Genomic DNA, 117,178 nt, shown 5'->3' on the forward strand with positions numbered 1-117,178 from the left:
ATCGCCACCTTCAGGAGATTTAAACAAATGTCATACTGTTTTGAGCAGAGCCTTTAAAATTTTTTTTTAGTAGGGAGAGAAAAGTGATAAAGGATGTTGGAGGAAAGTAGCACTTTTGCAAAGCTTCTTAAGGTCTGGTGCCCAGGGCTTCCTGCCGCAGCGGATGCTTTTCTTTTCTTTTCTCTTCTCTTCTTCTCTCTTCTCCTCTCCTCTCCTTTCTTCCCCTCCCCTTCCCTCCTTTCCTCTCCTCCTTCCTTCCTTCCTTCCTTCCTTCCTTCCTCCCTCCCTCCCTCCCTCCCTCCCTCCCTTCCTTCCTTCCTTCCTTCCTTCCTTCCTTCCTTCCTCCCTCTCCCTTCCTTCCTTCCTTCCTTCCTTCTTTCCTTCCTTCCTTCCTTCCTCCCTCCCTTCCTTCCTCCCTTCCTTCCCTTTTCTAATAATGTAGCATCCCCTCTTCTCCCCCTCCCCAGTGTTTCAGCAATATTTCTGCCTTGCAAATCCTCCTGCTCTCAAAGTCAACCCCACTTCATAGTACAGGATGGAGAATGCTGGATTTGGAGTCAGAGGACCTATTCCTAATTCTGCTGTGTGAGCCAGGGCAAGCACTTAACCTCTATAGGTCTTAGTTTCTGAGGACCTGACCTGGTCCTAATATTAGGAAGCATCTATTTACTGTTTTATAAATTCTATCTCATTTGATCCTCACAAGTGCCTTGGGTATAGGTGTTACTATCATTCTCATTTTACAGATAAACAAACAGGCTGACAGCAATTAAGTGACTTACTCATGATCATACAACCAAAGTCTAAAGACAATATTCGAACCCAAGTTTTAATTCCGGCACTTCCCTACCACCGGAACTGCATCCAAAGTGACGTTCCTCTCAAAACTTACAGTCCTTACGGTCTGAGATCTTCAAGTCAAGCCAAGTCGATATTAAAAGCATCTACTATATATCAGGCTCTGAGCTGAGTCCTGGTGATACTAAGGTCAAAAAGAATTGTGATTTCCCCAAGAAGGTCACATTCTAAAGGGAGGGGAGGAGATAAGTGGCAGACAAGCTCGGAGATATACGGAAAAAAAAAAAAAAAAACAAATTTCTCAAGCCAAAGGATAAAATCAGCTTAGCGTGCAGGGAAGCTTGCTCTGGGGAGAGTTTTCCCCTGGGCTCTCAGAAAAGAGTCCTGCCCTCTTGAGTCAGGTGACTGGCTATTGGTTTAAGGCGGAAGGGGGAACGTGGGGTTGAGCTGCCGGTTTTGTCCTATCCGGGTGCTGAAAGCCCGGCTTCTGATTGCTGAGGTTCCTCTCCGGTGGAGTGAGCATGGGAAGGCGCGCGAGCTCTGCCCGACCGTGGGCCGCGTCGTCGGCCGGCCGGACTCTGCTGCTGTTCCTGTTGCTCCCGCTCCTCCTGCCAGGATGCTCCGCTGAAGCCAAGCGCTACGAGCCCACCTGGGCGTCTCTGGACGCCCGCGAGCTCCCCGCTTGGTTCGATGAGGCGAAATTCGGCATCTTCATTCACTGGGGAGTATATACTGTACCCAGCTTCGGAAGCGAGTGGTTCTGGTGAGTGCGCTTTTGTTTGTTTGCTTTTCTCTCGTTCCTCTTCCTGAGTCCTGCTTCTCCTTCTCTCCCTCCCGCTCCTAACCACTTCCTCTTGCCTCCAACCTCCTCCCCCCAGTCACCTGTCCACTTTCTACCTTCGATGACTCTTGGGTTGTACCCCTCTGCCTCTCACTCCCTTAACTCACTGTGTCTTTCCATGCTGTTCTTACTATAGTCTTCCTTTCACTCTGGTATACAGATAGTTAAGAATGCAATGATTTTTACTGAAAATGTTTAAAATTTTTATACTTATTTCTCCCCAAGAGTTCCAAGGCATTTGTCAAAAAGTATTCCTATTGGTCTTTACATAATTCCTTTTAGGGAGCAGCAGTTAGTCAGCATCTAAGCGACTACTATATGCCAGACACTGCCAAACAGTGGGGACACTTAAGAAATAAAATAAAAAGAAACAAAACTGCAATCCACTCCCTATTGGAAAGTGAGACAACAAAAATGGCCTTGCAACAAATGTAAAGGTTCTGGAGTTAATCCCTGAGGGAAGGTGGGGTGGGGTTTTAAAGAAAGACTTTATGCAGAAAACTGGGATTTGATCTCATTAATGAAGGAAGCCAGGAAACTAGAGATGTAGAGAGCAGTAATATTCCTGGTGGAGTTTGGTATGGGCAGGGAGGAGAGAGGTGGACAATTTGGGTAAAGAGCCCCCCACATAGTAGGCAAGTAATTAATTTACAGGCTCAATATTTTGGCAATGTTTATATGTATAAAGACCAGCAAATGTAGTTTGGATTGTCCAATAAAGATGTAAGAAGACTGGCTATAAAGGAATTTATATGCCAAAGGATTTTATAGTATTTGAACTAGGTAATAGTGAGCTATTGGAGTTTAAGTGGAAGTGTTACCTGGTTTAACTCATAGTCTTGGAAGGTCATTTTGACCACTGAATGGAGGATAACTTGATGGGTTTAGTATTCTCTTGTCTAAGTTAGACAATGAAAGAACTAATTTGGGAGTTAAATATTTCTTTTTTTTTTAATTAAAGATTTTTATTTACAAAACATATGCATGGGTAATTTTTCAACATTGACCCATGCAAAACCTTCTGTTCCAAATTTTTCCCTCCTTTGCCCCACCCCCTACCCTAGTAGGGTAGTCCAGTAATTTGGACAGATAGTCCAAGACATGTTGACTATGTTACAATATATGTTAAATCCAATATATGTATACATAGCTATACAATTACCTTCACACCATAATTAGCAGGACTGCAGGCTGGGAGAGAGAAAAAAGAAAAAGAGATTTAATACATACCATCATTCACTTGTTAACCATGAGTACTTCAGACTTTTCTTTTCTCATTTTAGGTGGTATTGGAGAGGGTTAAAATTACCAAAGTTTGTAGACTTTATGAATGCTAATTATCCTCCTGGATTCACATATGAAGAATTTGCACCAGAATTTAAAGGAACATTTTTTAATGCCAGTGAGTGGGCAGATATTTTTGTGTCCTCTGGTGCCAAGTACATTGTCTTAACTACCAAACATCATGAAGGTGAGTGTAATACTGAAATAAGGCATTTGTTAAGTGCCTATTTGTAATGATCTTGGTTGGATTTCGGGAGGTCTCTGCAGCAGCCTTGATTAAATGAAGTGACTGCATTAGTATCCTGGGTACCTTAGAATCAGCCGGAGTCAGGATAAGCAAAAGCCCTTGGTCTTTATTCTTGGTCTTTAGGGGTAGAACTGAACAGGATAGAAGCACAATCTCCGCGACTGCCTTCTTCCTCGCTACCACAAAAAAGTGACTCTGATTCATCTTACTCCACCCCCTAGTCCCTCCTACAATTCTCTGTATACACCAATCATCAAACCAGCACAGGATAGTGAAAGGAACATTTTCCAAGCATATTCCCATAGAGTATTATCCAATCAGTAGTTAGCCTCAAGTGCTTGGCTGTCCTGACCTCAGTGCATCGACTCAAGAGCTTCAGCCCTCTACATCTCCCACTTTCTTTTATTTTAGAATACCAGTGGTCATGCCCTCCCTGACTCCTCAGGGAGGTGAGAGCCCCCAAGGGGAGATGATCACACCTTCTCTGACTTCTCAGGAAAGGAGGTGAAAGCACCAAAAAGGAGGTGATCATGCCCTCCCTGACTTCTCAGGAAGGGAGGTGAAAGCACTAAAAAGGAGATGATCACACCCTCCCCAACATCTCAGGAAGGGAGATGAAAAGCACCAAAGGGAAGTGGGGATTGCTAGTGGGTTTCTGGGCTGAAGGGTCTTATTAGAAACAGGTATGCACAAACCCATCAGCATGGCAGATATTACACAAGCACATAGCAATAACACACAGCCTATTAGTGATGACTCTCCCCACAGTTAGTGCAGGCTCGATGTGGTATAACAAACATGAATTGTACATGCAAGTAGTGATATAACAAACAATATGAATCAACATGGTATTGTAAAAGATTTCCAGAAGTCCTAGAAAGAGGTTATGTAAACAACAGTCACACATACGCCTTCTTCAGCAGCCAAGAGATAGTCCAAAACCAATCTATTGTCTATTGCTTCACATGTCAGGGAATCCAATGATTCCCCACAAGTTTTTGAAGTCCTGCAACAGTCTTTTTATGTGTTAGGGGATCCAATGATTCCAGCAGATTTTGAAGTCCTGCAAGAGTCTTATGATTTCTCAGAAAATCCAATGATTTCTGAGTGTTTTGAAGTCCTACAACAGTCTTATTATGTCTCAGAAAATCCAATGATTCCTGTGGGTTTTGAAGTCCTACAACAATCTTATCATGTCTCAGAGAATCCAATGATTCCTGAGGGTTTCTAAGTCCTACAAAAATCTTATCATGTCTCAGGGATTCCAATGATTCCTGAGAGTTTTGAAGTCCAACAATTTTTTATGTCCATGAGTCAAATGCCATAACTGTCAGGCTCTTTTAGTGGTGGGCACAGTCAGCAATGGAACCCCCTGATGTTTCTTGGGTCTTCTCCTTTGTTTCAAGGGTCTCTCTCTCTGATGGACCAGGCAATTATGGCTTGATGTATGGTATGAATGTTGATACAACCTAATTTCTGCCAGACTGCTGTTACTTTTCAGTTTTTGACAAATAGTGAATCCTTACCATACTAGGTGGGGACTTTAGGTTTATCAAACACTAGGCTACGTGGTTCATTTGATTTTGTATGTTGTGCCTCTAATCTGTTTCATTGGTCAGCCTCTATTTTTAAATTTAAACCAAATCATTTAGATGATTACTGCTTTGTATTATAGTTTAAGATTTTGTACTACTAGACCCTTAACTTCTTACTTTTCTTCCCATTATTTCCTTTGAGATTCTTAATCTTTTGTTTCTCCAGTTAAATTTATTCTTTTTTTCTTTTTATTTCTATAAAAGATTCCTTTGGTAGTTTCATCGGTATTATATTGAATAGAGTAATTTATGTAGTATTGTTATTTTTGTCATATTAGCTCTGATCACTATATAGATTTATATTTTTGTAAAGAGTGTTTGTAGCCTACTAGACAACTACAAGAGTTGTCTTCCTTATGCTTCCTTCCTTTTTTTCCCTTCCCTCTATACCTTCCTCATTAGTCTCCCTTTGCCAGCAAAGACACCAGGAGTTGTCTCCCAGGCATCCACTGTGCTCCCTTCTTTAGCTAGCTGTAGAACCCATCCTAGTTGCGTGACTGTTCATCTCTTCCAATTACTTAAATGAGATGGGAGCCTCCAATTCTTTTCCTTCTTGAAGAGGAAAGAGGAAGATGAGGAGCATCAATAAGCCTCACCATCCATTCAACCAGTGTCTTCTACGTCCTTCAGGCCTTGGCATATGCTCTACATATCCCCAAGCAGATGCTTGCTGATAAAACCTCAGTAACCCTGGGCTTTGCCATCTGATTGAACACTACACTGTTAGGACAGCCATTGTTTTTTTTTTGTTCTCTTTATTACTGAATTATCTTTTGTATGATGTCTCTCTCAATTAAAGTGAGGTCTTTGGGATCAGAGATTGTCTAGCTTTTTTTTGTTTACAACTCCATCATTTAGCACAGTGATTGGAACATAGTAAGTGTATGATAAATACTTTTCTCATTCATAATCCCACCAATGGCTTAGTTCTGTACTGACCAGAATGCTTGCCAAAAATTTCTTTAGTCTACAGCCCTACCAATAGTTGGACATATTGCCAACAATGAATTTTATAATTTGTTATTTTTGCTAATTCTGTGGGTGCTATTCTAAAGCTATCTAGACTTTTTTATTTTTCTGATTATGTGAAAAGCTAGGGTCATTAATTAGTATTTTGCATTTCCTCCAAAAATGATCAGTTCATGTCATTATAATTATGCAATTATAACTATATAATTGCAAGTGTATCTATCTTTATAACATTGAATGTTATTTTTTATCTGATTTATTTACCACAAATATTTTCCCAGTTCTATTTCATATTTTAACAGTGTTACTTTTTATCATATAAAATCTTTATATAAAATCCATGATATCGTTAGGAAGTATGAATATAACTCATCTTTTATGAGCAAATTCTTTATGAAGAAGGAACTTTTTTTCAATTGAGAAAAGAAGTGAGAGACTATATATTATTATTATTCATGTTAGGGAGTCAGTCTTTCTATATTCTGTCCACACTGAACCTGAAAGTATGATGAATCCAAAAATGTTATGCCCTCAAAAAAAGAGTTGGGAGAAATAATTTCATCTTGTTAGTAAGCATATACATACATACATACATACATATTTATACACACACACACACACACACACAAAATTATGGGACTTGTAATGAAGATATTTAGTAGGCTGTCAGGAAGCCCCAGTAGAAGAGTTCTATAAGGGGAAAGGACTATTTCTTTTTTCTTTGTGGGCTCATCTATATTTTAGGTGCCACACTGAATTTCATTTTCACAGGTTTTTTTCTAAAGGAACTATTGTTCCCACAGAAATTTATTTTTGAGATGTCTTTGGATTGTGAATATCTTGATTTCTTGGTTCCTGGTTATCTCCCCAAACTGCAAAATATGTTCACGGTGAGATAGTCTTTTTTTTGTTGTTGTTGTTGTTGTTTGTCTTTCATTATCCAAGAGGACTAATGATATCAAGAGGGTGATGTCTTAACTTTCAAGTTAATTGTATTTGAGCAAGGCATAAAAATTATCAGCCTTATTTTCTCCTTTAGAGCTACCAGTGGCAAGACATTGGTCAAAAAGAATAGTCCCCACTAGGTTTTTAGCCTTATGGACTGACTAGTGACATATAGATCCTTTGTGACCCATACTGTCACAGACAGGGGATATACATGCTGAACTCTATTAGAAGGATATACCACAGTGCTTGATGTTGTTAAGCTGAAGATCCATACAGTTTTTTAACCTAGGCAGACATTTTAGGTAGATTAGATTTTAGTAGATTTAGTAGATTTTAGGTAGAATTTTATAAAAATCAGTACTACACTAAAACTCACTATAATTCTGTGATCTTTAGAACAAGAAGATATTTACAAATTTTCCTTGTTACAAATAAAAGTGAATCAATCTTCCCAATGCTCTTTATATTCCTCTGGTACCAAAAAAAGTAAGTATCTTTCCTTTGGATCTAAGTGAATACCAATAAATCTGATTCTCTCTTCAGGAGACTTGGAAATTTCCAAATCTTCCTTATTGTTTTACAGAAGTTTTGGGAGAATTTATTTTTTATGTTTCTTTTTGTATAAAAACCAAGTTTAGTTTAGTAAACCCTTTTCAGGTATGAATTATTCAAAAGGGCTAGAAAAATGTCATACAAAATTATTTTTTCATCTCTCTCTTTTATAGTAAAATTAAAATCACTAGCTCCAGAGCACTGCTCATAGTTTGAGGATATTACAAAATTAAATATGTCTTCATTTCAGAATAGAGTAGGTGATAATGCTGATTTATTGGGGAGTGGTGTTTTTAATTAAGTTTTGATTTGACTGAGATTTACTGTACATAGCCTATCAAATTTCTTTTTTTTTTAATTATTTATTTATTTAATAGCCTTTTATTTACAGGTTATATGCATGGATAACTTTACAGCGTTAACAATTGCCAAACCTCTTGTTCCAATTTTTCACCTCTTACCCCCCACCCCCTCCCCTAGATGGCAGGATGACCAGTAGATACATTAGATACATAATAAGTATACATGACCAAAACATTATTTTGCTGTATAAAAAGAGTCAGACTCTGAAATATTGTACAATTAGCTTGTGAAGGAAATAAAAAATGCAGGTGGGCATAAATATAGGGATTGGGAATTCAATGTAATGGTTTTTAGTTATCTCCCAAAGTTCTTTCTCTGGGCATAGTTGGTTCAGTTCATTACTGCTCCATTGGAAATGATTTGGTTGATCTTGTTGCTGAGGATGGCCAGGTCCATCAGAACTGGTCATCATCTAGTATTGTTGTTGAAGTATATAATGATCTCCTGGTCCTGCTCATTTCACTCAGCATCAGTTCGTGTAAGTCTCTCCAGGCCTTTCTGAAATCATCCTGTTGGTCATTTCTTACAGAACAGTAATATTCCATAATATTCATATACCACAATTTATTCAGCCATTCTCCAACTGATGGACATCCATTCAGTTTCCAGTTTCTAGCCACTACAAAAAGGGCTGCCACAAACATTCGTGCACATACAGGTCCCTTTCCCTTCTTTATAATCTCTTTGGGATATAAGCCCAGTAGTAACACTGCTGGATCAAAGGGTATGCACAGTTTGATAACTTTTTGAGCATAGTTCCAAACTACTCTCCAAAATGGTTGGATTTGTTCACAACTCCACCAACAATGCATCAATGTCCCAGTTTTCCCGCATCCCCTCCAACAATCATCATTATTTTTTCCTGTCATCTTAGCCAATCTGACAGGTGTGTAGTGGTATCTTAGAGTTGTCTTAATTTGCATTTCTCTGATTAATAATGACTTGGAGCATCTTTTCATATGACTAGAAATAGTTTCAATTTCTTCATCTGAGAATTGTCTGTTCATATCCTTTGACCATTTTTCAATTGGAGAATGGCTTGATTTTTTATAAATTAGAGTTAATTCTCTATATATTTTGGAAATGAGGCCTTTATCAGAACCTTTGACTGTAAAAATATTTTCCCAGTTTATTGCTTCCCTTCTAATCTTGTCTGCATTAGTTTTGTTTGTACAAAAACTTTTCAGTTTGATATAATCGAAATTTTCTATTTTGTGATCAGTAATGATCTCTAGTTCTGCTTTGGTCATAAAGTCCTTCCCCTTCCACAGGTCTGAGAGGTAAACTATCCTGTGTTCCTCTAATTTATTAATAATTTTATTCTTTATGCCTAGGTCATGAACCCTAGCTTATCAAATTTCAGGAAATTGTAATACATGACACTGAATGTTTCAGTGTCTCAAGCAGCACAATGGAGGGGGCTAAAGAAGGAGCTGAGGTGGGAGTGCTGAGGTCCTGGGAAACCTGGTTCACGGACACTTTTGATTTTATTTAAGTCTTTTGTTCTTAAGTAGGTCTTTTGTTCATATGGACTTTTGATTACAGTCTCATCCCTGGTGGAAGTCTCTAGAAACCTCACCTTTATTATAGCCATCAGAAAGCCAAATTGTGATGTCAAATCCGGAGGTTATAGTTTCCCTATAAAAGATGTACTCATACTATAGATTCTCTCTAACTTCTCTTATGAACTTAGCCTGCCTGTCTATCGTGTACTTCTTATTCTGGCTAACTCTTTCTACTTGTTACAGCCAACTCCTTTTTGGTGTTAGTCTGCTTGCCAAGTATCACAATAGCTAACACCTATTAGAACCCTAAATTCCTTTTAGAGTTAGCCCCTTAATACCCTACTTGCCAAGCTTTAATGGCATCTTCTTCCCAGTTAATTATGAGTTCTACTAGAGAACTTGTTTTTCCCTTTGTTAACTGCCAAAACCCCTTTCCTTGCTAACTTCTCTTCGAATTTTGTCTGCTCTTAGCAGTGTAATAAAATCTTTGCCCCTTGATTTGGAGGATGTTGAAGCCTATAAATTCTTTTGAGATGACTTGTGATACCAGCCCATAACTCCAATATACTTTGGGGTACCTCATACCCCATCATTTTGGTGGCCTGGTGTAGGAAGAGTCTGACTGTATCCTGTAACCTCAACAGAAGGATTCCAACAAGTTGATCAAAATCTGTTGGTTGATTCAGAAGCTGTAACTCATTTACCTCTAATCTGGATCTGTAACTCATTTACCTCTAAATCAACTGCTAAATTCATGTTCTCATTTCCTGGCAATAACCAAACATTCAGCAGTAGTATCTTCTAGAAAAGATTATAAGACAGAGAATATTAAAAATAGTTCTTTATCAGGCAATAGGCAGCTATGTGGCACAGTAGATAGTGTGCTGGACCTGAAGTCATGAAGACCCGAGTTCAAATGTGGACTCAAGACATTTACTAGCTATGTGATTGTGGGCAACTCACTCAACCTTTTTGCCTAAGTTTTCCCATCAATAAAATGGGGATAATAGTAGTACTTAATTTCTGAGGCTTGTTGTGAGGATCAAATAAGATATTTGAAAAGTACTTTGCAATATTAATGAGTTATATGTGTCAGCTATGATGATGATAAGTCAAAAAAGCTATATTAAATACCTATTTTGTACCAAACACTGTTAAATGCTGGTAATACAACATCTAAAAAACTAGTTACAAATAAGATGTATCCAAGATATAGGATACATTGGAGATAAATAGTAGGGAGAGGGCACTAAGATTAAGAAATAGCAGGATTTTATCTGGGATTTAAAAGAAGATAGAAGGGAGGATAAGAATGAAAAGAATAGATTCTATCTATATTTCTGATAGAAACTTGTCATTTGTCCTTTTGTATAAAAAGTTGAGAGTAGGGGGAAAGTAAAGTCTAAATTTTTAAAAAGCTGGATTCTATACAAATAAGAGTTACTAAAAACAAATTATGCATTTATTTACCTCGTGAGAGGCAGCATAGAGTTGTGGATAGCATCAGGAAAACTTGGATTTAAGTACTTCTTCAAACTCTACTGCAGAGAGGGCAACTCTGTTAGGCTGGCTACATAGTTCAAATGTCAAATGAATGCTTATCAAAAAAGACTCATTCCCATAAGGGGAACTCAAACTTGGTAAATGTTTACAAGGTGGTCAGAAAAAGCAATACAACACATTCTCAGGGTTTCTCTTAAGAACTTTAGAATTGATTGTATGACACTGCCCAGCATGGCATGCTTTCATCAGAGAAAGTGCTATCCTCCGTAAAAAAAAAAAAAAAAAAAAGGCAGAATTGAATTAACTCAGAAGAAATGCAAGATGCACAGTTAGAGAATCAACCCCAAATGTTTATAGGGACTATTTGTGACAGAGCTCATATTGTTCTGATCCGCCACAGTTGGAGACACTGACTTGACTTTAACAGAGATGTCATTTTGGTTCTCTTTGAGAATAAAAGACAATGATCAACCAACCAACCTACAGTTTGAGTAACCTTGGGTAAAGTCTTTGATAGCTTAGAGCCTCAGGCCAATTTATAATGTGGCAAATAACCACGAAGTGGATAATTTGTCTTGGTAGAAGGAATTTCAGTAATACTTTGCTAGATAAAATCACACTGATACATATCAAAAACAAAACAATAAACACTGTCCAACCCAGAGGTATTTATAAAGATTTTTTGTTTCTTATACTGTTTTTCAGGTTTCAACCTTTGGAAATCTAATAATTCATGGAATTGGAATTCTGTTGATAGAGGGCCAAGAAGGGACATTGTGAAAGAAATAGAAGTAGCCATTAGAAGTAAGACCAAGTTGCACTTTGGCCTATACTACTCCCTATTTGAATGGTTCAACCCCCTTTTCCTTGAGGATCAAGCTAATTTCTTCCAGACAAGATATTACCCACCCTCTAAGTCCCTGCCTGATCTCTATGACTTAGTGAACACATACAAACCTGAGATTCTCTGGGCAGATGGTGATGGAAATGCACCAGATACCTATTGGAACAGCACTGGCTTCTTGGCCTGGTTATATAATGACAGGTATGAACTCTATCATTATTATTATCTTTATTTTTAAATTGGTGATATTTTAAGTTCCTAAATTCCTGTTTTATTGGTTTGTTGGTGACAAGAGTCACTGTATATAATGTTTCTGCATGATTCCTGTGTCAAAAAATCTTTATCTTTTTTCTGGATCTTTTGTCCATTACCTTTCGCAGAAGGTTATTAACATGGTTTGTTACAGATCCACTGAATACGATGGATTACACCCTTCATTAATCACCGTTTTTAAATCTCTCAGAATTATATTCCTTTACAATGCTATTGTTAAATGTTCTTGTGATATTGCTCATTTGTCTGCATCAGTTCACATTACCCAGAGCTCCTTGAAATTGTCTCCTTTGTCATTTCTTAAACATTTCTTCTTTAGGATCAGGAAGTTTCTTTTGCTTGCAATGTAAGCTTAAATTCTCTGTATTGTCCACTGCCTTATCACCATCTTCTCTCCCCAAATCCATCTCTATTTCCGACTTTAGTGTTTCTATACCAAATGTATGTGTGTATGTGTGTTCAGTTTTTTTTTTCTGTTTGGAGAAGAAGTTTATCTGAAGCATACTCCCTCCTTTCTCATGTATCTCGCTTATGAGAAATAGCAAGTTCTACCTCCTCCTTTTGCTGTATGCCTTTTGCCTTCCCTTCTCATTTTTTTGAACCATTTTACCCTTTGGTAGAAAGAATTATAGTTTTTTTAAGAGTCAGGAGAACTCTGAGCTTGATACTTCTACCACTGTAGCTATGAGCATGCTACTTACATCTCTGATTATGTTTCTTTATGTGTAAAATGAGAACAAAAATAATACTGTTTTCAAGGCTATTTTGAATGTTAAATGAGCTGATGTATGTAAAGTACTTTGCAAATCTTCAAGCCATATATAGATGCCACTTATTGAGGGGTTGAATTTTGGGGAGCATTAAAAAACAAATGCTCCAAATCACTTGCTCAGGGTAGATTACAACTAGAAAAATTAAGAGCATTGGATAATTCAGACTTAGAGAAATAAGTTTCTAAACTAAAATTTCCCATGATCTTTATTGTTAAAACATGAGTTTCTAAATCAAAATTTCTTGTTATTTTTCTTGGTATCAAAAGAGATTTTAATTTTCCTTTTTAGCCCAGTTCGGGATACTGTTGTAACCAATGATCGCTGGGGCCTCAATAACATCTGCAAACATGGTGGCTTCTATACCTGTGCTGACCGTTATAACCCTGGACACCTCTTGCCTCACAAGTGGGAAAATTGTTTAACAATAGATAAGCAATCTTGGAGTTACAGAAGGAATGCTCCATTATCTGATTATCTCACAATTGAAGAAATAGTGGAGGTATAGTATACATACCAATTACTGCTATGGTAACTGTGCAGGACAGTAGCCTCCAGTCAGGAGGTCTGGATTGTGGTTATTGGCTTTTTAACTGAGGGATGTGGGGCCATGGCCAAGTCACCACCTATTCGGACTCAGTGTGTTACACTAGATGATCACTAAGGATTCTCCAAACTTTACAGTTTTAGCCTTAATATTTTCCTGCAATACAGCTCAAAATGGAAAATGCATTGATCCATTACTACAAAGTAAAATTTACTTATTAGCATCTATTTATATTTGCTGTAGTGGAAGGGCACCTAGTGTGGGAGTCAGAAGAAAAATGGGGGTTCGCAGCCTGGCTTTGCTATTTGCTAGTAAAGTAAAGTGACAAATGACAATTGCTTTGAACCTCAATTTTTATCATTAAAAAGGGGGGATAATAATATTTGCATAACCTACCTCAATGGATTATTGTGAAGATTAATGAACTTATGTATGTAAAGCATTGTATAAACCTTAAATTGCGCTATGAATTGCAGTTAGTTGATGGATTAATACATACATGCATGTGTTATGGAAGGAATTAAAAAAAACAAGAAGGAACCAAGTACAAAATTATTTTAAAGTCAAATGAGGTAATATTTGTAAAGCACTTAGCATGGTTTCTAGAACATGATGTACATTTAAATGCTAGTTCCCATTCCATCCCTTCTCATAACAACAAGAATAACAGTAGTACTACAATTGCACCCTTTAATTCTTTAGCAACTTATGCAAACAGTTTCATGTGGAGGAAACTTTTTGATGAATATTAGTCCCACAAAAGATGGCATTATTTCTCCAATATATGAAGAACGTTTGAGGCAAATAGGAAGCTGGATGCAAGTCAATGGGGAATCCATTTATGGAAGCAAACCTTGGCGAGCACAGAATGACACTATCACACCTAGAGTCTGGTGAGTAATTAAAAAAAAAATACAATGTCTTCCTTTACTGGGCCATTTCCTGGTGAAGGACGTCCTTCACCAAGGCAGATGGACATCTTCTCTGCAACTTATAAGCTTAGGGGGTTGCCTGGAACCCCAGGAGTTTAAGTCACTTGCCTATCATCAGAGGAAGAATTTGAACCCAAGTTTTCCTGACTAGTAAGGCCCTTTCTCTAGCTACTATTCTATGGGTTAACTAATATAAAATACTGGGTGGAAAGGACTGCTTGATTCCTTATGTCTGTGAAGTAAGAGGAAAGAGAGAATTCTTGATTCTGTGTACATAAGAGGGTAGAAGTCTTTCTTCAGAACAGATGTACTTTTAAAATCACACAATAAACAACTAAGTGGGTTATAAGATCATTGCTCTTTATTTTGGGAGAAAAATAGTCTTAAATACTCAAGAAATCTAGTTGGATGAAGGCTGATAGAAGAATTTTCGTGATGAAATACACACACACACACATTTACATCTGGTTGTCATTACATTCCATGACTTCCCTGATTATCAGAATTCTGAAATTTTTCAGATGTATTTTATACAATAAGAGCGTGTGTGTGTTTGTGTGTGTGTGTGTGTGTGTGTGAGAGAGAGAGACAGAATAGGGGGGAAGGAGGGAGAGAAGTCTCTGTGTGTTTGTGTATATCTGTGTATGTCTATGTTGGGAACAGGGAGATGCAAGGTCCAGATAGTATCATCTTGGCCTTAGGATAATGTCAAGTATTTATTTGAAGGACAGCCTGTAAAAGAGATTAGTTTATTTTTCTTGACTATAAAGGTATAAACTAGGAGAAATGAATAGAAATTGCAGAGAGACAGACTGGCTCAAATGCAAACTGGAAGATTAAAATTTGTCTGCATATAGAGAAAATATATTTTGAATCAGGTTAAAATTTAAAAAATAACACTTTTGAGTTAAAATATGATTTTCAGAGAATTAAAAATATTTTTTAAAATTGCTGGTTTCTCTTTATTATCTTTTTTAAAAAGTTCAAAATCACGTACGTCTCTACAATGGGCATTTGCCAGTCTATAGTGAAATCTGCTCATCTTAAAAGGCCATTAAAATAGATTGGGTTTCTATATATGCCTGTATTAAAAAAGATAAAGAAGCACAATAGTTATAGAGAATATGGTAAATTCAGTATGTCTGATCTCAACAGGAATAACTGGAACATAAAGTAGAGTGTGAGTCATTACATTAGCCTAATGTTTGATCTCTATTCTTATTTGTTGTGTGGCTAATACATAATTTTCCATAATAATGGAGAGAAGCCAAAATAAGGAAAGCATACAATTAAAGATAATTTTAAAAATCATTTGGAATATTTTTTCCTTTATTTGCATTTGAACACAGCAAATAAGATGCTCTGAAAATTAATCTTTGAATAAGGATCAAGATCTACCATGAAAATTTGTCTCAGGAGACAGTGGCAAGCTTTCAGTGTACTATATTCAGCTACCCTTTTTCCTGCTATCCACTTAAAGTTTATGAAAAGCATAAATTTAGGCAAAGATTAATTATGTAAGGATAATTGTTTTTAAATTTAATTTTTTTTTAAATTTCAAAGAGAAGTAAAAGTACAGATCTACCCTACTATTACATATCTAATATAATTGATATGGTATTCTATAATTAATATAGCCAATTGTATGAAAAACACATTCAGGAGAAAGCAGTATTATAGGGAATAGTGAGTAACAGGAACAAGCTGGGATGTGAAGGGATGTGGGGATGTAGCTATTTGTGTGTGTGTGTGTGCTGAAGCAGTTGGGGTTAAGTGACTTGCCTAGGGTCACACAGCTAGGGAGAGTTAAGTGTCTGAGGCCAGATTTGAACTCAGGTCCTCTTGACTTCAGGACTGGTACTCTATCTAGTGTGCCATGTAGCTGCCCTGATGTAGCTAATTCTTAAGACTGCAGTAAACTATTCATGTCTTTAAAAACAGTGTTTTCATAAAATATGTCTAGACTCAATACATAACTAGGATGAAGGAATTATTTTTAGATGTTTAAACTTTTAATGGTTTCTTCTTGTGCTTCCTGCTTGTTTTTTTTTCGATTTTAAAATAGGTATACATCGAAGCCTAAAGAAAATCTTGTCTATGCTATGTTCCTTCAGTGGCCATCATCAAGGATTCTGGTACTTGGCCAGCCCGTAGCAACTTTTGGGGCAACAGAAGTAAGAAAGAATTTCATTAACCTTTCTGTTTCTGGAAATTTACTGCCTGGCATGTTCTGAAATGTATATATATATATACACACAGACACACACAATTTCTCATTTTAATTTAATTTTATACAAGAGAAATGTCTAATAATTTTTATAGTGACTATGTATTAGCATTTATTAAATACTTTGTGTCAGACATTTTGCTAAGTGTTGTGGAGATATGAAAAAAAGGCAGAAACACAGTCCTCAGTTCTAGAGGGGGAGAAAAACATGCACAAAATGGTACATAAAAAATTATACAATCTAAATGGAAGTTATTCTAAGGAAAAAGAACCTAGCAAATGAGGGTTGGGGGAAGATGGGCATGTGAGAATTTGGAAATGCCTATTAGAAGAAGAATCTGAGTCTGGGAAACTGTGAAACCCGAAACAGAGGCTGGGGAGTGGTATTGTAGGCATGGGGAACAAGTGGGAAAAGGCACAGCATCAGAAGATGGAGTACAATCTTCAAGGAAAAGCAAAGCTCAGTGTAGCTGGATTGCTGAAAAAGTAGAGGGTACTAAAGTATACAAGACAGGAAAGGTTGGAAGAAACCAGATTGTAAATAGCTTTAAAGAGCAAACAGAAGATTTTATATGGAATCTTGATAAAGAATGATATGATCAGACTGAGTTGTTTTTTTTTGGAAGAATATTTTGGCAGTTGAGTGCAATGGAACAGGGAGAGACTTGAGGTAGGAAGATGTACCAGAAGACTGTTATAATAGTCCAGAAGTTAAGTAATGAGGGCCTGCATTAGAGTGGCAGTTGTATGAATAGTGAAATAAGGATAAGTATAAGATAAAAACAATAAGACTTAGCAACAGATTGGCTTTGTTAACTAAGTTTATGTAAGGATATAGCAACTGAGTAATCTTTATGAGTAGGAAGCCTGTAAAAATTTGAGCTAAAAAATTGAGTTCAATTTTTAAAAAAAGCTAAAATTTTAAAAACAACCACATTCACATGAATTTAATAAAATGTCTAGATGCTGCTTTTGCTTTGCAATATAATTAACCATTAAGATTCCTTTAGATATTTTCTCATTTTTTTCTAATTTTGTGGGTATGTGGTGACTACCGAAATTTATTTTAATTTTCATTTCTTCTTACCTCATATCTTTTTGACCGTTTATTTATGAGAAATTGTTCTTGGTCATACACGTGTGGAAGAATTCCCTAGATATCTTCGATGTATTTTTATCATATGATTGATAGAAATTATTTTTGGCTTTATGCTGTATGCCGATAGCTGTGGGTTGAAACTATTATTTAAACCAAGATAGATGAATTATTATTTAAAGAGGATTAATGATTCCTCCATCCTGCTTAATACCGACATAAAAGATTGCTCTTTTTTGTCTTCTCTGATTAGTACACACCTCATTTAATGAACTTAGGATACTATATAAAACCACTAATATGAATTTACTAGATGCTATCACTAGCTACATAGTGCTTACCTCAGATGGGATGGGAGAATTGTCATTTTTTGTCAGTAACTGATTTTTTTTTTTAAAGAAAAAAGTAACATAAAAATAACAAAACAAAAAATGGATGAATTAAAGCGATGCATTTTGGTGATTTTTTTTTTTTCAAATTTAATTGCAGGTGAAATTACTGGGTTATGAACATCCACTTAAATGGACTTCTTTGCCGAATCATGGAATAGTGGTTGAACTTCCACAGCTAACTCTTGATGAACTGCCATGTAAATGGGGCTGGTCTCTAAAAATGAAAAATATAAAATGAAGGATTCATTTTCAAGTTACAGATTTACTTATATTCTGCTATTTTGCAGAAGAAAAACATGCTACAAAGGAGCCTGAGACAGAATCCTTTCACATTCAGTACATAAAGAAAACCAAAGAGTAGAAGTAATTATCTGGTTGATAAAGGTTTGTTTTGAACCTGAATTGCCCCACTAATTGCTTCAGTTTTCTAACATGCTGATCATAAGAGATGTGTGTGTGTGTGTGTGTGTGTGTGATCACTTTAAATGTGGCATTTGTTTCCTCATGATCAGGCAGCTGATATTCTGTAATCAGGTAATTGTAATTATATACAGGTAACTTATTTTGCTTTTCATTATTTTTTTTCTGTTCTAGGGTTAATTTAAGGACCATTTTCTGACCTAAGCAGAAAGGTTATTTTTTTTTTCTGATTCTGTGATCAAGGAAAAAATGTACTTAAATCTAACATAGATTCATATTGAGTCAAGAAGAAGGTTAAGGACTTTACTGTTCTCTGAGTGGAGTAAATAGTTTTTTTTTTTTTGTAGTTCAAAAATATTCAAAAGTAGTTTTAAATAGTTACAGATAAAACTTTTATTTAAGAATATTAGATATTTTCACTTTGCTCCTATCAATCAAATCAGCTACTGGCAACTTTACAATTTATAACTGTAATAATAATAAAAAAAAACCCCATCTCATTGTTTTGTACCATTGTTTTTATGGAATTTCTTTTCCTTAAATAAATTTATGAATTAAGACATTCTAGTATAATATGCTGCTATTTTTTAGTTTAAGAATAAAAATATATTCAGGGGTTGGTCACAACCAACTAGTAATTATAAGTCCATATCAAAAAAAAAAGCAGCCAAGAATTAGAAGTACATTTTGGCATATGCTTTAAAAATACTAATTTGTTTTCCGTCAAATTCTTATAACAGTATTTTCCTTATAGTAAACACTACACAAATATAGGTCATTATACAAATGCTTTGCCAGGGAAGAAACTAATGCTGACAGGGGGTCCACTTATAAAAAGTTGCTGATTTTTTATTTGACAGGGAATCTTCTAGACAAAAACCTACTAGTAAGAGAAATGATGATCTTTATTCTTAGTTTCTTTTTGGGGTATATAAGACAATAAGAAGCTTAAATTTTTTTAGATATTTACAAATGCTTGTCTTTTGGCCAGACATTTTTTTTGGTGAATAACCCAGAAAAAAACAATAAAAAAACATATTAACTGTTCAGTATCTATGAAGACCTTTTAAATACCTGAAAGATAAATGCAAACTGGGAAATATTATTGAAAAACAAAATTTTATTGTAATAACTATACATAGCACTTATATTCAGAAAAGTTACATGAAACTTTTATATTAAGTTATTGTCTCATTTCCCCTCAAATAGTCCTGAGTTTCTTTGTTGTGAAGTTAGGAGAGACAGACATATTGAAGGAAATAGTCAATTAAGATTTATTAAGCACTGACTATATGCCAGGCACTGTGCTAAGTACTGGAGATATAAAAGGAGAATAAATGACTCTATTCTTAAGAAGCTCAGAATTTAATGGAGATAATATACACACAATTATATATTAACAAACCATATACAGGATAAGTCACAATAATCAATAGAGAGAAGACTCTAGAATTGAGGGGAAGTCTTTTATATTTGATCCTAGAGGTGATAGGAAGCTTTGGAGTTTACTGACAGCACAGTCAGACTTGTAAGCAGCTGAGTGGATGATGGACTGCAGTGGGGAGAGAATGAGGGTGAGGAGATCAATACTACAATAGTCAAGGTATGAGGTTATGAGAATCTGCAATGGGATGGTAGCAGTATCAAAGGAGAAAAGGAGACCCTTATGAAGATTTGAAAGGTGTTACATAAGTAACATTGACAAGCATCAGATTAGATTTGGTGGGAGGAGGGTTAGGAGCTGAAGATAACACCTAACCTGTAAGCCTCTGAACGGTGGCTGTCTCCGCAGTAACAGGGAAGTTAGGAAGGAAGGGAAGTTTTGGAGGCAAGCAAGTTCTGTTCTGGACTTGTTGACTTCAAGGTGACTACAGGAAATCCCAGTTTGAGATGTCCAATAGGCAGCCAGAGATGTGAATCTGGAGTTTAGCAGAGGTAGGAGCTGGATATGTAAATCTGTAAATTGTCGAGTGTCACAGTGGGGGGATTCTGGATGAGGTAGCCCTTCAGCCCAGAGATGTCTGGCTTGGCTCCCAACCTGTGTTGTGATTGAAGCAGAGTGATATCAGGTGGCAAACTACATATAATAGCAAGTTGTTTGTGTTTCTATACTTGGCTCATGCCCAGTATTTGGTTACATCAGGGTAATGAAAAAGGGGAAAGAACCAGGAATAAATGGACTCCATTTTTCTACCATACTCCTGAGTCTCGCCTCATCACTTCCCCACTAAGATGGTATATTTTAATCACCCTGGCATGGAGACTCCAGAAAGCATAGTACGTTTTGCCACCCTAACTTGGGGACTCTAGAAAGCAGGACACAATATCTGGCGCCTAAACGTGGGGCTCTAGGTGAGCCCCATATCAGCTTGACTGATGCAATTGGCCAAGTTCAGTGGAGAAGTGCCCATGACCTGAAGAGGGGACCCCCAAACTAAAAATCCTTTAAGGAGAAAATCTTCAAATCTGCCTCAGGGACAAAGTTTCATCCTTGTTATCTAGCTGGGGTTGGCTCAGTCCTGAAAGTCATTGAATTCAAATCAAATTCCAGTTTAAGCTGAAACCCAGACATGAACCAACTTGGGACTCCACCCAAGAATTCCCTTCAGCTAAAGCTCCCATTATAAAAGAGCCAAATTAAAACCCTCTCTTTGCAGAGATTCCAAACATGCCATGCTATGCCAAGGAAACTTCTGCCCGCTGGAATAATATTTTTTCCAGTGTTATCCTCTCTTTATCCTCATCTATTTCCCTAACCAGGCTTTATGCCTCTCTGTCAGGATTTCTAACCTTACTTCCACTCCCCATAATAAACCCTTTTATCAATCTAGGTTTTCAGGTCTGTAAATTCTTTTACAGAGAACCTCTGCGAGTCCAGAAGGGAGTCCCCAAAACTCCCTATCCTTATGCCAAATCCCAAGGGGTTGCAGGGAACCAAACCTCCACATTTGGTTCCCTGAACCCCAAACCTGCCACTAGACCTTATCATTTAACTCCCTGACCACCAGAAACCCTAATCTCATTTTGGTTCCCTAAATCTAAACCTTATCAGACCCAGTTTAGGGTAAGTATAAAAATAGGCAAGCTGGAAGAATTGGTAAGGGTTAATCTAGTCACTTTTGTTTTTCAACTGAAATGGGGCAAATACTAAGAAAAGAGCCTCCCTCCTAGGGAAGTATGAAGCATGCTTACTTAGGTTAACGGAGAAGCAAGGTTTGTTGGTAACTCAGAAGCAGATCACTGGGTTCTCAGATGCTCTGGAGTGCCTATCTCCCTGGATTTGTAAGAAGAAGAGTTTGGAGCTAGAGATGTGGAAGTTAGTGGGAGAATAACTAACTGAGACAATGGAATAAAATCATTTTAAGGAATCCCACAAGTTTTAAAACAAGGAAAGATTTTAACTTGGGTGGTCAAAACAGGAAGTATGAGGAGAAAAACAATCCGAGGTTTGGTACCCGTAGCCCTGGAGGGTACAGCTTGTGGGGTAGAGCTAAAGAAGTCTTTTTTAGTATTTTACTGCTTTATATAGCTTGCTACTGCTCTAGGAGGTTTGCAGGGCATGGCCAATTAGTCTAGAAAAGACTTAAGTATTTTAAGTATCATGGACTGTTGGGCAGGAAAGAAATTAAGTACCTTAAATACCTTGCTGATGAGCTTGCTTTAAACCTTCAAAGTTCATTTTCAATTCTGCTTACACCTGAGCATGCACCCTTAAGAGTATTCCCCATTTCTTGACCCTCCTTCCTCAACTCTGCCTTTATGGGTGGGAAGAGGAGGAGTGAGAGGGACAATAGACACCATCAAACAAAAGAAAAGGGGAGCCGCAGATAACCTTAGAGAACTTCTAAACTTAACTCTATATATTAAACATTTGATTTTTGATGGAGATTCACTGGCTTCAGCAGACAGGTTTCATAACGTGTCAGAAGGGCAATGTCCAGTGCAAGCAACTCCAATATCTTTAATTGCCAGGTGATATGGAGAGATCCAGAAAGTGGTGAATGGAAGGGACCTATAGATAAGTTAATTGCTTGGAGGAGAGGGTTTGCTTGTATATCAATAGAGGGAGAAGGAACCCAATGGGTGCCAACGAGCCATACCTGCCTTGTCCATCAGAGAGAGATGGAAAAGGAGAAGACCCTCAAAATGAGGGAGATTCAAGAAACAATCAGGTGGTTCCATCGCTGACTGTGCCCACCACTGAAAGAGCCTGGTAGTTAACCCTATGTATATGGCAACTAACTGATGAACATTGAAAATAATTCTCAATGAGACTGATGCAGGACTTCAAAACCTGCAGGAATCATTGAAATCTGTAACACATGAAATGATGGACAATAGATTGGCTTTGGACTATCTCTTGACTGCTGGAGGAAGTATATGTGTGGTTGTGAATTGATATTTTCTACGCTTTCCTTCTGGGATTCATGGAAATCTTTTATAGTATTTTGTTTTTTCATATTGCTTGTTGTATTACTACTTGCTTGTATGATATTACAACTTGCCTGTGTGATTCCTTCCATGGATTTAACCACTGATGTATACCTGCTTCAATTAAAACAAAAGAAAGAGCATAATGTAGAGGGTCACAGACAGTAGGGGAACTCTGGGTGAGTTATAAAGACCCTTCAGCCCAGAGGGCACCTGCTAACAATGTCTGGTTCGGCTCCTCGTCTCCCCTAAGGTCTCTTGCCCTTCCTGAGAAGTCAGGGGGAGGTAACAACCTGTGTTGAGATTGAAGCAGAGTGATACTAGGTGGCAAACTATGTACAATAGCAAGTTGTTTATGTGGTCCCACGTGCGCAATATATACTTGGTGCATGCCCAGTGTTATTTTGGTTACATAAGGGTATTAGGGCATATAAAAGGGAAAGAACTGGGAATAAATGGACTCCATTTTTCCACCATCCTCAGGAATCTAACCTCATCACTTCTCCACTAAGACAGTATATTTTAATCACCCCAAAATGGGGGCTCTAGAAAGCACACAACACCTTGGTATGGGGGCTCTAAAAAAGCCTGGTATGTTTTGTCATCCCAACTTGGGGTTCTAGAAAGCAGGACACAACAGGGAATCATCAGCATAAGGATGGTAATTGAATTTATGGGAGATGATAAGATCACCAAATGAGAAAATATATAGGCAGAAGAGAGCAGCCTAAGAAAGGTTTTTTTTTTTTTTTTTTTTTTTTTTTTTTTTTTAAATGAAAACAAAACAAAAAAGGCTAGGTTCTGGTTACATGGAGATAATTGGTGATTTTTATATAAGTTCAATTTTTTACAGCTTTTAAAAAATTTTAGTTTTTGTTCAATTTATTTTTGTAAGTGAAGATACTACTTGTCACAAGTTAGAAATTTACCTGACTTCCATTTTCATTGCATTTTCAGTCTTTTCACATTTAAGTGGATACTTTTGCAACATAGGTAGCATATTAGTATGATGGAATTTTAAATTGAGCTAGTAGAATCATTATAGAAGAATCAATGATCTTGGAAATCAGGGAGGCTTGGGTCAATTATACACTCATATGAATTAAATGTGTGTCCCTAATAGAGGACACACATTTTCTTAGAGTCTTAATTTCCTCATCTGTAAAAGATATAATAAAAATATTTTCTATTTTACAGAATGATGAGAATAGACCAGAATTCTGGGATCAGTAATACTTCTCATGCTGAGTTTAAATTTCACCTCAGACATTTAATAGCCTTGTGACCTTTGACTAGTCACTTAACTCTGTTTGCCTTACTTCCTCATTTGTAAAATGCACTGGAGAGGAGAATGGCAAACAACTCCAGTACCTTTACTAAGAAAATCCCAAACGGGGTCATGAAGAATCAGACACAAATGAAAAATGACTGAGCAAAATACTTAGCAGACACAGTGGCATGCATGTAGCCTCTGCTATTGAAGGATTCTGTGAATGGTGGATTACTTGGAATTTGGGATCTGAGTTACAGTAGGAGTAAAGCCAAGGATCTCTATACTAAGTCTGATACTAACATAGTGAGCTCCCAGGATTGGAGGGCCACTGATTGAGGGGCAAACTAGCATACATCAGAGAAATAGAGGTTAAAGATTCTATGCTGAATAATATTGAGAATGAGCTCATGAGTGGTTGCTATACTTAACAACCTAGATGATATAGGGAGATTTACTTCCACATAACTTTTTAAAAAATCATATTTTAAAACTAAAGCTAGTTAATTTGAAGCTTATCCCTTTTAAACTAGTTGGTTTCTCTATAGATGGCACTATTCCAGATGATTTTTGATCCAGTTATCAATCCTATATCCTTGTTGATCAAGACACCACTATTTAGTGTTTCATACGATCTCCAGATGCTAAATCATGAATGTACAACTTAGTTGTCCACAAAATATAGGAAGGGATTCATAGCCATTATATATATATATATATTTGGCTCTGCTCTAAAATAATTCTGTCTTCACTCTCAGAAACCCCTGAGGTCTGGGAGAGCTGAGTTTAAATCCCACTTCAGAAAAGTCATATAATCTCTTCAATTCCTCAGCCATTTTTCTAAAAATCTAAATTGCAGAGCAGTTGCAAATCTGTTGATAGAGGGAACTTTCTCATGGAAAGTACGCTCTATGAAAGAAATTACAGTTCAAGACACATACTGGTATACTTGTATGGGTCTTTGACAGCTGATAGAGGGTTATCTTCATCTCTGATGGTTCCTAGTTATTTTAAATTTCATTTTATATTCTTCAATTATCAAGCATTTTTTTCCCTTCCCAACATCTACCCCCCTTCAGAAAAATAAAACCTTTGTAAAAAATAAATATAGTTAAACAAAACAACTTTCCACATTGACTAAGACCACAATTACCACTGTCATAAAGTAGGTAATATTTTTCATTATCAGGGCATAACCTCTTAAATTTTATTTTTTTTCAATAAACAAAAATTTCTACTTCCCACCTTACCCCTACATTTTCCTCGCAACAAAGATGTATAGACCAGCCATGTTAAAAAAAAAAAGTTTAAATTTATATCGAGTCCATTACCTGTCAGGAGATCAGAAGCATGTTTCTTCATGAGTCCTCTGGTTATTGTATGGATCAGAGTTATTAAATTCCTTCAAAATTGTTTGTCTTTATAATGATGTTATATAAATTGTTCTCCAGGTTCTGCTCACTTCACTTTGCATCAGTTCATAACATGTCTTCCTGGGTTTCTATGAGAGTGTTCCCTTCTTAATTTCTCACAGAGCAATAGTATTCCATTCCAACACACACATATGATTCATTCAGTCATTTCTCAATTATTGGGGACCTCCTTAGTTTCCAAGGCTTTACCATCTCTAAAATATGTAAACTTTTGTATACATGGTTCTTTTCCCCTCTTTCTTTGATCTCAATCTTTTAATCTACTTAAGTCTCATAGTCTTCCCTAGTTAATTTTAGGATTCTGAAAAGAGCTTTCTTTCAAAGGTTCCTTACTCATCTTCTGGACTAGCCTGGGCTCAGGACATCACAGAATTTTGGAGACAAGATACTAATAAATACTAAATCTTAATATTTACTAAATTTGCTAAATACTAAAAATTAATATTTAATAAATTTGAGCCTTTAGGCTCAAATAGAAAATTCCCTTTTAAAGAATTTACTAACCTGGTCACTTCTGACCTTTCCAGTCTCCTTACATCTTACTCCCCTGTACATCTTTTATATTACATAAGTCTACCTCCCTTTCTGTTCCTCCAATAAGACATCTCCTATATCCTAGCTTTGGACTTTTTCACTGCTTATCTCCCTGCTTTGAAAGTTCTATCTCTCTACTCTCAGCCTCCTAACTTCTCTGATATTTTTAAAATCTCAGCTAAAATTCCATCTTTTTAAAGAAGGCCTTCTTTGAGTCTACATTCATTTTTATCCTATATGTAGCTTCTTTTCCTACAACTGTGTGCATGTTGTTTCTTATATCAGATTGTGAGTTCCTCCACAACAGTGACTATTTTTGGCCTTTCTTTTGTATTCCAAGTGCCTGATAAAGTATGAGCTTAATAAATACTCAATGACTGACTGAGCTTTTTCACTACTGCCCAAAATAGCACATCCTATTTTTAGATACCTCTAATTAGGAAGTGTTTTCCTTACAAAAAACCTAGATTTATTTATGTTTCATATTTCACCTGTTGCCCTTCAAACACCTGTAGACAGTTATGATGCTGTCCACCTTGAGCTTTCTACAAGGTAAACATCTGCCTTTATTTCATCCAGTTCTCCTTTGGTAAGAACTTAAGTCTCTTCACTGTTCTGGATGCCCTCTTCTGGATACTTTTCAGTTTATCAGTGTTCTTTTTAAAAGGATGGTACCCAATACTGGAAGGAAGGAAACAAGCATTTATTAAGTACTTGCTATGTGACAGGCAAAAATGAAACAGCCCCTGCTCTCAAGAAGCTTACAATTTTATTATAAGTGCATAGGAATGATGCTTATACACATGAGCAAAATATGTAATAATTTTATTCAAAGTAATTTTGTGGAAGGGCACTGGAAGCTGGGTGAGTTAAGGGTAGGTCTTATTTTTTTTTTATTTTTGAATGATATATATATATATATTTTAATAGCCTTTTATTTACAGGACATATGCATGGGTAACTTTACAGCATTAACAATTGCCAAACCTCTTGTTCCAATTTTTCACCTCTTACCCTCCCCCCCACCCCCTCCCCTAGATGGCAGGATGACCAGTAGATGTTAAATATATTAAAATATAAATTAGATACACAATAAGTATACATGACCAAAACGTTATTTTGCTGTACAAAAAGAATCAGACTCTGAAATATTGTACAATTAGCTTGTGAAGGAAATCAAAAATGCAGGTGTGCATAAATATAGGGATTGGGAATTCAATGTAATGGTTTTTAGTCATCTCCCAGAGTTCTTTTTCTGGGCATAGCTGGTTCAGTTCATTACTGCTCCTTTGGAAATGATTTGGTTGATCTCGTTGCTGAGGATGGCCTGGTCCATCAGAACTGGTCATCATATAGTATTGTTGTTGAAGTATATAATGATCTCCTGGTCCTGCTCATTTCACTCAGCATCAGTTCGTGTAAGTCTCTCCAGGCCTCTCTGAAATTATCCTGTTGGTCATTTCTTACAGAACAGTAATATTCCATAATATTCATATAAGGGGTAGGTCTTATAAAGGAGATGACATTTAAGTCGAGATCTGGTAATGTGGATTCTCTGAACGGGGGTGGGGTGGGGGGGGGCAGTGGATTACAAGAAAGGAGTGACTGGGAGCAATAACAGAAATAGAACACGTTTATATGGGGAATAGTGATGATTTTTACCCAAGTTATTTATTAACATTTTAAACAGCACAAGCCAAACACAGACTTCTGAAGCACTCCACAGTGTTAAAGTGATTTGAAATGATTTATTTATGACTATTCTAAGTCCAGATTTTCAAGTACTCCAGAACTGAATTTCTTCCTATGGCTAATCACCTATACTTCCTTAAAGAGATGGAAGGACATACTAATGACACCTTACAATTATATATTACTTCAAGGTTTGCAGAGCTCTTCCATCACAATAATCCTGTGAGACAAATAGTTCAAATAACAGAATCCCTTTTTAATGGATAAGAAAGCTAAGACTTTGAAAAGTTAAGTTTTGTAGCTTTGAAAACAAAGCTAGTAAGCTTTGGAAACAAGATAGGAACCTAGTTCTCCTAGTTTCAAGTTCATAGCTGCTTTCATGAAGCTGCCATCAACCAGAATAAGAATAATGAATACTATTAAGAGATTTCACTTTGCATCATGTTGTATAAAAACCATTCATTTATTGTTACTTTATCTCTAAATAAAGAACTATAGACATGCTTGAACAATCCATTTATTGAAAAGTTTGTTCTTTGAGCAATAGCTAAAATTGTCTAGCATTTATACCATTACAGCTTATTCACTTAATGGCTATTTAAAGTATTAAAGCTGTACTAACACTTCTGGAAGACAATATGTATGACATTTAAAAGTTTGTAAAGCATTATACATGTTATCTCATTTATCCTCTCAATAAACTTATGAGATAAGTTCTATTATCACCCCCAATTTACAGATAAGGAAATAGGCTGAGGTTAAGTGATTTGTCCAAGGTCATGCACAATTAATAAGTATTTGAAAGTGGGTATTTGAACTCAGATCTTTCTGATTCAAAATCCAGTACTTTCTCATTGTACCACCTATGAAGGAAAAGGTTAATCAAATTGCCAGTCAAAAGGAAGCTAAATTGAATTTATAAAATCTAGTCTCCAAAAGCAACTTTGCTTATACTACGGAATAAACAGATTAAAAATGGAAAAGATTAACTCAAAACAAAACACATTTTACATTAAAATACTTTATTGCAATACAGACATTCACAGGATTCAAAAATCAATACAAAGTAAATTAAGAAGAATGTTTACAAACAAGTTCACAATAATTGTGTAAAATGAGCTGTTAGTAAACAGCATCAACACAATTTTAATCTCTAATAATTCAATATAATTTTCTAAGGCTTGATAGACAGAGAAAACCTAACATTTTGGTCAGGTATATCTGATAAATAGCTAAAATTCACTGATTTTCATATAAAGGAGAAAAGTCCTCTACCAGTGCATTTTCTGAGACTGAGTAGTTTACCTTTTTTGAACATTAACTTGGGAAAAAAGGTTGACCCATTCCTGTTTATTATATAGCCTGCACAACTTTTTAAAAAAATTAAATAGCAAGTATTTCTAGACTCTACTATTTCCAACCCCACTGTTTATTTTCCAAACAAAAATTCCTTGGTATTAACATTAAAGTATACTGTATTTCACATATTATAAAAATAACTAAACTAATTGTTTAGTAGATTTGATACTAATAACTCAACTCTTAATAAGAGCAATTTTAAAAGGATATTAATGGTGAAAGGATACAAATGATATTTCCACTGTGTGTACAGTAAGCACACAGAAATGTCAACAACTGGTGCAGTTGGATGTTTTTTTTTTTCCAAATGAACACTTTTAACCAGCCAAATAGTCTATTATGAAATAATATTTTGATTAATAATTTTAATGGTAATTTCAGTAACAAATCATTGCACCATAAATACTTGATCTGTATGCAGTGTAGCTATGTGTTTCCCATTCAAGTGGACATCACTGGAATCTTGAAGAAGAGAATTACTTCTCTAGTTGCTGAGGAGTACTAAAAGCTTCATACACATTAGCAGCAAAGTCTTTCACTTGTTCCATCATCAATAGGTCCTAATAGAGATGACAATGAAGTGTTAAAATCTTACTCAATTTATTTATAGAGCTTAAGTTCTTAAGAAAATAAACTCACAAAATTTAAATGGATTTTTAGTAAACTGATTTTAAAATCACATCATAGGATTTTGAGCTGTCTGTAAAATTTGACTTCTTAAAACATATAAAATGATTTGAGAACAATGCTTTTTTGAAATTAAGTTATCAATACAAAGAAATGGGGCTTTCCCTTATTTCAATATATCTGCAGTTTTTAATGTTGATTTTTCCATGTCACTTTTTGCATCATAATAGTACAAAATATATTTCCTATCTTGTAATTTTTCTACATCTCTTTGATGTTGGATTAGCTGCTGTTATTCATAAGGCTTGATTTTTCAGTAAATGAATAAAGTTTTCTGAGTTAAAAAATCCCATAAAAATGATTCCATATTAACAAAGATTGTAAGTTATAAATACCAAACTTCTGAATTTATTTATAATAACTTATAATTACATTTTTAATAAATGATTTAGTATATTCATTTATAGAAATCACAACTGAAAAAAAACTTGGTTGCTTTGGATTTGGAATTCTTAACCGTTTTTGCGGGGGAGGTTAATCAGGGACTCCTTTTCAGAATGTTTTTATATGCATAAAATAAAATACACAAATCATAAAGGAAACAATTATGCTGAAATACAAGTATCAAAAACTTAAAAAAAATACACTAAGTTTATAGATTCAAAATAAAGGAGCCCTTTACAGGAATTTAATATAAATATAGGCAGTCAGGATTTTCCTTAAAAATGAACACTAATATTAATTTTGTTAGAGAGGGTATTGTGAGGAAAGACCTCTGAAAACAGTAAAAGTTACATATAAATTATTAATGATCTCTTCCAATGATGATATGAATTCCACTGACCATTATTATGATATTGAATTCAATCTGTATTCCAATAGGATGTTTTACGGAAACATAAGACTCATTCCCAAATTTCACAAGTTAGCTAGAATAATACCAACAGTTTACCTCTCAAGTGCTTTAAAGCTTTTCAAAAACATAAGAGAGAAATACAGTTCATATATATGAATCCAGTATTAACAACCCCAAGTTACTTGTACTCTCTTATTTTATGGTGTCAAGAAAATGTGCCTCTTACCTGAACAAAATGACTAGGGGTCTCACTGCAAACTGAATGGATCTGTCCATTTATTATTGGAATTATTTTAGCTAATGGCAGGCTGACACTGGAGAGACTGTGGAAAACCACAAGGAGAATTAGTTGATGTGGTCATCTTTCAAATCAGGCAAAAACAGAATATAATGTTCTCCTCATTAAAAACATTGTGCTAGGTGCTGGGAATATAAAAAAGTTATTATAGGTACATTATTTTCAAGAGATTCATAATGTCACTGGAGAAAAGGCATGGACATAAAAGAATGAACAAGGCAGCATACACTAAATTCCCAATTGATGGGTCAATAGACAATAGCTATTAAGTCCCTGCTCTAGGCAGGCTCTGGAGATACAAGAACAAAGAATGGCATATATTTTGAGTGCACAGGAGTTTATACCCTAAATGAGAGTGATAATATGTAAAAAATAGAAGTGATATAAAAATATACATTACTACTACTTAAATACAAATACAGACCAAATACAAATACAAAATTGGTTGGGAAAGAAGGCACTAGTAACTGAGGCCATTACGAAAGGTTTCATGTAGAAGATGGTACCTGAGCTGCATTTTAAAGGGAAAGTGGTAAAGACAGTGAATTTTAGGCATAGGGGAAAGCCAGTGCAAAGGCCAAAACATGGGAGAAAGAGAATTTGTAAGAAACATAGAGCAGGTTGGTTTTGTCAGATTTCAGAGTGCAAGAGGAAAAGGAATGTTTACCAATACTGCAACAAATTAAGGAAATACTATGCCTGCAGTAGTAGGATAAAATATACATTCAAAGAAAAGTATAATTTTAAAAAGCACAAAAGAAGAGAGAGGATATTAAAAAAAAAAAAAAAAAGAAGAAGAAGAAGCCTGTTCGGAACATCTGCATAATGTACAGAAGAACTTGGCTAAAACAAAATATAGGTTTGAATATGGGAGTAGTGTGTGATAAAGTAAAAGAGGGAGTTAGTAGGAGACTTGAGCACACATAAATAAGCTTGGAATCAGTTTATGAATTGGAACTTTACATATAATTACATTTTATCTGAATTTTCATAAAGGTAGTCAATTTGCATTTATGCAACAAAATCCCATAGTGAAATAGCATCATTATCATCATATTGAGGTTTGGATATTCTAAAATTATAAGTAACAAAAGAGTTTCATTCATACATTAGTTTTAAAAACTTTTCTGATGCTACATCTGATAATGAAAGATAAAAGATATTTCTCAGATAGCATTTATTCCTTTTGAATTCAATACTTATTTAGTGTCTACTATGTACAGATTGTTATTCTAGGTACTGGGGAGAATACAGAAGTGTAAAACAGTTCTTACTTTAAAGAATATAACAATGGCAAAACCCCCAGTTTTTCTGGAAAGAATACAACTAGATGATTTATAGGTAAATGAATGATATAAGTAAGCTCATTTAATTGTCATGGCTATAATGTGCAAGGCATTATGTGAGATATACAACATACAGAGATGTAAAACAATATAACCTTACCCTCAATGACTACAATCTAATGAAGACATGAGCCATCTATATATGTACAAAATCAGTAAAGTTTAAGGTAAAATATGATAAGGACAAAAAAATAGATCTATTCAAAGTACCTTAGGAAATTTTGAGGAAAGAGGAACAATGGAAAAAGTATTGGACTGGAAGTTTGAATCCTAGCTCTGCCAACTCACTACTTGTATGCTCCTGTGTTTATGTGCCTTTATTTAACCATTCTGTACTTTACTATATGAAAGGGGTGGACTAGATGATTTTTAAGGTCCTGTTCATTATTAACTTTATGATCTAAAATTCTGTAATCTGAGATATTGACTTTAAACAATCATTAATTTGTTGAAATAGATTTATAATGTCACCACCATCTTTACCTTACTATTGTCTTATAAGATCAAAGAATTTCTGAATTGTAAGAAATCTTAAAAATCTTTCCATTCAGTCTCTTACCCAATTCAGAAATCCCAATGGCACAAATTTCATTATGAATCTGGTCATAAGGAAAATATAATCAACAGCTTAGGTACTATAATAAAAGCACATTAATTAAAACTCCACTAAATTGGAAGTTATGATTTAACAGACTAATCTTCGTGTGTAGTTTTACATTACATTAAAGAAAAGGTCTGCTAAGTAAAATATGTAAATACAATTTTGGGGAAAATATTTAAAGTATTTAAGTTGTTTTGAAACACCATTAGAAATATTTCAAAAGCATTTTTACAACAAAATAATTACCAACTTAATTACATAATCACTCAGCAGTAGAGTAATAAGGGACTTCAGGGGCAATATAGGCTAATCTCACCATAAATAGGAACCATATCTATATTATCCTTCACATGTGGCTATTCATTAAAATACATCTCCCTAAGGAACTGTATTAGCCCACCTTTTATTAACCTAGTTTTATAAGTATATATTATATATATATATATCTTTTAAAATATCCAATTCAGAGAACTTTTCTTACATTTAATTGTAACTGATGAGTTTTTTTTTTTTTAAAGACAACTATGCTTTGAATTATATCAACACTGAGTCAATGATATTTACAATAGTTTCTATAGCATGGTACACACAAAAAATATATTATTAAAGATTTAAAATATTTCTTAGGATATCTTTAGTATTAGAGGGAGGATTCAAACACAAGACTCCAGAGTATTTTTTCCTCTGAACCATATGCTTCTCAAAGAGATCATTGAAAAGTAACTTATAGAAAGATAGCTCACTTTACTTCCTAACCATTTATTATGTTACAGAAAAACTTCTTTGGGGAAAATACTAATATCCTTAATCCATATAGAAATTTTTGCAAAAGAACTCTGGAATTTGGCTTAGCAGAATTCAATTCTGATGGAATACTTCTCCAATTTTATATATGAAGGTATTTAGTATATCCTTAATACCTTAAGATGGAATAAAACTTTTACATAACAAATTTATGTTCGAAGCATTTATCGTACGGTGATTATTAAACTCTTTTTTAAAATATATGATCTTACCTATTCATGGAATCACTGTGATTTAGATCTTGTTCAGTAGGTCTAAAAAACTCAGCCATATTGTCCAGAAGTCGACTGAAACCTCTGTCTAAGCAGGTATTCAAAACTGTACTAAAGTCTGGACTGTAAAATTAAAAAAAGGCAATATTTATTTATTTTATAGAAGAAAATTTTAAAAATTGGCCCCAAGAGGGTCATAATCAATAGTTAACATTAACAATTTCAAATTTATAGTGACTTCAGTTAAAACTGCATATTAATACCCATAGAAATCAATGTTATTTTAATAAACGCAAAATGAAAAAAAATTATGTATTAGGCACAGAAAAGAAACTTGCATATCTTTCTTTATGCTATATACTGATTTACAGAATTTAGTTTGACATCACAGTGTCAATGTTGTTTACCTCAGAAAATTCTTCTGCTTTATTAGATTCATTGTTAGATTAATGGTGAATAAAGACGTTTATATTACATAAACTGTAACTAGTAATGGTATTAAAATCTCAAGAAAAACAATGGTGAAATAGGCTATTATAAACAGTAAAAGATGCCTACTTAATTTGCTTTTATTTCTGATATCTCCATTTAAAAGAGAGAGAAATAAATTGAAACTAGAAAGATTTAAAAAAGCAGAATAATTTTTAAAAATGATAATTGGGACCTAGGGACAATGGTTAATGAAGTGGGTTTAAGTCTGGTAGTTAACTCTCTATTGTGGCATCATCATTCAACTTATCTCTCACATATGGAAACTGTGTTTTATCTGACTCTTCTTTCTCTAACCACCTTTTCACAGCCAATCAATTACCAAGTCCTGTCTTCTATCTTTGCTTTCATAATCTTAGATATCTTTGCTTTATGATCTTTAAGATTATAATTTTAGAAAGCACAGTGCATATAGTTTAGTTACAGAAAAGAGTACATGGAATACAGAAGGATTGCAAGACAAAGCCTTTGAATGCTAGGTGAAAGAGTATGAACTTTATTCAATTGACAGTAAAGAGATACTGGAAAAGTCTGAGTAGAAATAAATAATGACTAAATCGATATGTAAGGAGTTGAATTTGGTTGTGAAAAAAATGACAGATTGGACAGATGAGCAAATGAAAGCAGGATGATCTTTTGGGTGGCTGTTCAGATTTTTAAGAGTCAAGAAGACTTAGGTTTGGATTCCATCTCAAATACTAGCTATATAACCCTGAGCAAATTATTTAAGCTTCTTCAATTTTAGTTTCTATGTACAAAAAGGGATAATAATATAGACTGAATTCATCTCACAAAATTTCTATGAAGATAAAATGAGCTATTTAGTCAGACATGTAACTGCACAGGCTCCATAAGGCTCACAACACTCCTAAATGTGATCTAAATTAGATTAAGATATAATCGGGAAATATTTAACAAAACAAAGAAATACATAATAGAATAAAGATAATGTTAATATGTTAATAAAAGGAGGCCCTTAAACATCTTTATATATGGTTTAAAGGCCCTATTTCCATTTGAATTTAATAGATCAGACCTAAGTACTATATATAAATGTCAGTAGAGATAATTATTATTTTGCTAAATATGGAGATATTTATAATAAATGAAATCAGAAGATAAGAAGATTATGTGAGGGAAGAGCTTATAGATTGCCCAAGACAGGTAGAAAAAGAAGTTGGCCTTTTATACTAAGTAATACCACTAGTGGTGTATCCTAAAGAGATAAGAAACAAAAAAGGAAAAGGACCTATATGTACAGAAATATTTATAACAGGTCTTTCAGTAGTGGCAAAGAATCAGAAATTCAGGGGATGCCCAACACCTGAGAAATTGCTGACCAAGTTATGGCACATGATTTTGATGGAATATTATTGTGCTACCATAAGAAATGATGAGCAGGATGATCTCAGAGAAACTTGAAAAGACTTACATGAATACAAAGTGAACAGTGTACAGAATAGAACAGTATACAAGTAACAATACTTTATGATTATCAGGGGTGAATGACTTAGCTATTCTCAGCCATATAATGATCCAAGACAATTTTGAAGAACTTATGATGAAAAATACTATCCATCTCCAAAGAAATAATTGATGAAATCTGAATGCAGACTGATGCATACTTTTTGTTTAAATTTTCTTGGATTTAAAAAAATTTTAATCTGTGTTTTCTTTCACAATACAACTAATATGGAAATATGTTTTGCATGAATGCACATATATAACTCATAACAAATTTTTTGCTTTCTCAATGGGTCAGGAGGATAAGGAGACAGGGAGAGAGAATTTGGAACTCAAAATTTTAAAAAGTATTAAAAACTGTTTTTACATGTAACTGGGGAAACATATATACACATACACACATACATATATATGCATGTATGTATATATAACAAAAAACTGGCACAGTTGTTTATTATGTGTCCAAAGGCAATAAAAATGATCATTTCATGGAATTCTTGATCACTTCAAACTGCAGGGTTGATGATGAATGCAGCTTAAGTTTAATATCCACTGCAAAGAATACAGAAATCATGAACTTGGCATAAACTTTCAAAACAAGCCAGTACAAAACTGTTGCTTAGTAACTTCAGTGCAAAGGTGGGAACAGATCAAAGAATTATACAGACTACTCAGAAACCTCACATTTCTCTATTATGAATGTTTTCTTAAAGAAGAGTCAGAAGCTTCTAGATATGACAAGCAATGGACAGACAACATTACAAAAAGTAAATCTGATCATATACATCTTATGAGACAGGGAATAACTAGTTACTTATGTGGGAGTCAGAATTAACTGTTGGTGTATAACCATATCAGCCACAAGTTAAAACAAAGATCAAAATAAAAATCACATTTGAAAAAAAGACAAAATATAAGATGACACTGACAACTACAATAGCTTCAATCGATTTAAATGAGCCATCAATAAATAGATTTTAAAAAGAGATAGAAAAGTCCAACATTTTGAATTTGATTATCACCATTTCTTGTTCAAGTTTAATTTATGAAGTCTGAAAATTGTCTCAACTGGATCTCCCATGTTCAGAAGATAGATATGGCACCCAAGGCTGATTTAGAATATAAATGAATATGTAAAATACCATGGAGTAGTACAGAGGAAGGATACTAATATCACAAAATATTAATACTCATACTATCATAGAGCTCATAGAACATTGAAAAACAATGAAAGGAAAAGCAAAAGTCTCTAAAAAGTACCAAGTGATGGACATTCCAAGGACATTATCAGATTTTGGACATATATAGATACACACATACATATATATGTACATACATCCTCACAATCACATTAAGGAGATAGGCTTTTTGGGTGGGCTATTTGTGTTCTTTGCTCTTTAGCATGGAGCTCTGGAAGTCTCTTTCTGCCTTGTTCCTTATACTTCCTTATATATGTTTTACTTGTTCTTTGGACCAAGGTTCAGAAATTCTTTTGCTTTTTCTGCCTTTGCAGGGGCTTCACTACATATTAACAAGAAGAGTCTAATGGGGTCCTGAGAAAGGTATGAATCCTTTATTTCCTCTTTCCTAAGATATTTTCACTGTTTATATTTTAATTCTCAAAGTCTACTTTTATGTATGTCTTCTCTTCTCAATAACCTTGGCCTTGGGTATTCTCAGGCAGGTATGTAAAACTCATTATGAGAAATCAAAGTTAAATTCAAAATGCAAAATAATCAATTGAATGAACTAATTATGTATATGAGTAATTATTTATGTTCTTGTTTCTGTGCCAAAGTTTTCCCAATATGATCAAAATATGTAATCTTTTAACATCCTTATGATACAATTTTTGTTTTCCATTTTTATTTTCAGTTCCAAATTCTTCCCTTCCTTCCCCTTTGAGAAGGCAAGAAAAACAAATCTCATTGCAAACATGTTTAGTCATATGGAAGAAATACTCATACTAGCTATATAAAAAAGAAAGGAAAGAAGAACATATGCTTCAATTTGTACTTATCCTGAGTTCTTTGAAATCAGGGTTAATAACTGGGTTGCTTAGAACCTTTAATTCTTTCAGAGTTCAGTGACTTTATGATATTGTTGCTGTTGTATAAATTGTTTTGATTCTGCTCATTTTATTCTGTATCAGTTCATAGTATCTTTCCAGATTTTTCTGAAATCATCTGCTTTCATAATTTCTTATATATATGAGTTTTCAATCCCAATTATAATTTGTTCAGCCATTCCCCCATTGATGAACATTCTCTGTTTCTAATTCTTTGCGATTACAAAGAGAGCTGCTACAAATATTTTTGTATATATGTATTCTTTTCTTCTTTGATCTCTTTAGAATGTAATTCTAGTAGTGAAATGTATAGGACAAAAGGTATGGATTAATAGTTTAAAAGCTTTTTAGGCATAGTTCTGAATGGTTGAACTTGTTCACAACTTCATAAATAGTGTTTAGAAAACAATCTCTGTAACATTTGTCATTTTCCTTTTTTTTTCCCCCAACTTCGTCAATCTTATGGGTATGAGGTAGAATGTCAGAGTTGCTTTAGTATGCATTTCTCTAATTATTAGAGATTTAAAATATTTTTTCATATGGCTATTACTGATATCTTGATCTCCTCTTCTAAAAACTGCCAAGTCATATCCTTTGACCATTTATCAATTGGGGAATGACTCTTATTCTTAGAAATTTGACACAAGTCCCTATATATCTTAGAAATGAAATCTCTGTCAGAGAAACCTACTGCAAATATTTTTCCCAATTTCCTGCTTTTCTTCTAATTTTAGTTTCATTGGTTTGGTTTGAGCAACCCTTTTTTAATTTTATGTAATTCAAAGTTTCCATTTTACTTGTTGCAGAGCATTCTATTAATTTGATGATGGACTCTTCTCCAAAGATTTCACTGATAATTTCTTTCACATTCCTCTTGCTTATAATGTACAAGTCATGTGCCCTTTTGGAGTTTATCTTGGTATAAGATGCAAGATATTGATTTAAAACTAGTTTCTGCCAGGCTATTTTACAGTTATTCCAATTTTTTTGGTTAAATACTAAATTTCTGGGCCAATAAGCTAGGATTTTGGGGCTTATCAAATACTAGTTTATTGTAAAGGCTTACTTCTGCCTAATCTTTTCCACTGACCATCCTTCATTTCTTATTAAGTGTCAAGTTATTTTGACACTTAAAGAGATTTGTAGTCTAGTTTGAAATTAGGTACTGATAGGCCATTTTTTATATTTTCCAAAAACTGATTTCCCTGACATTTTTGACATTTTATCCCTTCAGTTAATTTTGTTTCCATTTATGCTACATCTATAAAGTAGTCCTTTGATAGTTTGATTAGCACGGCATTGAATAAATAAATTAATCTAAGCAGTATTGTCAGTTTCATTATGCTGGCTAAGTGTATCCATATGTAATTATTAAACTTCTAATTTTGTACATCTGCCTTTATGTAAAGAATGTTTTATGAGTATGTTAATAAAATTTTATGTATGTCTTTGCAAGTAGACCTCCAAGTATTTTATACTGTCTATGATTATTTTAAATAGAATCTCTCTATATTTTACTGCTATATTTTATTGATAATATAGAGAAAAGTGGAAGATTTCTGTGGATATCATTTGTATCCTGCAAGTTTGTTGAAATTGTTTCAGTTAAGTTATCTAGTTGATGTTCTCTAAATAAACGATCACATTAGCTATAAAAAGTGCTAGTTTTATTTTCTTTTTGCTTATGTTTAATCCTTTAGTTTCTTTTTCTCATTGCTATGATTAGCATTTCTAATATATTATTGAATAGTAAATGGTAATGGATATCCTTGATTTACCCCTGCTCATACTGGACAAGCTGCTAGAGTGTTTTTATTACAGATAATGCTATTGATTTTAAATATACTTATTAAAGGAAAGCTTCATTTATTCCTATGCTTTATTGTGTTTTCAACAAGAATTATTTGATTTTATCAAAAGCTTTTTTTCCCTCTAAAATAATGAGTGTTGTACATTTTAAAAATTCTTTTTATTAATATGGGCAATTAGGCTTACAATTTTCCTAATATTGCACTAGATTTGCATTCTTGGTATAAATCCAGTCTAGTTATAGTATATAATTTTTGTGACATATTGCAACAATGTTTATGAGAGAAACTGGTCTAAAGTTTCCTTTCTTTCTTTCTTCCCCTTCTGTTTTGACTCTCCCTAGTTTAGATATCAAGATCATATTTATGTCAAAGAAAGAAGATAGGAAGTCTTCTTTGGCTATTTTTCAAATAGTTTACATAATAATATAATTAATTGTTCTTTAAATGTTTCATTTTAAATGTTTATTATCAATGTGCTGAAAGAAAACAAGCTTATAACTTTAGATGACTTTAATGAAAGAGTAGCTACAGACTACCAGACATGGCAGGGAGTTCTTGGGAGGAAGAGATTTGGAAAAAAAGCAATGGGTACTTATTACTGAAGACTTCTAAATTTCATGAACTCATTAACAACAACTGTCTTCTGTTTCCCTAAACACAACAAAATTTCACAAATGCACCTTTGTAGCAAATGCTAGCATTTAATAGACCATATCATTATAAGAAGAAGAGACAAAGTAGAAGAGTGATAAAGGCTATATATGACAGGATCCTGGACTGATCACAGACATCCTCTCTAAGCTAAATATTTGCATTCAACAAAAGTGGTGGCCCGTACCAGAAGACTTAATGCCAACAGATTACAGTGCTTGCTTACTTGGAGGGAAAGCTGATCCAATACAAGGCTGACAATAATGGAACAGAAAAGGCAGCTTTCAGAGATGTGGTATACAGCACTACATTTATTTATTTGGGTCAGAACACTCATAAAACATTAAGACTAATTTGATAAAAATGACGGGAAAATTAAGAAACTGCTTAAATAAAAAATGAGATCTACATTGGATTTGCCAGCAGGATAGTTCATCTATCTTTAAGAAAGCAGAATTTAACTCCATCAAAGGTAAAGGGGAAGTAAAGTTAAGAGAGGTATAGAATTTTTGGCTCAGTAAAAAAGGCAGAGGAAATTCAATTTCACACTGACAATAACAATTCAAAGAGTTTTTATGATGCCCTGAAGGTTATTTATTAAGCCTAAGACCTATCATGCCTTTCAGCTAGTCAGTGCTAATAAAGCCTCATTGATCAGTGATAAGGATATGATCCTGAAGAGATGAATTGAATACTTCCATAGTGTTTTGAACAGTGTTATCAAACAATATTAAGGCCATTGACTGTTTACTCCAGGCTGAAGTCAATCACTCTCTAGCCAAATTTCCAATTGAAGAAGAGGCTTAACATGTCATTAGGTTCTTCTCATTTGGCAAAGTGCCTCATGCTGATTCTATTTAGCTGAGATGTATAAGGTAGGGAACCACTGCTCATACAAAGCTGACTGAATTTGAGTTATATGGCAAGAGGAGGTTATCCCCTTGGAGATAGAGGATGCCTCCATTGTCCATTTTCTATAATGGTAAAGTAAATATATTATCCTGTGATAATCACAGATCTATCACTTTGTCATTGTTGGCAAGATTCTAGCCAAAGTCCTCCTTAGTAGGCTGATTCTTTGCTTCAGAAAGAGTCAAGGAATAACTATTTATTGTCTGACAACCCCAGAAGAAATGCCAGAAGGAGAATGGAAATCTGTATACAATGTTCTTTGATATAACCAAGGCCTCTGATAATGTCAGTTATGAGAGCTTCTGAAAAAATATGGCAAAATTTTGTTGCCCAAAGTTGTATATTAATTCCATAATGGCATGCTTGAATAGGTTCTGGATAATGAACAATTCTGTCATGCTTTCCCAGCCACCAATGGAATGAAGCAGTGCTGTGTTCTTGCTCCCATGCTTTTTAGTATAATGTTTTCAGTGATGTTCTTGGATGCCTTCAATGAAGATGAAAACAGCATCAAGATTAGTTATCAGAGATGGTAAATTATTTACCTTGAAAGGGCTACAATCAATGACTTAAGTAGAAGGAGAGTTGGTGCAAGATTTTTTTTTTTTTGTTCACACTTTTTTGTGTGTGTGCACTTAATGCAGACTCTGAAGCTGACATAAAAAAATATGGATTGATTCTCGATTGTTTTTGCAAATTTTGAGCTTGTTTTTTGTGATAACAATTAACACCAAGAAAACAAAGATTTTCTATCAGCTAGTACTACACTAGTCATACATGGAAGCACTGGTTACAGCAAATGGAGAAATTCTGAATATTGTGAAGTTATTGGATAAGTTCACTTACCTTAACCTTATCTTTTTAAAGGATATACACACAGATGATGATATACACACAGCATAAGTTCTTTCTCAAGTTAAACTTTCATGTATCTAAACACTACTGCAGAGAACACAACTCTGATGGGATAGCTATGCTGTTCAGATTCCAAACTCAATTTGCTTAAAAAATTATTTTATAAAGAACTCAATACAAAGCAAGTACTTACATGGAGGTCAGAAGAAATGATACAATTTTGGTATTGATTGGGTGATGTGGGAGAAACTGGACCTACTAAAACAATATGCTCACCTTCAAAGAAGGCACCGTGCTCTATGAATGAAGCAGAACTGAAGTAGCTCAAAAGAAACATGAGATAAGCAAATTTAGAAGCATCTCTCCTCAGTGTCCATGTAGCCTATTTGTGCTGTAGTGCCTTCCCAATTTGTATTGGTCTGATCAGCCACAGTCAGACATACTGTAACTTAATTCCAATACAGTGATTTCATTTTGGTGGTTTTTCAGAATTGAAGGACAACTATGAAATGCTTATAAATTCATCCAGTCCTGGGTTTTGTTTCTGGGGATAGGAGGGGAAGGTAGGAAGATGTTCATTTGTGGCTTGTTTAATTCTTTGTCTAATATAGGTTAAGCATTTTATTACCTGTTCTGCTAATATGGGTAATTTATATTTTTCCAAATATTCATCAATTTCATTTAGATTGCCAGTTTTATTGATATTCAGTTGGGCAAAATTGTTCCTAATAAGTGCTTTTTTATTTTTTTTTTCTTCACTGGTAATAAATTCTTTTTTCATTTATAATACTGGTAATTTCTTTTTTTAAAATTTAATTTTTTATTTTTTTCTAAACTACATGTAGACTAAATTTTTAACATTTGTTTTTCTAAATTTTGAGTTTCAAATTTTCTCCACTCCTTGAAGAGTGTATATGTATGTGTATATATATATGCAATTATGCGAAACATTTTCATTTTAAAGAACATTGTTTCATTCTGCCATTCTGGTCTGTTTTATAGGTGAATTTATCACATTCACAGTTATTACTGCTTATTGTATATTTCCTTCCATGCTATTTTCTTTTTCTTATCTTTCTCTTTTTTACCCAGTCTCTTCAAGGGCCTATTTTGTTCCTGATCACTGTCTCCCTACCTTTCTTCTTATTCTATCCTTCTACTTCCTGTTAGCCATTTCCCTATTCGATTGTTAGGGTATAATTCTGTACTCAACTATGTATGTAGGTAGATATATATAGTCTTCCCCCTTTTAAGTAGTTCAGATGTGAGATTCAAGTGTTATCTGCTCCCGCCACTGCTCCTTCTATTATATAAACTTAGCCTTGAGTACCTCATTTTATAAGATAATTCCCCCCCCCCATTTTTCCTTGCTTCGGCTCCCCAATTTTATTGAGATTATCTAGGCATAATAGATTTACACTGAGATTCTCTGGTCTATATTTCCTCTAAAGCTTCTGTTGTTGACAATGTTCTAAAGAGTAACATGCATCATCTCCCCATTTAAGAATGTAAATAATTTAACCTTGTTCGATTCCTTATGATTCCTCATTCATGATTATCTTTTTTCTATACTTCTCCTGTATAGTGTTTGAGTTATTTCTTCTCAACTCTGGTCTTTTCGTGGAGAATACTTCAAAGTCCATTATTTCATTAAAGATCCATTTTCCCCTCAGTAAGATAATACCAAATTTTTCTGAGTTGGTTCTTCTTGATTGTTAAATCTAAATCTTTTGACTTTTGGAATATCATATTCTAAGCTCTCTAACCTATATAGTAGTGGCAACTAAATCTTATGTGATCTTGACTTATGTTTGACTTGAATTCTTTCTGGCTGTTTGCAGTATTTTCTTATCTTAATCTGGGAGCTATGCCTTTTGGCTATATTATTGAGTCTCATTTTGGGAGTTCTTTGGATGATCAGTGAATTCTTTTAATTTCTACCTAGACCTATGGTTCTAAGATATCTGGACAGTGTTCATTTATGGTTTTTTAAAATGCAATATTTATGCTCTTTTTATTCATAGCTTTCAGTTAGTTCAGTGTTTCTTAAAATATGTCTCCTTGATCTGTTTTCCAAGTGGAAAGTTGTTTTTCCTATGAGATATTTCACATTTTCCCCCTACTTTTTGGTCTTTGACTTTGTTTTGTCAGTTATTATATCTCATGAACTCATTAGCTTCAATTTGGCCAATTACAGTTTTCTTCTTCTTATTATTATTATTATTATAACTTTTTATTGACAGAACCCATGCCAGGGTAATTTTTTACATTATCCCTTGCACTCACTTCTGTTCCGATTATTCTCCTCTCTCCCTCCATCCCCTCTCCAAGATGGCAAGCAGTCCTATATATGTTAAATGTGTATCCTAGATACGATATATGTGTACAGAACCGAACAGTTCTTTTGTTGCACAGGGAGAATTGGATTCAGAAGGTAGAAATAACCCAGGAAGAAAAACAAAAATGCAGTTTACATTCATTTCCCAGTGTTCTTTCTTTGGGTGTAGCTGCTTCTGTCCATCATTGATCAATTGAAACTGAGTTAGGTCTCTTTGTCAAAGAAATCCACTTCCATCAGAATACATCTTCATACAGTATTGTTGTTGAAGTATATAATGATCTCCTGGTTCTGCTCATTTCATTCAGCATCAGTTCATGTAAGTCTCTCCAAGCCTCTCTGTATTCACCCTGCTGGTCATTTCTTACAGAACAATAATATTCTATAACATTCATATACCACAGTTTACCCAACCATTCTCCAATTGATGGGCATCCATTCATTTTCCAATTTCTAGCCACTACAAACAGGGCTGCCACAAACATTTTGGCACATACAGGTCCCTTTCCCTTCTTTAGTATCTCTTTGGGGTATAAGCCCAGTAGTAGCATTGCTGGATCAAAGGGTATGCACAATTTGATAACTTTTTGGGCATAATTCCAGATTGCTCTCCAAAATGGTTGGATTCATTCACAACTCCACCAACAATGCATCAGTGTCCCAGTTTTCCCATATCCCCTCCAACATTCATCATTATTTTTTCCTGTTATCTTAGCCAATCTGACAGGTGTGTAGTGGTATCTGAGTTGTCTTAATTTGCATTTCTTTGATCAATAGTGATTTGGAACACTCTTTCATATGAGTGGTAATAGTTTCAATTTTATCATCTGAAAATTGTCTGTTCATATCCTTTGACCATTTATCAATTGGAGAATGGCTTGATTTCTTATAAATTAGAGTCAATTCTCTATATATTTTGGAAATGAGGCCTTTATCAGAACCTTTAACTATGAAGATGTTTTCCCAGTTTGTTGCTTCCCTTCTAATCTTGTTAGCATTAGTTTTGTTTGTACAAAGGCTTTTTGATTTGATGTAATCAAAATTTTCTATTTTGTGATCAGTAATGGTCTCTAGTTCATCTTTGGTCACAAATTTCTTCCTCCTCCACAAGTCTGAGAGATAAACTATCCTATGTTCCTCTAACTTATTTATAATCTTGTTCTTTATTCCTAAATCATGGATCTATTTTGATCTTATCTTGGTATATAGTGTTAAGTGTGGGTCCATGCCTAATTTCTGCCATACTAATTTCCAGTTATCCCAGCAGTTTTTGTCAAATAATGAACTCTTATCCCAAAAGTTAGGATCTTTGGGTTTGTCAAACACTAGATTGCTATAGTTGACTATTCTGTCTTGTGAACCTAATCTATTCCACTAATCAACTAATCTATTTCTTAGCTAATACCAAATGGTTTTGGTGACTGCTGCTTTATAATATAATTTTAGATCAGGTACAGCTAGGCCACCTTCATTTGATTTTTTTTTCCATTAATTCCCTTGAGATTCTCAACCGTTTATTATTCCATATGAATTTTGTTGTTATTTTTTCTAGATCATTAAAATATTTTCTTGGAAGTCTGATTGCAGAATTTTTCCTTCGTCTGAGGGTTCTGGCATTTGGCCACTATATTTCTTGGTGTTTTGATTTTAGGATCCCTTCCAGTATGTGATTGATGAATTATTTCAATGTCTCTTTTACCCTCTGTTTCTATGACTTCTGGGCAGTTCTCTTTGATAATTTCCTGGAAAATAGTGTCCAGGGTCTTTTTTTCATCATATTTTTCTGGGAGTCCAATAATTCTTAGATTGTCTCTCCTAGATCTATTTTCCAGGTCTGTTGTTTTCCCAAGAAGGTATTTCACATTTTTTCCATTGTTTGATTTTTTTTTTGGTTTTGCTTGACTGATTCTTCTTGTCTCCTCGAGTCATTCAATTCCATTTGTTCGATTCTGATTTTCAATGAAGTATTTTCTTCACTCACTTTTTTCTTATCTTTTTTCTAATTGTCCAATTAAGTTGTTGTGTTCTATGGAATTTTTTTCCATTTCGCCAATTTTATTTTTTAGAGAGCTATTTTCTGGTTCTAGTTCACTAATCCTATTTTTCAAGGATTTGATTTCTTTATCCACTCTATCTTTAAATGAGTGGGATGACTTCTCCAGACTCTCTTGCTAAGCTTCCCTCTCCTTTTCCCATCTTTCTTCTAGCTCTCTTGTGAGAACCTTTTTAATTTCTTCTATGAGATTCATCTGTGCTGAGGAACAGATTATCTCCTCCTTTGGGGATTCACCTGGAGATAGTCTGTTTTTATTCTCCTCAGGGTTTATAGTCTGCTCTCTATCCATATAGAAGCTGTCAATGGTTAAGGTCCTTTTCAATTTTTTGCTCATTTTGTCAGAGAAGAATCAAAGACAAACTAGCAAAGAAAAAAAGAAAATACCCCAAAATGGAATCTGCTTTTTTTGGGGGAGGGGGTGGATGGTGTTACCGAGCTTCCTCTACAGGTTGAGGGGGGCAGCAGCGAGGCACTATCAGGACTGTGCTGTGCCTGCACTCTGAGAGTGTGCTGAGATGCTGTGGGGGAGGGGTGTCCAGGTTCCGAGAAATTCCAGTTGTTTGGAGTTGTATTCTTCACCCCCAAGTGTTTTTAGCTTCTCTGCTGGGCTACTGACTTGCTGTCAGGGCAAAATATCCAATCCTGTAGCAAAGCTCTCTCCACAGACAGCTGAGATCACACCCCCACCTCAGGTCTGCTCGGCTGTGAGCTCTGCCTGCTGGGCTTTCACTGCTGCTGCTGCCCTCAGCCTGCACCCGATCTAAAACTTTCCCCGCCCTCGAGCAAAAACAGACCTTTCCTGGCGAATTTCAAGGATGTCTTCTCTTGGTAACTATTTGTGTGTGTGTGTGTGTGTTTTTTCAGTCAAGCATTAATTCAGAGGCTTGTCATGAAATGAATTCTGAGAGAAAACGCAGAGCTTACACAGCTGTGTGCCTCCTCTCCACTATCTTGGCCGGAAGTGACCCAATTATAGTTTTCAAAGTAATATTTTCTTCAGTAAAGTTTTGTACATATCCTTCTAAGCTGTTATCTTTCTTTTTCTTTCTTCCACAGCTCTCATTTCTTTTTTCATTTTTTTCTTTGCCACTCTCATTTGGCTCTTAAATATTAAAAGATTTTTTTTTTTTTTTTTTTTTTTTGCATTAAACAACACTCATTAACTCTTCTAGGAATTCTTTTTGGAATATATTCTGCATTTTTTCTTTGAGGCTTTGCTTCAATAAATTTTCAAGTTATCTTCTGTGTTTATATATTTAGCTTCCCTATTACCATAGTAATTCTTTATAACCAGGTTGTTTTTTTTTTTTTTTTTTTTTTTTTGTTTTTTTTGTTTGCTCATTCTTCCAGACTGCTTTTTGATTTTAGACTTGATATTAGTGCTAAGTTCTGCATACTTTTGTGGGCAGGGGGGAAATATCTAGGCTCAGTCTGGAGACCTACAAGTTTTGAGTGTTTGCAAACTGGTTGACATAGAGAGAGGTTTGTTTACTACCCCCTTGATATAAGCCTGGCAAATTCCTGATAACACATTTAGCTGTTGGCTTGTAGATGGTTGGGTTTCAGAAGATTGTTGTTAGAGTCAATGAATGTTAGCCCCCTGGTAGGTTTTGCAGATTCATAATGACTGAACTGATGGCTCCCCTTTGATCTGGTACTTTTATCTTGTTATTCTACTACAGTCTGAGATAAAGACTAATCACCAATATTAAAGTCACTATTCATCAAGATAATGACTGAGTCAGCAATCTATTCCTTGGCTCAGAGCTACCGAGTTACATTTCTGGAACTTGTTCCTTGCCCAATAGACAGTTGGGACAAACTTATCTGTAACTATTCCCTTCCATCCTGGATCTGTGACCCTGAATAGGGTAATGGACCATTGAGTTCAGGGATGCCATGGAATCTTTTTCTACCTAGATGTTAACTGCACAAGTGTTTGTCTTTGTTCTCTTTCTATATTTAGACACTGGAATACCCCTGTGCTGCTCTCCTGATTAGCTCTTCATTCCCATATCTGCAGGTCTTCACTCTTTATCTCCTCATTCTACCCTGGGATGGAAAAATGACTCGCTTTTCTTAGCTTTCCCAATCAGAATTTGATTGGTGTATTTTCTAGGTCATTGTGGAGGAGGGATACTGGGGGAGCTAGGCAAAAATATTTCTTCTCGCTCCTCTAATTTGATTCTATCTTCCTCTCAAATTGCAGCTTAATTCTAAGTGTTTAAAATTTCTATATTCTTATTTCCTAAGGAGATTTTTGTGAGTGTATATCACTAAGTACAATTTGCCAAGATTTGCTGCTGCCAAAGCTAAAGAGCTCAAGTTTACCAAACTCTAAGATTACATATAAAACAAACAAACAAAAACCCTCCAAAAACATATCCTTGAGAGGTACCATCTGATAACTACAAAGGTAAAAGATACAGAGAAAGAGCTCAAGCATGTGGGGTGGACACTCTGTGGAAACTATGCTAGTACATAAATATGTACGAGCATAGGATGAGAAGGTAGATTGTGATTTGGTACTGATGGAGAAAATGCCTACAATGAAATATGAAGAGTCTACTGTTTGTAGACAACTACAAACAGACTTAAATGATGAGTGATTTAGATGAAAGAAGAATTTTCAGACATGAAGAATGACTAAGTATGAAACAAATTAGTTAAATATGGCATAGAATCTCTATGCCTGAAAACATTTAAGAACACATCCATCTCCAATGTTTAAGTGATATTATGTCTGGAGTTAGTAAACAGAATAGTTATATCTTTATACTTTTGGGATCCTACAATTCAATCTTGGAAATCAACTTGAAAATTCAATTCAATTTATACTATTTTTTGAAGCTTTAAAGTACCCAAAATTCAATAATTTACTTTTTAATATGCAGGATACACATACCTTTCCAACATATCTCTTGTTTCATTAAGTAGTTTAATAGTAGTAATATCTCCTGCTGTGAGACCACAAGCCTAAAAAAAGAAAGGCCATATTTTAGGTTATTTAAGAAGCTAATCAAATAAAATTATCAGATTTAAAAATTTAAAATTTTCAAAGAAAATTTGTCAATATCAAACCAATGTTTAGAGAAGAAATTATTTACATACACATTCAAGTCTAATGTATGCGTATTTACAAACCATAACTAAAAGATACAGAAGCATAGTTTTTAAAAGCTGGCTCATACCTTACAGATCTTCAATTTATTCTCTTATTCAAGATGGTTATACAAAAAAAAAAAAACATTTATTAGCTCATAACTTGAAGTATTCTTCATATTGCCTAGCAGCTTAGTTAACAATAAAAACACTGGATTTTCAATAAGTACAGTTTTTTTTTCATCACCTATATTTTTGGACATTGCCATCTTTGAGAAAGCTATTGGTAATAAAATCCAGAATTTGACATCATATGGATGGACTTATAAGCCTGGAAGATTTTTCTACATAATATAAACTTTATAGCCATATTTTTTTCTTTTTATTAATCTTAAGAAGGGCAACAAGAAGTAGAAGATAGAAAAGTAGATTAAAAACAAGGAAAACATGGATTCAAAATGTGACATAATGGCAGTGTGTGATTCTGGCCCAGTCACTTAATTTCTCCGAGTTTTAGGCAATTCTCTAATACTCTACGTTGAAAAGGAGCTAAATTGTTAAATGTTTGTTTCCTCACCTGAGAGTTACCTAAACCTGTGAAATCTTAGGTCAAATTCCTATCCTTATTCATCTTGCAAAACACAGACTCTGAAGCATAGGAATATAGCAGCAAATTACCAGGTTAAAACCCTATGAGGATCAAGACTGTCATAATATTTACACAAAGAAACTTACACAGAAAACTAGCTGAATGGGTGGTAGAGGATTTTCTCTATTACTTAAGAATTAAATTTGGTGTCCCAACAGCTGGAAGCACATTCTTTGCTATACATTTATCCCTAACTTCTACTAGTCCTTGGGGAAAGTTATAGTTCATAGGTACATTACTGGGTATGAAAGGTTAAGGCAGTAGGGCTCCTCCAAGGACTATTTGAATCATTAATGCCATCTGGAGGCAGGAATTAAAAGCCTCCCGATTAACAAGACCAGTTTGGGGAGAAGTAATTTCAGGTTAGGCAAAAAATTAACTCCTTGACTTCTTGCATTTTTGGTTCTCAAGCTTTGGCAGAATTCTTGGCCATGGAATCAGATTGGCATAAGTTTCTTATTAGTCTCAGACTAGAGAAAACATCTTTACTCTTTTGATTTTGCTTAGTCTGAGGCTATCTTTGTTTTTTTTTATCTAAATGCTTTGCCAATTCTGCCCTAGATTAAGCTAATTCTCCCACTCCTCCTGAGATTTTCCTAATTAACACTAATCTTGCCAATATATCTAGGAATATCCGTTAAGATTATACCACTAGGAAGTTGCATATTGTTCTATTTCTACATTCAGTCTTTTGATTGTATAATTTGGTCTCAAGCAGCTTTACCCAACTGGAAGGAATACCTTCTGCAAATAGTGCTTATTATACACTAGACATTGTGCTAATCACTTTACAATTATTATCTCATTTGATCCTTACAACAATCCTGTGAGGTAAGTACTATTATTATTATTATTCCTATTTTACAGTTAAGGAAAATTGAGGCACAAAGATTAAATGACTTGCTGAGATTTATACCACTAGTGTCTAAGATCAGATTTGAATATAAATTTTGACTCTAGGTCAGCATTCTATTCAGCTTCCCTTGACAATCCATGTACTCAAGAAGCTTACAATCTAATGAAGAAGTTTATAGTTTAATGTAGGGGTCCTTAAACTATGGCCACGGGCCAGATGCAGCAGCTAAGGACGTTTATCCCCCTCATCCAGGGCTATGAAGTTTTCTTTATTTAAAGGCCCACAAAACAAAATTTTTGTTTTTTACTATAGTCCGGCCCTCCAGCAGTCTGAGGGACAGTGAACTGGCCCCCTATTTAAAAAGTTTGAAGTCCTCTCGAATAGATGTTGTATCATTTTATTTTCATAACAGCTCTGCAAAGTAAATGTTTTTATTATCGCTATTTTGTAGTCGAGGGTCATAAAGCCAGTGTCTGAGGCTGGATTGAATTCTTCCTAACTTTAGGGTGAGTGCTCTAAGCTATATCACCACCTAATTGTCTAACTAATATTGGTTAGCATGTAAGTAATAGCATGTGTACCTTAGTAATGAATTAAGACCTCTGAATGGGGTTACTTACCTGAATGGCCTTATGCAGATATCTGATATCAATTCTTGTACTAAGCACATCATTAACATTTTGACTTGTGAAGTATTTTCTTGCAAATTTGCATGAGTTTTCCCCCCAGAGCCTGATCATTTCTAAAAAAGTCCATAAATGGAGATACTCTATGGGGTTCTGCCATTTCCTATGTCATAGGATTATAGATCTAGAGCTAGAAGTGATCACCTGATACCTAGCTCTCATACAGCAAGTCAGAAAAATAAGCCTTGAGAGTTAATCACTTAACATAAGTAATAAGCAACAGACAGGATTTGAACTCATGCCCTGAATCTCTATTTTACTGTTTTTTTTTTCCCCACTATTATCATGCTGCCTTCATTTATTCTCCACTTTTAATGGAAAGAAGCTGTATTTCATTTTCTACTTTGTCACAACACAATTCTTTTATTCAATTCAAAATACTTATAAAAGTTTTGTCACAGGGAGAGGAGGGGGGGAATATTTTTAAGACTAGTGACATATTCCTAAAATGCATATAAAGATGTTTTTGAAGAATCTCTCCCTAGAATGGTCTTTTATGGATATTTTCCCAGCAAAAATACTAAGAAAGGCAGTATATGATACCATCAATCAATAATCAATTAGACAACTAAGCACTATAGTGGATAAAATGCTGGACTTAAAGTTAGGAAGACTTGAAGCCAAATTCCTGCCTCAGATAAGTATCTTAGCTGTGTGAATCTAGGTATGTCACAATCTCTCTAACCCTCTCTAAAGCCTGTCTGAACCCTTACTTTAACTATAACATGTAACTAATAATAGCTTCAAAGGATTATTCTAAGGATTGAGATAATACATATAGCAAAATAAAATCAAGATAAATAATCTCCTGTCACACTCTTCTTATTAAAGTTCTACAAATGCTAGTTATTGCAATAAGACATGATAACAAAACTAAGGCAATAAGCATAGGTAAAGAAGAAAAACAAAATTATTATGATTTGCATACAAATTACTTATAGAATATTATAAATTCAGCTAAAAAGAAACTGAAACAATGAATCTACATTAATTATGTTGTAATATATAATAAAAAATAAACCCAAAGAAACGACTAGTTTTTCTGTATATCTTTATCAATTTTGTTGTTGTTTAGTCTTCCAGTTGTGTATGACTCTACATGATCCTATGGACAGCAAAGACATTGGAGTAGTTTGCCATTTCCTTCTCCAAACAAAACAACAGCTGATAAGTTCCATTAAAATAATTAAAAATATATAAAATACCTGAGAGTCAATTTACCAAAATGTACTCAGAATTTACATAAATAAAACTATAAAATATTCTTCAGGGAAATGAAGACATAAATAGTTGAAGAGATTAGGTAAAGCCATGCTAATATAAGAAAAATGCCATTTAAACTAATTTACAGATTTAGTACCAAACTATCAAAGATACCAGACAAAAATTTTTCAACATTCATTTTTGTAAAATTTTGTGTTCTAAATTTCTCTCTCTCCCTTACTTACCTACCTCCTCCCCAAGATATCAAGCAATCTGATATAGGTTAAACATGGGCAATTCTTTTAAATATATTTGCATACTTGCCATGCTGAACAAGAAAAATCAGGTCAAAAGGGAAAAAAACATGAGAAAAAAAAAACACAAGTAAACAACAACAACAACAAAGATAAAAATACAATGCTTTGATCCACATTCAGTTTTCATAGTTCTCTCACTGAATATAAATGACCTTTTTCATCCCAAGTCTATTGGATTTGCCTTGAATCAGCACATTGTTGAAAAGAGCCAAGTTCATCACAGTTGATCATCACATAATTTATTGTCACTGTGTACAATGTTCTCTTGGTTCTGCTCACTTCACTGAGTATCAATTCATGTAAGTCTTTCAAGGCCTTTATGAAATTGGCCTGCTCATCATTTCTTAAAGAATAATAATATTCTATGACATTCATATGTCATAACTTATTCAGTCATTTCCCAACTAATGGGCATCCAGTCAATTTCCAGTTCCTTGCCATCACAAAAAAGGCTAGTACAAACACTTTTGTGAACATGTGGATCCCTTTCCCTCTTTTATGATCTCTTTGGGATACAGACTCAATAGAGACACTCTGGATCAAAGGGTAATGCAGAGTTTTATAACCTATTGGGCACAGTTCAACACTGCTCTCCAGAATGTTGGATCATTTCACAACTATGCCAACAATGTATTAATATGCCAGTTTTCCCAAATCCCCTCCAATATTTATCATTATCCCTTCCTTTCATCTTAGTAAGTCTGAGAGATATGAAGTGGTAACTCAGAGTTGAAACAAAATTAAAAAAAACTTCATCTGAAGGAATAAAATTCAAGAATTTTAAGATAAATAATGGGAAAAAACATAGAAAAGAAGGAGGCCTGGTAGTAACAGATCTCACACTGCATTACAAAATAATAATTATCAAAATGATTTGGTAATGACTGACAAACATAAAAAAAAGAACAGATTAGGCAGAAATATTCCAGAAGTAAATGACCACAGTAGTATAATATTCAATAAGCCCAAGGATACACACAATTACAGTAAAGGCAAAACCTACCGAACAATCTGTAAAGCTGTTCCCCAGAAATTAGGTTTAGACCAATATATTATGTTATATAAAACAATAAACTCCAAATAGAATATGACTTAGATATACAAGAGAGAGAAGAAAAGGAAATACTTTTCCTATGTCCAGAAGGAGAGTACTTAAGTATATATAGAAATAATCACAGGTGATAAAGTAGATAATTTCAATCACATAACATTCAAAAGCTTTTGCACAAACAAATTCAGATCAGAATTAGCAGGAAAGTAATAAACTGAGGGGAAATCTTAATGGCAAATTTCTTTGCTAAGACATATATGAAACTGATGCAAATATATGAGACTAAAAGCCTTCTCCATTTAATAAGTGATCAAAGGATATGAACAGTTTCCAAATAAACTAATACAAACTATCAATAGTCATATGAAAAATACATCAAAATACTAAGAATAACAAAAATACACATTTAAACAACTTTTGAGTTTTACTTCACTTCAACGTGATTAGCAAAAATGATGAAAGATGAATGTGGAAGTTTGGGGATCAGATATGGGAAGATAGGCACATTAATTCACTGAGAATGACACTGTGAAATGGTCCAACTATTCTGAGAAAAATGTGTAAATACATCCTATAAGTTACTAAAAATTCTCCCTCAGATAGTTTACATGTCAGATCTCTGGAGAAGTGAAGAATTTATGACAACAAGAAATAGAGAAAATATTGAGATTGCAAAATCACTATTTTGGATTACATTAAGTTAAAAAGGTTTTGCACAAACACATTGCAGACAATATTAGAAGGGAAACAGAAAGCTGGGAAATAATTTTATAGCTAGGATTTCTGATAAAGGTCTCATTTCTGAGAACTATAGAGAACTGAGTCAAATTTATAAGAATACAGATCATTTTCCAGTTGATAAAATGATCAAAGGATATGAACAATTTTCAGATGAAGAAATTAAAGTCATCTATCATCATATATCACTATTGATTAGAGAAATGTAAATTAAAACAACTCTGAAGTATATTCTCACATCTATCAGATTGGCTAAGATTGGAAAAGGTAATGCTAAATGTTGGAGGGGATATGGGAAAACAGATACTAATGCATTGTTGGTGAATTGTAAACTGATCCAGCCATTCTGCAGAGAAATTTGGAACTATGTACAAAGGGCAATCAAATTACACATATTCTTTGATCCAGCAGTATCACTATTGGATCTGTATCCCAAAGAGATCTTTCAAGAGGGAAAGAACCCACATATGGAAAAATGTGTGTAGAGTTTTTTGTGGTGGCATGGAAATCAAATTGATGACCATCAATTGGAAAATGGCTAAATAAATTATGGTATATGAATGTAATGGATTATTACTATTCTATAAATGATGAGCAGGTTGATTTCAAAAAATTATGGACTTACATGAACTGATGCTGAGTAAAGTGAGCAGAACCAGGAGAATATTGCACAGTAAGAGCAAGATTATGTGATTATCAACTATGATAGACTTGGCTCTTCTCAGCAATATAGTGATCCAAAACAATTCCAATAGATTTCAAATGGAAAATGCTTTTGGAGAGAGAGAGAACTATGGAGACTGAATGCAGATTGAAGCATAATAATTTCACCTTTTGTTGGTTGTTTTTTCTTCCTCATGGTTTTTCCTTTGTGTTCTGATTTTTCTTCCACAACATGACTAATATGGTAATATATTTAAAATGATTATACATGTATAACTTTTATCAAATAGCTTGTTACTTTGGGGTGGGAGGACGTAAAAAAGGAAGGGGGAAAATTTGAAACTCAAAATCTTACAAAAATTAATATTAAAAACTACCTTTACACGTAATTGGAAAAATAAAATGCCAATAAAAAAAGAAAAAATTCTTTTTCTAGTTGTGAAAGATTTCTCTGACCCTTTCAAGGTCATGTATTCAATTGGAACTTATTGTGGTTATATGATGTAAGATATATGGGTTTACACCTAATTTGAATAGGACCCTAATTCCCAGTTGTCCCACAAAATTATGTGAAATAAAGAGTCCTTATTTTATTAAAAAATAAAAATTCCCCATCAAAACAATTTGTAACTATACTCTACATCTTACTAATTATGTTCCATGTTGTACTTAAATATTTATAGCACTACTTTTTTTGTTTTAACAAATAACCAGAAACAAACTGATGTTCATCAACTGAAGAAACACTAAAAAATGGCATATAAATATAGTGGAATATCATTCCACTGCATGAAATTATAAATAAGATGAATTCAGAGAAAGCTGGAAAAATTTGTATGAATTGATACAAATTGAAATGAACAGAAAAAGGAGAATAATTTACATGATAACAACAAAGATGTGAAGAAAGAATTCTGGATCAATGCAGGGACCAGTCATAACTTGAGAAAACAAGAAATGTGCCAGCTATCACTTGGCAGAAAGATGCATGAGAAATACAGAATGAAATACATATTTTTAGACTTGGTCAATGCTTTGAATTATTTTCCTTGACAAAAGAAGGCTTCTGTTTATGTATTAAGAAGAGTCAGTGGGCAATGATATAGATGTAAAAAAAAAAAAGAACCCAAAGAAAAAGAACATCAATAAAACATTTAATAAGAACACAGAAAGGGAAAGTAGGTGGCTAGAACACCGGCTCTGAAGTCAGGAGGGCCTGAGTTCAAAAGTGGTCTTAGATACTTGACATTTCCTAGATATATTATACTCTAGGGAAGTCATTTAAACCTGATTGCCTCAAAAAATTAAAAAAAAAAAAAAAGACAATACAGAAGGCAATAGAAAAATCTTTAAGAAAACACAAATGGCCAATTTTAGTAGTGAATTAAATTCAACATACTCTTAAAAGCAAAAGTAGCATGCACACAAAAAGTAGCATGTACAATCTCATAAACAATCTTATTTATTCAGCTTTATAAACTGAAATGTTCACATTTAATAACTATGTTCAAAATTAAATAAATGTAAAACAAAAAAATAAGTGTGAAGATATAAATAAACCAACATGAATATGCAGAAATCTTTTAAAGACTCATCGTTATTTAATAAATATTCTTCATGGATATATACACAATGCATAAATAGGATGGTATGTTCTCTATAAAGACATATTTAAAGAGATAGATAAAATAAAATATTATTTTTCTGATACTCATTTTTTCCTCAAAAGATAAAATATGCCATAATTGATATTTATTAACCAATTTGATACCTTATTATTCTCAAATGAGAACATGAAATGATTTCAATGTTAAGATCCTATATTTCAATTTTTCAAGGATCAGTGTTTTCATTTTTTCCTTCCACTGATGCATAGGACTTTTAAGTCCTCTAAATTTTAAGTTTCCAAAATTGAAAAAAATTCATCACCTTGCAGCCAATCTATATTAAAGTATCTCTCTAAATATAATGAGGATGGTGGCTCAAGAACAAATACATTTTGTTGTTGAGTTCATAATCAAAATGTTCCCAGCTTGATGGGCAGTCAAAATTTGTATTCCCTGGTATAGCTTTTGAAAACCCAAGATTATTTACATTCTATAATCAAGCATTAAAGTATTATTTTAGTAGAAGACAACTATAGTAATTATCAATCTACAATATTTTAAATTAGTCTGCTTTCTTTCCCTTCAGAGTTTTGAAACAGAAGCCTTCTTTTGTCAAGGAAAATAATTCAAAACATTGACCAAGTCTAAAAATATGTATTTCATTCTGTATTTCTCATGCATCTTTCTGCCAAGTGATAGCTGGCACATTTCTTGTTTTCTTAGAGATTTGATTGAAATCTAATAATACCATCTTTAAATGATTAAAAAATCCATACATTTGAATTTTAAGAGGTTGAAAAAAAACAAATTTGAATCAACATTTTATTTGAAAAAAATCAGGGCAAAAATCAGTACAGTTAAAAGGGCAATGAAACAAGCACCTGAATTGCTAATGGAGTTTCTTCATCTGGCATCATATACTGACATAGTAAAGATTTGGATCCAGTCTTATCAGTCCATGATGAAGATGCATGCTGTTCAGTTATTTTTCTGATTTCTTTTAGTTTCTGCTCCAACTCCAAAAGGGACAAAGAATGTTTAAGGGAAACACTGGGAATAAAGAAAAGGTATACATTTACATACTTTTCTTCACTACTTGCTAGCTGGGGGGGAAAAAAAAACTAAACAAAACACTTTAACAAACAGGATTAACAGTCAGGCCATGAATAGAGTAGAGATTTTAATAAAGTAGTGCTCTTAGGGATTTCACAATAGAAGTTCTGTGGTAATTATAGATATTGCTGGTATGTGAAATAATTCTGTTTGCTGGGCTTATATAAAAAATCCCTAGTGACACATTACCCTAAAAATGAAAAAGTTTTGAATATAATAAAACATTTACCTTAATAAGAAAGAGCTATAAGGAATAGGAAGGATTCACCTAAATATTATAGGTAATAGTTACCTGAATTACTATTTGTTAAGTTGACTCTCTCACCAAATTTATTTTCATTAATTTTTTTAATCTATCAGTATTCTAGAGATATAAAGGGAAAAAAAGTATAAGTTCATCAAGCTAGTCTTACCTTCCCAAAATTTTTTGTACAGCTTGTTTAACCACAGTGATCAATTCAGTCAGACCTATGGATAAGAAACAAAAACAAAAACTCAAGCAATTTCTTTAGTAATTTGTCATTACTACAAAATGAAATTAGTCAATTCTCAGATAAGCATCTTAACATCTTACCATCTCCTAGGAGGTGCTGAATACTTGATAAATACTGCTGTTGGACTTCAGGAGGAGCAAGAAGTGTCTACAAAAGTGAAAAATAGAGTTGAGTCAAAGTGATTCACAAATGTCTTCATTTTCTTATTATATTGCATTATATTTAGTAACATTTCTTAATATAATTTACCTGATCTACAAACTATTGACCCAATTCTCCAAAACGGGCAAATAACAATATCATTTAATATATAATAAAACTGGAAATGAAAATATTAAAGATCATAATCTTATACCTAAGTTCATCATCTGAAATACAGACACAGAGGTATGCTATAAGAACATTTTTTATGCCACATACAAATTTGCAGAGCTTCTTGAAAGACAGGGAGATAGATATATAGTTAATGTGATAAACTTACTGTGCCATTTTTGCCAACTGCTGCATTATCCAGATATATGTATCCGCCAATAATATTTAATTGGACCCGCAAAAGGACAACAAGCATGCAAGTACTATATACAGCAACAATACTTCTTGTGAAACCTTCAAAGGGAAAAGAAAATAAATTAAACTAAAATAGATGCATGTACAACAAAACTACATTATCCCAGGATTTTACCCATTCACAGGATTAATTACTTTTTAAAATATACCTAATACTGCCTTGCAATTATAATAAGTGCAGAAATTTGTAGTCCAAAATTTTTTTAACTTAATAATAAAGGGACAAAGAGTAGCAAAATTAAAAAACAATGGCCTTTTGTTTTCAATTGATATAAGTGCATATTTACTATATCAAATGATTAATTTTTCAAAGTTACCTATTTAAAGAAATCCAGTTTCTTAATTAAAATAACAAACAACAAAAATAGTCTTAATAATAGTTTTACAATAACATCTAACTGAATAAAGCCTCTAACTAGAATAAAATGAAATTTTTATTCACTTTAATTATAACAGTGGAGATATATAGAATCCAAACACCTATTGTGGGCTACTTTAAGTGTTCTAGGACCATATTTTATAAGAATTAACACAAAACAAAGTACTAAAACTGACAGTAAGAATATTAGCAACAAACATTTATGTTTTAGAATTTTAAATCATGTCAGTTACAGTTTAACATACACACACAAAATATGCAAGCTTACTTATTATCTTTAGATCCTCCCATATTTCTAATTTGTTTGAAGGCCTAAGAGGAAAAATAATTACAATATTTAAATTCAGAAAATGAGAAGTTAATTTATAGAATCTAAAACAAAAATGGTTTTTATAGAACATGCTATTAAAACCAACATATTAATTATTAAGAAACAGATTGTCTATCTTCATCACACAGATACTATGATACGCTGTCATGTGCAAAAATAACAAAAGTATAATGCAACACAGTATGTTTCTGAAATGGATCTTTCAAATAAATAGAAAGGAAAACCTAAATCTAATGTTTGATTTTCTTGTTATAAAGAAAACCAGAAGAAGGAAATGCATGCAGTTAAATGGAAAGACAGATCATATTTTCCTTTTAAGACCAAAGAAAAGAATGAGTGATATTGATTTTATTGTATATCCAAAGACAAAAAAGAAGGATTATTGTATAGTATAGTTGGTCATCTTGTCATAGTAATAATGATAAGTATTTGCAAAAAGACCATTATGAAAATAATTGCAGACAATGCACCAATTTTAGCTGTTAAGGAAAAAGATAACCTCTATACACCATTTAATAAAATCCTCCATTTTAAATCAACATGCTCACTGATGACTTTAATTCAAGGGTAGGAAAAGATGAGGATAAGGAGAAATAATTGAAAAAACAGCTTGGGTGGGGGAAATAAGAGAGACTAAGAACAGATTAAACAGAAGCTTCATTTTGTTACATCACGAACATTTTCTCAAGAAAAGATTTTGTAGGATTTGAACATGGTAAGCACCTATTATATTACCAAAAATTAAAATAAATCATATTTTAACAAACATGAAAAGATATTAATGTGGAAATATTATAATACCATAGATTTAGAATTAGTAGAAGGAATATGAAATGTCATGTAGTATACTTTTCTCTTTTTCTACATGAGGAAAAAAAATTCCAGAGATGTAAAGAGGCTTGTCCAACATCCCACAAGTAATAAATGGCAGAAATGGAATCTGACTCCAAATCTCTTGATTTTTCCACTATCTCTTATCCCTATAAAGTTGCTTTTGTAAATCTGGATTACTGATTTGTTATGGTAAAGATCAAAACTCGTTAAAAGAACATGAGAAAAATATGGGTAGTAATTTTATCCTGAGTTTTTAACAATTAATTACATAAAATGAGAAAGTCAATAGATGACACCAATACTGATAATAACCACACAAAAATTTAAGCATTGAAAATCTATTGCCTCAACAAGAAGACCAAAAGATCCAAGAACTTGACATCATGATAAAAATGGAATGCTTTATTTAGATGACTTCTTTTCTAGTCTCAAGTTTCTAGCATTTATACTTTGTGATTTCTGTTGCCTCTGGGATAAAATACAAAATTCTTAGTCTATCATGTAAGGCATTTCATACTGTATCTTCAGTCTACCTTTTTTCAGTCTTAATCTTTTATGCACTCTATATTTCAGTCAAACTGGATAATAGATATTTTCCCATATTTCATATGCAATATGGCACATTTGCGTACATCATCTCCAGTTGCTCATGGTTACTCTGTTCTCTTCTTTAGCCTCTTGGAATTTTCATGTTCCTTCTTTTCTATCTATATCCTCTTCTAATTTCGTTAGGTAAAAATGGGTTTTTTCTTCTTTTGTAAATTACTCCAAGAGTATTTTGCCTTGATTCTTATTTCATGGTCTTACTCCCAACTTTGAATTATTCTTATCTGTATGTATATCTTATTAGTCTCAATAGAAGATAGGTTCTTTGAGAGCAAGGGTTTTTATCTCTAGTACATAGAACAACACTTTGCACTTAAATATTCAGCAATATGGATTTACTAAGCTCCTACTATGTGCCAGGAATTTGCAAAGCACTAGAAATACAAAGAAAGACAAAAGATAAAGAGTTTGCTTTTAAGGAGTTTATGATCTAATGGAGTTTAGAGTCTAAATATTTGCTGAACTTAATTTGTTTTATTATTTTAAAATAACATTTATTTGATATTGGTGAATTTTTACTTTATCTTAAATTAATTGTGATATATCTCAGATGTTTACCCTATTCCAAAAACAAGTTAGCAGACAAACTATGGTACATTCAATAGTTATCAAATAATAATCACAAAATATATTTGATCTTGGATGTTCTTTCTTCAATTACAAGAAACTGGAATATTTGTATATCTAATTATATTATCTAGAAATCTTTTCTATCTAGTAATCTATCTTTTCTATCTAGTAATCTTTTCTTTAATGTCATTTTCACTGATAAATTATACCACTTTTAACTATTATCTTTGATAATTCTAAGAATTTCAGTGGTAAGAATTTTATTTTTTGTCTTCAGTAGCTATTAACTGTAGAACCTATAGGAGCAGTTGCTAGATTGCATCTTTGCAAGGAGCTGCTTCCAAGGATGATAGTTGAAGACACTTCGGATCCTCATGGGAGGCTGTCGAGATCAGGATTATGGTCTGTCTCTATGGGGTTTGAGGGAAAATGGTGGACAAGGTGATAGTGGTGATGATGAGGGTGGTCAAGCCTGACATCTTATCTCGCCCCTGCTGCTTCAGTTAGGCTAGATAGCCTGCTTTGTAAGTGATAGATGACTGACTTAATTATATAATATATAGTTATAGATATTACCAGAGAATTGTGAAAGCTCAACATTATAGTATTACAGCATCATAAATTTGAAGCTGAAAGGACCAGAAAGGTCATTTAGGCCATAATTTTATAATGAAGAAAATTGAAGCCAAGAAAGGTTATGTGTCTTCTTTAAGGTCACTTGGAAAGTAAATGGCAGAACCAGTATTTGAACTTTACTCAGTACTCTGACTTCAAACCTATTGTTCTTTCCATTGTATCATGTAAATAATTCTTGTCTGTCATGGAAAACCCAAAGACAATAATACCCCATCCAACTCCCATCTTAAAAAAAAAAAAAACTGATTATTTTTAAAACATTCTTTTCTTTTCAAATTTTGAGTTCCACATTATGAAATACAAAATGAGTTATTTTGATTACTTTAAATTTAAATGGTTTTGCACAAAGTCAATGTAATGCAATTGATATTAGAAAGGAAACAAAGCTGGGAAACAATTTTTATAGATAGTATTTCTGATTAAGGCCTGATTTCTAAAACACATAGAGAATTGAATCAAACTTATAAGAATACAAATCATTCCCCAACTGATAAATGATCAAAAGATAGGAACAGGCAATTTTCAGACAAAAAAAATTAAAACCATTTATAGTCATATAAAAATGTTCTATATCACAAATGATTAGAGAAATATAAATTAAAACAACTCTGAGATACATCTCACACTTATCAGATTGGCTAAAATGACAGGAAAAGATAAAGATAAATGTTGGCTGTGGTAAACTGGAGACCTTAATGCACTGTGGGTGGAGCTGTGAATGGATTCAGCCATTCTGCAGAGAAATTTGGAACTATGTGTAAAGGGCAATCAAACTGTACATATTCTTTGATCCAGCAGTATCACTACTGGGTCTGGATCCCAAAGAGATCAAAGAAGAGGGAAAAGGATCCATATGTGCAAAAATGTTTATAGCAGCCCTTTTTTGTGGTGGCATGGAATTGGAAATCAAGTTGATGCCCATCAACTGAGGAATGACTAAACAAGTCATGGTATATAAATGTAATGGAATATTATTGTTCTGTGAGAAATGATGAATAGAGAGGCTTCAGAAAAACCTGGAAAGATTTATATGAACTGATGCTGAGTGAAGTGAGCAGAACTTGGAGAACATTGTACCCAGTAACAACAACATTCTACAATGATCAACTTTGATAGATTTAGCTCTTCTCAGAAATACAATTATCTAAAACAATTCCAAAAGATTTATGATAGAAAGCGTTATCCACATCCAGAGAAAGAACTATGGAGTCTGAATGTAGACTGAAGCATATTGTTTTCATATTAATTATATATGTAAAATCATGCAAAAATGCATATTAGCCATACTGCAAAAAAGTTTGAAAATTATATTTCTTATTCTCAGAGTTCATCAATTCACTCTGGAGCTAGATAGCAATTTTTTCTCCTAGGTCCTTCAGAATTGTCCCAGATTATCATATTCATCTGTGTACTTAAGTCTTTCAGAGATAACCATCTAATATTGCTATCACTGTGCACAATGATTTCCCTATTTTTCTCACTTCACTTTGTATCAATTCATATAGGTTCCAAAGACAATGTTTATTATTTTATTAAAGACTTTTTTTTTAAACAAACCAAGAACTAGATCAATGTAACTAAAAATAGAACTAGAGAGCTGCAAGGGGGGAAAGATGAGACAAATGCATGATTATAATATTACTCAAATGCAATAACATAGTTTATATTTATATAGCACTTTATAATATATAAATATATATGTGTGTATATACACATATGTATATACACACATACATGTAATTACAATTGATCTTTATGACAATCTTGTAAGCTGGGAAGGATAAATAGTATTATTTCCACTTTATAAATGGCTAAACAAATTGAGTAAATAGCTAAGCTGGGACGAACACCTATGACTGTTCTTTCCAGACAACATGCTTCTGTCTTCAAAAGAATGATTAGTAGATTAGCAGCCAAAGAATTTGGGTTTTGGAGCAATTAAGTTTAATGTTCAGATAGAGGGACTGGGATAAGTGGAAGGACAGGATATGACTAATGATCAAGAACATTTAAGCTATATTAATTAAAATAACCTCTGTGAAACTATTTACCAATCCTAACTAAAATTCTTAACCTCATAAATTTTCCCATATTAATGAATAAAGCTCTTATAAACTTCATAATCCTAAATTTAAAGTATTCCTGTGCACTAAAAAGATAATGTCTATCAATCTGTAAATTTGGGAGTATGTAGATTTATTAAATACATTTTTTCTTGTATTTACCTGTTCTTTAGCAGAGCTGTGAGGTTCTCAGAATTTAACTGCTGCATTAAGGCATCTCTTAATGTGGGAAGCATTGATAGCACTGTAATTCAAACAAAAAATATCTGTAAAAACACTAAAAGTTATCTAAGTATCTTAAGTGAACAATATGGAAGTCTTAAACTATTTGGTAATACAACAAATTTGATTGGTTGGCAAAGAAAGTGAAGAATGGCAATTCAAATTAATGTTTCTTTTTACTTACAAGTTCTGTGCTAATTTAATGGGAAAGGACTTATTAAAATACAAAAAGAGAAAAATAGTTACACATTTTGGTAAAAAGAACACTAGACTAGTCAGGAGAATCAGAGTCCTAGTTTTATTTCTTTGAGTGAATTAATGTACATGTCTGTGTGACTGCATTATCTTCATCCTTACTTCACAGTAATGCTATATGTAATGCAATTCTATGTGAAAAAATGCTTTGGAAACAATGCAGTAGATACTAGCAATTTACAAGTTATTATCTCACTTACTGATACTAAAAATAACCTAAGAAACTCCAAATAAATATACAAATATAAGTAAAAATTAATTTCTGATATTAGTTTATAACTTAAAATGACAAAATTAGGAAAAGTAAATACAAAACAAAGTTATTAAACATAAATCACTAATTCTACAATGTAAATATGAAAAATAAGTGTGTATTCATTTTCTTTGAATAAATATTTCTCTATTGTCTTTTAGATCAAGGACTCTTAAATTTTTCCTACTAGCAATCTTTTTTCATCTGAGAAAATTTTACAAGACTTTGGGCATATAGGTATACAAAATAGGTATGCAAAGCAAACATTTATAGATAATAAATCATAACTTCATGATCCCCATATTCAGTTATGAGACCCCATATGAAGTTGGGACCCACAGTTTAAAATCTTTTTTTTTTTTTTTTTTTTTTTTTTTGGGTAATCTGCAATATTAGTTTTTCAGAGAGTATGTTCATTTCCATTAATTACAGCTTGGTATCACTGGTAAAACTACTGATGTTAAAAAAAATGAAGCTTGGGATCACTGTTGGAGTCTACTAAGACCAAAAAGACTATATTAGAAACAGAAAGTACAGTCAATGAGGAAAGCAAAATAACCTTTGATTTAGATCATTTAAAAGAGATTCATCTAAAAGAACATGGTAGGATAGTAGGCTGGGACAATCCACCAATCCCTTCACATAGGATTAACCCTTAGCATCTACAAAGTTGCACAAATAAAATGATCTGTCTACATTCAAATACCTTATCAATTACTTTTCTCTCTTAAGGGTGTCTTATTTTTTCCAATTACATGTAAAGAAAAATTTATTAAACACCCATTATTGTGCCCAACATTGTGCTATATGTTAGGGAGATCCAAAGACAAAAATGAAACAATTCTTTTTTTTTTTTGGTGGTTGTTGTTTTTTTAATTCTTAAATTTTTTTTTTATTTTTCTCTTTTTCTTCTTCTTTTTTTTTTTTTTATTTTTCATTCATTTATTTATTTATTAACAATTCTTGTCCTTAAAGAGCTTACATTTCAAAGGGGGAAACTATATACATTTATCAGTTTATATAAAACAAATGTTTAAGGAACATGAAGGTCAAACAATAGTAATCTGATTGGAGGGGGTAGATAGAGGACAGGAAATAAACATTTATTAAGCACTATCATGTGCCGGGCATTATGCTAAGTACTTTTTACAAATATTGTCTCATTTGATACTTACAGTCAGCTAGTATCTGAGTTCAGATCTGAATTTAGGTTTTCCTCACTTTCAGCCCAGTATTTAATCCCTTACACTATCATCTCTTGGTGAAACAGGCTCTCACAATGAATGAGTTAAAGGATGAAGTTTAAGATCTATATTAAAGCAACACAAACATTTACTCTACCTGAAGCCAACTTTTTGCACACTATATGACTTGTTGGTATGCTTTTCCTGAATGGAGCCATACAGATTTCTGTGACTGTCACTTTCTTTTCTAATATACATTATACAATTTTGCCAGGAATTGAAGTCAAACTCACTGGTCTATGGTTTGCAAAATCCATTCTCTTTTTTCATTGCCCTCTTTGGGGAAGAGGGAGAAGTCTGAAGATTTCCTCTTCTACAATCATATTGTACAATCATTTTTTATTCTCCATAATCTTTCAAAGATCACAACTGATTCAGTAATCATATTTTAAAATTCTTTAAGTACCTAAGAATACACACACATACGTGTGTGCCTGAATATATATCCGCCCCCCTACCCCCATCTTGATTTAATAGTTATGGTTTGAAGAGCAGCTAGTATACTCCTCTCTTGAATCCCTAGCCTACTTTTCACTCACAGATTATGCCCAGGTAAGCCTCAATTGTAGATCACTCCTATCATTCATGACACTTTCAAGCCTATTTGAATGCTGTTGAATGCAGGTAGAAAAAATCATGCAACTGTTCTGACTGGCTCCACTACTAATTTAAGTTATATAACTTCAACTAGGCCCTCACTGCTCCTAGACAGTGCTACCATACGTCCCTTATTGACTCATTATCCCATTCTCTGCAGCAGTTCTTCTAAATCTTTTTCATTCCCCTTTATCCCTATTATGGTTCTTCCACCACCAACACCCTTGGCTGAAAACCTTGCCTCATACTTTATGGAAAAAATTGAGGCCATTCACCATAATAACACTCTTTTCCCCTCTTCTTCATCTCCTATCACTCAGATGTCTTCTGTCACTTTCTCTTCCTTCATCCACTTCACACAATAAAATGGTCTTATCAAGGCAAATGCTTCTATTTATTCAAGTGAGTCTATTCTATCCTGTCTCCTTCAACACTGTCCTCTCTATCCTCCCCACTCTCTTATTTTTAATCTCTTCCTCTCCATTGGCTCATTTCCTACTGCCTACAAGCATGCACATCTCTCTCCTATCCTGAAAAAAAAAATTGACTTCATTCTTCCATCCCTGCTATCATCTTAAGTCGTTTTTTACTCTTTGTAGTTAAACTCCTCAAAAAAAAAAATCACTTACAACAGGTGTCTTTACTTTCTTTCCTCTCACTTTATACATCTTATTATCTGATTTTTTTAAAAAAAGGTACACCATAAACAACTTTCATTTTATATTTGTGTGTAAGGTCATCTTTCACTAAAAAAGTAGATGTTAATGCTATTCTAAGGTGGGGGGAAATGTAAAAATTATGGGAAGGAAAAAATCAAGCAGAATAATATTCTAAAGGTAGGGTTCTTAAACGCCAAGTATCCTTTCTCAGCCTCAAACATTCATTGTGAAAATGACCTATCAAAAAAGGTTTAGAGGGAGCAGTTTGATTATTGGTCCTTTGACATATGTAATATATTTTCAGTAGGAAGCCCATACATTTAAAACCAAATGTTGTATAACAAAAATGTCTTCTGAGTATTTCTTTCTTCCATTTCTTTTCTTTCTTTCTCAGAGTGGTCTATACAGTCATTTTTTTTTCCTATAACAATGCCATTTCTGGAGATATTTTAAAAATGAACCTTAAATCATATTTTTCTGGAATATATAAACCTTCTTCTAAAAAGGGGAAGTAGGAGAAACAAGAGTTTAGCTTTCGTAAATAGTTTAATAAAAATCAACACTTACACAGTGCTTTAAAATTTGAAAAATAATTTACCTATATTATCTCATTTGATCTTGAGAATAGCCATGTAAAGTAGGTGCTCTAATTATTCCCTTTTTTTCAGTTAAAAAAAAAAAAAAACATTTCTATAGCTATCTTGCTGCACTAGAAAAATTAGATCAAAAGGAAAAAATAGAAAGAAAAAAACAAGCAAGCAAAAAACAAAGGTGAAAATATTATATTGTAATTCATATTCAGTCCCCATAATCTTTTCTGTGGAAGTAGAGAGCTCTCTCCATCACAAGCCTATTTGGAATTGATCTTAATTACCTCATTACTAAAAAGTGCCAATTACAATCTGATGTTCCATTTTACCATTCTATTGAAATCACTTTCTCCAAAGTTACTAATGGATCCTTAGTTGACAAATCCAATAACCTTTTCTCAATTCTTATTCTCCTTCACCTTTTCTGTAGCCTTTTGACACTTGATCATGCTTTTCTCCTTGGTATTCTCTTCTTTTTAGGTTTTCTTGATACCATTCTCTTCTGGTTTTCCTCTTATCAGACTGTTTCTTCTTTGTCTTCTTTGCTACATCCTCCTCTAGATCATGTCCCTTAACAATTCGTATCCCTCAGAATACTATCTACAGCTCTCTTCTATTCTCCCTCAATACTACTTCACTTCGTGATTTCTTCAGCTTTTATAGATTTAATAACTATTTCTAAGCTGATGACTCTTAAATCTAACTTTCCTGCCTCAATCTCTAAGTTGACCTCTAACCTCACATCTCCAACTGCCTTTGAGACATCCCACTGGATATTCAATAAATATGTCAAACTCAACATGTACAAAACAGAAGCCATATTATCTCTCCCTTTACCCCCCCCCCCCCCCACTCTCATTACTGTAAAGGACACCACCATTCTCTCAGTCCCTTAGGTTCACCCCTGGATTCCTAACTATTTGTTGTCCAAATTGTTGTCAGGGTCACTTGCTATTGTAGGAGAATTTGCTATTGTAACATCTCTGAAATCTATCCCTTTTCTTCTCTGACACTGTCACCACTCTAGTACAGATCCTCTTAACTTCATACTTTGATTAATACAATAACCTATAGGTGGGTCTGCCTGCCTCAACTCTCTCCACTAGGATATATTCTACATTCAGCCCTCCATAATGATTCCTCTTCTAAAAAAAAGATCTAATCCTTCACACTTTACTCCTCCTTCCCCAGAGCCATGAAATTCTAGTGGCTTTTTTATTGCTTCCAGCCAAGTCCCCTCCTACCTTTTCAGTCTTCTTACATCTTTCTCTCTACCAATTAGTCTTTGATCTAGTGAGGTTGGTTTCTCAATGATCGTGTGAACAAGATACCCCAAGTCTCAGCTTCAGGCATTTCCCCCAGCTATTTCTTATGCCTAGGATTCTATCCCATTTCCTCTCTGACTACAGACTCTCTGGCTTCCTTTAGGTAGTAATTAAAAATCTCACTTTGTATAGGATGTATTCCCTAACAACTCCTTGAAGCTCCTTGAGGTAGAAATGGTCTCTTGCCCTCTTTTTTTAATCCCCAATGTTTAGTCAGTGCCTGGCACATAGTAGGCACTTAATAAATGTTTATTAATTGATTATTTTGGGCATCAACAGAAAGATTATTTAGTATAGTGTTTAGAGAGCAGAATTTAGATTCAAGAAAATCTGGGCTTAAATACTGATGGTTGTGTGACCCCATGGGAATTCCATAACTAGACAATTCTCTACACCAGTGGTTCTCAAAGTATGATTCAGAGATTCCTGGGGGAGTGGAGGGAGGTTTCTGAAACCCTTTTAGAGGGTCTAAAGATTCAAAACTGGTTTTTATTTCTAATGTGCCAAAGATCTATAAACATAACCCATGTAAACAAAAACTCTTTGGAAAGATCCGCAATGATTTTAATAGTGCTGAGGTTCAAAAGGAAACGCCAAAAGATTGGGGTTTCAAAATGGTGTCACAAGGTATCTCAAAAGAATTTGCAGGCTGAACCCAAGGGCAAAGTTTATTATAACTGTAACACCAATTGAAGGTTAAGTTCTAAAAGAATTCAATAAAGAACTAGAATCAAGGAGATAATATTTATAGGAAAAAGTTAGACCCAGGAGCTTCATATTACTTATTGATAATTTTAAGGGTTATAAGTAGGTATGAGGAGTAGTCTATTCATAATTGTCTCAAGAATTTTGTTATTACTGACCAAAAGATTGTTTATCTGACAGTCAGCAATGTTTGTAAGACTGCAGTACTCCTAAAGTTAGGGGACCTCAGAATTGTCTATTCCACAGCCAGGAGACCTTAGGGTTATTAACAAACAGATTGTTAAAACAATGGCACTCATAAAGTCAGGGGGCCTCAAGATTACTGCTATATTTCCCCTAGAAGCTGCACCCCATCAATAGTATAAAAATACTGAGAATAAAAATTTGAGAACCACTACTCCACACTAAGAGGATACATAGCAGACAAGCTGTCAACCTGTAGTAAAGAAAGTTTCTTCACTGCAGAAATCTGAATATTCATGTAATCGAGATTCAAACAAAAACCAAATTATCTCCCTATTAGCCAGTTTTGCTTTATTCTTTCTAGTCCAAAGGTCATTCTCCACAGGACAGAAATAGGAACAATATATAATATAAACTTCATTTTCTATCTTTTCTAATAGTGATGAGCAGTCACCTTCCCTATTCCTTATTGAATCTTCCAATCTAGATAAAAACCTGACAGCCTTGGTCTGTCTACTGCCCTACTGCACTACTGACATGATTTTTATGGGTACCTTCTTTCTACCATATCATGCTGCCTCTTCTCTATTTGCAGATCATAATTAAATAAAATTTTCTATTGAGTAGTGACCCCAATTAGGATTGTCTTGGGAAAGAGAGTTTGCTATTTTTTTCTCCGGTTCATTTTACAGATGAAGAAATTGAGATAATAAGGTTGTCCCTTTTCCAGGGTCACACAGACAGTAAATGTCTGAGATTGGATTTGAACTCAGATCTTCCTGATTCCAGACCAGGAGTTTTGTCTACTGTGCCAATCTAACTGCTTTAAATAAAATGATAATTAACAGACTTAAATAATGTCTAATTGTCTCAAATACTAAATCATAGAAACCAATAATAATTATATTAAAGATAATGGCAATGAAAAAAGCATACTCATACTTTTTACAGTCAACTAAAAGCAGGTCTCAGAAAAACTTATCTCTGAAATATTTATTTTTAAAAAAGGGTAAGTGAACAACTGATCATGAACTTAAAAATACTAGAAAGTAGACAATTAAAAATGAGTCAAAAGGAGAAAATTTGAAAATTAGGGAAGGAAAATCTCAGAAAAGTCTATATAGAAGTGATTGAATTCAATGCTATTTTTTTCAAAAGACTAATAGAATCAACAAATCATTAACTATGATAAGGAAAGAAGAAATTTTGAAAACTAGGAAAGAAAATCTCAAAAAAATCTATAGAATTGATTGAATTCAATGCTATTTTTTCAAATAAATCATTAATAATGATCAGGAAAATCAAATTGCCAGGATTAAAAATGAACAAGATGAATATGCATATAGAGAAAGTGAAAAAAACTCACTATAAACAGTTATATGCCAGGAAAACTCAGAATCCTTTGGATGTCTATCTTTTTTTTTTTTTTTTCATTTTCCATTATACTAACAGGCTATCTCTAGATATGCTAGCTGTAGCAATAAGAGAACAAGAATCAAAGACAAACATTCACAGAATCAAGAAAATTAATCCTATCTGAAGATGACAGGATGGTATATTTGGAAAACTCCAGAGAATCCAGAAAAATCCAGAAATATTCTTAGCAAAGAAACTGAGACAATAATTAGTTATAATTCAAGTCCTCCACTTCTTTAACATGGATCAGGCACAGCATCAGGCACATAAGTTTATTGAGTAGCTAGAGTGATATGCACAGACTTGTACTTTAGGAAAATGAGACTGGTAATTTATGGAGAATGGGTTGGAGAATTGAGAAATCTGAGCTAGGGAGAAAATATAGTCCCAGGTGAAAGGGAATAGGCCTTGAACTAAATAATTTAACAAGTAGAGACAAGAGAACAAACGTAAGAATTATTGTAGGGAGAAGCAACTAGTTAATGTAGTAGATAGAGCACCAGCCCCAAAGTCAGGAGGACCCAAGTTCAAATCTGGCCTCAAACACTTAACACTTCTGTGTGTGTGTGTGCGCGTGCGCGCGAGCAAGCGTGTGCGTGTGACCTTGGGCAAGTCACTTAACTTCTTACCTCAGCAAAAGAAAGAGAGAAAAAAAATACTGTAGGGGTAGAAATAGCAAGATTATCAACTTGGTGGATGTGAGAGAAAATCAAAGATAATACAGTGAGGTTGGGATGTTCATGGGATATATCCAAACAGGCAACTGATAATGTAAGACCAGAATTCAGTAAAGATATTAAGACTAGGTATGTAGATTTGGGAGATATTTTCATATATATGCTATTTAAATACATGAAAACTGATGAGATCACTGTGAGTAAAGAAGGATAACAAGTAGAAACAGTAGTAGAGCTTTGGCTTACTCTCATTTAGGAAGTGTGATATGTGTACAATGGTGATCAAGCAAAAGAAAACTGAAAAAGAAAGGTCAGAGGGTGAAGAGGAGAACCAAGAAAAAGAATCATGAAAAATCTAGAGAGAAAGAATGGCACAGGAAGGAAGGGGGACCAATAGTTTTAAGTGATTCTAAAAGTTCAAGGATAAGGAATGAGAAAAGGACAAAAAGTCTGGCAATTATTAGTGATAATAACATTGAAGAATGCATTTTCATTTAAGGCTGAGATTGGAAGCAAGATTGCAATAGATTGACAATGAATAAGTGGTATAGGGCTTTTTAAAAAATAGGCTTTTTGGTTGATAAAGGAAGGGAGGATGTGAGAGTATTTTAAGGATGTGGTAATGGGTGTGTTTTCATTTTATTTTATTTTATTTTTTACATTTATAAAGTTTTTTTATTTTCAAAAAATATGCATGGATAATTTTTCAACATTGACTCTTTCATAGCCTTGTGTTTCAGATTTTCCCCTCCTTCCCCCCACTCCCTGCCCTAGATGACAATCTAATATATGTTATACATGTTAAAATGTATGTTAAATCCAATATGTGTAAACATATTTATACAATTCTTTTGCTGCACAAGAAAAATCAGATAAAAAAGGAAAGCAAATGAGTATGAAAACAAAATGCAAGTGAACAACAACAAAAAAATGAGAATGTTATGTTGTGATCCACATTCAGTTTGATAGGTATATTTTTAAAGAGAAAAGACCCAAAATCTACTGAAAGAGATGAGACCGATGCCTTGGCAAAAAGGGCTTACTTTTTTAATGGAGACTGGAAAAAAAAAAAGATAAGAATGGGTGAATATTCCAGTGCTTTAGGAAGACTTATGGTAAAACAGGGATGGTCAGGCATTTGACCTTTAGTGCAAGCCAATTTAATGCAGTTAAGATTAGAAGTGTTATGCCACAGTTCTCTTTAACCTGGCTCAGTTTCCCTTGTCTCAGTTTCTTTAACTGTTCTGTCTTAATTCCCCTAAATTGTAAAATTCCCACTCTGGCCCATTAAGACTGAGGACCATTTGCTCTGGGATTGTAAATTGTTAATGCAAGCAAGATAAACAAAAGAGTAGACCTCCTGAGTCTTTTCTGTCCTCAAGAATTTACACTATCCCTCTAAAATATTCCAAGATATATCACTGATATTTTTACCTCTGTGTATTCAGACATCCTGTCCCTGGGTTTTAGGATTTATGGCCTCCCCCCATCCTGACAGAAGTTTCCCCGCGCTTCTAACCCCTTCTTTGTTTCTAAAAGGTATTTAAGAAGTTGGGTTTCTCCCATTCATTGCTGGAGGCTGGTGGCTGGAGGCTGGATTCTTTGAATTGACAGTCTCCTCCAGCCCTGGGACCAATATGGATTCCTTGGTCCGGGTATATCTTTATCTCTGTCTGACTGGATAATTTGAAACATGAGTCCTGTCCAGTCAATTATGCTCTCCAATTAATAAAATATTTAAAAAGTTCTCTAATCTCCCTCCTGCCTCAGTTTCTCTGGCATTACAGAAGGGAAAGTTAATTGAAGGGAAAAAATCTTTTTTAGAAGGTTTATTTGATATAAGCCTCATTTCCAAAATATATAAAGAACTGGCTCATATTCGTGAAAATCTGAGCCATTCCCCAGTGGATAAATGATAAAAAGAAAAAAAAAGAGAAAAAAGATATGAGTAAAAGAAAAAAAACCCACAAACTATTAACAACCTTATAAAATAATGAATAGTAAAAGTAAATCAAAACAATCCTGAGGTTTCATTTCTCACTCAGCACCTATCTCAGATGACAAAAAATGACAATAGTTGATGTTGGAGGGAATTAGAAAGATAGTTATGAAAGAGAAAAACATTTTGGAAAGCAATATGAAATTATACAAATAAAGTGACTAAAATATTTGTACCTTTTAATTCATATTCCACTATAAGACATACTTCAAGTGAGTCACAATAATAAGAAAGTCCTTATATATACCATATGTATTTGCTACTATAAAAAGTACTGATAGACACTTAACCTTTCCAAGGTGTGTGACTCTGGGCAAGTCACTTAACTCCAATTGCCTCAGGAAAAAAAAAAGTACTGATAAACAATGATACACACACAGATGGTGATAGCAAATAACTAGGAACCAAGTAGATAGATGTACAGTGATGGAGAATGAATAAACAAATTATAGTTTATGAATGTCATGACATTTTACTTTACTATAATAGATGATGAATATAAGTACATGAAAAGCCTTTATATGAACTGATGCAGAGTTATGTAAGCAGCCATAAAAACAGTATATACAATGATTACAACAATGTAACTGGAAAGAACTACCACTTTAAAACAACTGAAAGTAAATGTTGCAAATGTTGCAAAATCACAAACATGGCTTCAAAAAAACTATTATGAGACTATATTCATCTCACTTCTTTGCAAGGAAGAGAAATTGATTTGTGCTATACATTTTGATGTAGATTTTTTTGGAATGTATTCATCAATTTTGCTTATTTTTTCTTTCCTTTTTTTTCTCGAAAAATATTTATTATAGGGGATGGCTTTCTATGAGGGGGAAGAGAAGAGATCTCTAAAGGAGAGAATTTGATAAAAGATGTCACTAAAATTTCATTGTTAATAAAGTGAATGTTGCAAAATTATAAATAAGCATGACCCCAAAGAAAAGATATGAGAAAAAACCTGACCCAAAACATTTGCAAAGGTGGGGAGAGAGAGAGTTAGTGAGTGTAAAACACTGCATATATTTTCAGATCATTTTTTTTTTTTTGATGTACTCATCGGTTTTGCTGAGTTTTACTCTTTCTCTTTTACTTTTAAAAAAATTCTATTATGTGGAATGGTTCTCTAATAGAGATAGGAATAAAGGGAGAAATTATAGTGAATAAAAAAATACAGAAGAAAGGTTACTGCGAAAGACAATATACTAAGGCCTCTCAGTAAATTTCAAAAATCAAGGATTAAGATCTTAGGAATGTACAGGGAATCCCTTGAATTATTGAGTAATCTTAGATCAGGTTTTGTGAGTTTCTTACTACCAAGAAATTGCAGTTGCCAATAAGATCTTACCAAGGTTTTGTCCACATTACCAATGTTCTTTTTGGAAAATAATTCAAAAATGGAATTTAAAATTTTGCATTTTTGTCCTTTCACTTCTAGAGAATTTTTTCATCTTTTGTTTCATGATTATCATAAAATATAAGTTGTAAATTGCTAGAATCTGAAAAGTCATTATCTAGAAAGAGAAATCCTTGGCCAAATCTTCCTCCAAACCACTGCTTATAATAAAAGTATTTCTAATAGACTTTTAATTAATCACAAAGCTACATTAATAGAATCCTTCTTAGATTACTAAGATATAGATCTGAAAATCTCAATTTCTAGTCAATTAAGAAAATAAATGCATTAGAAGTAATATGGCAAGGGCAGCTATCTGTAAAATAAAGGTATTGTACTATATGGCTTTTGAGATAGCCTGTAGCTGTTGACAGTTTTATTTTTTGGCTCCTAATAAGATAATTTTGGCAGAACTTGTTCTTCATAAAGATGGGCTTACAATAACCCATTGTAAGAGTCCCTATCAAGATGTTGACAAACTGATTTTGTAATAACATTTTTCTACTACTGATAGACCTGTATTGTGAACAGGTTATGTTCTTAAAGTTCATGTTACAGTTGGTTCTTTGGATCTCAATATGCACTTCCCTAAATATAACATTATGTAATCAGTGGGGCCATTTGTAAGAAGTCCAGAAAACCAATTTAACACGCATATGGAGTAGAGTACTGTATACAACTTTTCAATTCAACAGAACTTAACCACTGTGTGGAATGTGTTTTCATGGGAAAATACATTCAAAATTCCATCTTGTGATACAAAGAATCTTTTCCACCAGCTTTTTTTCATCTGCCTGGATAAGAAGGGCTTCACTTTGCCCAAAGAATGGGAACTTGCCCAGCTTCCATTTTGCATGATATTTGCTTATATGGCTCTTAAAATCTGGTGAAAAGAGTATTATGTTAAGAAGAAGAGGGACAGACATTTGTAGGAAGTGGCAGATTGGAATTTTGAGATTAGCATCATGGAGATGGGTCAAGGAAGAAAAATGAAAGGAATGAGTCAAACAACTCCTTGAGGATAAGAAAAATCAAACTCTGGGGGATGGGGAGAGAGAGGCTCCTGTCAATATTTGAGTCCCAAAATAAATACTCAGGAACATGTCTTATTCCCATTTCTGAGTCACCCTATTTTTTTCTTCCATTCCCATTGATTGCTACCACCTCTGGTTTCCAATTAGGAATGCTCTATCACAACCATATCATGGATATTTCAGCCTCTCCTGATTCCCAGATAGAAAGCAAGAATAAGAGAGGAGTCTAGGAATTGATAGTAAGAAAAGGAACAAAGGGTAAGGGCACCTCAAGGCAGAAAGTAATGTTATTGAAATTCTATATCTTCCCCATAGCCTATGGTAGTAGTGCACAAATAGGTGGTTAATAAATGTTTGACTGAATCAATGTATCTCTCTAGGGGTCCTCAAACTTTTTAAATAGGGGCCAGTTCACTGTCTCTCAGACTATTGGAGGGCCCGACTATAGTAAAAACAAAAACTTTGTTTTGTGGGCCTTTAAATAAAGAAATTTCATAGCCCTGCATGAGGGGGATAATCGTCCTCAGCTGTTGCATCTGGCCCGTGGGCTTCCGAAGTTTGAGGACCCCTGCCTAGACCATTCAAGTTGTTATTAGGAATCTAGATTTAGATTTAGATTTAGGAATTTGAATTTAGATAAAACCCTAGATTTAGAAGAGGTGAAAAAGATGAGAGCTATCTGACAAAGTAGGGGGGAGGGGGAATCCAAAGTGGTAAAAGCAGAGGGAAGACAAGTCCCTTTTGTAATCAACAACTTGACTGCTGAAGCATTTATTATCATTAAGGAAGTCATTTATCCAAATTTCTTTAATCATAGGTATTAAATTTATCTAACACATGTTGGTATCTACTCTATGAAAGACACTTTGCTAAACTAAGAGGTATGCAATTTTTTAAATTTAAAAAAATATATTCTTATATTATCAAATATTTATATTTTGATGTTGTTGATTTTTACATTAAATCCTTTTATCAGCTATGTGACCCTGGGCAAGTCACTTAACCCCAATTGCCTCAGCAACAACAAAAAAAATCCTTTTATCACCAACTAATATATAGTCTTAGCATATTTTGAGGGTGCCTTGGACTCAAGCAAGGAGACCAAACCAACTTAAAGAAATTAATTCAGGTTATACACTGAAGGGTTAAATGCAGAAGCTGGAGCTTAAATACTTTGTTCACATAATGAGAAAATGCAACTTATTGAAAAAGATTCTGATGAAGATTGAAGGCAAAAGGAAAAGGGGTTTGTAAAGAATGAGATGGTTATGTGGCATTGTGGAAACAATAAAAAGAACTTGAACAGACTTCAAAAGATAGAGGAGGGGGCTGCTAGGTGATGAAGTGTATAGAGCACCAGCTTTGAAGTCAGGAGGATCTGAATTCAAATGTGACCTCAAACATTTAATGATTAACACTTCCAAGCTGTGTGACCCTGGGCAAGTCACTTAAACCCAATTATCTCAGCCAAAAAAAAAAAAAAAAAATAGTGAAGGGAGGACAGAAGGGCCTACTCCATAGGGTAACGAGTCAGATATGACTTAATGAATGAACAACAAAAAAGCATATTTCAGTAAAACACTGATCTCTGAAATGATTTCAATACTTTAAAAGAACCATGATTTCTTCAGTGTAGGTAGATTACTACTCCTCTATGCCTTAGCAGAGGATCTCTATGAGAGCCCTGCCCAAAATAACTGATCAATTGATAGATAGCCAGTCATTTCAAATCAAAAGACATTTATATCAAACATTAAGTGAAAAGTAGAGTGTGCTAGATAACTTTAGGGACAAGAATAAGGATTGGAACTCTGATTTGACTGGTTTAAGAAACTCCCTACCCCAGTATAAGTTTAGCACTTTGTGAAAACTTTTGATCTTAGAAAACATGGTAGTGTAAGTCAACTAAAAGCTAATAATCCTTCTCCAAGCAGATTAAAACATAATTTGTAAATATCTAACAAAATAAATAAAAATACCACACAACAAAAATGTTAATTTATGGCTTTTAAATCAATAAGTGACTTGTAGGGATTCATTTCTATTTGAGTTTGACACCCCCAAGAGCACAGAGATTAGGTGACTTACTCAGGATCAGACAGCCAGTATGTGTCAAAAGTTGGACCTCAGAAGTTTTGGCTTCTGTGCTACTTCTTTATTCGATATCCCCCCAAAAAAATCCAAGGGGGAAAAAAACACACCAATCTTCAGCCTCAAAGTTTGTTTTTTACACATACATATATACACAAAGTTATGTACACACACATTTACATGTGTATGTATATATATATATGAATTATATACATCTGCATGCACATATAAACAATTATATACACGGAGAAATATTCTTTTGCCTTACCTGTCATATTGCATGTTCTCTGGTTACTTTCAAAATGATATTGTCGCCTTGCTTGGGCAATATATTCAGCAGCCTCCCTCTCTTGTATTTCTCTGATCTTTTTTTGTCCATATTTCCCAAGGATATATACTCCTAAAAGTTACAAAAATGAACAAATTATATCAGAATTTTTTAGCATGAAAATACTCAGATGTATCTATTTATTTATGTATGTTTAGAAATTTCTGTGAAAGATTAAAGATGAAATTAAATACTCTGGGGGGAGGTAATTGGGGATAAGTGACAGGGTCACACAGGTAGTAAGTAAATGTTCTTTTTATACAAGAGACAAAACCACTGTCTTGAATTTTACAAAAATAAATAACAAAGAGCACATGAAATGTTTACTTGCAAATATTAAAATTTTAAATAAAGTGCCTACTATATGCCTGGCACTGTAATAGGCACTAGAGATACAAAGATGAAAAAAAATAAACACTATTTGTCCTTAAGGAGTTTACTTTCCCAGTTGGAGGGGAAAGCAAAGGAATCAGAAAAGGCCTCATTAGTAGGTAGTGGTATAATGCCGGAGAAACTAAGGCAGGTGAGAGATTAGAGAGTTTTTCATATTTTATTAATTGGAGAGCATAATTGACTGGATAGGACTCTCGCCTCAAATTATCCAGTCAGAGAGAGATAGAGATATACTGGGACCAAGGGATCCATGTTGGTCCCAGGGCTAAAGGAGACTGTCATCTCAAAGAATCCAGCGTCCAGCATCCAGCATGAATGGGAGAATCTCAAACCCTTAAATACCTTTTAGAAACAAAGAAGAGGGGAAAGGCATGAAAACTTCTGTCAGGATGGGAGCGGCCATAAATCCTAAAAACCAGAGCCAGGATATCTGAATACACAGAAATAAAGATGTCAATGAGCTATCTTGGAATATTTTAGAGGGATAGTGTAAATTCTTGAGGACAGAAGAGTCAGGAGGTCTACTCTCTTGTTTATCTTGCTTGCATTAACAATTTATAACCTTAGAGCAAATTATCTTCAGTCTTAATGGACCAGAGGGGTAGTTTTACAGTTTAGGGGATTGAGACAGAAGAGTTAAGGAAACTAGACACGGGGAAACTAGTGCAGGGAAACTGAGTCAGGACAGTTAAAGAGAACTGTGGCAAAACAGTGGGCTAGTGCTGATCATAGAAATAAAGTTGCTGATTCTGAGAAACAGTAGAGCCCATTCCAGGAAAGAAAGTGTATAGTCTTTGCAAGAATGAGACAGAATGTGATATACAAGGAACAAATAAGCCAGTTTGGCTAAATGCCATAGCTTTTGAAAGGGAGTAATGTGGATATCAATTTGTATAAATTGGGAAAGTAGGAAGAAACCAGGTTGAGAAGAGTTTTAAGTATTCACAGAGCACGAATGTATTTAATCCTAGAGACACTTGAAACTTTATAAGCAAGAAAATATCTTGGAAACTGTGGGGAAAATGGATTGGAGAAGAATGGGATTTGTAGAAGGATATTACAATAATTAAAGTTATAGGTGTTGAGAGCTTAAGATAGAGTGGTAAACATCTGAATAGAGAGAAAGAAAAGATGGATATAAATTATAGAGGTAGCATCAACAACATGTGGAGACAACATGAATTCGAGGAAAAGGATGAGTAGAGGATAATTCTAAGTTTATGAACTCAGGTAAATAGAAGGATGGTGACATATAAACAGAAATAAAGAAGTTAAGAACAGTGTAGACTGCAGGGTCCTCAAATTATGGCCCGAGGGCCAGATGCGGGGCAGCTGAGGACGATTATCCCCCTCACTCAGGGCTATGAAGTTTCTTTATTTAAAGGCCCACAAAACAAAGTTTTTGTTTTTACTATAGTTTGACCCTCCAACAGTCTGAGGGACAGTGAACTGGCTCCCTATTTAAAAAGTGTGAAGACCCCTGCTTGATAATGAGATGTTAATGAATAATTGATGTGGAATCCATGCTCAGGAAAAACTAGGATGACAAAATCTGGTAATAATTTGCATAGAATTTAGAACTAAGATAAGTTGATGACATCACAGATTACTGTATAGAGAAAAGAGGGCATAGAACAGTTATAGAAGTATATTTACAATTAGAGGGCTTCATGTGAATGGCATTATAGCACAGGTGATGAGACAAGTGATCAGAAAGGTAGGAAGAGAAGCAAAAATGGATAGTCAGGAAAACCTAGGTAGAAAAATATTTAGGAGAGAGTGGTCAAATGTTGCAGAGTCAAATGGGAACTAATAAAAGGTCGATTTAATAATTAGGAACAATGTAACTTTGATAAACAGTTTAATTTGAGTGATCTTGGAAGCAAAAGATTACAGAGGGTTGGAAAAGTAATTGAGAGAAGTAGAAGCTATCCAGATGACTTTTCCTCCCCTCTCTCAGGAATTTGGCTATATGGACATTTTGAAGGTTTTTAAGGATGGAAAAGAATCTAGGCAGGAAGAAGAAAGCCAGTACAGAAGAAGAAACTGAAGATAAGGGTTGGGAGGATTGTTGTGGAATTTGCTAATGGAAAGAAAAAGGATGGGAGCATGAATATAATTAGAGGGGATGGTCTTGGCAAGGAGAAGGGCCCACCTCCTCATCAGAGGCTGGAATAAAGGAAAAAAGGATGGGTTTTGAGATAAATAGGGAATAGGAGTTCTGAATATTTGCTTGTTTAGATTTTCTGTAAAAGTTTTGCTTATTGTAAATATAAACATGTACAGAATAATCTAGTAATTTCTGGTTGCTCATAAAAGGAATATAGAATCACAACTTAAATCTTATATTTTCTAAATAGTCAATGAGCAAATAAGATATAATCAGTGACCCACTTTTCTGTAACATTTACTTATTTTGTTCTTACTAGAAGTCATTCAGATTTCCCCTTCAAACATATATCAGACAAACATATGGTCACCTAATCAACAGAAGTGATAGCTCCCATACTAGGAAGAACTATAGTTTTTTTTTTTTTTTTTTAATAGAATCGTAATTTTTATTATATTACCTCAGCCTACCCATGGGCAATAGATATTTTTCATGTGTGAAAAGTGTTTTGTAATTATGTTTACATAGTTCCAAGTTTCTCTTGGCAGGTAGGTACCCAAATGTTTTATTTTGTCTACAATTATTTTACTTTATTTATTTTTAAAAAATATGTTGAATTATATGTTAAATACAATATGTGTATATATAGCCATACAGTTATTTTGCTGCACAAGAAGAATCAGACTTTGAAATAACGTACGATTAACCTGTGAAGGAAAGCAAAAATGCAAGTGGACAAAAACAGAAGGACTGGAAATGCTACGTAGTGGTTCCCTCTCATTTCCCAGTTTTCCTGCTGGATATAGCTGTTTCTATTCATTATTGAACAAATGGAACTGATTTGGTTCATCTTATTGTTGAAGAGAGCCATGTCCATTGGAACTGATCATCATATAGTATTGTTGTTGAAGTATATAATGATCTCCTCACTCCTTCACTCATCATCAGTTCATGTAAGTCTTTCCAGGCCTTTCTGAAATAATCCTGCTGGTCATTGCTTATAGAACAATAGTATTCCATACCATTCATATGCCATAATTTATTCAGCCATTCTCCAATTGATGGGCAACCACTCAGTTTCTAGTTTTTGGCCACTACAAAGAGTGCTGCCACAAACTTTTTTGCACATACAGGTCCCTTTTCCTTCTTTAAGATCTCTTTGGGATATAAGCCCAGTAATAACACTGCTGAATTGAAGGGTATGCACAGTTTGATAGCTTTTTGACCATATAAGAAGAACTATAGTTTTAGTGATTTCTTTATTTTTGAATCAAATCTTTGGTTGCAACATTTAAATTTTGTATGCTTTAAACTGAGAAGTTTGGTGTGCTCTAGGTAAATGTTTATTGTGATCCTCCACTGTTTTTTCTTTCTTTGACCAACTATAATTTGGATGGGGGAAGAATTTGTTTTCTTAATAGTTTGTAAGATCATAAAATCAATTTCTCTTTCATTTCTAAATATTTCTCTTATATTCCATTTATATGCATCTGTATCTACAACATATGGGCCAAAGTTCTTGCTCCTTGAACTATAAATCATCCAGGAAAAAAAAGCCTAAAAATAATGTTTTCTAAACTTTGTTTCCATCTTCCCTTTATTCTTGAAAGATGGCATGTCTATTCCTTCATGGACTCTTGTAAGTTTTCAATTTCCTTACAAATCAACAAGAATTCAATAAAATGATATATTTATATTTTGCCATCCTGTAAGAAATTCTTGGTTTCTACAGAGTAAATCAAATCAGTAACTCTAAGTCAAAAGAAATAGTTTTAAATCACCCTCTCCCATTTCTTAGCTACAAATCACTTGATTCTCTGAGTCACAATGTCCTTACCATTAAAGGAAAGATAAAACATGTACTACCAAGCATAGGAATTGTTTGTTAAACTTTAAAACACTATACAAACACAGGTTATTAATTATTAATAATAATAGAATCTATACAACGTTTTAAAGCTTGCAAAGCACTTTAAATATTATCTCATTTTATCTTCACGATACCTCTTTCAAAAGGTGAATACTATAATTTCCATTTTTACAGATGAGAAAACTGATAAAAGTCAGGGGTTAAAAAGACTTGCCTGGAATCACACAGCTAGCAAGTATCTGGGGCCTGATATGAATTTTGGTGGTCTTGACTCCAGGGCCAATGCTCTATTACTAAGCCACATATTTATTTGCTTCTTTGTTGTCTTCTTCCTTTCAAAGGTACAGTTTGGATTTTCGGTAAATTTTCCTTCATATTTTAGCTAAAATCTGTATCTCACTAACCTTTACCCATTATTCCTAGTTCTGTCCTCTGAGACAAAGCAAAATCAGATTACTTCTTCTTTCCAAAAGAGAATCCTTTAAATTACTGAAGACCTTTATCAAATTCTCACTAACACTTCTCCAGGTTAAACATTCAATATAAACAATGGAATACTGAGTGCCACCTGTGCATTTGAGATAAAAACATTTAAGTGTAGAAAGTATGCAGACTTCAAAACAGCTAAAAAAAAAAAAAAAAAAAACCCAAATCTACTCACAACCTCAATCAAAATCATACTTCCACAACAATAATAAGGATTTGGTTTCAGACTTTTGTGATTAAAACACAAAATTAGCCACAAATCTGAATTCGTGATGACTAGAATGTTATCATTTATCTGTGGTTTTGCATGGAAAACCGTATCAAAATAAAAATTAGATGGATCAAGCTCTTTGGGAAATTCTTGTTCCTTGATTTATAAGCAGTTTTGAATCTAGTGCATTTATTTAGTGATAAGAACATCAAAACCCCATGCTGATAAAATTCCATCTCCTAATCTGAATTCATGATGACTAGAATGTTATTATTTATCTGTGGTTTTGCATGGAAAACCATATCAAAATAAAAATTAGATGGATCAAGCTCTTTGGGAGATTCTTGTTCCTTGATTTATAAACAGTTTTGAATCTAGTGCATTTATTTAGTGATAAGAACATCAAAACCCCACGCTGATAAAATTCCATCTCCTAATCTGAATTCATGATGACTAGGATGTTATTATTTATCTGTGGTTTTGCATGGAAAACCATATCAAAATAAAAATTAGATGGATCAAGCTCTTTGGGAGATTCTTGTTCCTTGATTTATAAACAGTTTTGAATCTAGTGCATTTATTTAGTGATAAGAACATCAAAACCCCACGCTGATAAAATTCCATCTCCTAATCTGAATTCATGATGACTAGGATGTTATTATTTATCTGTGGTTTTGCATGGAAAACCATATCAAAATAAAAATTAGATGGATCAAGCTCTTTGGGAGATTCTTGTTCCTTGATTTATAAACAGTTTTGAATCTAGTGCATTTATTTAGTGATAAGAACATCAAAACCCCATGCTGATAAAATTCCATCTCCTAATCTGAATTCATGATGACTAGAATGTTATTATTTATCTGTGGTTTTGCATGGAAAACCATATCAAAATAAAAATTAGATGGATCAAGCTCTTTGGGAGATTCTTGTTCCTTGATTTATAAACAGTTTTGAATCTAGTGCATTTATTTAGTGATAAGAACATCAAAACCCCACGCTGATAAAATTCCATCTCCTACTTATGTTTATAGGTATGCCAATATTTCCTCTCTTTGGCCTCCTACCAATTTTATTCATTCTGGCTACAGGATAATAGGAAGGGCCCCTAAGAATTTCTTTTACCTGTCCTTATGATTCCAGTGCAGATTTCGAACAGAATAGAGGTGAATATCTTAAGCTTAAGGAAGATTGATGTCAGTTGTCTTTATAGGTCATACTTTAGAATGTGAGACTAAATGATCTAAATAATATAAAATATAAATACTAAATAATATAAATACTTGGATCCTTCAGTACATCTAGCTGTGCGTTCAAATACTACAATATAGTTTAAAAAAAGAGGGACGGGACGGTGTGGAAATGGGAGTGGAGGAGACGAACAGAAGTGGGGAAGGGAAAGGAGAGGGGGAAGGAAGAGAGGTAGATGGAAAAGGAAAAGTGAAAAAGAAAAGAAGTTAAGATGGGAAGAGAAAGACACACATACAGACTTTGGGCAATCTCTTTAAGGTTTGGGAAACTCCTAGTAAAGAGAAATTAATTCAAAGTTCTGGATGTTGCAATTGGATTGCTTGCAATAGTTCACTCCAGTAGGTCAATAGCATACAGAATCCGGAGGCAATTTCTCTAAGCGAGGTATGTGACAAGGGCGCTGCGGAAGACCAGCTGTCTAGGTAATTTCATCTCCCGGGGCCTCAGGTTCCTCATCATGAGGGAGGAGAACCTCTGACGGCGAGGCTACCGCTTTAATACTGTGAAGCCCCGAGAGAGAGAATCATTCCCCGATCTCCCGCCCCCCTCCTGCAGTCAAGGAGAGAGAGGATGAGCAAGCAGAGGAGCCGGAGGGTAGGGCACAGGGTGCGAGAGCGCGGGTCCCAGACGCCCCCCCAGCGCCTGCACCCACCTCCGAGGACAGTACCCAGGAAAAGGCATTTCTTCTTGTGACGTTTCAGAAAATTCCACACAGACTTCAGCATCTTCCGGTCCCGGAGGCGGGAGAGAGGGGTGGAGGGGGTTGCAGACCGCGAGCCCCGGGAGTGGCGGGGACCTGGAAGGAGGGGGGAGAAAGGGGAACGGTTTCTCGGGGGAGCGTGGCTGGTCGGTCTGGTCCTGGGGACAAGGTACCCCGTCACCCTTGCCCCTTCCCCGGGTCCTCCCGGGGAAATCACAGCCGCCAGTCTCCAGCTCGACTGTCACCGAAGAGGGAAGGGGGCGTGGAGACCCGACTGAGCCGTCCTGGCCGCCGTCCCCAACGCCGCCGCCGCCGCCGCTAATGCGGCTGCCTCGGGCCGGAAAGCCGCGTCCGTCGCGAATTCGGTCCCCAGTGTGCCCACTATCCGGCGGTTCCCCGGAAACAGCAGCTGCGGCCTCCCACGTTCCGCCGGCCGCGCTCTCCTGACTCGCTGCCTGTTTTCGCGCTCTCTACCCGGAAGATTCGTCGGGTTGGCTCCGTGAGATGGAGGAGCCTGCTAAGGCAGCGCTTACATCGGAGGGAGTGATCGTGTCCGCAGAGGAGAGAGAGGCGTGGATGGAGAGGGCAATGCTCATGGTGAGGGGGCTGGGGGTGGGGCGCCCCGAAGGGGTATGGGAGAGGACGCGCAGGGTGACGCCGCCCGCGGGGGGGGGAGGGGCGGGGGAGGGGGAAGGGCAGGCCGCGAGTTCTTGTTTGTAGAGCGAGACCTTCCCCGGGAGCGGGGCGGGACATCTTCTTACCCTGCGAAAGAGAGCACCGCCCCCATTCCCCCTCCGCCTCGTACTTTAACCTAGTTAGAATCTGGGGCTGAGCGTGACCCTGACGCGGGCTGCCCATACCTGGGGCCTGGTCCCAGCCTTGGGACCGTTGGGTTCGGGCTCAAGGCTGTCGGAGCGGGGGGAGGAGGGAGGGGACGGGGGCAGATCTTCTCCAGCGTGGTCTGAAGCTAGGCTTCTTCAGCTTTTTCCAGTCCCGACTGCTTTTCGCCCCAGAAATTCTTACACCATTCTAGGCATGTAGGTACAAAATAAGCATGCAAATCAAATATTTACTGGCAATAAACCGTAATTTCACAATCCCGACGGTGTTCAGAGACTCATGTGGAGGTCTCACACCACAATTTAATAAGAATCTGATCTTCTGAGAGACGTGAGCCAAGAAACCTGTTTCTTTACCTCCCCCCCCCAAAAAAAAAAGTAATTTCCTATTTTGAGGGCTCTTTGAGTGGTTTTCACCAAGAAGCCGCTTGAACCTGTGTCTATTCAACTTTCGAAGCTTGAGCTTCTCAGATAAAAATATTCTCAAATACAAATTATCAAAATTCTCAAATACAAATAATAATACTTACCTCAAAGGAGGATCAAATGGGGTAAAATATATATATATATATATATATGTATATATATAAAGTACTGTAGAAGTAACAGTGATCATAATACGAGTTTATTAAATATTGTGTTTAGTTTATTCTAGATCTAGAGCTATAAATGAAAGGCCATCCTCCTAGTACATTTCTTAATAGTATTCCATCATAACCATATACCATGACTTGTTCAGCCATTTTCCAATTGATGAGCATCCCTTCAATTCCCAATTTTTTGCCATGAGAAAAAAGAGCTACTATAAATATTTTCATACACTTGATCTTTTTCCTTTACTGGGAAGTGAGAAGTTGGGGAAATCTCTTTGGGATTGGAATTCAGATCCTGAACGCTGTTCTTCTCACATTCTTATCTTTTTACTATTATCTCAGTTTGCTAAAATCTTATCATTTACAACATTTTTACATCTTCTTTTTTCCTTCTTTACCCTTATAGGCCTTTATCATAGTTTAGACCCTTATCACTTTTTCCTTTATCTATTACATGTAATAACTTTTTGTTTGGACTTTATGCCTCAGGTCGCACACTATTTCAATTAATTCTAGATATAATTTGCCAAAGTGATTTTCCTTACTTCCTATTCAACAAAGTCAAGTGATTCCCTATTACCTGAAGGATGAAATATAACCCGTTCATTTGTCATTTAAAGGAATTTACAATCTGAATCCTTACCTTTTCATTTGGAACTGCCCAAGGATTATAATACTGTGTATACCCTTTGACCCAGCAATTCCAATCCCAAAGAGATTTCCCAACTTCTCACCTCCCAGTAAAGGAAAAGGATCAAATGTATGAAAATATTTATAGTAGCTCTTTTTTCTCATGGCAAAAAAATTGGGAATTGAAAGGATGCTCATCAATTGGAAAATGGCTGAACAAGTCATGGTATATGGTTATGATGGAATACTATTAAGAAATATACTGTAAACAATTATAATCAGGCAGATTTCAGAAAAACCTGAGAAGACTTATAGGAACTCATACAAAGTGAAGTGAGCAGAACACTAAAAGCAATACATACTATGATCAACTGTGAATGACTTACCTATTCTCAGTAATACAAGGATCCAAGATATTTTTGAAGAACATATGATGAAAAATGCTATCTACCTCCAGAAAAAGAAGTGATGAAGTCCTAATGCAGATCCAAGTGTCAACCAGACTGAACTGGTCAGACACAGGAGAATCAGGAATCAAATAAAAGTTTAATTTCAAAGTGAAGGAAACAGCTTGCAAATAAAGAAGGAGATTAGACACATGTACCAAAGCTCTGCCCTTAGTAGGAGGACCATTTTAGTGTGGCTGGATCTTATTTATTTACTTGTAGCTAGACAAAGAGTCAAATAGTGTAGTGCAGCAAGAGTAGTGTTGCAACAGGAACATTGAGGCAAAGGTGTCTAGTGACAAAAAGTCCCTACAAATCAGGACTTCCGATTTGGGCCTGCTAGTGATTGGCCAACCTCTAAGAGATTATGAGTTCCAGAATGTGAGCACAAAGGATTGTTATGCCAATCTCAGGGCCTAGCTTGCTTCCTGGATCTTAGATATGGAAAACAGGGGTCTCCTAATATAGTGTCTTGACATGTATACTTATTTTTTAAAACTTTATTTTTGGAGGGCTTGGTTTTTTAGGGTTTTTTTAAAATCTGTTTTCTTTTGATACATGGCTAATATGGAAATATGTTTTTCATGTCTGCAATGTATCAAATTTCTTGTCTTTTCAAGGAGACAGAGGAGGATACAAAAATAAAATATAAAAATTAAAAACTTGCTTCTGACATATTGGCTGGTTAACTTTAGCTAAGTTACTACTCTAAAATAGTTTCTCTTTAGGAGTTTCCTATATCAGTGAAATCATCCAGTTTTTAAAAACTCTGTCCCTCCTTGAGGCCAAGGACTATTTTTGACTTCTTTGAATTTGCAGCATTTAGCACAACTTTGCCTGGCAAAGTGTTTAATCAGTGATTGTTGATTACTAAAAAGAACTTAAAGGCCATCTAGAACAATACTGTCATTTTACAATTTTGAAAACTAAAATGTAGGGAAGTTAACTGATTCTGCTAAGGTCACTCAATGAGTATCAGAGGCAGAATTTGAACTCAGATCCTCTGATTCCAGAGTCAAATTTCTTTCTATTGCACTCAACTGTTGTCCTTGTTTTATTGTACTTTTTGTGTTGTTTTGTTTTCTAGTCATTTCTGTGTGCTGAATTTTAGTTTTAAATAGCAGATATCAATTGGCAAATTTTATATGAGAACTTGTCTAAGTTCATTATAACTTTCAGTTGTATAGTAGAAAGAGTTCTGAATTTTGAAATGAAAGTCCTGGGTTCAAGGACCAATACCTTCATTTTTTAATGTGGTTGTTGTTGTTTATCTTTCATTCTGGAGAAAGATCATAATATCAGGGAGGTAATGCTGTGACATGCAAGTGAACTGGATTTGAGGTAAAGAGGACTTTGCAAAGTCACCAGCTGAGGCTTTTTCCTCTGGAATCATCTGGGTCTAGTAACCAGTTATAGATCAGGAGCATTAGAGGTGGTCTTGAATCGGTGGGAGACCTTGGTCTTTTTAAGCTAAAGTCTTTAACCAGTCTCAGTTTTCCCATTTAGTGATTAAGAAATGAGGCAAAGAATGAGCTTTTCTAGTATGGTAATCATTATGTCCTTAACCTGTATTTTCCTTAGCCTATATATTCTTATGTAGTTTTGTTTTCCTCACTTGTAAATAGGAATACTAATATCTGACTATTCAATATACAAGTTTATTTTTTTCTTTTTATTTTCTTTTTAATTTTTTTATTATTATTATAGCTTTTTATTTACCAGATATATGCATAAATAATTTGTCAGCATTGACAGTTGCAAATCCTTTTGTTTCAACTTTTTCCCTCCTTCCCCCCACCCCTTCTCCCAGATGGCAGGTTGACATGTTAAATATGTTAAATTATAAGTTAAATACAATATATGTATACATGTCCAAACAGTTAATTTACTCTAATATACAAGTTTATAAAGAAAGGGCTTTATAACCTTTCAAGCATTACATACATAAAAGGTATTCATTCATCTTCCTTTCCTCTTTTTACTCCTCTGCAGCCCCAAAGTAATGTTTTCAGCATTGGCTGTCTTCAGTTCACATTGAATCATGCTACTAACATTTTTCTTAATTATATCTTCCAATACATCTGTCTTCTCTTTACTTGCTTCTAATTTCCCTACTTATATTCTTTTGGCTTTCGTATATATCTTACCAATTAGTTTCACAATGTCTAAGAACTTTCTTCTTTTCTCTAGTTCCCTTTGCTCACTCTCTTGTCTATACAAAACTTAAAAAAAAAAAAAAATTCCCCATTTGAGGCTGTTCCTCTTTTGTTTCTAGTGCTTATACCACTCTCTGCAAACAAATAATTTCTTATGTACAATTCAAAATTTACTTTTCTCTATAGAGAAACTGTACAACACTATGTAAATGTGTAAATTTCATCATCTTCATGCTTTTATTGATACATAATTAACTCATACTCAATAAACATAAATTATGTATCTGTGAATAAGTTTACATATATGTGATTGTAACATTTATTGATATACTTTATTTTTTTTGTATCATAGGCTTTAGAGGCAAAAACAAAGCTTTACTATCTGTAATTCCTTGTAGCTATTTTTGTAGTATCATATGCTTAGTATCTAACACATACTAGTCATAGCAGTCTTTTAAAAGTAAAGCATTGCTACAGTAGCTTACAGACCAGGTTTCTTACTTCAATACTATTAGAATAAAAATGGAGGAGAAATCTAACTACCAATGAAGTTTTCTTAGAAAACTCTAGGAATAGAATTTAAATTTATTTCACTTCTAGTATTATCTTAGTTGCAAAAAATTAGAAGCCTTATCTGTTTCTGTGTTTTGTTTTTGTATTCTGCATGTACAAGAGAAAAGATTAGTTTTTTTTTTTCTTTTAGCATTTTTTTTTTACCCATAGTTTTTGGAATTCATCAACACAGAACAATCTACAAGTCCCTCTTTTAAATTAGGTAGGGTTTGAGTATGCACTGTACCTAGATCAAGCAGTATTAATTGGTTTAAATAGTCTTTTACTCTCTGGGTTACAAATGCCAGACCCTCAGTTTATCTACTATTGTGCCAGATGTTGTATCTTACTTGCCTATTGCTTTTTTTTAAGGTTCAATTACATTACTTTTTGGACTTAAGTTAGAAAATTTGTGATAAATTATTTGGCTCCCTAAACTTCAAGGAAAAGAATTTTTATAATTTAGAGTACTAGCTGATAATATTCTATAAATATATTGAGAACTATTCAACATGGTTTTAAGTGCATAGATATGACCAGATCTGGAGCAAACAAATTAATTGAATCTGCTTGAGGAGTGTGAAATTCCAGCCCTCATAAAACACTAGTATTTTTTTTAAACAGAAGTTTACCTGAAAATGATCATGCACCTGCACTAAGCAAGCTATTATTTATTTGAAATGGACAAAGACCTAAAAGAGAGGGAGGGAGCAAAAAAAAAGGATTTTGGTATATGAGTAACCCAAACCTAGATAATGCATAAATAGAAGCCTATTATTTAGATCTCTTACTTGTTTTTTCATCAATATGATAATTCACCCAAGTTATTCAAGCTTGAAGATTTGAAGTCAGTTTTAATTCCTTTCTTTTGTCTCCCTTAAGAATATCCTTTTCTTTTCATTCCACAGTCTTTCTAATGTATGCCCTTATTAACATGTCCCTATACCAAGACTATTTATTTGTCTTATCTTCTTCATTGCATCCTGCTCATCATTCCCAGTTTGATTCCTAAGAGATTACTTTTGTCATGTCAGACATAGAAATAGAATTAAAAGTTATAGCATCATAGCGTTTTACTGCTGGACAAGACCCTATAGATTATTTAATTCATTTTGATTTCTTTTTATAAATATGGGAACTGAGGGCCTAGAGAAGTAAAGAATCTGAGTCACACAACTCAAATCCTCAGTTAGGATTTGAACCCACTTCTATTTTCAACGAACTATAACCATTTAGTACTATATATAGGACCACTACAACATTCCCAACAAATGATCTCCAATAATTGGATACTTTATGTGCTATTACTGAGTGAAAAACAAAACAAAAACTAAAACTAAAATTTTATTCCTGTAAATTTCTATTGACCCTAGTTTTTCGCTTTGATATCCAAGCAGAAAACTCTAATCCCTTGCCCATAGGACCTTCGCATATTTAAAGCAAGCTTTTAAGCTATCATCATCATCATCATCATCATCATCATCGTCACCATCATCATAGTCATCACTGAGTCTAGTTTCTTCCAAACGTAACATTTCACTTTCCTTCAGGTGACACTTTAGATAGAGTTTTAAATGTATTGATCATCTTGAATGCCTACTTCTCAATTTGGCTTGATGATATGGTTGATTTCTTTTTAAATATGTTACATCTTACATAATAAATAGTTAATACTGAGTAAATAATAGGTATTCAGCAAATGTTTATTCAGTCGAATTAAGAGGCTGTGTTGTAGAGGAAAGAGGTTGGGACCTGGAATCAGAAGACTGGGTTCAAATTTTAGCCTTGACATTTATTCTAGTGTCTGGCAAAGATGACAATACCAATAGGGAATAGGTTCCCATAATGAACAATAAGACCAGGAACACCATTCTGAGAAGTGTAATAATCACTCAAGGACATTAATGCCACTGCAGTGTCAGAGTTTTGCTACTTTCCTACATTGCCATTTCATTAAATGCCTTTACTTGGAGCTATTTTTGTGGTCTTGCTGATTACATATATATACACATCACTAGGGGATGATGAGCTATAGTTTTAAGAGATGCTGACTCACCAAATACCTTGAACTTGGGGTAGACTGCCCTGCAGGTGTGTGAGGAAGGGAGTCACCTTAGTTATTTCCCACTATTCTCTTAATATAAAACTATTCCAGGGATACTGACATACTATTTGCTGTCCCTTCATCATGTCTCATGCATTCCCATTTCTTTACTTTTACCTCTCCAAAGAGAATTTAAACTTTTCTGACTTTCTAAGTTCTATTTGTTCTTCAACTCTATCTGTATTATGAATTCTTCACTGGACTCTCCAACAGTGATCAAGGTCTCTTATCAAAATTTTAAACCAACACATTTAACATATATGTGTATATATATATATATATATATATATAGGTATACACATGTATATATTTACATACATAAATATATAATTTTTTAAAAAATAAACCAATATTTGTCTAATTCCTGCTAAATTAAATATCATGGAAACAAAAAGAAGTATCTCTATTCCCCTTCCCCTTTTAAAAGAGGGATGGAGATCTGGATCAGTGACTTTATTGGTGAAGGAAAACTGCCAGTGCAGATTAGCAGCTGTTCTCTAATTTATAATTTTAGAGAATTGCTTGGGCCTGTGAAAGTCAGTCAGCATGCAGTTATTAAGTGCCTACTATATGCCGGGAATGTACTGGTTAAGTGAGAGATTAAGTTACTGCCTGAAGCAATATCTATCACAGTTAGCACTTGAATTCATGTCCTCCTAACTTCAGAGCCAGCTTTCTACTCATTACACCATGCTGCCTCTTAATCTCTGTTTTTAAAGATATTAAAATTTAGTTGGGGACTCAAGATGTGCATAAAATATAGTAAGACAAGATAGGATTTGTGCTGTATAATTTATAGGTAATAGATTTTAAGATTCCATAATAGGAAGAGTTTTACTGATGTGTTCAAGGGAGGATTCACAATAACTATGGACTTGAAGGATCAGTAGTATGCAGAGAGACATGTGGATGCCATGTGAAAAGTTAAAAATAAAGTGGGAGTACATGAGACGTGCTTAGAAGACAGTGTTAAGTAAAGTGACCTTGAAGCAGATTTACTATAAGAGAACAGTGAGAAAGAATATTGGAAACTAGAGTGATAAAACTTTGCCAGTGATAAATAAGTGCAATGGGATAAATAAAGATGGCAAAAGGAGAGAGGTGCCAGGAACAAAGGTAGAATAAGGGAAAAGCCAAAATATAATGGCAGCAGGCTTTCCTTGCCAAGGCCTCTTCCTTGCTATGTCTACTCCCTACTCAGGTAGTTGAGTTTAACTGGAATTGAGGTTCTATTATCAAATAGAATTCTGTAAGGCTTTTTATAAGCCACATGTTAACTTAGAAAACCATAACTTAACACTTCCATGTTTTATTGTATTTTTCTTTCCCAAATACATTTTAATTGGGTTCCATTTGTATTTGGGAGTGCTGCAAATTGGCTCACTGGCAGTCACTTTAACACCTCTGCTCTAGTAGAGTACCAGATAATTTAAATAGTTGAGAAAGTTGAAGTAATAAGCCCTAAATGCATGTTTTGAGGACTTAGATTTGTTTTGGTTAACAAAGTGAGCTGTCCTTGATGTTCCAAGGAAGTGGATTCAAACTGAAATAGAAACAGGACCATTGAATTGTACTTAGAGAACCACATATTAACATTATATTATATGTATTTTTATTTATCTTATTAAATATTTTTCAACTGCATTAAATTGCATTTAATCTGATTCAGGTATAACTGGAATGTTGTGGGTAGCATGCTGCCTGCAAACTGTTTGACAACCCTTTTCCCTCTATTTTATATTAGTGATTCTTTTGCCTCTCAATCCTCATGCATAATTTGGTTACTTAGTATTGTCCTTGAAGATGTCTTTGTCTCCTTTTTTGCACAAATTATAACATGCTACTTACTTATACTCACTATGCATTGTTTTGTTGCTTTTCTGCATACTTGTGATTTTGATTCTTCTGAGATTTTGATGTTCAATGATTTGTACTAATACAGCATTACCAGAACTTTATTGGTTTTAAAAAGGTGGGCTTTTGTGGCACTGAACAAGTTAGAATTATTAAAGTGATTTGTCTAACTTCCTACATGAATTCCAGTTCAGTCTCCTTTAATCAATGAATCAACATTTATTAAGTGACTACTATGTGTCAGCTACTGTGCCCTAGCACATTGGGAATACAAATACAATAAAAAATTACATAAATACATTTGAGGATACAAATACATAAATTGAGTCAGTCACCTCTGGGAATCTTATTTTATTCACTTTACCAGTTTAAGAGTTTCTCACACACACAGAGTAACCACTTAATAAATGGTTGTTGACTTTGACTTCAAACATAGTACTCCAATATGTCATATGTATTTACTTATATACATACACATATACTGCTTCTCTGATGTATTATGTCTTCTAATAGGATCTGTGTATTATAGCTTTGGTACTTAAAGAATCTGTAATTTTGTTCATGTGAGTATGCTTTCCACTTGTTTGAATAAATTGGTAGATAATTTTTGGAATTTGTGTAACTAAAAGATGTATCCTCATGGGCAGAGTCCAGCTTTATTGTAAGCTTTTCAATTTATCTAGCCTGATGCCTGGACAATACTAGATCTATACATGTAGAATTTCCAGTTTGGTAGAACCAGTCAGAACTTGTACTCTATTGGCATAGCCTTTGAGAACTCAGGATCATCCCAATATCATGGTATGGTATTAGCCCACACACCTGCCTCCGAACATATTTGCATGTGCTTTGTTTAATGTCTTTTTTTTTTTTTTTTTTTTAAACAAAGTAGAACATGGTAGTGGTGCCAGATATTCTTCATGGACTTTGTGCTTTTTTACCCACATCTCTGTCCAGGTAAAATATTTAGACACTTAAGCTGGGAAATCACTGAAGTCATCTAAATTATTAGTCTTCTTGTTTTTATATATATACATATACATATATATATATATATACCATTTTTTCTTTATAGTTCTGACAGTCTGTTGTTGATTCACTGTATAAACATGAGTGAGAGATAAGATAGGAGGTAGAAAGATAGATGAATTGGAAAAAAATGGAATAAAAGTAAAAAGGTGAGAACAATAAAAGTAAGAGTAATTTCTTACGCCTAGAATATTTTTCCACTTTACATTTACATCTTAGCAAGTTGTCTCCAATTGCCCAAAGCTGTAGGTGTATAAAGTAGTAGTATTCCATAACATGCAATGTGATCCTGGAAGTTCTTCATTAGAACAAGCCTAAACAAATTATATGAATTTGTCTTGAACTGTGTTCCTACTTCCCCCCATACTTTTGCTCCAAATTCCTGACTTTCCTTTTCATCATGTTTGAAATAGCCCACACAGTTGCATATACATCTCCTTAGGAGATTGTTTTATAAAATAATCATCATCTTGTGTGATTTCATTTATTTGTTTCTAGTAGCCTTCTCAATTTGAACACACTCTTTTTTTACTTCCTGTTTATTATTTCTAATTTTCCAGTCCATCTGTTTCCTTTTCCTTTGTTCCTTAAACTAGATGAACTATTCAACAGTTCTTATGGTTCCACTTCATAAAGTCACTATATTTACTATGGTGGAAATCCTGATAAAGTCTCAGCATGTAAGTATTTGAATTGTGGAACAGTTGTTTTCTCTGATAAGAGAGTCTTGTTATATAAGAAGGGAACTAGGTAGAAGTCACAAATTGTACCTACAGATTAGCTTTTTCATGTTCTTGCATGTAACTGGTCACATGTATTCCTAGGCTAATTTTGCATAGTGTTTATGAAATATTAAGATCATTTGGAACAAAAAACATTCCCATTGTCATCAGTATTCCCTTTTTCTTTAGATTGTTCAATTTACCTACTAGCCTATAATGTCTATGTATGTAAATATACACATATATGTATACCTTTGCACATATACACATAATATGAATTCAACATTCTTTTTTAATCTTTAGTGCTTTCTTGGTTTTCTTTCTAGTCTATTTTCATTTATCCACAGATGATTTTCAAATCTATATATCTAGCCTAAATCTTTCTCTTTAGCTATATTGCTGACTACTTACTAGCTAGTTCTATCATTTTTTCATTGTTTTCAAATTCAGCATATTCAAAACAAAATTCATTTCCCCTCTCATTTTTGTTGAAGGTATCATCATCGATTCAATTTCAACTAGTGTTCACTGAGTCTGTCTTGACATTTAAAGATCTTAATAGACCTGCTCTTGTCTCTCTCTCCAGATTTACTTCATGTTAATTCTTTTCTATATTCTGTATTCACTTTTTCCTAAACTTGACATTTTGTTTTCTTTCATAACTTTGCCAAGGTAATATTTCTTATCCTAGAATGTTCTTCCACTTTACATTTACATCTTAGCAAGTTGTCTCCTTAATTTAGTAAAATAATACTTCAAAATATTTATGTTCATAATTTGTTCATCACCAAAATGAACCAAGAGCTGCTATGAATATTTTGGGGCTTAATGTCCTTTTTCTCTTTAATCATCTTGGGGTATAAGTGCCATAGAGGTACAGCTGAGGTAAAGGGTAGTATAAATAGTTTAGTAACTTTTTGAGTATACAGTCCATTCTCCTAATATGGCAATGCCACTTCATAAGTCCACCAACAAAGCATAGCCTCTCCACAATATGTCATTTTCTTATTTTACGTATTTGCATAACTTCTTTTAATTATTATTGTAGAGCTAGAACAAAGTAGATACTTCCGATGGTCCTTAAATCTACAGATTACTTCCTTTGTATACAGCCTCTGCTACCTCTGGGACACAGACTGGGACAAAGGAAGCTCAGTTTATTATCATTAGCCACATCTCCTTTTAGTCCTATTTGCTCAAAGAAGGATAGGTATATGATGCCCACACAGTCACTTGGGAGCAGGATGTGCAGAGAATATCAAGCATATTAATAGTTCATTCCAGTATAACACTTTTTTAAACATTAAAATCCCTTTTGTAAACATGATTGTAAGTATGTCAAAATTTAGTTGCTATATCACCTAGTTTTTGAAATATTTATTGTGATTTAGATGGGCAAAAGCATTTTAAAGGGTTTGAAACTTATAGCTAGCATTTATGTAGATAGTATTCAAGTTTACGAAGTACTTTACAAATATTAACTTATTTGATCTTCACAATCATCCTAGAAAGTAGGTTCTATTATTATTCCCATTTTACAAATGAGGAAGCCGAGGCTGACAAAAGTTAAGTGATTCAATCATGGTTATAAGCTAGCAGGTGTTTGAGACAGGATTTAAACTCACGTCCTCCTGATTCTAGGTGCTGTGCTATATTTACTATTCCATCTAGTGCCACATGAATACACAAAAAAGACAATTCAGTATTTCAGAGGCAAAATGGATCCTAGATTATTAATTTTTCAAGTTTAGTACCAAACACTGCTGATAGAAGGAGATTTTGGAAAGATGAATATAATACTACTATAAAAGATTCCAGAAGCCTTATATGTTACATATATGTATTTTATTCCAGAAATACTTTCTCAACTTCAGTTTTTTGTAAAATGAGAATGATAATAATTCCTGTCTCACAGCATTGTTGTAAGATTCAAATGAAATATGATATGATATGATAATTTTATGTCACCTTGTAAACCTTAAAGTTCTTATTATTACTCCAACTTTGACTATTTCATTACAATTTTCCTTATTATTATTATTATTTATTTTTTACAGGCTAAAGAAGCCCTAGAAAATGGAGAAGTTCCTGTTGGGTGCCTCATGGTCTATAACAATGAAGTTCTGGCAAAAGGAAGGAATGAAGTTAATCAAACTAAAAATGTATGTTGCCTTACAGATGTAATGATAATAAAGGGAGTGAAGGAAAATGTGGGAGAAGGTGAGAGTATATAAAATCAGTTTTTTAAAAGAAAAATCTCCATATATAGGTTCCTATACTTTAATGATATTTTCATTTTGTCAGCTTTTTTTTTTTTAATGCTAATTCCCAATTAATACAAATAGTAAAGCTTGTAAAGTGTTCCCATCTATTCAAATGCATTATTCAAAGTTATAATTATATAAAAATATGTTAATGGTTCCAATCCCATGGAAAATATGCAGTATAAAATTCTGCTTTATGATATTCATATATCTTATTTATATCATTTACATATGAATGGCCTCCCAGCTGGGTCAGAACAGAAGCTCATCTTCCCTTCTGTACCTGTTTACTGCTGTAAATTCTACAGCCACTTAGCACCCTCAGCTTCTAATCCCAGTTCCTGCATCTTAGTGTTCAGTTCTGTGGTGACATCTGCAATGGCACAATTAGCATTGGCAACAGGGAAAAGAAAAGAAAAGGGAGGGAAAACCTTTATAATCTTCAACTGAACCTACATTTTTCCAGAGTGTTTCACCTTTCTTGCTTTCATAGTGCATAGCAGAATGTGACTCATCTTACAGTGTCTATTCTGCCCCATCCTACCTGAAGCAAGAATCTTTCTTAGGTAAGATCTACAGCCTCACTTAATGTTTCCAATTCTTTTAGGTGGCCAACATATTCTATTTTCACTCTCTAGTTCTTTGAATCTTCAGTTCTAAAAAATGTGGGTAGTTTTCTTTTACGATTTCTTGAAATATGATCTTACTCTCTGTATCTCTTCATAATGCCTTTCAGGAAATCTAATAAGTCTTACATTTCTTTCTCCTTTTTCTCTTTTCTATGTTAGTTGTTTTTGCTATGACATATCTTATATATTTTTTCAGTCTTTTGATTTCATTTTAATATTTCCTGTTGTCCCAAGGAATCATTGACTTCAATTTGATTCATTCATCAAAACCAAGTTTGTTGGTTGGACTTATTTTTATACCTCTTGTACCAGTCTTTTATTTTCCTTTCCAATTTTCATTTTGAGAGTTCTCATTTCCCCCCCCCCCCTCTATTTTTTTCCTTTAGTGCTCTCATTTTATTTATAAAACCATTTTTAACTTTTATTAAAACTCTTGCTTCATCTCTTCTGGGAGTTTAGTTGATTTTGTATCCAAGCTATGTTTTTCTTTAAGGCTTTATTTTGCAGATGCTTGGGGATGACTTTCTTTTTGTAAATTTGAGTCTTAAGCATCTCTCTTATTATGATATCTTTTAATGGTGGGATTTTAAAAAATTGCTTATTCTTCCAGCCTTGCTTTTTGACTTTGGATTTGATGTTAGAGCCAGATTCTACATTCTTCTGGAGGGAAGGTCTGGGTTTGTCCTATTGCTACTTTTTTGGTATTGCATTATTATAGGCTCTCAGATATAGTTCAGATTGAGGATCTACCAACTTTCAATGCTCCAAAATTATCTTATCCAAGACAAAATCTGATTATTGTCTCTCTGGTCTGAGGTCTGCAAATTGCTGAACTAGTTAGACTGCTGCTATCCAGGTCTTATCATCCTGTTCTGATTATTTCTCTTCAGGCTTTAGACTAGACTCAAAATTGTAAATGAAATCCTGCTCAACTCCTGGGTTCCAAACCACATTTCTTCTTTCTTCTGAATTTGTTGCTTGCTTGTTGAAGAGAATGGGCTCCTATCCCTTTTCCTGCTCCTTTGGCCAACATACCATTCTTAGGCATGGGTCCCCACATCAGTCTGCCCTGAATCTATGACTTAGAACTAGGTTGTGAATCAGTCAGCCCATGTATCTATGCCCTGAGTTAAGGACATAGTGCCCCAGCATGGGTCAAGTACCTCCTCTTGCCCTGGTGTATATCCTTTCCCAGAGTTTGATCACTCTCCACTATGATCTACTTCTGTCCCTAGAGTCCATAAACCTCTTTGTCAGCTTTCCTGATCTGACCTGGGCTAGAAAAGTGACTCAATATGATTTTTTAAAAATTGGATTCCCTATCATGATTTGGCTTGATGTATTTTTTAGATATATTTAAAGGAGGTTGGTTTTGTTTTCTGTTTTTTTATTTTGTTGTAGTTTTGTTTGTTTGTTTGTTTGAAGGAGAGGGGAGGGGAGAGTCCAATTATACTTATTTTTGCTACTTTGCTTTCTTGTCTCTGTTTTCTTAGACCATTAAGGAAGAGTTGTCTTCCTTTAGACTGTCTTGCAGCTCAATTAACATGAAAGCTGGAGGCCATTATTTGTCTATAGTTCAAGGTCAGACTACTTGTACTCCTGGACATCACAGTCTGCAGGCAGATGCCCAGTCATCACAAAAACAAACAATGCCCCCCCCCCCAAAACAAACAAACAAACCCCAAATGACTTTTATTTGGACAGCTCTTCTATAGATTATGAACTTTGTAGCCACTATACCTTAACCAAATTTGTTAGCATCAATCTACCAGCAACAGACGCAGGGTGCATATATTAGGTCCGGTTATCGATCATCCACATCAACAAACACCAAAGGAAAAAGTGACTCTCAGATAGGCTTATGCTCTTCTGCTTATGTCTTTGTGTCCCACATTTATCATGGCAAGTCACTGGTGGACCACAGGGATCTTTTCTAGACCTTATACACAGCTGTCTGAGACTTTTGATGGCTATCATCATCATCATCATCATAATAGCTAGCTGGCATTTATGTAGCGCTTGAAAATTTGCAAATGCTTTAAACATTGTTTCATCTGATCTTCATACCCGTGCTATTATTATTCCCATTTTACAGATGAAAAAAATTGAGGCAGATAGAGATGTAAATGACTTGCCCAAGATCACATGGCTACCAGGTATCTAAAGGTAGCATTTGAACTCAGGACTTCCTGACTCTTGAGTCCCACATCATACCCATTGTGAATCACCAGTTACCCAGTGGAAGTATGTATGGTAGTGCCTGACATATCTAGTGACATAGAGTAAGGGCTTGAGAATACAATGGGGTTAGCCAACAGGTTGTTTCTTATAACCTCTATCCATCAGCTCTTTTCTCTTCCTATTTTGCCATGATTCTGCTTCTGATTCCAGAGGTATGATGCCATTTTAGTCTTAGTAGAAATCCATCCTTCCTCCTTTGGGTTGAACTCCCACTGTGACTAAGTTTGCCTGCATATTTGTGAGGGGAAATTTCTTTTTTTTTTTTCTACCTCCATGAATTTTCTTTCTTTCTTTTTTTTTTTTTTAATTATTATAACTTTTTATTGACAGAACCCATGCCTGGGTAATTTTTTTTTACAACATTATCCCTTGCACTCACTTCTGTTCCGATTTTTCCCCTCCCTCTCTTCACCCCCTCCCCCAGACGGCAAGCAGTCCTATACATGTTGAATATGTCACCGTATAGCCTAGATACAATATATGTGTGCAGAACCAAACAGTTCTCTTGTTGCACAGGAAGAATTGGATTCAGAAGGTAAAAAATAACCTGGGAAGAAAAACAAAAATACAAACAGTTTACATTCATTTCCCAGTGTTCTTTCTTTAGCTGTAGCTGCTTCCTTGATCCTTGATCATCCTTGATCAATTGAAACTGAATTAGATCTCTTTGTCGAAGAAATCCACTTCCATTAGAATACATCCTCATACAGTATCGTTGTTAAGGTATATAATGATCTCCTGGTTCTGTTCATTTCACTTAGCATCAGTTCATGTAAGCCTCTCCAAGCCTCTCTGTATTCATCCTGCTTGTCATTTCTTACAGAACAATAATATTCCATAACATTCACATACCACAGTTTACCCAACCATTTTCCAATTGATGGGCATTCATTCATTTTTCAGTTTCTAGCCACTACAAACAGGGCTGCCACAAACATTTTGGCACATACAGGTGAGGGGAAATTTCTTACTTATGTCATTGTCACATCATCTTTGATCAGGATCCCCATCTTATTTTCCATTTCTGGACTGTACTGTTAAGGACTTCCAGATAAAGACACCTTCATATACAGATCATCCTCAGTATAATGAGAAGATAGACTATATAAATTAAGCCTTCTAGCAATACCTTTGATGCTATACTTTTTGTCTGGTACCATCTTATATTACTGCCTATTCTTTATTCTCTATTCATCTATCCAGAATATGTTTCTGTATATGAACTAAGATTTCTGTCTTCAGTTTTTTTCTTTCCCTCATTTATACCTAAGTAATCCTCTAAGACTTCATTTTGTAGAACAGATAGCAATCTGTACTGATCGAGGGAATTTCCTCATCAGTAGTTCCCTGTACCAATGAAATCATAAATCTGGTCCCCAAAAATCATACACCAGAATTCTTATATTCATTAATTATTAGGAAAAGTTGGAGTCAGCCAAGTTGTATTGCACTCTATAGACAAAATATTTTAAAGATAAGGTACATATCATTATTATATCCCACATTTCATTACCACTATTATGACATTCCTGATTCATAGGGTATTATGCCTGTTTATCTTTCTGAAATATTCATATTAGCAGAATTTTCTGATAAAAAAATCATAAAGACTCTTCTTCATCACTTATCACTAGTGATAAGTCTTGTGAACTACCCATGTGGATTTTCATCTTCACCCTTATGTCTCACTTACATAGGCTGATAAGCTCACTTTTAATAGAGACTATTCCTTCTGAGCCTTCATTTTTACCACTACTAGTTTTAGAAGGATAAAAAGAATATGTCATTAAGGATATCACAGAGTCCAAGATTGAGAATGAACCTCTGAAACCAGCTATTCCAACTTTATACCTGACCAAAAATCCCTTTTAAAACATCTGCATCAAATCATCATTTTATCTTGACTTGATAAATTTCAGAGGAATTCATTATCTCTTGATGAAACTCATTCTTTTTACTTTCAGATAGTTCTAATTTTTAAGAATTTTTCCTTCTTTAGAACAAAAATCTTTGTCCAACTTCTCCTCAATGCTACTTCATCTTCCATATGCTTAGAGTGCAGTCCCTTATCACCTACAAGACTCTTCCTTCATAATAGTTTACAACTCATTTTCTACAAGAGGCCTTTCATAGGTATTCACTCACACTAGTACCTTTTCTCTGAAATTATATCCTGTTTATACTGTATGTAATTTGTATGTATATAATTATATGCATGTTGTCTCTTCTCTTAGAATATGAGTTCCCCGAAGGCTGGGGACCAAGTGTTTACCTTTCTTTTTAATAACTTTGCTTAAGAAAATATAGGTGCTTACTAAAAGCTTGTTGACTGCCTGACCAGTTTGGAAAGCAAAAACAGATCTCTTTTTTCTTTCCATATGGCAATTCTTCATATATATGAAAACAGCCTTCATGCCCCATAGAAACGTTTTCTTCTCCAGATTAAATGTCTCCTTCTCTTCCAGTTTCTATAGCATTCTGCCGGTCTTCTTTTGAACATATTCCAGAATAAAAATGTAATCCCAGGAACCAAACACAATATCTTAGATATTGCCTAATTTCTATTTGTTTGGGAAACCATGACTCTCAAAGAACCCTAAAATTGCATCGGTTTTTTTTTTTTTTTGGCTATAGTATCATATTGATAACTCATTTTGAGTTTGCATTTCACTAATACTTCCAGATCATTTCCACATAAACTGTTGGTTTTTGAAGTTGATCTTTTGAACTCAAATGTAAAATTTTTCTTTATTCATATCAACTTATTCAGTTTGTCCCGCCCCCTTTTTTTACCTTATCGAGATCTTTTTGAATCTGAATTTTATCATTTATTGTATTAAGTATCCCAACAAGCTTTGTGTCATTTGCAAATTACTTGATATATGACTTCATTTAAATCTGATAGAACAGTGCAGAGGATATTGGTTCTTCATTAAATTCTTCTTTCCTAGTTGACACAGATTCACTAATCTTTGGTACAATTAGTTCCCATTCCTCTTATCTGTATTATCATCTAACACATATCTACCTTATCAACAAGCAGAGAGACTTTGACAAATGTTTTGCTGAAATCTAATCTTTTACACTGTCTTGAACTCTCATTGCCTCAAATTCTTCATCTATCAGTGAAGGAAATTGGACTATAAACAATCACTAAGCTTCTTTCCAATTATAAATTCTGTTATTCTGCAGTAGTAAAACAAAACACTTTTCTCATTATACAATATAAAATGTTGCTGACAAATATGCAAAATAATTATTATATTTGTAACACATTTAAATCATGTTTTCAAGATATTTATTATACTTAATCTTTGCTTTTATTTAGAAAATTTTTATTTTATATAAAATCTAATCCTAAAGATAGGTTAAATAATAAAACTATATTAAATTAAGTATACATTTGCCTAGAGTGAGAGATCATGAAAATCTAAGAACATATTTGAAACTGGGGCATAAACTTATGAAAATTTCAGAGTTCCCTTGAAATATTCAGAACCATTATTTTCAAATCCTTTCTTTTGAACTATCTTTTTTATATATGAGTTTAATCAAATTTTTTCCCCTTAAGTCCTTGGCTAAAAGAAAGGTCTAAATCAAGTGGAATTTTGTGGAATTGCAGATTTTCTTTTTCTTTTCTTTTTTTTTTTTTCCATTAGGTAATGATTATAGATATTTGGTGAATGAATTTATTATCAGTTGGTCTGGAAGATTTGAATAACTTTGTTAACAGTTTTGAAAAAGGCAAGGTTTTATATTCATAAAGTAGGGGATATATATCAAGAAATGATTATAATGTATTATGTTTTTGTTAACTTGAATATAAATAAGTAAAATAACAATTTAATGAATGTAAATATCAAATAAAAAGAAAACAATTTTTTTCTATTCTCAGGCTACACGACATGCAGAGATGGTTGCAATTGATCAGGTCTTAGAGTGGTGTCATCATTATGGTAAAAGTCCTACAGAAGTATTTGAACACACTGTATTATATGTCACCGTGGAGCCATGTATAATGTGTGCAGCTGCCCTTCGCCTGATGAGTATCCTTGTACTTTGTGAGATTGTGCTCTTGACTCTTTCATGTTATCACAAAAGCATCTGGATGTATGCCCCTTCACCAAAAAGCCATATTTTTTTTACAAAAAAAATTTAGAGTTCTTAGAAATAAAATTTGACTTTTTGCTTATATAAAGCCAATTAACTGCTTAAAGAAACTGGAAGCAGAAAAACTTTAAAGTTAGCCTATGGGAAACCAGTGCCATCTAATGGTAAATCATAAATGAAAAGAAAGCATCAATGAAATTATAATTTAAGTCAATATGAAAACATAAGATTTTAAAATAATATGCCACAAACTTAGTTATTGCATATTCTTATTCAATGAACTTTCTAAAAAAAAATAGTGAGCATGAAAGCTGATTAGAAAGACACTAACAAACTTTTAATGTAAAAGATTCAAAATTTCTTAGTTTTATGTATTTTTGTTTGTCCATTTTGCCATATACACATAATTACAGCATTTTATTTTAATAACCTACACAGGTGTGTGAGAAAAACCGCATAGTTTCCAATTTATAAGTAATGAACAAGTTAGAATTGTAAAAATTTCACAGGTGGGAGGAACTTTAAATTCATCTATTTTAATAGTATTTTATTATTTCCCCAGTTACATGTCAAGAAAACTTTTAGCATTCTTTTTTTAATTTAATAGTATTTTATTTTTCCAATTACATGTAGTGATAGTTTTCAACTTTCATTTTTGTACAATTTTGCATTCCAAATATTTTTCTCCCTTTCTTCCTTAATTCCCCTTTTCCCAAGACAGCAAGCAATGTTATATAGGTAATACATTTATAATAATTTTTAACAAATTTCCATATTAGGTCATATAGAAAAAAAAATCAAAACAAAAGCAAAAAACCACACAAACATAAAAAAAGCTGAAAATAGGATACTTTGATTTGTATTCAATCTCCATAGTTCCTTCTCTGGTTGTGAATGACATTTTCCATCCCAAGTCTTGGAATTGTCTTGGATCGTTGTATTGCTGAGAAGAACTAAATCTATCATAGTTGATCATCATACAATATTGTATACAATGTTCTCCTGATTCTGCTCACTTCTTCAATATCAATTCATGTAAATCTTTACAGGATTTTCTGAAATCTGCCTGCTCATCATTTCTTATAGCACAATAGAATTCTATTGTATTTATGTACCACAGTTTGTCTAGCCATTCCCTAATTGATGAGTATCTCTTCAATTTCCAATTCTTTGCCACAACAAAAAGAGCTACTATAAGTATTTTTATACATATGGATCCTTTTCTGTTTTTCATGATCTCTTTGGCATATAGACCCCATAGTGGTATTGCTAGATCCATTAGTATGCACAATTTGATAGCTCTTTGGGCATAGTTCCAAATTACTTTCCAGAATGGTTGGATCAGTTTTCAACTCCAACAACAGTATATATTTGAGGCCCAATTTTCTCATGTCCTCTCTAACATTTATCAATTTCCTTTTTGTTTTTTTTTCATAATGGCTACTCTTATAGGTATGAGGTAGTAAGTCTTAATTGTTTTGATTTTCAGTTCTCTAATTAAAAGTGATTTAGAGTACTTTATATGTCTTTGAATATCATCTCTTTTGAGAGAGAATGAAACAAAAATCCAGGTTTTTGAATAATTTTTCCAAGGGTCATTATAGCTTCTTGGAAATAAATCTATGACTAGAATCCCGATTTCTTTGATAGAATGATTAAATATTATATTAAATTGATTTAATATATCATAAATTATCCTACTTAGAACCTGTATCCATATCTTTGACTTCAAATTCTATATTTGAATAACTTTTAGTTATCTTTATTTTTAATGCCAAGTGTTATTCTAAACACTTTGAAGGAAAGGAATATTTATTACTCATTACGCTTCAATACTTTAATTAATCTCTAGCCTTTGGCCTATGATTTTTAAAGATTCACAGATGCTCTGAGTTGGAAGAGACTTCAAAGACAGTTTATTTCTAGTACATAACTAAACGATATTCCTCTATACAAGATACCTGACAAACTATAATCCAACTTTATTTAATGATTTCAATTGAGGGTGATTCCAGTATCTCCTAAGAATCTACTACCTCCATCCTGTTTTTGGATAGCTCTGTTAGGAAAATTCTCCTTAAATCAATCTCAAATCTGTCTGTCTTTAACTTCTACACATAGTACCTAGTTCTGTGCTCAGGAATATAATAGAATAAGTCTAATCCTTTTCCCTTCATGATAACCCTTAAAATGATTATTCAGCCAATTCAGTTCACCTGAATTTCCTCCCAATAAAAATGGCATGACCAACTTTGAAAAAAGTATTGTTGAAATCTAGCTATATTCTGACTATGGAATTCTGATCTATAGTAACTATTAAAAAAAAGAAAGGAAATTAGTCTAACATGACCTGTTATTTTATGAAGCCATATTGTCACTTGGTGATCACTCTCTTTTCTAGATGAACAAGGGCCATTCCATTAACAATATATTCTAGAAATTTTCCAGGAATTGGTCATATTCTCAAGCCTGTTGTTTTTAGACTTTCCCTCATTTCCTTCCAAAAATCATCTCAACATTTGCTTTTCTCTAATCTTATAGTATCTTTCCTGTTCATAAAATCTTTCAGAGATGAGTGAGTATGGTTTGACAATCATGTATACTAGATCTTTTAAGCATTTGGGGATATAGTTAATCCAAGATTGCTTGCTTATACCCTTGTCATTTATCTTTTGTTCTGTATTCTAGTCTCAAGATCATTCTACATGACAGGGAAAACAAACAAAATTATATTTTCTTTATTGTCTATTATCATTGTCCCATTCTCCAAAGACAATGGAGCAATGTCTTAATTGATCTTGTTCTTGAAATAGCAAAAAAGGAAAGCCTTTCATAGCTCAATTAGTCTTCAGCTCTTCTAACACTACTCTTATAGATTGCCACTCTTTTGTGTTCCTTTTCCAGCACTTGATCTTGCTTTCATCTTCTGTATTTGTCTTTTACATGAATTTCTTATTCACCCACATTGGCTACATTAGGTTTTGCCTACTTTTCTTCCTTATTGCAGTTTTTTCTTTTTGAGTCTTTAGAATTTCATTCTTAAGAAATTCCAATTGCTCTTGGGCATACATTCCCTGTATAATTTAAGACATGAGTTTCTTCATCACCTTTCTTTGAATCCTTTAAATCTGTTCTCACAAAATATGTTTTAGATTACACATGACTCCTCTTGTATCTGAACTGTAAGATAGACTGCTTCTTATTTTCTCAAAGTTTACATCATTCTTACTTCAACAGTTGTCTTTTTCTTGATGGCTTGTGTCAGTTTCAGAATAACAATGTTCTTCATTGCTTTGCTTTTTGGAAAAATAACATAATTGATGAGTCCAGAATTTATTAGCTGGCCTGCTTTTGATAGAGAAATAGTTGCAGCAAATTTTCAGATAATTGAAGTCCACATTTGCTACTAATTCATGACTCTCTTTCAGGCTTATGATTTGTTTGGTGAATTCTTTAACACCTTTACCTTCTCATAGTAGTCTATGATATACTCCCATAGTAATATTGCTTCCTGTTTTTCCCCTGTTGATCTTAATCTGGTTCCTACATGTCCTCATTTGAGTATATTTTCTAAACCTAAAATGTTATTTTTTCTCTTTTCCTTTTATCTATTTTCTTCCTTCTCAATGAGGTATATCCTTATATAGCTAAGATCTAGGCATGGGTTTCATGTCTCTTAAGTCCCAGTGGACTTTCTGAATTCAGATATACCTCCTTAAAGTAGGATCTCATCTACTTTAAAAAATTTACCCATGCTTTCTGCATTTGTATATAATTATTTGAAGTCATGGGTTTTTATTACTGACCCCCTTCCTTAATATTGATTCCTGTGAATTACTGGACCTCTCTACTGCTATTTTTTTCTATGTATTTTCTGAGATATCTGCCCTGATGGATATATGTAAGCAATTTTCTTTCTCCTCCCTTTTAAATTTAAAGTCCTCTTGATTTAATTTGCAAGATTCCAGGTAACTGTATATGTTGTTAGACCTTTTTAAAATGCATGCTATTTCAGAACAAGAGTTGATTATTCCTCTTTTTAAAGGTGTGATCCACAGTTTTAGATTCCATTTTCAGACACCATATTTTTACTCAGCTGTTTACTTTGCAAAGCTACTTTTCTCTTTTGAAGTCTCATATTCAAATGATAGCAGTTATAGACACTCCCCCTATTTTCCTATGGTCTTTGCTTTTCTGCATAGGACTTCATAATCCTTAGCTATGTTTTTGAGTTTTCTTCTTATGGGATCATTTGATTCCACATACATTATTAGAAATTTTTATTGACTATTAGGTTTCATTAATCTGGGTATATTCTCCATCAGATCCTGGATTCATGTCCTAGAACAATAGCAGACATCACTGTTATTAATTTCAAGATGACAGATAACTGTCTCAGTACTCCTCATCAGAGAATAACAAACTATCACTTGTTCCTCTGATTCATATTAGATGATTCCTTTCCACATGCCACCTGCAAGTTCATGTCTTAATTACCTGGAATACAAAAAGCTTCCATGTTGATGGGGTACATCAAAATTTCATGTTATCTGATTTCAACTGGGCCTTCACTGTAGCAAGGCAGTCCTTTTATTTCTCCTTAAAATTGATTTCCTATTTCAGTCCATACAGAACTATGTCAAATTTTCTTTTTCCTTCTCCAGCTTCTCATATGTACCCATCACCTTGCCTCTTACTTTACTGGGAAAATTAAAGTTATTTGTATGAATTTTTTTCTGCTCTGTTCTCAACATCTCAAAACCCCTTAATGCCATTTCCTACTCCTCCTTTCCTCCAGTCTCTGAGAAGAGATAGATTTTTTCCTTTGCAAGTCTACTTCTATCTTTATGCTTGATTTTATTCCTTTTCATCTTCTCCAGTATCCTTGATCACCCCTTCATTCTCTCAAATCTTCAACTTTCCCCTATTTACTGGTTTCTTCCCTGCTGCCTTCAAATATGCCCTTAAAAATCACTAGACTCTATTATCTCCTTAATCTAGCATCCTATATCTCTTCTCCCTTTCTCAGCCAAATTCTTTGAAAAAGATGTCTTTCCAAATGCCTTTCTTTTTTTTCTTTTCAATCGTTTCTTGACTATATCAGAGTAGCAGGATGGAGTACTGAGACCTCCCTCTCCCCCAAAGATCTCCTCCAAACATTAAAAATATGTACCAAACCAAATCCTGGTCAGGAAATTAAAAAAAAAATCACAGTGAATCATTTCTATGATTTTTATTCTTTTTTCCTTTAGTACTTAGTTTAAACCATGTTAATTTGTACTTGTTTGTATTTTACTAAGTGTTTTTAAGCCCTTTATTTTTATTTGTAAATGCTTTATCTATGAGGTGCTTATGTTGAGATTTTCTCCTGTCTCCAAATTGTTGATATTCTCCCCACAGCTTATAGGTATTATGTAGGTAGAATAACTTCCAAGTGGCCCCCACATTACTATTTTCTCCATGAAGTTTTTACTGATCCCCTTTGTTGGAAAAAACAAAATCAAAACACTTTCCTTTGAAGAGCTTGTAACATGTAGTTTTGTATCTCTGTATAATCATTTATCATAAATTATAGTTATCTGTGTATGTATATTTTCTTCCTAATAGACTAAATGCTTTATGATGGATGTTTTCTAAACTTTGTCTCTCTCCCAAAGTCCTACAGAGTTCTCTTCATATAGGTGTTTAGTAAATATTAGAGTTAATTTAATTGTTGAATTGACTTACTGGAGGTGGGGACATATTTTGACTCATTCTATTTAAGACCTTAATTCTTTCACACAAATCCCTCTTGTTGTGTATGGCTGCCAGAATGAACGATTTGGAGGTTGTGGCTCTGTTCTTGATATTGCCTCTGCAGACTTACCAAATACAGGGATGCCCTTCAAGGTAAAATCAAAAAAGATGGTCTCTTCCTCTTACTGAAGTGTTACTTTTCTTTTAGTTTGACAGTTGTGAATAGTTATTCTTGGTAGTTGGCAGCTTCCAGTCATGAACTTCACAGAAAAAGAACTTCGTGATTATCTAATCCAGCTCTTACCCTTGCCTCTGGTTAGAACTACAAAGAAACTATTTCTGTTAAACAGGTATATAACTTATTCTTCACAGTGAAGGAGATTTTACAACCTTCCTTCGTAATCCAACATAGTTTCTATGTTTAGGAGTCCTTCATTTTTATGAAGACTGAGGTTTACAGAGTCTGTGTTAGTAAATATTGTCATGTCTGCAATTTATGGTTCTTAACACATTAAATGCATATGTGGCTTAATCTATATTAGTGATGATTTATGGTAGATATAGTATTTCCTCATTCAATTTAACCTATGCGTGTTCTATTTCCATATACTGATGATATTTCACAGAAATCAATCACTGTACTTCTAAGTTAAGTTTCTTCCTCGTGTTTTATAAAATGTGTTTAGATCTGGTTATGTTATATTTAATAAAGGCCTGATTTATGATGGGCATTATGATAGGTTTACTTCAAAGTTCTCTAAAATTGTACTTCTTAAAAAATCTATAGTCATTATATGAAGGATTGAATCTTGGATAAAACCTGGAGAAGAAAAATGTGTGAGAGAAAAAATTTGAGTGTAGGACTATGGGCTTTCCTAACAATCTGTGATTATGTATATAAAAGTATGAAATACATGATTCTTTGTAGAGGTCCTTCTGAAGCTGAATTGTTATGGAAGAAAGGAGAACAAATCATGCAACTTTATTTAAAACATTCCTAAGTTTGGGTTTTTTCCATTTCTCCCCTTTCATTTCTATTTGCATTATTCTTTAAGAACATTATAAAATTTCTTGATAGAATTTTTTGCAATTGGCTTATTTCCCTCTCATTTCTGAGAGGTTTCTGAAAAGATAAAGGAAGAATTCTTGGATGTTGAATATGGTTGGAACCTCACTTGAACATGTATATGTAACCGTATGTCTCTGTGTATATATGCTTGAATTGTATTTGTATTTTTTAGTCTGTCTGAAAAACAGAGTTCAGTTGTAGCATAGTATTTATGACCATATTGGATTAAAAACAAGAGTTGGAGTTCAGATATCTAAAATCCAGGAAATTCTGATAACATATTTTTACATAGGAAATTATGCCAGCACACTTTTACCTCTGGCCTTTCTACAGTAAGAGACCACCAAGACACCTGGGGATTTTGGCTATGCTTCTTTTTTCTGAATTGTTAGGCATATTCCTGGCCTTAGTGTGATGACTGTGTTATAGATTCCTAAAATAAAGAAAATGTGAGAAATAACCTGTCAAATTTTTAAGTGACTTGTTGATCCATCTTTTGAAAAAGAATGTAGTTAATTTTAATATTGTACAGCTGACACAATTGTCATCATTACTGTTGCTTTGTTTAAAATTCATGTTTTACAACTTAATAGGACTATCCTGTGCCTATAATGCCTACATGAAGGAAGCCCTTTTATGCTTTAGACATAGAAATCATTCACAACATGAACATATAGCACTTAATTTCCTTAAAAGCAAAAGCACATTAGTATTACACTCCCTGGGTATATCTGTATTTTCCTTTGCTATTGTCATATAGGAAATGTGCATAAAATTCCTTGTTATTTGAAAAGTGCCAAATGTTGTAGAAGTTGTTTGACCCTTTATCATTTAAATATGACATGGCCTTGTGTACAATCATTTAACTGGGTTGTGATGGCCATGGTTTTGAAAGGAAAAGTTTCCTACTTTGCCCCTGATCACTCCTGAGTAACAGTGCTTTGAGTATAAAACTTATCAGCTACTGCTCTCTTATTTTTAAGTGTATTTGTGCATATGCATGGGCACCAAAAATGATCTAAGGGAGATTGGAGAAGGAAAGGAGGGGTGGTGCTCATCATTTCTTCCTGGTTTAGTTTAACTGGAAAGAGATGTTGATTAAGTTGTAAGCAACATTTAGTTTTAATCTGAGAAGAAAAGAATAAAAGAGTAGTATAATATGGGGAGAGGGAGAGGGAGAGGAAATAAATAAGAAGGAATAAAACCAAATTCCGCCTACCTCAAAAAACAAAAAACAAACAAAAAAAAAAACAGTGGCACAATTATTTTCCAGGTCACCCAGGTCAAAAAAATCTTAGGGTCATTTTTGCCTCTCTGTCTTCAATAATAAGAGCACATATTTCTCACATCTAGTTATTTATCAAGGTTTGCCAGTTTTTTTCTCATAAATGTCTATCACCTATGACCTCTTTCTACAGTTTTACTCTAGTGCAGGTCCTAATTAGCTCCCTCTTGGATTACTTGGATTCCTAATACCAAGTTTTACTCCTTCAGTCCATTTTGTATAATGCTGCCAGGTTGGTCTTCCTTAAAATACATTTTCATCTTTTCTTTTCTGCTCAAAAAAACAAAACAAAAAAAACCCAAAACCCAACCCTGCAGTGACTTCTTATTGTCCTCCACTTTTTACATTTGGAGGCATTATTTCTCATCACAGTGAGTATAGATCTATTAAGCAATTGCCATTTCCATCCCTTTTTGAATAGCCCAGCTCAACCCATGAAGCCCTCTTTCACTTTATCAAATTCAAACACCTATCTGGCATTCGATTTTCTATTTACACAGCTATTTCATTTCCTATTGCTTTCTAACACATCCCCTTTGCTTATAGGCAAGCTGGTCTCCTCACTGCCCTCCCCCACCAAAAAAAAACTCCCAAATAAAAACATCCAACCCAAGCATTTTTGGTTCCTTGCTTTTGCTAATACTGTTATTTTTAACTGAAGTGGCCTCATATCTTTTCAATCATATCCATTTTTTGAGGCCCACCTCAAGTTTCATCTCTTCTACAAAATTTTCTCAGCTAATCCAATCAGCATTTATTTTCCCAATGTATTCTTTTTGTACTTATAACTAATTCTTCTATTGAGTGCCATATAATATGGAATTTAATTATTAATTGTTTGCTTCATATATGTTAGTGTCTTTCCAGCTAAATTGTCTGGACACATAGTAGTCAGTACATCTTTAATTAATTGATATATTAAATTGAGGCAACCATGATACTATTTTGGAAAATAAGGAAAAAAATAGAGAAGAGTTTTACTTTTTTTTTTTTTAATGTTTACATTTCCAGTGACCCCAGATGCTAAATGTACAGTTATATTTAAAATGGCTGGCAGAATTCTTTGGTATACATATTTTCTTTTACTTCAATGAGATATATTTTCATATTTCTTTCTCATTTTTCTCATTTCAACAGTGCATTCCTGGATATCAAGCTGAGGAAGCAGTGGAAATGCTAAAGACCTTTTATAAACAAGAAAATCCAAATGGTCAGTTTTCCCAGAGTATATATTGAAGCAAGTCAACATAAAAAATTCTGACATCAATATGCTTACTGATTTTTCTCTTTCTTCTGTAATATTTTTGTAGCACCAAAATCAAAAGTCCGGAAAAAGGAAGGTCACAAATGTTGAACTTCATCTGATAGAAGACCAATAGAAGACCAATCCTTAATAGTTACCTCAACACAATTCTTGGAATGGAAGCATTTAACATGATTGAATCACATAACAATGGTTCATCCATGCAAGCCAATCTAATGTTTCACAAATTCAACTCCTTGTCAATTTACTGTCTTTCATTTTTGGAATGCTCTTCCTTCTTATCTCTACCTCTCAAAATACTTAGTTTTTTCAAGATTCATTTCAAGTCCCATCCTCTGCAGGAAGTCTTTCTTGGTTCTCCCAGCTAGAAATGCCTTAATATCTTAACAAAGGATACCTTGTATTTACTTTGTATATGTCTTATTTCTAAATATATATGCACATGTTGTACATTAGAGTTTAAGCTTCTTGGGAGAGACTGTTTTGCTTTTCTTTTGTGTCTCTAGTAGATAGCATAGTACCTGGCACAGAGTAGCTGGTAAATAATGATTTATTTTAATCAGTTGAAATGGCCTTTGACAATATGCTACTCTTAGTTTCCACGGGTTTTTCTAAATAAGGAGAAAAAATTTATGTAGCTGATTTGAAAGGGTTTGGCCTAATAATGTTCTAAGGTTAAGCTTTAGGAGCAGAACTTTGAAAAAAATTGGGAAAAATTGAGAATTGGAAGAATAAATTCTAGGTTTTAGTTACTTATCCTGATTCTCCTTCAGGTTGCAAGAGAAACAGAATCAAGAATAATTAAGGAGAATATAAAAAGATTAAGAAGGATTAAGGAATAGAAACTGAAATAGATTTAAAAATAAAGAGGATAGTTAACAACACAAAGCAAGGTAAGTAACAAAAAATTAGTGAAAATATTAGTGGTTTGAATAAATTAGTAGAGTGGTGAGGGAGCAAATTGGTGAAACTGACATGAGATTTG

At 33.9% G+C, this 117,178-nt stretch overlaps 3 protein-coding genes across 3 annotated transcripts; 2 read left to right on the forward strand and 1 right to left on the reverse strand.

Moving 5' to 3' along the window:
• The first annotated feature begins 659 nt into the window (after window positions 1-659).
• FUCA2 (alpha-L-fucosidase 2) lies at window positions 660-20,731 on the forward strand. Its single transcript, XM_003769517.4, has 7 exons — window positions 660-1,561; window positions 2,923-3,110; window positions 11,311-11,650; window positions 12,784-12,994; window positions 13,742-13,932; window positions 16,037-16,145; window positions 17,784-20,731. The coding sequence occupies exons 1-7, from the start codon at window positions 1,320-1,322 to the stop codon at window positions 17,922-17,924; spliced, it is 1,422 nt and encodes a 473-aa protein (XP_003769565.1). The 5' UTR covers window positions 660-1,319; the 3' UTR covers window positions 17,925-20,731.
• A 7,740-nt stretch (window positions 20,732-28,471) lies between these two features.
• PEX3 (peroxisomal biogenesis factor 3) lies at window positions 28,472-86,751 on the reverse strand. The gene is made up of 12 exons (XM_031937685.1): window positions 86,623-86,751; window positions 79,593-79,724; window positions 64,841-64,922; window positions 59,907-59,950; window positions 59,174-59,298; window positions 58,773-58,839; window positions 58,612-58,666; window positions 57,967-58,135; window positions 49,119-49,189; window positions 33,570-33,692; window positions 30,535-30,631; window positions 28,472-29,385 (listed from the first exon to the last, which is right to left on the reverse strand). Exons 1-12 carry the CDS (start codon window positions 86,693-86,695, stop codon window positions 29,302-29,304), a joined length of 1,122 nt encoding a protein of 373 aa, XP_031793545.1. The 5' UTR covers window positions 86,696-86,751; the 3' UTR covers window positions 28,472-29,301.
• A 210-nt stretch (window positions 86,752-86,961) lies between these two features.
• On the forward strand, window positions 86,962-116,650 carry ADAT2 (adenosine deaminase tRNA specific 2). The gene is given in 6 exon segments (XM_031937686.1): window positions 86,962-87,267; window positions 99,653-99,757; window positions 106,625-106,775; window positions 112,622-112,728; window positions 116,067-116,139; window positions 116,240-116,650. Coding segments are annotated over 6 exon segments (756 nt in total). The 5' UTR covers window positions 86,962-86,991; the 3' UTR covers window positions 116,284-116,650.
• The last annotated feature ends 528 nt before the right edge of the window (window positions 116,651-117,178 follow it).

Source organism: Sarcophilus harrisii, chromosome 4, assembly GCF_902635505.1.
Source record: "Sarcophilus harrisii chromosome 4, mSarHar1.11, whole genome shotgun sequence".
Lineage (NCBI taxonomy): Eukaryota > Metazoa > Chordata > Mammalia > Dasyuromorphia > Dasyuridae > Sarcophilus > Sarcophilus harrisii.

Coding starts and splice junctions, on each gene's coding strand:
- FUCA2 (XM_003769517.4), top strand. CDS start 1,320: ATGGGAAGGCGCGCGAGCTCTGCCCGACCGTGGGCCGCGTCGTCGGCC. Junction 3,111..11,310: donor AACTACCAAACATCATGAAG/GTGAGTGTAATA, acceptor ACTGTTTTTCAG/GTTTCAACCTTTGGAAATCT. Junction 13,933..16,036: donor ACTATCACACCTAGAGTCTG/GTGAGTAATTAA, acceptor ATTTTAAAATAG/GTATACATCGAAGCCTAAAG.
- PEX3 (XM_031937685.1), bottom strand. CDS start 86,695: ATGCTGAAGTCTGTGTGGAATTTTCTGAAACGTCACAAGAAGAAATGC. Junction 59,951..64,840: donor ACAGCTCTGCTAAAGAACAG/GTAAATACAAGA, acceptor TTTTCCTCTTAG/GCCTTCAAACAAATTAGAAA. Junction 30,632..33,569: donor CACAGTGATTCCATGAATAG/GTAAGATCATAT, acceptor GGTTTTCCACAG/TCTCTCCAGTGTCAGCCTGC.